This window comes from Haemorhous mexicanus, chromosome 6 (genome assembly GCF_027477595.1).
Source record: "Haemorhous mexicanus isolate bHaeMex1 chromosome 6, bHaeMex1.pri, whole genome shotgun sequence".
NCBI lineage: Eukaryota > Metazoa > Chordata > Aves > Passeriformes > Fringillidae > Haemorhous > Haemorhous mexicanus.
The window spans coordinates 38360551-38504729 of NC_082346.1; the positions used below are offsets into that span (position 1 = coordinate 38360551).

At 36.7% G+C, this 144179-nt stretch overlaps 1 protein-coding gene across 3 annotated transcripts; it reads right to left on the bottom strand.

Moving 5' to 3' along the window:
- Positions 1-7817: 7817 nt before the first annotated feature.
- Positions 7818-121003, bottom strand: PRKD1 (protein kinase D1). Of its 3 annotated transcripts, XM_059849842.1 has the most exons (19): positions 120627-121003; positions 65403-65541; positions 49790-49921; positions 48941-49101; positions 46189-46212; positions 36750-36960; positions 35011-35088; positions 31883-32087; positions 29377-29500; positions 28527-28604; positions 27668-27947; positions 25302-25354; positions 24149-24221; positions 23118-23224; positions 22527-22688; positions 21803-21901; positions 20477-20744; positions 10918-11003; positions 7818-8789 (listed from the first exon to the last, which is right to left on the bottom strand). In XM_059849842.1, the coding sequence occupies exons 1-19, from the start codon at positions 120813-120815 to the stop codon at positions 8571-8573; spliced, it is 2688 nt and encodes an 895-aa protein (XP_059705825.1). In that variant the 5' UTR covers positions 120816-121003; the 3' UTR covers positions 7818-8570. The 3 variants fall into 3 exon arrangements, with proteins under 3 accessions (XP_059705825.1, XP_059705826.1, XP_059705827.1); XM_059849843.1 differs by lacking the exon at positions 46189-46212; XM_059849844.1 differs by lacking the exon at positions 65403-65541 and having other exon boundaries at positions 120627-120761.
- Positions 121004-144179: the final 23176 nt, after the last annotated feature.

The following is a 144179-nucleotide window of genomic DNA, read 5'->3' on the forward strand; positions in this document are numbered from 1 at the left end:
AACACCGCGGTGGGCTGGCGCTTACATCCGCGCTCTGTGCCGAAGGCTTTGCGAAGCAGCGCCATGGGCGGCGCAGGACGGAGCGGCCCGCGGCAGGTGCCGGGGCCGGCCAGGAGGTGGCGAGGCGCGCCCGGGCTCGGGGCCGCGGGCTCGGCTGCCGGCGCCGCCGCCCGGAGCGTCCCGGCCGGCCCCGCCGCTCTCTGCACTCGCTGAGGATGGTTCCTAACTGAACATTACAGCGTAAAAGTAAAGTCTGCAGGGGGTTGAGAATAAGAAGTTTTTAATACATATCTACTAAAAAAAAAACCCAATAAAAAAAAGCAAAAAAAAAAACCCAAAAAAAACCAAAACCAACCAAACCACCACCCCCCCCAAAAAAAAAAAAATCAAACACAAAAAAAAAAATCAAGAAATACCATCACAAAAAAAAAAAAAAAAACACGCCTCAAAAACGTCAAAGTATGAAAATATACTGGTAATGGAGTGAAATCACACAGCCTCTTACTTTGCAATTATCATGCAAATCGGACAACATAAGCTAATAGTTACTGGATGGCTCAGAAAATTGGCAATGCCCTGGCATTTTTGTCTTTGATCACTGGTTTGAGTTCAATCTAAAACTGTGGTATTACCCACTTGGCTCAAAAGCGATTGCTTTGGTGGTTTCAGGCAAATGCATGGTTGTTTGCATCATAAAATGATGACAGCTACTTGGCAAAGCAATTTGAAAGAGGAGGCTAAGGCTTTGTCTGAACAGTAAAGTTGGGCTACTTATGAGAATTTAGTTCAAGTGATAATACTGTCTGGATCTAGTCATACTTGTATATCTATTTTTGTATGAGTAGGGATTTAACCATTACAGTTATAAGATACTTTTGTGCTCATATAAATATGTCTACTTTAGAAGCTGTGCCAATATAATTTTACTGGTAAAAGCCCCAGCTTAGCCAACAAAAGAGTACAAATATTGAGAGAGGATTATTGAGAGTAATAAATTAATTTCATCACCCTTAAGGCTATGAATACATGAATAAGTCTGCTCAAAACCAATTAGAAAGGGAATATGTGAATCAAGATTTTAAATGCGTGTAATAGCATAGTTGTTAAGCATGCAGAATATTGCAGCATTTATAATACTAGTCTTGCATCCTCTGCAGTACCTTGCCTACACTCTGTTGTCTCCTCCTCAGAATCATGGAGTTTTTATCTTCATAGGCTGCCTGCTAGAAGAGTGGAAGAGCTGGAAGACAGTCTCCTTCCTTTGGTCCAAAACCTGCCTGAGCCTCCGCACAAGTGAAAGCAGATCTACAGTAAATGTGGAAGCAGTGGGTCTGTGAGATGAAAAAGGCACTGCAAGGGCTTCAGCAAGGGCAAAGCCCTGAGGCCTTTTGCCCCAGGAACTGGAGCCCAGTCAAAAGATGCTTCCAGTGAAAAACAAGGGCAGTTTTGACTGGAAGACTGGGAAACAAGACACGGAAGAAACTATATTTCTGGTACAGTCACTGACACCTCTGTCCTCTTGATCAAAAGAGTAAATTATGTCACGTAACAGTGCTTCTTTTCTATATAGCACTGTGAAGGATTTTAGTGCTGCCACCAATCATTGACAGACAAGTCTCTGTGTGTATGTTCTTTACTACCTCGAGCTCCACATTTTGCACAGAGTCAGGATATGCACAGGAGGAGTTTAATCTAACATATTCTACTTTGTCACAGTACTTTGTTAGCAATGAGCTGGGAAATTTGTGCTAAACAAGGCTGGAAATACATGGATCTGCCATGACTGACTAGTGCCTGCCGTTAGGACTTCAAGGGCAGTGCCTTCATTCAGGAGCCAGCCCACAGACACTGTGACCTCTGAGGCAGCTGGGGCTGTACTTACAGGGGGCCTGTGTATTTACAGGTACTTCAAATGTGTGACAAAGAGATTTTTGTAAATGGAATATAATTCACATTTTATGGACACAGTATACCCTTTGCCTCCCACAGAATATTTCATCTAAGGGTCTTTGGCTGCATCTAAGTTAACTGGAAATGTGAGAATATACCACTTAGTGTACCTGCCTTTTATTGGCTTTGAGTTCAAGGTTACTGGTCTCTGTGCCCAAGTCATTCATTTACTTTTTTTGTCAGTTTGCCATCTACAAATGTAGTTAAATATAGAAACATAATGAGGAGCTGACTGAGACTATTGTACATTCCTGCATATTTTTGAATGTTGCATTTTCCAAGTGTCAGTAATCCATAAGAAGACTAAGATATGCCAGGATAATATCTGTGTAGGTACCCTTGTACTGATTTTTTTAGTAATGTGAGCTTGTTAAGAACAAGCCAGTTCATGCATGCAAACCTGTGTCACTCCAGCTTTGAATCTCAAACAGTTGTATTCTTCACAGGCAAGGGGCTAATAGTCATAAATTTTTAGAATATATAAAAGTATCGTGCATTTCAATTGTTGCAAAGAGGGGAAGAGGTATACTGGATACCTAGCAGTTTTGCTTTGTGCTCTTCTCTTTCCATGTATGCATTCAGCTTCCTAATCCTACAACTTTGTCTGAATTTCCTGAAATGTAGTGATCTTGAAAGCAACAGTCTGTGGAATTTTTCCTTTTCACCACTTAGTGCCACACATATTCTTGCATATACTTGATCATACTTCCATTTGGCAGATGACAGAGTAAAGCCTGTGGACACATACATTTTACATGAGCATGGGCTTTTAAAATCACCTTAGTTATTGTTTTTATTAAGATTCCTATTCCTAACATGTAGTGATCATCTGTGGTCAGCATAGAGTACAATGCCATGAGCCAAAGTGGCAAGTTAAAAACCGCAACAGTGCCTAATTAGTTTGTGAGGACCTTAAATGCTACTTCAGAAGAAATCAGGAAGTCTGACACACCCAGAAACCCTCAGGGATTCATGCTTGCAAGCGTCTTTCGCTTTTGAGAAATACAGTTAAGCACTCTGACCTGTGACTTCTGGCAAACAGCTACAGCAGCAGAATCCCCTCACCCGCCTTCCTGCCCCTTTTGCAGATGGCAGAGATGGCAGAATGAAGCATCACAGCTCTAATTCACAACTGGAAAAATTAACTTAAACGTTAAGATAAAAACTGTGCTTAGATTCTTCTGAGTGTCAGCCAGAAGAGTTGAAATATTCTATTTTTGCTCTGTTATAAGGCCAGTAACAAACAGCTGGAGGCTGAGACAGTAACATCTTAAAATGTTGCAGCTGTTTACTGCCAGGTCCCTCAAGTCAATTTTTATTTTTTTAACAATATGTCAGTTAAGTTTCCATGTATTAAATTCAGTGACCTAGCTGCTCAAATAACTCATGTTTTTATATGCCTAAGTCAACAGAGGAGCCATAACACATACTTACTTTTCACAGGGTAGTTATTAGGACTCTCTGAAAAAAGAGTCCCCATGAAAAGTGTCAGAGGTCATTACTAATAAGTCACTATTCATCTTGGAAGTTATACAGAAAACTATTTAAGTTATAGTTGGCAAATGTATCATAAATTTATATTGAAAAATAGTTTGTCTTGATAGAAATACTCAACAGAATCTGCCAATTTTTGTCAAACTTTGGCAGCACACACATGCTTACAGATTTTGGCATTTGCCTTAAAGGCACATTTTCATCATGCCTGTTTTCCTTTAGCTCCCCTGGTTGGCACCTTGCCTGGCAGACTTCTGCAGAGTGAGGCCTCAGGTTCTCCAGACTCACAGAAGAGATAGACTCCCTTAGTTTAGGACCTTAGTGCTTGGATGCCCATGCAAAACATTTCATTTCATAGAACCTTTCAAAAGAGCAAGTTTTCAGCCTGAAACTGAAGTAGACTTTAATTAAATTCTTATTTGTGAACAGGTGATGCTCAAGCTTGTCAATGTGCTTAGTAAGGCAGCAAAATAGTTTACACTTCTTATGTGTGCTCCCTGTTCTCTGAAATAAAGCAACAATACATCAAGAAGCACAGACAAATATTAGCTCACTAAGTAGACTCCAATTTCAGCATTGATTCCCTTCAGTTGCTAGAAACAAGGTAAGCAAAAAGCAAAGTGAAATTGCATCCCACTCACATGTCAAATTTGTCACCACTGGAAAGTGCTTGATCTACCAAGAGAGTTCCTCTGGTTTACTTTTGATTTGGTTATTTCCCACCTGGCATATGCATGGAAAACCCCAGGAATATGAGTTTTTAGTTCAGATGTCACAGGTCTGGTGAGGCAGAAGATGGCCAGTGCAGTATATGCCTGACTTCCTTTGTTGAGTACATTTTGATCTATTTTTCTAGGGGAAAAAAAACTTACTAGTTTCTCCATGAAAGTGGTAAGTTTAGCTAAGTTGGGGTGCTAAACAACTACAGGTACTATTCTCTGGAACATCTGCATGAAGTAGAGCTTTTCCAGGTTGCCAATATTTTGGTACATTTAGCTGAATAATACTGCACCATAATTCATAATTATCCAACACTAATCTTTTGCCCAGTCTTACAGACTGAAGAAGTATTATGGAGGTTAACCTGCCTAGTGATTAATTCTTAAAATTTGCTTAGTAGGTTTCTTTTCCTTTTCCTTTCTCCCTTATTTGAAAGGATGCCAAATATATGCATCAGCTTGTTAGCATTTTCCCTATCATGTCTATGACTTCATGGTCCAGGAAAAATTCAGATGTGCAGGAGAGATGTTGGTTTATCTAACAATGTAAAACAAATAATCTTTCAAACAAACCCCTGTTTTTAAGACGAAGAACAGATAGCTACTGCCTTGACACAAGAACAGGATTTGCTGTTTATTATCTCCTGGAGAGATGAGACTCTAGGAAGGCTTTTCAGGAGTGAGGTGTAGAAGGGTAAGAGTAGGGAGGACGCAAAACATGGAAAGTAGAAAATCCATCTGCTTTTGAAGAGATTCTGCTAAGATAAGAATGAGGAGGTCTGATACATATCTGAGACAATGGGAGAGAAAGGCATACTGATGGGAATTCCTTTCCATCCTGTGAGTGAAGATGTGGATGGACGGATGGATGGTGACACTTGGCTGAGCAGCTGCATGACACTTGAGCTGTACAAATTGCACAAGGGCACGCTTTTGCTCACTTTGGTTTAGGTAAACTGGACAAGACACTGGAGAAACTGTTTCTGAATTACCAAAGATTGTAGAAGTGAAAATGGCAACTTCACATAAATCAGAAATTCTGAATTCCAAGTATCTGTTGGATACTTCTCTTCACTCCACAGCTAAGTTCTGACACAATAAATGTGTCTTCAGTTCTATGATTACCTGTACACATGTGCTTGATACGCACAGGATATGGTGTAGCAGAAAAAAAAAATACCGACAACAGGTCAACACTTCTATCCAGCAAAACCACTGTTGGTTTTTCTTCCATGATGCATGTGCAGGAACTGTTTGCCTAATGGAAAATGGTACAGGCCATGGAAATATTGCCAGAGTAGCTCACCATTCCTTTTTCCTGTGTAAAAAACAAAAAAAAAAAAAAAAAAAAAAAAAAAAAAAAAACCACAAAAAAAAACAAACAAAAAAAAAAAAACAAAGGAAAAGTATACAGGACAACACAACCCCAGATTTGCTTCAGTACACTTTGATGCTGATGTGTCTGTTCCATTTAGGCTAGGAGTTAGGAATCAGTGAATTCATCTGTCTGGCTAAAATGCAAACAACTCAGATTTCACAGTGTAATAATTTTGAACAACAGCAGGGAAAAATTTAATGCCTTATATTGGCTAAAGGCAGATTATTTTTTGAAAAGCAATGAATATTGCACAAGTTTCTTATAGTGATGAAGCAAGCTTCAGCACTCAAAAACCCTGACAAAAAATAAAACAGGCACAGAGAGGAAAAAAGCGAAATGTGCCCCCAGTAATAGGAGTTTATTGGAAACCATGTTTAGTGGCTAGTCAGAAAGTTTCTCAGGACAGAAGTTTACTTATACTTTTGTCTCTGCTCCACTGGCAAACAGTTTATTGAAAGTGCTCCATGAAATTGAAAAAGTTTATTAACATAGGTCTGTGCTTAGCAAACTCATGTGCATGCCAACCATTGTTATGTAAGAAATCAGCAGACATTGGGGTTTAGTAGAAGTACTCAATGTTCTTCTTTCTTCACTGAAAGTAGCAGTTTTTATTTTTGTCACCCACCTTCTTAAACATGCTGTTGAAAGTTACAGTGGTTTGTTTTCTCATTAAATTTCAACACTACTGTCCATGATTAAGAACATAGTGCCAGTACGTTATTTGAGAATATTTTGTTGAGAACTACCTTAGCTCAATAGCTAGTACACTAATTGTAAATGAAACCAAGTCACTACTAAAATCCCAACTCACCTAAATTGATCAATATGAAAGCAGAGCTCTAAATCTGTTACTGGTTAATACAAGGGAATGACATAACAAAATTAAGGCACTTCTGTGATATTTGGACTCCTTATGAGCAGTCCTGATATCAGCATCTGAAGAAAGTTTATATAACTCTGGTAATTCTCCTTATTTCCTCTTAGAAAAGTTAGTTTCTTTGACTTGGCCCCTGAAGTACTCATAGAATGGAATAGATATAATCTTTCTATATCCATGAGTCCACCAGTGCACCTGCAAGTGGAATTACTTTTAAATATACTCAAGCACATGCACTTTTACTAACAGAAAATTTGATACTCAGCTCAAGTCTATTTTCATGTTTACCTTATAGTCAATTGATAGTCAAGCTTAAGGCTGAAAGAAAAATAAACAATGATTAGCCAATATTTAGTCTTGTAGGAACATCCTGACAGAAAATATAGATATGGCAGAAAATACAGCATGGCAGAATAGTCGACACATTTGACCTTGCCCAACAAGAGCTGCTTCAGAACATGTCAAAAGGCCATGATTATGAGAGACCTTAAGCAGAAAAGGATTTTGGTTTCTTTGGAAGTGGGAGTAGGGAAAGAAGATGGGGAAGAAGGAGAAGAGATTTATAAATAATTTTTTACAATACTTTTAATTTTTTAGAATATAATTTTTTTTGTTTGAATAGAGGTGCCTTTTCTTCATTTCCTCCAAAGTACATACTAACTATCCATCAGAGGTGCAAAATATAGAGGAAAAATTCTTCTGGCTTTAGTGATGCTATGTATCTGGCAAAAATTTTCTCAGGACAAAGAATGGGTTTATGTAATGAAGAGCTCATGACTCTAACATAAAGCAAATATTTGAGCAATGGAGCTTTACCATATGTGGCTATTAGCTCTTATCTTTGTGTCCTTCTGCCTCTGGCCCAATGCATCTTTTCATTTTCAACCTCAGTCTTCAATACCTATACATTAACTATTTTTTTCCAAGATAGACAATGGCATAGAATAAATTTCAGCTTTTCAGTGAGTTCCTCTGTCACATGTCTTTATAGTGCAGCCTGAATATGTCTCACTGCTCAAACTAAATGGCTTAGCATTGGTAGTCTAAGTGATTGTTAGAAATGACAATTAGTATCTTTAAAGTTTTCAGGGGAAGAGGAGCAAGAAAGATCTGCAGTACCTTGTCAGTTCAGTGGAACTCAGTGGAAAAGCAGAAGTAGCCCATTTCTCAAAAAACTAAAATTCCTTTAATGCATCCTCAACTTCCCCACTCCCTCAGTGTGTTTCAAACTGAGCAAAACCAGATCCACTAGGTTCTTATAAAATATGTGTGATAGGAACAGAGGTTATCCAGCAGCATTTTCCCACCTACCTCCATGCTTCTTAATGACGGATTAATTTATTCTACATACTTCTGATGCCGCTCCAGGGTTATTTTAAACAAAGTTTCACCAATGAACCTATTTTAACAAGACTTTTATTGAAAACATACACAAAGTCAACACGTTATTTAGCTTCTGAATGTACATATTAGAGAATATTCATAATAGAGAAGAATATTTTAAGAAAAGGGGAAATACAAGTGACATGCTGCAGTTTATATTTTACTAAGGCATTTAGGCTTAAGAGCAAGTTATACTGTGTGCATGTGTATCTATATACATAAACATACAAATGCATACACACAGGTTATCTGAAACTGTACAATTCTATGCAATTCATTATTTTTTGCCTTTTCTATTTTTTAGAACACTAAATAAAGCTTTTATCCAAATGGTAGAAGGTGTTCACAGAACAGCAGTTATAATCTACTCTTCAAGAGTTTGCTTACAATTACAATACTAACGATGCACAAAATACCCCCGAGATCTTCCCGGGAAAGTTCTCTCTTACCAAAATTAGGCTCAAGTAAGAAAAACACTAGTTTGCAAAGGCACCGTGGAGACAGGTTTTAATACATTAAATACAACATGAATCATTCACAATAACAAGTTTAGTGTTTCTGGGAACTTTTGTAAATACAACACAGTTGGTCACACAAAAATGTTTCTGTTGATTTGTCTTGGCAACTCAGATATATCAACAGTGTAACAGCATAACAGCTTTGTTCCCATCTGACAGAAAATAATGGCAGTTCTGCAAGGCAAACGTTAAACCTGACCGTATGTATTTATTAATTCCACAGTGTTTTGACAGATTATAGGGGATGTAACTTAAAGGATGCTGACACGCTCACTGAGGGCTTTCATTTCTGTTTCTTCTAGCTTGGTGTTTTCGTTATGGTTAGCACTTGGACTGGTAAGGTGTGCTGGATACTGCAATCCATGTTCTTCCGAATACTGTTCCCACCGGGAGTCATCACTTTCATGGGTGATGTAACGTTCCCCCATTTTACATTCCAGTTCCCTTAAATCTAACCACGTTTGGTAGTCCTGAAAAAGAATAACAGTATTACTTTTAGATTTCCTAAAACAAATTATACTCCCTTCTGCTATCAATAACAATCAAAGTGCTATTAACTCAGCTATCTAAAGGTCATCCCTATTGCTCTAGAATGGAAAAAATCTTATACAAATGTGAAATCTACCTAAAGATATAGATTTCATTTCTAGGGGATTTTTTGATAAATTAAATTAATTGAACTGTCACAATTATAGTGTTGAGCTGTTACAGGTTATTGTGCAAAATGTATGGATATGTATAGATTGCCATAATATCTAACTGAGGCATGGTGGTAAAGCAATTCCTCCCTCTAGTCACAAGATGGATAAGGAAGAAGAAGCATCTTTAAATCATACAAATACATTCTAGTGATCTGTATCAGTCAAGACAGCTAAGTCTGTATCTCACTATAATAATGCAGAACATAAATTCAGCTTGGGCTAGAAAAATCTTTTCTGAACTTGGGCAATTCCTGGTTTGCTCAAAGAAACATATACATCTAAACATTAAGGTAGTTTGGAACTCCATGTTGACAGTCAAATGTAAGGATGGAGTCTCATGCTGTTTAGACCATCATTCACTACTGCCTCTCATCCGTCCAAAGTACGCAAGTTTAATAATTTCTTTTTTTATTCCCAACCAAAGCACACATGTAGCTGCAGTAATAGGGCCAATCCTAGCCCCATGCAGACTAATCTCTCCTCATGATCCTGTATCCAGTTTTCTTTTTTCTCCTCCAACTTGTCTCAGCCTAAGACACAATCCTAACCACATAGCCAAAGCACCATAAAGCCTAAACAAAGTAAATACATAAAGCTTTCATCTTTAGTATTGCATATACTTTGGGACATTTCCTAGAGTCATCCTCCCAGAGAACACCACTAAGTCTCACTGCCCTATAAGGAAAAATAACCACTGTTATCTTTCCTTAGCCTGCAGGTAGGACTCTTCTAGACAGAGGACTCATCCCATCCCTGGCACTAGAGCTGCTGCTGAACTGCCTCATCTTAGTTCACCTCCACCCACTACTAGACAAGCAATAAAAGTGGATCTAGAGGAGAAGGACCCTGTCCTGTCACGTAAGACAGCCAGCATCCTTGCTGTAGGCCTCAGCCCAGACACTTCTGGTCCCCAAAGACTCAAGCAAATGCATTACTAGTGAGGGACAGGAAATCTGAAGGGAAGAAAGCAAGCTCCAGAATAATGTCCCTGAGAAAGGCGGGGTGCAGCATGGGCAGTTACAGCCCTTTTATACCAGAAGGTCATCATCTACTTTGAGACACAGTATCAGCTATAACATACCAAAGTAGGACTCAGTTTCCTGGTTTGATAAAGATTCCTATGGGATTGGGGATTATGCATCTGGTCTATGCCATGCCTGTGCCATGAGTACTTTCCTAGATGCAAACAAAGCTCCCTTGGGAGATCCGACTGGTCTGGTCTCAGCCTATCAATCTCCAGGGAGGGACACATGCCCTGGCCTGGGCTGCCCCCAGGCCTCCCTAGTCCTTGGCTGACAATGCTGGAACAGATCCTGGCTCCTCACTGCTTTGTCTTAGGCCTTAAACTTGCAATGATTTGGCTGCTGCCCGGATAAAAAAAAATAACATATCATATGGTGAGCACAAGACAGAGACTGCTAGCATCTTAAAAATTCCTTACATCTCAGTTTTTATGTGAAGAATTCAGTTGAATGTGATTAATGTATTTTCCTGGCAAGCACACAATTTCATTAGTTTTTGTGATGACTGTGAAGTGAAAGCCCGTTGAATAATTTTAATAAGAAGTGAATCAGAGTACACTGCAGGCAATGAAATAATGTAAGTCAAATGACTACAAGGAGTTTTTTAATATAGGTAATTTTCTAAGTAGACAAAAATGATAAAATATTTTTCAATGTATTTTGACAGCATGTAGCTGTTTAGTATTAGAATCTAATGCTTCAGAAATTAATGAGAAACCATAGGTAAATTGGTGAACAAGAATGAAGTTCTAAGGACCTAAAATCATATTCAGGTTAGTAGATTTTCTTAGATTCTACTGTGCTTAAAGATGAAGATTTTTTTAATATATTTAGAGTCCAAACGCAAAAGAAAAATATGGAATCTTGAGAAATACCTGTAACCATGGGTGGCTTAACGTCTTGTCCACACTGTAGCGCTTTCTCATTTTCACTTGCAATAAATTATTTATGAGATCAATAGCTGAAAAGAAATAATATTGGAAAATGTTAGTTCAAATGCATTTCTTTCAACTAGGACATGCAAACGGAGAGATACACAGACATGGTAGTTGTAAAAAGAGGGCAGTTATCCCTTCTTACTCCAGCTTTTTACAAATTGCAGTCAATGCCTATGTACATGAAGGCGCCCATGCAACCCTTCGTAATGGGATTACAACTGCTTTACCGAGCAGTTGCCTGAAAATAATTCTCATACAGATCCTACTCAAGAGAAAAGAAACTCATGTAAGCGAGGTCTACAGTTGTGTGATTTGACACATGGAGGCAACCAAGGCAACCACCAAGCCACAGCTGAAATGCAAGGAGAAGGTTTATTCCATTGCACAGGCACGGGAACACCAGCTCTGCCAGGCTCAGCTCATCCTGGCAGAAGGGGGGCACTGCCCCCCGATATATCAAGGGGCTGTGTGCACCCACAGTTCATCTCAAGGCTGTGCTTCTGTGATCCCTCTCCCAGCACGAGGCTCAAGCCGGTCTGTGAGAGTGTGTTACCTCTACATGTGAATTCTTCTCAAAAGAGGCAGAGGATGAGCAACACTAGGCATAATAAATGGAGTTTTCCTACACCAACATTTTTAGCAGCAAGGTGCAAGGCCACTTTGAGTAAAAATATTCCCTTGTTGCCAAATCTTTGAGCATTAACATTTACCTCCCAAGAACAGCATTCTTCAGGTACCACAGTAAACAATACCTATGTATATATTTTTCTGAGACTTTCAGTGTCACTTATAACTGACAGCAGCACCTTCCCAGTGCCTGAGTGGAGAAATCAGGTTTCATAAGTCATCATGTCTTGCAATACTATTCTTTTGAACTTTGCTATTCTTTTGAACTTTACTATTCTTTTTGAGCATTGCTTCTACTTGCTAGTCAACAGTTGGCAGTTTCAGAAAAGTGAGAATGGTGTCTTTTACAAATTTCATGACTTCTATGGTTTTGGAGTCAATGATTCACTGAGGTTCACAGAATCATAGAATGGTTTAGGTTGGAAAGGTCTTTAAAGAACTCTACTACCATGGGTAGGGAGACCTTCTACTAGATTGGATTGCTCAATTGATTTTGAACACTTTCACAGATGGGGCATGCACAACCTCTCTGAGCAACCTGTCCCACTGTATCATCACCCTCACAGTCAAGAACTTTCTCCTTATATCCAACCCCTTCCTAATAACCAACCTAAACCTGCCCTCTCTGTTAAAAGCAATTACCCCATGTTCCATCACGACATGCCCTTGTAAAAGGTCTCTGTTCAGCCCTCTTGTAGACTCCCTTAGGTAGTTCAAGGTGCTATAGGGTCCCCCCTGGAAACTTCTCTTCTCCAGGCTGAACAAAGCCAAGTCTTTCACCCTATAGATATGTGTGCTGTGGTGCCTGAAGGGATGAGATCCATGAGCCAATGACCACTGCATGGAACTGCAACAAGTGACCCATTTGGAAAAATCTCTGCAATGAGACTGCTGAGCTTTGAATGCAATTACAGAAAAACATTAAAAAAAAAAGAGGCTATAAGGAAAGGTTAAATCCTATTAGGTGGTGCTAAACGTTCAGCATGAGTTCTGGAGGAAAGTTACTGTTATTCCAGAATAACTGACTAGCCACAAGGAATGATAATATTCCTGCAATTTTTCCATTTCATCACATTATCCCTTGGCACGTCCAATGTATGCTGGTTTACATCTTTATTTCTCTGTTTATATCATGGTGACAGGGAAAGATGGTCTTGAAAGTAACACAGACTCATGGCATCACTGAGGGGCACCGGGTCTGAGACACGTCAGATGAATATTGTTGCCAGCTGGGTATTAAAGGAGCTGAATAATCATCTTGTCTGTTTTAAGAGCATGAGATGGGACAGAATTCTTTAAACCAATCATCTCTGAGGTTGTATTTTGTACAAGAATATGGAAAAGCTTTTCTTTTTTAACAGAGGCTTCCTCTCTGCAGGCTCGATTTGCCATCTAGGACTGTATGCGTGCTTCTGCCATGGGGCAGAGCACAACGAAAACAATGTCCAGGAAAATGGGAATGTACATGGCAGTCTATCTGAATTTACACAGTTAATTTGACAGACAAGCCTATTCTTGGCATTAGGAGACTATCACTAAAGCAGCCCTGACTTCCTGGTGATGAATACTGTCTTGGAAATCAAAGCAATCATGGGAGTGATAGAAAATAAATCTCAGGACTTTTGACAAAGAAAGCATTGCCAGAGGCTCTGAGCCATTCTTTTCCTGAAACAGATGGTCCTAATTTTACTTTTCTATTGTGGACAAACAGATTGTTATCTCCTGACTCTTTTAGCATCAAGTACAGTTAATGCTAAATTCTCTAACTTGTATTTGTTTTGTTCCCTCTCAAAATGCTGGTGAACTGTATGTAGGATAAGAAAGCCAGTGGATATGCAGTAGGACCATTACTAACAGATGCCGTCATTCTTAAAACTCATTTGTTTTTCAAAATAGTGGGATTAATCTTCTTCCTCTTTATTAACAGGAGACATTCTCAGGTTCCAAGCTATGGGGAAGAGATTGGGAAGTCAGTCAGACACAACGGTTTTGATACCACCTATAAAAAAGTGGTGACCATTGTTTTTATCTGGTGTTTCAGAGAGGAAAACATAGTCCCTTACCCACTGCAGTATCAACAAACATCAGCATCTTCTGTAACACTGTCCAATTTACCCTTAAATTCAGCAGTATTACAGTAAGACTTCAGTCTGTCTTTTGATATATAAGCCAGTGCTGAATGTGAATTTAGTAGGGCCACCATTTCTTTATTATTTCCAGTGGTATTTGGGTGTGTATGATCTTCAGAGTTCATTTTTCAATCATTTACTATGAATCTCAGTTTGGAAAATAGGTCAAGAACTTGATGAAAGGGTTGATTGTCCTGGTAACTGCGGCGATGTAGGTGCACATACCCCAGCATGTGCCTCAGTAACTGCCAAGTACCTACTGAATGTTCTTCCTGCCACTGAGGATTGATAATGTCTCTATTACATCCCTTCTCTGCAACCCACTGGAAGCAGATATGACTGTGAGCCTCACAAGTGATGAAATCATACTTAGCTATTCAATCTCCCTCAAGTTACAACAGGATGAGGGGCCCCTTTACCCCTTTCTTCACTTCAGCACAAGGATGTATTACATGTAATAACATATTTCTTTGTATTCTTGGGGGAAATTACCAATGGCTTGTTGAACAGACCAGAAATGCACTGGTCTAGAAAAAATCACTAGAGAAGGTGCACAAAAAAAGACAGGGAAAAAAACCATGATGAGGGTGAAAAGGCAGCTTCCCTGGATGGTTACAATTGTCAGTACTGAGCTGTTGAGAGCAGTTTACACAGACAGTCTGTTTGTTTCACCACTGGAATATTGCTGTCTCTGTAACCAGTTTTGCTGTTTTGTTTCGTTTTTTATCTAGAGTTCTTTTTGCCAGGAAAGTTTTTCCTATCCCTTGTCTCTTAAGAAATAAACACAAACAAGTAAATAAGCAGAAATGCAACATGACCACTAGCAGTACACACGAAGTAGAAACTCAAACTATCTGATACAATTTTATTTGCTTTATTACTCAAAGTTTTCAAACTTAGGTGCAGGAAGAAAACACAAGCTTCAACAGCAAAGAGTATTTGCTACTATTTATCAGGAAACCATGTAATTCAAGAAATGCAACTTGTTGAAACTGTAAGAGTTCTGTCTGAGTAACAGGAGCAAAGATGCAAGTGATAGATACAGGCAGGGCAACAAAAGAACAGTGCAGTAAAGCAACGAAGAATCTAGGAAGTTGTTGACATTGTGAGTGCTGGAATTAAAATGCCTAAAAGACTTGTGGAAAGTTCACTGTTTTCCTCTGTGTTTAAACTCACAAAATCCTCATCCTGTTCTGACAGCATCCTGACAGCCACTATCTTACAAAGCTTAGTCTGGCTTCAATTCATTTAAAATGAATAAATGATTCATGTTGACTCAAGTTCTGAATTTAAAAAAAAAAAAAAAACAAATACATGGAATTGTTTGAGGATTAAAATTTGAGTTTTACTACTTAAAAACGCTGAAGATAAAAATTTGGAAGGCATTAACATTTACTTTAGACATACAACTTCAGGGTGCCGAATTTGGGCATCATCTGTCACAAAATTAAATATTCTGTCTAGGAAGATAAAGCAGTTTTGAGGAGAGAGTAGTAACTACATAGTATTTTTAAGTATTTTCATGAATTTTCACTGATTTTTTTTTAATCGGGTTTTAAAGTAATCTTTATCAGACATTTTAGAGCTTCATAAAATTTTATAGTATTCCTCTGTAAAATCTATAATTAAATAGATTCAGAGGATTAAGAAAGACCACCTATGCTCTGCACACAATCTACAGGAATGCACCAGGTTATCACCAAGAAGGCAACCTGAGTGAAAGTTCTAAGAGCATTATGGAATTGCTTTTTCTAACACTTTTATGGACTCCTGCTTGCCTTTTTATGGGCTCCTGCTTACATTCCATGATAGTGTAAACAGTCAGTCGAGGACTTACAAAGTTCCAGGAGCTGGAGACTTTGTTAAAGGGAATAAACTAGCCAACTACTCCAGTAGAATGAGTACTGGCCTTTTAGACAGGTGATCATTGAGCTGAATCCCCGACAGAAAAATTCAAGGGCAAACTTTAGAAAGCTCTTTATCTCTCTGATTTTAGGAAATATAGCTCTTTAGTTTCAATTCATTGGAAAGAACCTCCACAGTCAGAAGGTTCATGACTCTATACTGCTCATGAAAGTTTATTAACATGGCAAATAATTGATTGTAGTATGGACAAAGTCACAATTTTCACTCTAACACAATAATTGCTTTTCACAGGAATGACTGCTTTAACTCAGCTAGGATGTGCCCTGCAGAAGTTTACAAAATATCTGAAAAACCTTATCACAAACATATAATTTATTAAGTCTTTCCCTACAGATTTAAACTTTTTACATAAGTTATAAACAAGAAATCACCTTAAGGATATTAAAAAAAGCAGCCCTAAATTAATGATAAATTTATAATTGATTAAGAATTTTTGAAGTACACCTAGATTACTACCTACTCTTATTGCAACAAATTTAAGCTGCTTCCACTAATACAGGAGGTCCAGGACTTCCTAGACCCTGGATTTTTCTAAGAATAGGTTAATTGATTAGAGGTCATCATTATATTAATTTTTTCATGCACACAAATCCCTTTCCTGCTGCTAGTCAATACAGCTTGGTTGACAAATGCTCCAGTGTACATGCAGTTATTTTAGCATAAAATGATCTTCAGCTGGCTGAGATTTTCAGGTACAGATTCAGCTGTACTCTCAAAAGAAATCCTTGGCAATTCTCAGCTGTACCCTACAAGAGAGGTTTCCTAATACTAATTTATCCAAGCAAATGTGTAAGAAGAGCCAAGACCTCCTTTTCAATAGCTAGCTAAACATTTACAGAGGCAGAGAGCATCTTTGAGCTATAACATGCATCGACCTCCTCATACTCAATGCTCACTCATTCATGTGACTTTCTCATTAATGTGTGAAGCACTCAGAGTTTCTATTCACATTATGTTGGAAGAAGTATAAATAAATACTGACTCAAAGGCAGCCATGGTATTTATATATGACTGCAAAGAATTGTAACAGGGACACCATGACCAAATTTAATGCATGATAGGAATGGCATTGTTTCTTCCCAAGTTATTTTAAAAATATTAAGTAATGTGAAGCACCTAATCAACGATGTGTGATGTACATCACACAGCCCATCAGGTTAGTAGCAATAGCTGTGCTGGTGGTAGCTGATGAAAAAAGAATTATGAATACAATGTTTCATGAAAATAGGGCAGCAAAATGAAATACACTATGAATAATTCTAATCTTGACACAGCACATTTTAGGACCATACCATTCAAAAAAATAGCTACCACAGTGAAGACATAGTGTATAAAATATACTAACAGGGAGATGGAAAAAACCCATCACGGAGTTCTATCCTTATATTTAGCAGTATTTATTTCTTGTATCATGTAGCTAAGTAAAATTAAATTTCTTGAGATGATGCAAATTTAGTAGACTGAAAGGTCAAAACTGGAAACAAACAGTAAAGCTGTTAAAAACAGGTTCCATGTTTGAGACATGTGAACTTTAAAGCTACAAAACAGAATTCTGCAAGTAGATTCCTCTATGTGAGTATCTAGCAAAGTGCCACAATGAGGACTGAATTAAGTTCTAATTGCCAAACAGCAATTCAGTGAATTTAGAAATCCAGCCTGGCTTGACCAACATTGAAGAGAGAGCAGAAATAGACTGGGCAATGAACATCTACTACAAAAGCTTCCTATCTGCAGTAATGTGTTAAAATCCTATTTAGACATCCAAAAACAGAATCGGGTTTTGGGATGTGTTCTTTTGAAAGAGTGAAGTCACTGGAAAAACATGGAAAAATGCAGCCACTTAGGTAAAAATCAGAATTCCCTATGGAGAAATCTGAGACCTACAAAATTGAAAGGTTTTCATTTTCTTAAGTTATATTTTAATGGGTAAAAGGAAGGACAAAGCATTACACAAAAAAGCTAAATTCATCATCAGAAAGAGTGGGTGAAATTAATCCAGGGGTTATAACATCAGACAGACACATTATGGAAAGAGAGGACTCAGTGAATAACTAGACCATATAAATGACTGGCAGAGAAGACAACTGTTGATGGTGACTTAAAAACATTAAGCCTTCAGAAAATATTATCTTCAAATAAACTCTGTCTTTTGTCTTGGCTTGTGGCTGCAGATTTTAAGAATTGCTATAAAATGCTACAGAAAAAGTTGCTATCGAGAAAACTAACAGTGACCGGAATATTACCCAATATGACACACTTTTCCTTCAAAATACAACTGATCTCCATGTGCTTTTCCTCTGAATCTGTTAGACTTTAAGTATGTTATTTATATTACCATGCAGTTTTAATTGTTATGGGTCACATGTTTTTTATTTATCTATCACCTCATCAGCGCAATTTAAAATTTGAAAAGCCAGTTTTACTTAGAGACCAGTAATTGACAAAGTAACATATATTGGGAATATTAAGGCTACTTTACCATTGATGTTACTTTTCCAGACACATTGTTTACATATGATCAGTCTCATTTTTTTTCTTTTAAAGTTTTGCTACCCTCTGCCTTCTAGCTCACAAATTAATATGCTGTTGTTTAGGAAGTATCAGGAAGAGCATGTGGTGTGCACTAAAGACAAAGTGGTGCTAAACACAGCATAATTCACTCTAACTGCTGTGGTGTCTATTGAATTCAAAGAAATATATGCTTTTCCCTCTCTGATTAGAATAAAAATAGAAGATAGGAATAACTAAGTTTAGCCATTCTTAAACTTTTTACATGAGCAGGGGTCTGAAGAGAGCACTGGAATAACTACAGTTGCAAGAAGTTTTAGACATTTAGCTCTCTGAGTCACAGCAATAATCATGGACATGACAGCTGCTGTTCACCTTTCCTTAGCACGAATCTCTGCAACAGGCACACAGAAGTTCCTTCTTAAAACCTTTAAAGTAATCTGTGTTTGTCCCCTAAATGATCCAATCATTTGTGGCACTAATTAACATGGCAGTGTTCAGAACTGTGATCCAGATTAGATGTGTTAGGACACCAGGACAGGTTTGCCTTTTAACCATGCTGCACTCTCAGAGGTAAGAGAAACTGGATGGAGCCAGCAGGTCCACAGGGGCAGCTCCTGCCCTCTCACAAGCTGTGCAGGAGAGTGAAGCAGGACATGAGGAAAAAATTCCTTTATTTTCCCTAAGTAATACGGAATTTCAGTTCAAAGTTGAGCTCTAAAAATCAGCCTTTTCAAGTAATACTTGGACAGAGATCCAGACTTCAATTCCCTGATGTAATGGAATCTCTTCAGGTTTTCATTTAGCACAATAGAGTGGTTCATCACCTAGCAGTCCAAAAGATGTAATAAAATCACAATGTATGAGCAGACTTTAATTTAGTAATTCATTAAAGTGTGTTTCCCTCCCTTCTGCATGCTTGCAGCCTGGTATCCATCAACTCTTAATGAAGGCTGTGATTCTACAAATGGAGAGATAACACCCAAGTAGGTGAGTTTTCTGTAGGTGCTCTACTGAATCTTCACCTCTGAGTGCAAAAATTGATCTTCTGTCTACCACAGTAGAAACTTGTGGGAGACAATTTCTTGCAGCTTCCCCTGTGTTGATTGCTGTTTGCTTATCTCTAGCGACAGATAAAGCATTGCTGCCAACAGATTCTGTCAGCTTACATATCAAAGTGTGTGGAGGTTCAGGAGAACTTCAGTGTGTAATTGTGCAGATTTATAGCTTTTTTTTTTTTTCTCCAACAGATTTCAAACTTCATCTGCCACTGAGATAAAATAACAAACAATGCTCTCAGAGCATTTTCAGAAGAGAATCTCACATGGCTGTAATATTTAGTAAGCATTAGGCACATTACTCTAAACTATGCCTAACAGGTATGTTAAACACATCACCTCAAAAGCAGAAAAACAGTACTGTAAATACCAGAAATTATAAATGCTAATATTGTAATTCTGTTTGGTGCATATTACAATTCAGAAAATTATATAAGAGTCTGATGCTTATAATACTGTTTCTTTGCTTTAAGACTTACAGTCCTGCAGAATTCTGGTCTAACAAAAAAAATCCCAAAGAAAATCAAATTGCCTAAAATGTTACGTCTGTGGAAATGCTAGTGAAACCAGAGATGCCTGTTTTTTTAAATGCCCTACTTACTTGTGTATAGACACATTTTTAATAGAACTAATTTACCTTCTTTAAAGATGTTCCTAGTGAACTAGTCACATTGTTCTTTTGGTTTTTATCAAAAGTCTTTGATGCCATTGACCAGAACTCGAGTTTCAAAGGTCTCACAGTTATTTCCAAGCCTTTTCCCCCTGCATTAAGTCCCTTGTATGACATTTTCTCACACTGTTCCTGAAATCTCATCTACGGAATTGTTCACTTTTATCTTCTCTACACAAGATATCAGAATACAGCACCCAATTGAAACCAAACTCAATTACTGGAACAAGTAGAACAAGATGCAATAGAGCTGAATGATGAGGTACATAAATGAATATACACGAGACCAATTACAGCAGCTTAAGCTCCCCACAGATTCTATAGCAATCTCATCTGTAGGTGGTTATGTGCCTCCTTCAACACCTCCTGGAGCGATCCCATGCTAGGAGATAATGCCATATGCAGTCTATAGGTGCTCTGTAAGAAATGTCTAAAGCAGCTGATAGCACAAAACAGACACATTACATTACTGGATTTTTTTTTTTCTAAATTCTGTTATGTACAGGAAAAAAATATAAAAGCAAAATGCATCTTTTCTTTTGAGCACTTAAGTGAGAACAACCACAAACAGGTATTACCTTCAAGAGAAATTTCCTTCCATGGATTAGGTGGATACATGAAAGCAGCATTCTGGATTTGGTCGTGTATGTCTTCATCTTCATTGAATGGAAAGGTACCACTGAGGCTTACATAAATGATGACACCCACTGACCACATATCCAGAGATCTGTTATAGCCTTTGTTTCTCAGAACCTCTGGAGCAAGGTAGGCTGGTGTTCCTACAACTGAGCGCCTAAATGATTTCTCTCCAATGATTCGGGCAAAGCCAAAGTCACAAAGTTTTACCTGTTTAATGAAAAACACTATTGTAAAACATACATTATTTTTATTAGCAAATACATAGCTGGGGAACTTTTATCATCAATTAGTTGCAAGATGCATCTCTACTGTTCCTTCAAGGGCATTTTTTTTTAAACTCCTCTTTGAGAGGAATATTCTTGTTCCACTGAAACAGTAGAGTGGAATAGCATTCCATAGTATCTCCTCTGTTCCTTCATTCCATGAATAAAACACAGTTGTGGATAGGCTCAACAGCTCAGATTTGTGATGAAAGTAGCAATAAATAGTAATACTTTTCATTCATAGCATAAGAACACAGCAAACAGAAAAAATGTTTTACCTATGGCTTTTTCCTAAAACAAGCAACTTGACAAAATTTAGTTCTTCAGCTTACACTTTTATTTTATTGTGGATCTAGTTAGACTTTGCCTCCCTGCAAACTTCCTTGTCTGAGTTTTACAAAGAAACACATTAAGCAGCTTGAAAATTCTCACTTAAAACAACTCAGTATAGGCTCTTCCCTTCCAATTATTGATACTGATATTATTTAAAAATTATCACTAGCACTCATTTTGAATATGGGCGATTGAGGGAAATGATAGATGAACTCTGCAGACTGAAGGTAAGAGAAGTTGATAAAAATACCTTTTAATGAGAAATATAACCAGTCAGAATGTGTATTTAAATATCCTGTGATCTACATGCCATTTAAATTTAGAGAATTAAAGAAGAAGCTCTTGTTCTTCATGAGCCCTACCCAAACTTTCAGAAAAATAATTTTCTTTCTGGAGCAAATCAACCAGCCAAGTAATTTGTGCTTAATGGTGAGCAAATTAGAAATGATCACACAAGTAGCTATATCACGCGTGAAAATCTAGTTCAATATTTTAGTATTATCTAGTTCAATACATGACAAGAGTCAAGGATTTTCAAACATAATGTCTTTATGAAGTAGTTTGAATAAGTGATCAACTTTTTCTTACCTAAAAATTCTGTGCAGAAAGGTCACATAAACACTTACTAATTACAACAATTTATCTTAAGAAAGGGCATTTTCTACTTGCCTGTGGGAAAGGATCAGCTGATGCCAATAACACATTTTCTGGTTTGAGGTCACAATGAACAATATTTTTGAAATGAAGATGTCTTAAAGCAACAAGGATCTGTGAATAAACAAATCAAATTATGGTTGTCTGCTTTATATTGTTTGAACAGTATCAGTGACCAGAGAAGCAAGGACTGGTGTGAAGAAAAACAATTCAACAAGAATGTACCTTTTACAAGAATGTCAACAATGAAAAAAAACCCCAAAAAAACTCAACAAAAACCAAAATACTGTGCCTCAAGTTTTCTTGATGTTTCACTGCATCAAATATTTTTACCTCTCCAAGAGTTTACACAATAAACATCTTTTCAAAACTGGGTTCTAAGTATTTGTTTACTTTTTTGTGCATGAAATCTTTGAATGTAGTAACATTTGCAGAATGACCTTTCATATCTTGATTCAACTAAAAACATTTCACAGAAATAATTTATGATCCAGTTGAAGTCTTTTCTTGATGACAGAAAGAATGGAGAGTGTAATGTGTATTTCTGTTCTGTTACATACACATAAATATAGCGACAGTGTGACAGACATCCATCCTTTTTGTGTGGCTTTAACTCAGCTCCTTGTGTTTGGTCAGGGGCTGACAGAATTATGTCAAAAGTAAAACACAAGAAACATAATAGTAATAGTGGTAGTAACTGACCTCAAATCTCCTTCCAGGTCTATAATTAATTTCTTACCTGAGTAATTAAAAACTTAGTTATTCTCTCTGGCAATCTGCCCTTTTCACTTGACAAGATCATCTCCAGCATGTCTCCATGGAGTTTTTCCATAACAACAAAGACTCTCTCCGGTGTCTCAAACATACACTCCAGATTTACAACCCCAGGATGATGAAGATTCTATCAAAGATAAATACAGCACTAGATTTCTCAATATGATCAGTAGCTTTTATCATTGCATATTCAGACTTCACACCCCCAGACTTCACCTAAACCAGACAATGTTTCAGTATTCCATAATTTGTGTGCCTAACCTGTAGGCAACAGGAACAAAATTTCTAGGTGAAGTACAGGAGAATGTACAAATTTCAAATTAGTTTAACACACATTTTTCTTATTGTGTCTGGTGCTTAAAACTGCAGAAATTGTAACTCCTAGTGTGACACTGCTGACACATTTGGTTTTGGCTTTTTATGGAAAATATGCAGCAAAAATACTAATATTCTGGCAAAGACACTAGAAATTATGAATTAAAATCATTATATTATTATCTGGTATTCAGGGAAATAAATAATGGAGCTAATACAGTAAAAAACAACAGAAAAGTACCTGTAAAATGGCAACTTCATTACGCAGCTGACTTTCCTGTTTAGTTGGAAATCTTAGTTTATCAATTATTTTAATGGCAACATCTCTTCCAGTTTTGCGATGCTTTCCTGCATTAATACAACAAAAGCTCTCTATCAATTAACATGATTAATTATGAAAAGTGTTCCCTTTTCATGGGTTGTACAAATGGACATAAACAAGTAAACCTCAGAGCTGGTTTGCAGATAAGACATTAAAAGTTTTCTGCCATTTCTCTTCTTTTACCCTTTGACAACAGAACTTACTGTCACTTGACAGAGCCATTTAAACATATAAGAAACAAACATATGAGAAACTTAGCTCTACATATCAACAGTATAGATGCAAAGTTAATTTTCTCATATATGTGTAAGCTGCAGCTGCATTCTGTACAACTGGCTGGTTGTAGGCTTAGTCCTTCACTGGTAGCTCCACACTACCAAATAATGAAATATGTGATAGCCTTCAGGCATGTTAGTGCATGTCCCAGGTTTATCAGAGAGTCAGAGACACCTCAGTGAGAAATTTTTTGTTAGTTCTCACTTCACACTGTCTCAAACAACAGCTGTACCCAAATACATCCCCCAAAAAACTGCAGGAAAAAAGGAAAAAAGGAGAAAAGAGAGAGGAAAAATTAATAAGAAAATGATAAACAATTCTAACAAGCTACTGAAGAAACAAAAAAAATGCCTCACTGAAATATGTAAAGAAAAACACAGGGAGGATAATATTTTTTTTAAGCATTATAGTTCTCAAAAAGAACAGAACTTACAGTGTCTATCAATATGAAGCTATTGATAGACACTGACCCACCACTGGGCAGAAAACTTCAATCTGCAAAATGACTTCATCAACACAAAATATAAATATATATTTTGTTGAATGTATATGTCTTAAATGAAACAACAGACAGCTAATTTCTGCAACAAAGCATTTCAGAGTCCACATATTTTCCCCATTCAAGAAATTTTTTATATCTCAAGCACAATTGTACAAGCATACCAAAGCCTTACCTCCATAAACAATTCCAAACTGTCCTGATCCCAATACTTCATCTGGGAAGATCTGGTATACAGTGCTAATATCCTGTTTACACAAACAATAGATATTAAGCCCTAAGAATATGGAAAGAAAATTTGTATTTAATTTGTTTTTTTCTAGTGGGAAGTAGCATCCTTTCAGTAGAGTACATTTTAAAATATATTATCTGCCAAAAATTTCCGGTGTGTTTTCTTACAAGCCATAGTAACTGTAATTGCTGTAAAAGCTGATGAATCCTCAACAGGTTCACTGAGAGGGGTAAAATATTCCATTTGTGCCAGAGAGGCAGCCTCATGTCTCACTATTTCTCAGTGCTGTAACACAGGCTAAAGCACAAGCTGTTAGCAGATTCATTTGGGAGACTCAAACACCGAATCTTGCAGCTCAGTTTTGTTTCCCTGATATTTAACCAGCAGCATATACAACAGAGCAAAAGAGTGTCTAATTCATAATAAAGGCTGTCTTACTTTTTGTTAGGAAAAAAATGGACACATCCCTAGCAGGCAATCTTTTTGCAATCTTTTTCTGACAACTACCAGAGCTGTCCCAAAGCTTTAGCTGGCTGCAGGGAGTATCTATTTTTTCCATCTGCCATGAGACAGAAAGCAAGCAGTGTAACTGCTTAACGTGACTACACGACCTATGTCTAACTGTCCTAGAGTAGAAGAAACCCAGAATTCTTTATGTATGTGTTTTGATACATGCAACTCTTCCTTTGCAGACAAAGAGTTTCATCTTTGTACAACAAAGAATATCTGATCTCTCAGTTACGACAGGAAATGGTATATTTATCAAGTTTTGTGGTCAGTTTTACAAAGTTCAGTTGACAGATTCCATGAACTAGTAATTTCTACACCTGGCCTTTCCATTTGGTAATTAACACCCTACACAGACCCACAGTTAAAGCCTGTGAAATTACCCACACATAATTCTTGCATCTCGAAAAAAGCTGCCACAAAGATTGTTTTTGTCAAAAGTTAAAAAAGCTAATTGTTTGTTAATTTCTTCAAAGTAAGTGAGAAATGGCCCATGGGAACTCCCCTAACACTCCTCTTGAAAAGCAGATCAATGACTTTGCCAGCTTAATCATAGCATGTCTAGCACCAGCATCAAGAGAACACTCACCACGTTTTCTTGGACTTGGCAGTTTGACACAGAAATACTGATGGATATATCCCCTGGGGAAGAAAGCAAAATATACTTTAGATTGCTGTGCTTTTAGTTCAAACATGTAGTAATAGGAAATGACATTCATATTACATCAGGATCTACTGACAGCTCTAGAAATTGGACCAATTAGGTCAGCTCGTTTGTCTACCAGCTAATATAAAATTATACTAGCCCACAAACACATGAATTTAACAACAGCTTTGCAGTGTAGGGAAAAAACAGAATTATACAATTCATTAATAATTTTTTTAAGAGTGAACTCTCATAATAAGCTTCTTACTGCTTTTTCCCATTCTATTTTGAGGCTTTTTATCTCACCCAAGTAACAACTGCAACTAAACTGGTTTTATTTAGTGATTTAATTTAGGGATTTAATAATAATTTTGATTTATTTAGTCACCTACAACATATTTGATGCTATTCAGATGAAGGCAAATACACATTCGAATTAGACTGCATACTGTTACCAGTAATACACATTTCAACTGGCTTAATGGACATTACTAAAACTTAAAAATTAAAACAGACATAATGGAAACAAAACCTTGCACCTGCATTGTAATACAAGAAACACCAGATCCAACTTCTATCAATGTGGAGCTTAGGAGGTTATAGGCATGTCATAAGCATTTGAACTGCAAACTTACTGAGTCAAAATTCAGAACATGCCTACTGCTAACTGCATACACAAAGACAATACTTTGGGAAGGAAAGCATGCTTCTTCCAAGCATGGCCCCTTCTGTCTCCTGCATTTGTGCAGAATCCCATTCATGCTGAGTTTCCATTTGTTTAAATAAAATTTTTGAAAGAGTGTCCCCTACTGTAAGGCCTATACTACACACTGAAGACACTCAGTGTCCTCATCAGCACTAATCCTAGCTGCTGTAAGTAACATGAGTAACATGGCCTATTCCCTTTCCTTAGGAGGACTGCTTTTGGCACAGAATGTTTCAGTTATGGAGAGGTTTTTAATCATTGCCAATTTGTCTTCAAATATATGTACTGCTGTGTTTACATGAAAAAAAGCATGGACAAAGACAAGTCTTAGACTTTGAGCAAAAGAAAGAAGGTTGCTATCATTCTCATTGTCCTCAAGAAATTGCTCTAAAAGTCTCAAACAACCTTAATTTTTGCACATATAACCCGAAGACAGCCACTAACTTGTAGAGAAATTTTTCAAACTTCCCAAGAGGGAGATAAGACAGCTGTCATGTCCAGTCCAGTATTTTAGGTGATTTGTTTAGCTACACTGGACTCAAACCAGGGGCACTAGGCAACTAGTCTGATGGAAATGACATCCAGAATTTGACACTATTTTAAACAAGATCCCATTTGAGAAAGCAAAGGACATTGCTGATCTAATCTGATATGTGAGCTTTTGTGCCTGGAGATGCAATGCCACAGCCTGTTGTATTACTTGGTTTCTGAAGGGCTTGTGGTCTCATTAGCATTTTGTGCTGCATTAATAGCATCCAGATGTCAAGTGCTAAAGTGGGTGCATATTGCAACAAAAGGTCTAATCCAAATTATGTAGACAGATCCAAATTCTCTTTACACTCTCTAGGCTGAACAGAAGTACAGAGCAAGCACAGCAGCACATGGCTATTAGTGAGGAATAGTTTGCTCTGTGCTACTTTATTATCAGTACACAAGACAGATTTAAACAGGTCACATATTTGGTTTACATAAACTGCCACCTTTGCTATAGAATTACACAAAGGTATGTAAATTGGAAGCTAAGATATATTCAGTCCTTTTGGTCCTGGATAACACACATGCCTTGTTGTGCCTAGAATAGCTGTTCTTCACACTGGAACTCTTTTAATCTCAGCATGGGACAATGTCTGAGGCAGCTGTACAGCCAAATATGATGGAAGGGAGCATATCATCTGTGCTACAGTGACCTAAAGACTGAAGATCTGCTTCTGCAGACAGCTGGAAACATAAATTACAGTCAGAATGGGAAAAAAAATCTATCAGTTCTGAAGCAGAGCTCAGAAAATTTCTAACCCTGTGCACAAGGAGGCTGTTTCTCACACCAGCAACACAAACTTGAATTAGAAGCCTTACTAGCTTCATAACTATTTGCTTACTAAAATATCTGCATCTTGTATATCAATACAGATGTCCTACTGTAAACTGAAAACACCTGGATGAGAAACCGTGGTGTTTAAAATAATACGGAAGAAAAGTGACAACCCACGACAGAACAGCCTTTACCAGCTGTGCAATACATCCTTTCAATGTGTGCAGAAGACTGAGCAATGCCCTTTGAGAGCTGATTCTCCTTATCAGAAATGGAGGAAATGAACAGACTTACTGTGCAGGCTGGCTCCTGACCCAGTGGATGCCCCCTTAGGGATGACAGGCATCAGGGCATGCTGTATTGCCATCTCCCACATGCGTGCCACATCAATGCCAACACCACTGCTGATAACGCTGTTATTCAGTGGAACACTTGAGAGGTTGTCTATGTTTTCTCCAACATAATAGACTATATTTGCTGTGCTTATTTCAAAGCAATGAGGATTGGCTCCTTGAGGCAGCAAAGTGAAAGTTTTTGCAGGTTCCAGAGACAAAATTTCAGACAATGGGATTTCCTAAAATGAAAAAAATATTTTACTTTCTGTGCAAAGATTATCAACATAAAGAACTTCAGCATGAGCTTTATTTGATTAGTTTATGATATCAGTTGTTGCCTTTTACCACATGCTTCGTATACAAACAAAAAGCCTCTTGTAACCTAAAACACTGTAACACAGACAACTGTTGATGGTAAAATACTAAATGTTTCTCTTCAAGACTAAATAGAACTTTAATTATTTAACTGGACTTATCAAAGAGAGTAGTGAGGTACCTTCAGAGAAAAAGCAGGGCCATCCATATATCAAGAAAACTCCATTAGAAAATAAAACCTTGTTGACTTCTCATAGAAAAACTTTTCATTTCCATAAGACACATCTTATAGGTCCTCGTGAGCTGACACCTTTCTGATCAGACTTGTTTTTGAAAAGCAGAACACACATACACAGCTTAAATAATGAAAACAAAAACAAAAACAAAACCAACGAAAACCTAGATAGAAGTTACACTATTATTGTACTTTTAGTAAGCATCAATTTAGCAATTTAATCCTTATATTCTGCTGGTATGAAAAGAGGTTGAAAAATATTCCTTACTTTGTAATATTTGCTTCCAGTATCATTTTGAAAAAGTGTAATGCATTTGCTGTCCAGCCTCCAGTAGTGTCGCTTTCTCTGCAGTGAAAAACAATTAATGAAATGTTCATTTTGCAAAAGCACCACTGCCAAAATGTTTCCTTAGTTTGAAGAGATGTACTGAGAACGATAAAGACCCAATTACTATGACAAAATTTTAATGAAAATTTTCTAATTGAATTTAGAATTTATAGACCTCTTATTATTTCTAGCTCTGCTATTTCAGGAATAGCTCTGTTAAAATTGTACAAGTTTTAAAAATTTAAAATGCCATTCTGAAGTCTGCATTACATTCAGCACAATTTGCTGATATACATGATCCTAAAGCAATTGAAATTTCTTTTTGTATCCCTTCTAACACCCCAGCTCACTTTTGAAGGTCACATACTGAAGGCTTTAATCATTTTTTAGCAGGTTAGAATGAAAACAGCCTTTTTCTACACTAAACCTATGTTACAAAAGTCTCAATTCAAGTGGCAGTAAGGTATCAGGGAAAGTGCAGCTGGAAAGTATGGCTACTTTACAGAACCCCTTAACATCATGTTTCACTTCCTTAAGAAAGATTTTTCATTTGACTGCCTATGATAATGCAACAGATATATTCAGATGGTTTTTGCATGTTTTAACTGTCTCCTGTTCTTACAAGCAGTGCCAGTCCTACTTATGATAAGTACTGGGACTTTAGGAATCATAAAAATTGCAAAAAATGCCTTACATGAGTGACTGTAAATTATCTGAGTATTGTAATCATTTGATTCTATACTATAACATAACATTTACTGGAAGACAGGTCTTCTGTAACAATTCTTACCAGTGTGTCCTTGCTTGTATAGTGAACCATCCAACCCTCCTTCATTACTGTGCTACTTCTCCTTTTTGTGTGCTTCACAGACTGTACCACTCTCATTAATGGAATATTGTTGCTGGTTGAAGGGCTTAAGAATAAATCATTAAAGGTTTTTAAAAAGAAGATAACTTTGGACAGAGAAAAAAAAATCTTTAAAATCAGAATACATATATTCACACACATAGAAAATATCTACATTTATTTTAATCATTGTTAGCAGACTTGGTTTGTACACTATTTTGTTTTGTCATTCCAAGTATCTAGAGATTACAAAGGAAAAAGGCTGTAATACTACACAAAGGGAATGCCAGAGACCTTCTGAAGGCTTACAAACACTATTCCAAAAGTATTTCTAAAGATGAGGTAAGAAAATGGGCAAATGACTAGGGCCCTGTCTAGGCTGTGGGAGCCATTGCTCAAGGTTGTGCTATGCATGATTCAGAGCAGTACTTGATCTTGAATCTCTCATAACCTACACAGACAATGTCCATCAGACTCCTGTCCTGTGATCTTGCTTGAGCTCAAACACACAATGGAGTGATGCCAGTTTACAGAGAAGGAAACATGTCAGCTGCCCAGCTGCACACACCCTGGCCAGGCACAGCAGAGAGTCTGCTGGAACCTCCCAGAGAAAGAGATTTAAGCTACTCTACACTCAAAGACTTAAGGCGAAACCCTATTGCCTTGTGGGGTATGCACACTGCAACTTTCTACCATTCAGCCAACACACAGTGAGCTGGGAAGCCATGGGAATGTGACAGCGTGCCTGATGGCACCATCAGATAACAGCTGGTAGCAACCAGAAGCAACCTAGCCCATCATCCTTGCTGTTAGAGTTAACAACTCCTAAAGCAGATTCTGTGCAATGGAATATGGACTCAATCTGTTCAGTCCTAGACATGAATACTTGGCTGTTTCTGGCAGAAATTTAAACAGTGATGCTGCATTGTGAAAACAGAGCACAGCACTGCTTTTGTATTATGCCCGGCTAGCAAAGCTATTGGTGCAGCAAGTCCAACAAAAAAGGGCTGATAGTGTTTAGCAAAAGAATAATATGTTAAGTTCCCAAAGCTGTTGTGACTGTAGATGTCTGCAGATGGCCCTGCTTCACTGTAATGCATCCTGGAAATAAACTTTATGAATAGGTAGTTTCCCATCAAATTGCAGAAAGTACTGTCTGAAAGTTTAAGTATATAACATATACTTAATACCTCTTTTCTGCCTAAAAATGATTTAACCATCTGCAGTTTCTATTTAGTTATTCCTGTGCTGACAAGATCACTTAAAAAATATCCATGGATACAGAAACTACCCTTAGAAATAAGTGCAGAGAGGTGTTACTGGAGGAATCTCTCTTACATAAGTAAAACATGTACCTTAGTTATAAATGTTTTATTAGCACAATTAGGTATTTTTATTTTGAAAACTTGCAATGCTGTCTGCTTCATAAAACTTGGAAATTTAACATGTTCTGTGACAATGATTTAATGATCTAAGCACAGGCTCATATTCCAATGATACAAGGTGTCTACACATCATACATGTATCATATGTATCTATGCAGACAAATACAGCAGTGGTTTGCTGCTGCATGCAGTAAAACTGCATATTGTTGTAATGGATTGCTTTTTATTAGTGCAACAGATGTATGACAGTAACACAGAAATGAGGGAACATTTATAAGAAATAAGAACATATTACTGAGAGAGACTCCCAACAAGCAAAACAAAAGAGGAAATTGCAAGTCAAACAGACATGTGAAAGGAAAATGTTTTATAAGGTATAGATCCTTTGCATCAAGGAAATTACAGTTGAAATTTCTTTAATTCATTTTAGGTTCCCTGACAAGGAATAATCCCTATTTTTTCCATACTTTTTGGACAGTTCCAATAAGTGAATGTTTCTTCTCTTAATTGACTTCTGAGGTACATTGCACAACTCAGTTTCTGTCTTCCTTCCTGAACAGTCATTTCAAAGCACTAATCTATTTTTTAACTTGCTTCAAATTACTACTTTAAGTTTGTCCAACTTTCCTTTTCAATAAAGGCATCTAAAAATACAAACAATCTAGATCCAATTATACCATAGCCACTTACACATTTTTTTTATTTATCTAAATTTCCAGGCACTGCACTGTTAAACCAGGGGAAGAATGCCTTGGAAAATAAGTAAACAATAAATAAATATTTTACTAGTAATTATGCACAAAGAGTTTCACATCACTTTCATACAAGAACAGACCTGTAAGAACTACTTTTGTGTAAGTTTTCAAATGCTACTTCAACTTGACAATAAAGCTTCTCTTAAATTACAAATGCATATAGTCAGTGAAGCAGTCTCACCACATTTCACCAGCACTCCCCATTCTAAATGAGTGAGAACAGTGACCATGTACATTTCCCCTTGAGCCCTAGACATGATTTGTACAAATAAATACAAAGATGGAAGGTATGCTCACTCCCCAGCTCACCTGATCATCCTGTTAGATTCATCGTGATCCAGATCAGCATCCTGCATTTCTCCATTGTCACTATGGCATCCTGTCATTGACATCTCTGAATCATGAGCCATAGATTCCTCCATGTCATCTATAAAGCCACTGTTTCTTTCACTGTCATTGTCATCGCTCCCTTCTTCCATGACCACATCAGACTCAGCCCCAGGACTAAGAAGGTCTGGAATACCATTTCTCAAGTTATTATCAAAAACATGGCACATTTTAAGCTTCCAAAAAACTCAAGTTCTCTTTGGAAGTCTATTGCCCGCATCTAGACAATATAAGTAGACAATTATTTATAATGTGAACTGTTCCTTTGCACAGGAACAGTGTTTTCTGTGAAGCCTGCACAAAATAGCACAATAATCAATACCACTGAAACAGTGCTCCCTGCCATTAGAAAAGAAATACTAAAAAAGCACCACAACTTAAGTCTTAGGGTTTAACTGATTTGACTATGGCATAGCATTAATAGCATCATCCATCTTACATTTTAATTATATTAAACTTTCCTGTTCCCAAATTAAATATGCCTAAGCAAGATCAGAGTAAGAAACAATTTTTTGTTGCATTGTTGCCTGTGAATGGATTTATTTGGAATATAAAATAATATAATATTTGGAACAATATTAGTCCAGTCAGAGGGTAAAGACAACGTTGGTTTCTCTGGGATGTTGCAATGTTTCAGAAATTTGAAGTAAGGTTAAAATCACATGGAACACATCAAATAGTTTCTCCTAGCAACTTCTGCCTAATTGTGTGGAGGAAGGTTCTTGACAGCCAGCGTAGGCAATGTAACACAAGAAGCACCACACTGAATTGTCTGACAGCAAAATGTTTGGAATTGATGGCATTTCAGTGAAATTAGAAGTGCACATCTGAAAAGTTTGTTTTCATGTACAGTAGTCTTAAGATATTTGGACATAAATTATTGATGTGTGATTAAGAGACACATACTTCATCTCCAGCAGAACCAGTCACTCAGTCATGAATGATCCTTCACAGTGCAAAGCTCTCTCTCTGCTATTCCTACAACACTTTTAAAATATCTATTTTCAATAATCCTACAATCAGTTAAAAATAGCTCCTTACATTTTGTATATAATGCATTTACTAATGACACCGCACTTGGAGTTTCATTACTCAACTCTTCTTTCACTTACTATTTTAGGGAAGATCTGTCATTTTGTCCATCACACAGTAGATGGACAAAATGACAGATACTGTATTTTGTTTATTAAGTTTGAAAATAATGTGAACCAAATTACTGACAAAATACAAATGGAATACAAGTCAAAATTGCCTTTGCTAATCCCAGGGACCCTCTACCAATCATTCAGGACACACAATTCAGAGTTCTATAAGGATTCTAGGTATACCATACTAAGAGTATTATTTGGCGTATAAAAGCCAAGTTCTATAATTTTAAGATTGCAATCTTCAAGGAAAATACTTGGAGTAAGCCCAGAATATGTGTTCTCACCACAAGTGACTCTGCACAAGCTTTCCTGAGACAAACTGTCACTTCCCATCAGCTCAGCATCAGATTCACGTGTCAGGAGGAAAGTCCTAACTAAAGTAGCGTGCTGCTTGTGAAGCAAAGGTGGGGAGAGGGCAGAGGGGGTGTGTTGTAGTGATGAAATACACCTGCCTCAGATGGAAAGAGGGACTTTGGAAGAGTAATTCAGAAACAAATGTAAATTTTGTTCATTTAGTTCAGTTGTGCAGAAACAAAGTTTATGTTCCTTCCTGTCTTTTCACAGCACTTTAGATCAATCACAATCAATCTCTAAAACTGCATCAACACAGGAAAAAGTAACTAAATCTGCTTTATCATTTTAAAGCAGATTTAGTTACTTTCTCTGACTAAAAATCTCAGGGAAAACTTTACACTCCTATCAATGGAATTAACATTTCATAGTGCATATTTTAGTTTTTGAAAACCAAACCACAAATTTCCATTAGCAACATTACTCGCATTCCTGAAGTTGTGTTGTGAGATGATCAATGGTTAAGTGAGATATAAATGGTGAAAGGTTAAAAAAAAAAAGAAAAAATAACAGTGACTCCAAGAGTCCAATGAGAGGTGCATCAGAAAGGACATTCAATAGGAAGACATCATCTGCTTTCCAGAAGATCATGTACTTTGTCACATTTCAAGTGGAATACTTAGTACCTGTAGGAATTTTCCTATTGAACATAAAAACTTCATAGTGATACAGAAACACTACTATAAAGAAATATTGTGAAAAATATTAGTTAATATTCCTAATTTTGGAATTTCTTGATGTGTCTTCAATAAAGTAGACGACTGATTTAAAGGAAAAAGAATGCATCATAAGGTAATAATCAACCTCAGAAGCAGTTTAGGCTGACAACACGGTAATATACATTAGAAACCGAGCACTTCACCACACTTCTCATTCCCTTATCACACAGGAAAGTGACATTTTCAAGGCAATCAACAACTCATCTGCAGCCACTCCTTTTTTCTCCACTACTGTCTGTCAAGCCTGCCCGTACACCCTTATACTTAACTCAAAACCAGCAGCACATGCATGGGAAAATCAGCAGATAGTCAAGACCTGATTTGTGGCAACCGGTATGATTAGTTTTATGCCATCAGTAAATGGTGGATTTTTTTTCTGAAGAGCATTCCTAGTTCTTCTAGGTATGTTTTTCCTTCTCAGGAAGATCATCCATAACCACTTTTATCTCCCTTCACACTAAAAGAAAACTTTGTGCTTCAAGCTGACAGGCGAGTGCCAACTTCTCACGTGTGGCTTTTGGCTTTCCTCTGGCATTCTGCTCTTACCAGGTGTTATCACAGGCCCATTTTGCTGCTGACATCACATCTGTGGCACAGCTTAGCCTGTCTGCCAGTGCTACCTATTTGGAAGAAACACTCCAAAGGGATGGTGTATGGGCTACTCACAGCATTACTCCCACACTTCATCTTCGACATACAACAGAAATATTGCAGAGGAAAGGCCACTCCCAAGCAATGGAAAAATGTGTGTTTGTGCACGTCACAGTTTTACATTTCTTTTATTTAACTGATGGTTTAAACAATGACAGGAACAATTGTTAATGCAACTTACCTCCATTAATGGCAACTTCCCCCAGGCAGTTATTTGGCACTTTAGGAGCACAGCGTTTGTGACAGTTGAATCTACAGTCTGATAAGTGAAAAAGAGATACAGCCAAATGATTTCTTTTTCTGTGACACAATTATATTTTTTCCTGCTACCCAGCCTATAGATATTAAGCCCTATGATTTAATTAATACAAGTCGTATGTTCAGAGAATGTGCACTAGCCTGGCTCCATGCTGCCTGTCAGTGGAAGGGAGAGGATGAAGATGCTAGAAACACATTTCTGAGGGGAAAAAATGCCTTTCCAAGGGTAGCTGGGTGGAGCAGCACTACAGCAGCCAAAGTGGAGCTCAGCTCATCTAGGCGAGTGATGAGGAGGCACAAGTGCTTGGCTTCAAAGCCAGAGCTGCCCTTCCAGTGAAAGAAGCAGAATGGGCTGCAGTGTATCAGCTGCATTTTAAGGGACTGACTACATAGGAAATACTGATGACTGAAAATTGAAACAGGAGAACCCTAGCCAACAATTTTAAGTGAGAAAATATTTGGGTTTTACATCACAAGGCAACTTCTGGACAGCTTGCAACTACGGGTTCCTTCAGCCCTTTTCCTATTTTTCAAGGGTTTTTTTATTTATTTCTTTCATATGTGTAAGTAGCACTTCATTACATGTCATGGGAATTGCTTCTTTTGATTTTTGAATACATTTTACTTAAACTAAGAGCTGTAAGTTACTAACACACCAGGAAAACCAGAGACAGAAAGGAAAACATATTCTAAGGCTGTCCATATCTTGTAATTATTTAAGATTGATCTAAACACCAACTAGAGGTATAGAAGTGCCAAACTACAGAAAAATTTTAATTTTTTTTTTTTTTTAATGAGGTTAATATTTGCTTAGGTCACCAGGATTCAAAATGAACTGAAATAGGTGATGCTTTGATAGATATTTTGCTGTAGTTAAATTGCATCAGAATCACACCTTAAGTTAAATTAATGCAACTTTGAATTTTGGGGGGTTTAAAGAAGTAACACAAAGTATACTGATTAATTTTATGATAGTTATTATTTATTGTAATAGAAGTAAGGTGATTTTAAGCCTCCATTAGCCAATATTCCAACCCCATAGCATGCACAATGCTTTGTATCTACAGGCTAAGGCTGGCTAAGGTGAGATTGTAGCAATCTAGGCTACAATCCAAGGGGCCTGACTCACTTCAGTACCTACTAAGGCATACAATGCCATGACACTTGAGAGCACATTAGTCACACTGAAAAAATATGGGTTTAAATTCTCATATAACCCCATCTTATTTTACTTCCGTTACAACTTCCCCAAAACACTGAGCTGCTGAGGCTCAGGCATATGCTTCTTCAAATCACACACAGGACTTGGTAGATCAACAGCAATGAAGATAACAATATGTTATGTTAGTCCATTATGTTAACTATTCTGCTGTAAGCACAGGTTCACCTATGCCAAATACAAGATCATTTACACCTGAATGAAAAATGTGAGCTACTGCACATACACCAAAGGGTAAGAATGAACAGCCATGCAGCCAGCTCCTATAGAACACCAATTACTGTAATTTTGACTGCAGCTTAATCCAGTGTAATTGTACATGTGCCTACACGTAGACAGTTCAGGGAGGAAATCATGAATAAGGCTACACAGTAACCACTCAAACACTAATTTATTAATTTTATTATGCTTAGCGTTTATGTTCCTAACGGACATTTACATACCTTTGCACTGCAAACCCTGTCTAAAAATCCCTTTGAGAAGCTTCTTGCAGTACTGGCAAACTGTTGGACGTGTGTAGGAGTGGATGACAAAAGTATGAGGCACTTTAACCTTTGACAGTAAAATCTTGTCTAGTTGAATAGGCCGTCCAATGTAGGACTGTGAATTTGACCTCTTCTCTCGCCCAGTGTATGATTCTGATGGTGTCTTTTGCTGTAAAAGACATAAAAAGGAGTTTTGTATTCATTTTTTTAAGAATATCATATTCATATATTCCCTCTCTTCAACAACACTGTCATATGCCAAAAAAAGTCGTGTAAGTGCCTTTAAACACTAATAGAACATGCATCATGCCCCTCTCAGACTGCTTTTGAAAAACTTGAATGGTACTGAACAAAACCTTTGCCAACACTTATATACTTCATATTGTGACTGAAACAGGTTCTTAGTAAAAAAATTAATCAAAATTAAAATGCTCATTAAAATTTCTCAGAAAAGCATTTTACATTCTGATAAAAACCATTTTTACCTCTTATTTTCTGTTTTACATCAAAAATAACTTTTATAGGCTATTTTTTGTATAAACATTAAAAAATTATTACATTATTCTATGTGCACATAGGTTAATGATAGAAAAACTATTTATTTATAATTTTTGCTATTGCTAACCTTACCACATTTAGATTATGCACAACAGATCACAACAGGTATTTAAAGGTGTGTGTGTATATATACACACACACACACTTTTAAATACCTATTATATGTATATGTGTGTGTATATATATATATATATAGATGGGAGACACACAGTTTGAGGCATGAAATCCAGAGAATTTCTGGAATAAACTAGTTACCATATTTTCTCTATTAAATTTAGATGTACATATGATAATTAACCCAGAAAACAACTTGCCTGGAAAACTGCTTTCTCCTAACACTTGCCCTAACCAAACTACACCCACAATTAACACTGAAAGGAGAAAAAAAAAGTGAGGAAATGCAGCTTGATTATTTAAAATACCTTCTCATTATCATCTACAAATAATCTGATAACTGAACACTAGAAAACAAATCACTCAGAGTGAGCCTGCACTGTTCTAAAACTGTAGTAGCTGAACCTTCAGGTAGACATTAACTTGAAACTCTGCTTAGATACAAACACATAATGCTATAGAAATTCCTCCATCTGATTGCTATTTCCCAGTCATGAAAATATAGAAAAAAATATTTTTGTATGCTTCTATCTGAGACTTTTGGAGTAAAGAGGAATTGAGAAGTCATTTTAATGGCAGAAGAACCTAAGGAATTAGTTCCTGGCTTTGCCTTCACAGTGCATTTGCCATGGGAGGAAAAAAAAATTTCTTCCTTACTAAGTTCATAGAGATTTCTTGCTGCAAAGATGAATTCTTTGATTATACTGTAGAATTAGGTGTCTCTTCCAAGAGTCATAAAGATCCACTGCACTAACTTAGTCCTTTAAAATAAATAAAAAATATGCAAAATACATTGTATGAGCCAGGTACATATGGCCACCCCAAAGAAACTAGATTGAAAGAAGAAAGCATCTCTCTTTTCTTTATCACAAATAAAACAGGAAAAACTCTGAGTACATACTCTGATATTCTGGGTTTATTACTTCCTGAGGTCTAAATCTTCATGCTCTGCAAAGCACACATGCATATTAAAAAACCCAAACAATTAATGTCTCAAATTGAGATTAAATTTCTTTTTTTAATATTTGTTAACTAGTAATAAAATATTCGCCTAATATTTCTAAGGCAGATTGCTCTAAGTTTTACGAAGTCAACATCACCAGGCCTGCAAAATGGAAGGCTGAAGAATGAGTCACATATTCTGCACAAACAGCATTGCTCAGCTAGTATGAACCACCTGGAAATTACAGCCCTCAGTGTCTGTGGACAGGGAAAAGCTCACAAGGAGCAGTGAGAAACAGATGCAGTTCTTGCAGTTCTATGTCAGTGTAGAATAGAAACAATTTTGGTCCAGACTGATTCTACTTCATAGTCCTAGTTCAGTGCTATACAAGTTATAGCCTCAAACCCACCCTTATGACCAGAAAGTCAGCCCTAAGTTTGCTCTTCAGCATCCACAAGAAGAGTTTTACTTGTAGCATACTACAATTAACTGTAAATATTTTCTTTTTGAATAAAAAAAATTCCTAAAGGGTTCTTAATTCTAATCACTACTTGTAATGCATTAGTCACAACACTATGCTCTCTCTTTCTTGAATCTGGACATTTGGTGGACATTTTGTGGACATTTTGCATGTAGTGATTCTAGTCTCTTAAAATGAAGTTTAATTGAAAAGGAGTGAGAATATGTAAGGAAAAGAGTTCTTCATAGTGCTTGATTTCATTATGTCACTGTAACAAACTAATATTTCAGTTTACCATTCTTATCACTAGAGCAATTGCTTGACAATCTTACCCTTGTCTGCAGTAAAAGTGATCCAAATATCTCCTAATGCCATCATCTCTCTTAGAATACTGACTAATGTAATCTAAATTAAATCTATTTTCTATGATCACTCTTTGTCTTCACTTTCCAAATTATTGCCTAATCAAAAATTATTTTGGCAACTGAATACTGCTAAAAGCAAAGTCCAAATTACTTATACCTAGGTGACTTCATGCTTAAAGGATTTTAGAAAGCTGGTTTGGCTGTTTTCCTCACCAAATGCCTTGCAGGTTTTATAAACTTCAGTAGTGCTGCTGAAATGTACTGAGACTCATCTTGGACAGTCAGGATTAACAGAGAGAGATGGTCTTCCCTACAGCTTTGGTTCTGACCTAGATGTCTGATCAAATCTCAGGTGTGGTACAGTACAAGTGTGGGACAAATTATTTGCTATATGTTTTGCTCAAATTGATGGCAAATTTTTCAGTTTTAATGTGCTAGTGTATGTTTCTGAAAAAAATGTCAGGTCGAACAAAAAGTGAATTCTAGATGCTCTACATTGAGTTGATTGTTTCTGAGATAACTCTAAAACAGTTACTCATCATACCATCAGCCTTGATCAAATAGAGTTATCATTAATAAAGCTTTTGTCGTGTTGTTTGGTAGGGTTCTTTTCTCAAAATTTGTATTAGTCAATGCACAGTTATAATTTCTGAAATAATTACTTCAAGTCTCATTTCACATGGCTGTGAAGTTGCGTTCCTGAACAGACAATTAACTGAGCTTTTGTTAGTAATTCATAAGTGTTCTCTACAACTCAAGTAGTAATACATACTAAACAAAAGATAAAACACTGGAAAACCTACTGTTAAATGTCAGTCTCCAAGTCAAATTTATAGAGAAAAGTATTTCAGCTTTTCTTTGCCATTCCACAAGTGCTGGGCTGCTACATGCCAGCACTGTAGCACACCATGTAAGGCACGAGCAGTTCTCAATTTACACTGACTTCAGGTCAAGAGGTAAAGCCAAGTTTCACCTTCTCCCCTGCTAGAAAAGACATCAGAATTCATGGATCTGGTCTCACTCCTGTATGCCCAGTCCTGATATGCCTGACTCCATTCCCTCCCTCTTGCAGCCAGAGGCAATGTGCCCCCTGGGTCCTACTCAAGGGGAGCAGGGGAAGGGAAGATGGTGACAGATAATTCATGGCAGCTGGAGCATCTTCCACACCCTCTGACGACTGACTGATTAGGAAGAGCACCTCCTCCCTCTTGCCAGATAAGCTTTTCCTCCCAATGTTGTCCAAAAGTCCTGTCAAGATCCCTCAACACTAACTTCTAGCACTCCCAGCATCAGATGCCACAATTTTAAGCCCCTGAAAGCACAGGAAACCAGGAACTATACTATTTTCACTGGAAAAGCAACAATCTCCTCCACAAAGCACCTTCTCCTTCAGCTGGCGTGCCTGGTTTGTTAGAAAGATAAATGAGTTTTTCCTGGTAGCCAGCCAGACTACTGACTCAGCAAGTCTGGAAACTTCCCAGGAAATGATTGCTTAACCAGATTACACCATGGAAACTAACAGCCTGCACAGTTCCAAATACTAAATAGTCCTTTAGAACAATCATCCCAGCAAGGTAATCTATACTTTAAGAGCTCAAGAGATGATTTTTCAAGTGACAATGAACACCAAGAAATATGTGCATATACTGAATGCTGGACTGTCAAACTAAGCCAATGACACTGATCACATCCAGATACTTCAATTATGTTTTAACTGTGAGAATATCTAATAGAATCCAGTCTGCTTACTCTTACTTTGGAAAAAAAGAAAGTTTGGTTTTTTAATACCAAGAACGAAGATGTGACAATCTTTTCCCCAACATGGGGCATTCCCCGTGACTTTCATTTAACTGATGGTTTGCTCCTTCTTGTTCAATTTCTTTGAATTTTTGGAATATACTGAATCTCCTCATGTGAGTTCTGGTGAGCTCTGTTGAAAGCTACTAGAAGACACAACAATTTGCCTACATTACCCAGAAGCATAAAATCATTGTACAGTCATAGCAGGAAGAAGACAGTCCCCCAAAGGTAAAAATACGCAGCAGATCTTTCCTGTCTTTTCTAGTCCAAATACACTGCAAAATGCAATTAAGAAACTGAAATAAACACTGATTTCCCCACCAATGTAATAAGTTGTTCCTATTACCTGGATGAGTTTGACCATCTTGTAGCATTCCTATCTACTCCTTCCAGGCACAGAAACCAAAGAAACTGCAGGGAGATGCTGAAGGGACTAATGGGAAGCAATAAAAGCTGACTGATGGACCCAGTGGGCTCTTGGGAACAAAGACAAGGACCGGCTCTGCAATCCAGCTGCATGGGCTAGTCTAAAATGCAAAAGAGACTGCTGTTTGCCTCACCCCTTTTAAAAGGCTTTGACAGTCCTACTAAACACATCCCAGGGATTCTGAAAACCTTTACCAAAGCCTTCATGTTCTGTAAGAGTCAGAAGGCAACTGCTTCCATTTTGGCAATCAAGCTTGTGGAAACATGCTCAAGCCAGTAACCTTCACTCAGAAGAGAACAGGCTACACAACCTATATGCTACTAAATATATGTTTTTTTCAAAACTTACACCAAGGAGTGCTAACCTTTTGCAGGCTCAACATCTAAGAAGTGTTGCAACATTATTCCTGTAGTTTAAACTGAGATATTCAATCAGAAATAACAAAAGTGTTCCTACAATTATGAAATGTTTGCCTCAACAAAACAATAAACTATTACAATCTAAGGCTTTTTATTTACTTAGACAACAGAGAAAAGTGATGTCTATTTTAAAAAAACAAACAGCAATAACTGTTTGGATGAAGTTTCATTTTTAGTGTTGAAGCAGACTTGTTGAAACATGCATTTCCTTCCTATATAAAAGGCAGAGGATAAAGCCTTAATATGTTCATACACAATTTCTTCACAGGAAGCTACTGTCAAGTGAGGTGCTAGATATCTATGTAACCACAGGAACTCTGTTTTTAATGCAATGCAAATGTTGACTTTCTTTTACAAATTAAACTATGTGACTGCAATTAAGTGAATTCAAAGAAACAAATCTTCAGTTAAATATATTGAAATACCACACTTAGACTGCAATCAACTGTGTTGTCTTTCAAGGTTTCTTGCACTCCTCTCTAAGTCAAGTGTATGATTTAATCCCACAAGCATCACAGTTAGATAGCTATGGTCTGAAAAACATTTCACTTTCCCATGTGTAAACACATCAAAGAACTGACTTGAGTACAAGCTGTTTAATATTAAACTATCCCCAGATGGCTATTATTATATACGCCCTTCTTCTGCTCAGACATCAATAGCAGCAGACAGTGGTTTGAATGCTCTGTCTGTAACCTGCCTTGTTTTGGAAAGTACCAATAGAAGATTACTGGGTTTCAGGAGGCATTGTAAGACTATGCTGACTCCTCAGAACCAGAGGATTACCAAAACAAAAGCTCTTTCTTTTTGGATTTGCTAGTACCAGCAGCCATATTAAGACTTACATACCACAAAGCTTTTTTTCCTGCAGCTTACAGACACAAGTTTATTTAAAAAACACTAGGTTTTGTTTGATCTTGTATAATGTACTTCATAATTTTAAGTATATTAATTAATAAGATATTTTCATGGAAGTATCATGCAGTATTAGAATGCCCACATCAGAAGCCAGACCTGGCAGCTTTGTTATGCCTGCTGAACAAAGCTAATAAAAAGGGGAAAAAAAAGCACACATGATGATACAAAGGTATTATGACCAAATTATAGTTCAACACAAAACCCTTCAGATAGTCTTTGCACTATTCTGATTCATCTTATCCTATAAAATCTTGGGGTTCCCCCTCCCCCCCCCCCAATGCCTGTAAAAATATGTCCCATCTGTCACTGTCTGTAAAGATGTAAGGATGCATACCATCCTTACTGAATCAGGGATGGTAACTGCCAGGTCTTTAGGCTTAACCACAGACACTGGTTTGGAAAGCTTTGGCTCTGGACAGAAGAAATATAGACAAACCTACTCAGTGAGGCCAGCTCTAAGTGTGGGAGCAGTACTGTGTTACCAATACAGAAGAACAAGATTATACATTGGAAGGGAGGGAAAGCACCCCTGACCACACCTAGGCCACACAATGGGCAATAAAAGGTTGTGTTGATTCCCATTATTCCTCAAAATAAAGTTTTGGAATCTTGTACCAATCCACAATAACACATATGATCATAATGATGTCTCAGAGATACGACAGGGAAGTAAAATGTGTGCAATTTTCAATATGTGCAAACCTTTTTGCTAGTACTTAGAAACTAGAAGAACTTAGCTCCTAATTTTCCTTAGATGTACCACTTTGAATATCATAGATATGCAACACTTCAAGAGAACTACATTTGAAATACTTTTTGATTTTGACCATTAACTTGTTTAACTATTTTAAGCTATTGTAAAAAGGCAAGAAAATCTAAAAATTCATAAAGGATTGTGGAATTAACACAAATTCCTATATTCAACTTTCAGTGTCAGATTCACTGAGTTCTCAACTCTTAGCGACGTTTAGTGCATGACCCTACATTCACCTGGTGCATCTGGCACTAGATCAATGTGAACATTACTTGGGATCAGTTTAATTACTCAAAGCCGCTATTTCATCTTCTATTATTTTTAAATAAACTCTAGATTTTGGAGCAAACCCCAGGAGCTCTATCCATAGGCGTTTTAATTAAACATATGGGCACACTGAAAGTAAATTCCCATTCAGACAGAGAGGAATGTGCAGTGTGTATCACTGTGGGAGCATGGAAAGGTAACCTGAGGGTGACAAGAATAAAACATAACAGAACAGTATTAATTCACAGTTAACTCAAGTGCCTTCAAAAGAAAATATTATTTTTGCCTTTGAGGATCTTTGGTCTAATGAACTCTACTTCTGCCATTAGAAAAGGACTTGTAATTAGAAGTGGTTTAAGGCACCAAGATGCTCTCAGCTGCAACATCCCAGCACTTTCTTATTCCCTCCCTCAAGGGCCTTTTTTTTCCAGTTCAGTGAGCTGGGGAGGGAGTCTCTACACAAGACTCTGTAGGGACTGGAACTGGGAAGAGGAGATGCATCTTCTGTAGGAGGGTGGAAAACAAAGGCTTCTTAGAGTGGCTATTTCTGAGTCACTGGAAACAAGGACTCCTTATTTCAGTGGGCTAAGACAAAAGGGCATCTGTATTAAGTGTTGGGTGTGAGGGAAGAAAGAGAAAACGGCCACACACGACTCAAGACGACTCCCTTCCAGAGCACCCACTGTCCTAGTTCTGCAGAATCACTCTTCTATATATAGCTAAAAAGCCTCAAGCCATCTCTGCTTATAACAAATCTATACAGGCAAGCAACACCTGGTGCTTTGTATTCTGTCAGTGATACATAAATAGTCTTTTCAACTAAAACTATATATATTTTAAATTATTTAGCAAAAAAGAACTGTAAATCCTGATTCTTCATCAAAAAGCAAAGATAATATGTAACATTCCACTTACCTATGCCCCATGAGACACATCATTCCTATTTTAAAGCAAAGCTCAGCTAGACTTTTTCTGAGAAATCACTTCAAGTGTGTTTATAAAATGACCTTACTATATCCGTTACTTCTAGAAAACAAATAAAACTTCCCAAAATAATGGAAACATATATTAAAAAATAGAAAGAAAATACTATTGTGTCATATAAACGTATTTTGAAGCAAAACTATAGATAGCTAACACATTTTCTTTTCACAAGAGGAATACAATTTTGTTTTTCCTCCAAATGCCTTTTTTTTTCGACGCCCACCTTTAATTACTGCTACTTTAGGGTAAACCACCATCATCTAGATTGGTGAATTCATCATTGATCAGACAGCACTGCATTTAGAACTCAATTATCTTAGATATTTCAAAAACTGTGGTTTATATATACATGTTTGTATTGCTTTATGGATATTCTGTGGAGCTGGAATTCTGGGGCACACATAAGAACGTATGTCTTTTAGGAGGAAATAGAAACCTCACCCCTGGAAGGGTTCAGTGGGGCTTTGAGCAACTGCTCTAGTGGAAGATGACCTTAACCATTGTAGGGAGTTGGAAACATATGATCTTTAAGGTCCCTTCCAACCTAAGCCATTCTATGATTATAGGAATTGAAGTTATTTATTTCAAAGAAATAGATGCTTGGCCATGGAAATCTTCATTTTAGAGCAACAAAATATTCCTCAGACTAACTAAGTTGTATTTCTAAAATGTAGTATTTTTAACATGGGCATCCCAAATACATGCTGCAAGGGAAAGATGCCAACACTTCTTAGTTTCAAAAGCTTTTGAAACTTTAAAAACAAACCAAACTTCTCTAGGAAATCCATACTGAAAGTCAAAGAGAGCAACCCTTGAAGTTAATCACCAACTTTGTTTTTTATTTTTATTTAGACTTGACACTCTTTTTACGTAGAGCTGTAACTTATTTGTACACTGTACATGGCTATTTCTACAGAAGTATAGAATCCGGGACTGTTGGGGGGGGTTACATTTTTAAATTCCACCACAGTCTGAAAGAAAGAGCTACCCCAATGGTAGTATGGTGTCAAAAGTTTATTGCTGGTGAGCATTTGAATGTGAGGTTTGTTCAGCTCAAAAAGAAAATGTTTATTTTCTACATTACTCCAGTAAATTACTAAGTCCTGAAAGTGAAGTTAATTTTTTTCCCCATGTGTTACTATCAGTATAAAATAGGGCTTCAGTCTAACCAATGACCTCTTTCATGCCTATGAAATGCAAAAGTCACTTTTGTATTGAAATATTTTAATGTTTACAAATTTTACTGTTTAGCATAAGAATTATGATCTTCACTTTGGAATCTGGACTGTATTAATCTGATTTAATTCCTGCATGCCTTCAAATTCATACTGATAATCATGAAAGAGGATGCTGCTAATAGCATGGTAGGGAGTAAATTCAGTACATACCTCATAGCCAGGGCTGACAGGAGACTGACAGGCAGTTGGAAAGAAGAAAAAAGAGAACAAAGAAATAAGGGGGAGAAAAAGACAGAAAATAATGTTATTTTAGAAGCAAGCATGAATGTGGGATCATATTATACTCTCATTCTTTTTTACAGAATAAATGCTTAAAACTGCATTTGAGCTGAGACATATAAAAATCTGGGTTGCATTGTATCCTCCTAGTTCTACTTTGTTTTTAGGATTTCTGTTGATGAGTTTTACACTACTAAGAATCAAAGGAAGATTTTATTCTTTGGAGGTAGATTTTTAAAGCTGTACTCAAATACAGTCCCCATTCAATTTTCAGGTCAAATGAAATGTTTTATTGGCTAATGAAAACATTTATACCCAAACTGAAACTGTTTCTGTGGTTTCCTATGAAAGGATAATTAAAGTACAGGTACATTTTGCATGATTCCACATTATCCTGCATCAAAAATTTTTAGATTACAAAATTTCATAAGATGGGGCACAACTTATTCACTTTATACATGCCATTTCTCCAGAAGGCAAGTTTACATGCTGTGTCTCCTATCAGGTGTACACAACATGAACAAAAAAAAAAATAAACAACTCAGTTTGATAATTACGTCTGTCAAAGATCTCCAGAAATTATTCTTTCTCAACTGCTCTGACTCTACATGGTAATTAGGGGTAAAAATACATTTATTTTAGTTCTATTTGTAGAACTGATAGCTATAACAGACATTATATTTTGTTAGCAGCGATTCACGTAACACATCAATATTATTAATAATAGTACACTTTTATGAACAAAGTTGATGTTTTTCAGTATATTCACACAGACTGTAGAAAAATGAAAGACATTCCAAAGTGCATGTTTTGATTGGCATCACCATATAAACTGCCATAAAAGTTATCTCATAAGCACTGCAGAAGAAATGAGTCCAAAGGACAGATCTGGCACACGAGAACTGACAAAGCTCATGGCACTTAAAAAAAGCAGGGTGGGAGGGCAGGAATGGAAATACATTTAAAGGAAAAAAAACTAAACAGAACAAAAGACATATAGAAGCCATGTGTGAGAGCATTTCCAAAAACCTGGTAAATGATACCAGGATTTCATGAAATGAAAGTGAGATAAGAAAACTATTTGATTTCTCCAGGCCCATCCCTTTACCTACTGCAACTATATTTTCTTTGGGTGTGCACGTGTTTGAGCATGTGTGATGCTCTGAATCACCAACACAGGGACTCCAATGTTTACAAGGTCCCAGAGAAGCATAGCCTGCAGTACAGCCTGCAGACACTTACTGCATCTCCTCACTGGCAATTTTAATGCTGTCAAACATTTTGAAATATATAGCTTTGCAAAACAGGTGTTTTGTATAAGAATGTGTCAGCAAAAAACAAAGTCATATAATTTAAAATGTTTTCACATTGAAACATTTTTTTGCTACATTTTAACAGTACAGTGAAGTGAATATTTATAAATGGTACACCAGGATGCTCACCCATACAATTTTTTTAGGAAAATGTTTTTTTAAAATTAGATCAAAATTAGGGCAAATCTTCCTCAAAATTTTCTGTCATGGCCTAAGTAATTTCTGAAACAACCTGCTGAGAATTATGATTAATCCGTAAACATTTGTTGCTGTAGTTTGCAGAACTTAAGCACCTTACTCATTTATGCAGCTTTTCAATTAAAAATACAGATTCATAATGTTAACCTTAATTTCCAAGTAGCTTTAGACTAATGATAATCAGTAGCATAAGTACATAATTACAGTTCATAGATGGTACTGCATCTAACACCATGTCTACATAATTTGCAATAGTGTCCTTTTAGTATGTCAAGTTTAATAAGTTTAATATTCTAATTGAGAGGAAAACATGATAATTGTTGTGTGTACTTATAAATTCTTTCCTCTCTTTTAAACCTTAAGGTTTTCAAAATCTTCCCTTAGGAGTGGATTCATTTATACACTGTGTAAAATCTTAACTATTCAAGTATATTATGACCATGAGTGCTAAAAACAGCAAATATGCTAAAAATAAAAAATAGATATCATTGTCATTTATTCCAATCAACATTGTGCTTTCATTTTAGAAAACTAATATATAAATGAATATACAAGTATCCATATATTTATGTGCTTTTGTGCATACTGTACATCTATATATACCTCTACACATCTAAATACAGACATATAAATACCTCCACCACAACGAGCCATTTAAGGAACTAATGGAGATTTCTCCTACTTTATTCTGAACACACAGAAATATGCCAAATACACAGGCTCCAACTAACTAATGACAGACTTGACTGTGACAGGCACTCAGTTTAGTGCTGTGGTGTCTGGGTCACAGTGCTCTAACGAGGAGAACCTTTCCTGGTTAATGAGCCAAGGAAATAATGGTCCGATACAGAAGAAATTCAGCATCTAGTTCCAGAAGAGATTCGTCAAGATTCAGCTACTTATATTAGCATGGGTGGCAGTTTTAGGCCTTAAAAATAAACTAATTCTTGACAAATGAGGAGACTGCTGGGAGTATCAGAAGTGACACATACCTTAAACCCACATACCTTAAGCTGGTGACCTCCCTTTTACGTCAAGATGCCTTCCCTTAATTTATAATTTGCATACCACCCTCCTCTGTAGTCTGTAACAGGCAAAACCAGATTCTATAGCACTAAACATCATTGTTTCTCAGCTCCTCCCACGGCCTCTACAGCTAGGGAATCCCATACCAGAAGGGCTTCATCCGACACGCTGGGTGAGGGCTCTGCAGAAACTGTCCGAATGGTGCTGACTCCTGTTAGGGACACGTTTGACAGGCGTCTTTTCCGTACGCCACTGCAGTTGTTAGGAATTTTAAAGGCACATCTCTTGTGGTAGTTCAGACCACATCCTGAAAAGAAAAATTTTAAACCATCCGATTATGGTTTACTTTTTTTTTAGTCAAAAAAAAGCAAGTAATTTTGGATTTTTCAAAAACAACACAAATTCAAAAACATTAGCCTTAATTTTGATGAAACTTCTCCCTCTATCCTGCTCTTTTATTCTAGCAAATTGCTAGAGAGATAATGTTTTCAGCTCCAAATAATACATCTACAACCTCTGATTTTTAAAAATCTATGGTCTCAAAGTGCAAGAAATTCCTACAACCAGCACTTGGAAGGTAAGGAAGTCTCACTACAAATGGTATATTCTACTGGATTTAGTCTACCAGAAGTCAAATAGGTGTGGCAAAGGGAAAAAATTTAGCTATTACAACTTCATATGGATTGACAGTAACTTCAGTGAAATAATCTGAATTACTGCAAGACACGGGCTCATTAAAAATTGTAAAGGGAGAGTAAGACATGCAGCCTTTTCTTAAAACTACATATCAACCAAAGGTTTTTACACTCAAGGTTACAGAGCCATATCTAAGATGCCTCAGAGCAGTCAAAAAGATAAGCTCTTTAATCAGTTAATTCCTGTGACAGGTCTTACTGTCTCTAACTAATTTAAAAGCAGCATTAGACACAACACACAGAAGTAGAATGGAAAAGTCACTGCTTTAGACTGAAAAATTACATCTGACTGCAGCTTACCTTCACACTTGAGTCCCTGACGCACCAGCCCCCACAGCATCTCTCCACAATGGTCACAGAAGGCTGGAGCCCGATAGGAATGAACAAACAGAGCGTGGGGCCGGATTTGGAAGTCTTCAAACGTAGCAGAAGCTAGAGCAGTAAGATCACACAAAAAATTAACATAAATAAAAAGTGACATGACTATTGTTCTTCACTTATTAGGTACTTCACCACGGAACAAAGCAAAACTCCTTTTGGCCACTATGATGCTGAACCTTAGATTTGGAATTGTTCACTGCATAATATTTTGAAGATAAAAAGAGTGATGATATGCCTTCATACTACAATGACCACTGGAAAAGCATAAAGCTGCATTTACAAACCTGCAGCAATGACATCTCTGACAACATTTTTCCCATCAAAAACAGGAGTATAACAGCATATCAACATTTACCAAAACTGTCACAGTTCAATCAAACGTCAAAAATTTTTTGAAATACTCTTTCACAGGGTTACTCATTACACCTTCAAGGTGTATGTACATAAAATAAACTGAACACATCCAGTAAAGAAATACTGCAAGGTTTTTTTGACAAATGGAAGTGCATCTAAAATAGTCTGTTTCTGCTGGTCACTTGGTATAATTAATTCAGCAGCCTATGTTGGTATCGGTGAACTGACCACACAAATTAAAAACATATATTAGAGCTTAAAAACAAAACATGCAATGATATACCCAAATTTCAACAGAGAAAAAAACCTTGCAGGGCAACCTGGAAGATGGTTGTGCGTATCTTACGAAGGGACATGAACCTGCAACTGGTGTAACAGCTGCAGAAGTTAGAGGGGCTAGTTAAAGGCACTAGTGCAAACTTAAAAATAACTAACTAAAATGTTTTTTAAACTATTTATAATACAGAGACAAGCAGTACCACAAGACTACAAGTCATCTGTGTGCTTACTCTTCACTGATATCAGGATGAATGCAATAGGTATGTAGGCATTTAACAGAAATACTTTGTCTTTCAACAGAAATGCATTCCTGATTTGCAACTGACAGAAAGGGAGAAAAAAACCAACTGAACAAACAAAAAAACAACAAAAAAACCCAATCAAAACCAAAACAACACTTCCCCCACCCAGCCTCATTTTTTAATGGTTCAATTCAGAGGAATTCCTAAAAGATCCAAATACCCTGGGTTACTCCTTGTCTACTAATGAAAAGAGAACCAAAAATCTACATAGTGATCAAAAAACATTTTTAACTAACAAGAGGAATGTACCAATAAAGATTTATGCCCTGGTCTCAGTTGCTTCTCTGCAAAAACACACTACTCTTTTCCAACACTGTCCACAGAAAAATAAGTTTCTAGTCTCAACCAGTCATGAGATCTATTAACAAAAGTATTTAGAATACCACCCCAACAGTAGGATCCAATGATTCCAATCATATCAAACTTCACTTTTTCAAAATGTTTTTACCAGAACAATGCAAATCATTTAACAGTTTATTTCAGGATTTCCCTTTCTTCTCTCTGTATTATATCATAAAAAGCAACAAAAGTTTACTTAATTCATAACACTAGGACCTCATAAAACAGTCCAACATATTAGAAATATCCTGAAACTAAATTAAATAGTTTTGTATTTATCTAAAAATGTAAGGCATATTTTTCACTCAAAGGCTTTCAAGCATTGGTTCAAATATATTATTTTTCTATGTTTTTCCATACTACAGTGGCCAAATTCACTGTTCAGGCAATGCTCACCCTGCAATGACAATGCTCTCCTTGGTTTCCTAGAAAACACAGCTCATCACAGAATGGGTTGGGTCTGGAAGACACCACAGTGGGTCTTCTGGTCCAACTTCCCTTCTCAAGCAGGGTAATCCTAGAGCACACAGCACAGGATTGCTCCAGGTGGTTCTTGAGTATCTCTGCTCTGGGAGACTCCACAGCCTCTCTGTGCAATCTGTTCCAGTGCTCAGTCACCTGCACAGTGAAGTTCTTCCTTATATTCAGGTGGAACTTCACTGTGCACCAGCTTTTGCACATCACCTCTTGTCCTATTGCTTGGCACCACCAAAAAGAGCCTGGCTCCAGCTTCTTGACACCCTCCCTTCAGAACACATTTTAGATGTTGAACAGATTTCTTGTGATTTTACTTCAGGATTTGGAGCGAATCATCTTTTTGCGGACACTGACAGATGTTTTTCTGCACTTCCAACCAAACCAAAGACTATGTTGGAAGGCTCAAGCACTCAAAGCTTTAAAATGTATTTTGATGTTATTAAAATACAAATATACATTTGTATTCTTCACTTGCACAAAGAAAACAAAATACAGGCGTATAAACTTCCTTCTTTAATTTCATTTTGAAGATAGGAATTCAGACAACACCTACCCAGTAGATCACTGATCTGTGAAGTTCAAGAAGGATTTCTTTTTCAGGGCCTGTACTATCACCAGCATGCAGCCACAGGAGGAAAAGTTGTCACTGTCAGGCAGCAGACACCTCTCTGGTCCTACCACATATGGGTACCAATTGAGCTGTGATAGGTCAGCAGCCAGATAAGATCAAATTACAGATGCAAATCATACTGACCCTTGATAATTCACTTCCCCTTCTCTAGCCTGGGCTATGAAATCATGATGTATATGTGAAGACATGGTCTTCAGCATTTTGGAAACTCCAGTCACACAACACACTACAACATGCTACGACATCTGCTCAGAACTCAACCATAAACATCTCACTAAGCCTTCTCATCTCTCCACTTGTTTCCTTCAGACTTTCCATCTGGAGTTTCGAGCATCATCTCTTCTGTTCCAGACTTTTTTCATGGATTTTGCATAGCATATTTACCTACAGCTTTATCATGAATATTGTGACTTACATCTCTTAATTCTTTGCAAATGAAATGATCATGGAAAAGATATGTATACATGTATGTAGGAGCTTTTTCAAGGATATGGACCAAAACTAGAACACTATGCACTACCAGCTTCCAATAGAACTGCAATATACCCTTCTTTGCTACTGTGTCTCTATGTTAAATTTACATGTGGAAATACAAAACCAAGAAGCTGATGGAAACAAGATACTCAGTATGCACTGCTCTCCTAGGAGAAGACAAGGAACACTCTACTATTAACACCCTCAAGACATGATAGCCATGAATTTTGATAACATATTTTGTTTAGAAAAATAGACTTTCCTGAGGTTGTTTCCAGAAGCATACAAGTAACAACAAAACCACTATTTAAACAAGGGATATGTACAATAAAAATACTCCACATCTCAATCTAGCAAAGGATCTATGCATCTAAGTTGATGACAATTATATTGAATAACCTAACATTATGCCTGTATCCAAGTTCTATTTTGAATCAATGATGCTTACTAAATTGGAAGACTGGAGAGGAGTTGTACATTGATTTACTGGGTAGTTTTACAAATAGTATGAACAGTGCACCAAAGCCACAAATAGCCTAATAAAAATCAGCAACTCTATTAACTTCAATTAGTTTAATAATTTAGATAATGAATTAAAAATATATTGTCTTGAAATAGCTTTAAAAAAACTGGGGATTGTGAGAAGTATCTATAATTACCCTTGTAGAAGCAAACCTGAAAACAAAATCTCCCACAAGTAGTTTTGCCTTAGGAAGTGATTTATAAATTAGGTTCTCCTTTCAAACTTCTTCCTACCATGTAGACAGTCATACTTTTTTTTAATTACATGTATAGGAAGCCTTTCATATAGCCATTAACATTCAAAGGTTTAACCTTCAGAAAATTCCTGTTATTCACTGAAGAAAAAAAAACAAAAAACAACAACAAAAAAAAAAAATCCGAAGCCCTGCTGATGAAGAAAAGATATGTATATTTTTTTCCAAATTAAATTGAGGCCTCTCTTGGTAAAAACCTTCTGTAATCAGACTACCCTTTTGCTTTGACAGAGTATTGATGGGGTGAAAACAAATTTGTGGCTGTGTGTAAAATTGTGCTGTAAAAAAAGGGAGGCCTGCAAATATGGCTATAAGCACATCCTAAAATACTTAATTACTCTGCAGAAAAGTTTGCACTTTTATGTCCTTAATATGACACAGTTGCACTGTTAACTCTCTGATTACCTTATCATCATTGATTTAGGCTTTCCTAGAATCACCAAAACACAGGCATTGAAACTGCAACAGTTTTGACAAGACTATTTCATCAGGTCTATTAATGACTTGGCTGTTAAAGGCTAGTACTCCTTGTTCTGGGCTCAGTAGCAGACCTATCATTCAGCACAGCTGGAAAGTAAAACATTGCAAGTCAGAGAGGCGAGTTCTTGCATTCAGAAAGAGGCAAATTATTTACTTCACCATTTTGTGCTCCAAGTCCAAAAGCGCTCTGAACTATAAGCAGAGGTGAGATCCTGCTATTATCAGTAAGAGAGCTTCACATCACGAGCTCTGTCATCTTGCATCCATGCCTCTCACGGCAGAAAAACCATCAATCACAAGACCAGCAATATCTTGCAGCTAGAAAAAGCAGGCATTCTCCTGCTACCTTCTCCCATTTGGAATGCATTTAAGAGTAATGTATTCCATTGAGTTCCCGCAGGCATTTGTAACTTGAGTCCTTCCTAACAAGAAGTGCTGGCATCCATCGCTTAAAAAAATAATATAACTCACAACTATACACTACTAAACTTCAGGCACTGGTTAAACAATAACAATTAATGACTGAGTATACAGCTCAGCTGGACTAAGAGAAAGAAAATCATTTTACTCTTTTCAATGTTCCAGTCCTGGCATTCAAATACAGTTTGAGTTTCCAGAGTCTCATTTAAGTTAGCAGAGTTCTGGCAGTTCACACAGGCCAAAGACTCCATATCTGATCTCCGTCCTAAAATCTGAATTAAAAACTAAACTAACCACTTCGTCAAATCTATACATGTGCACATTTATAACCACTCTGTTTCTTTATTTGTTCTGCTTTGAAGTAGGGTAACTTCAATATGGAAAAATTGAATCATTTCTGGATATGAATGTGAGTATTTTACCATTCTAGATTTTACATACAGGGAAAATCCTTCCAATACAGTAAACTTCATTTTGTTTTCTTTACCTATTATTGCTTTATCCCAATGCTGTAGGTAAAAACAGTTCTAATTAGGAATGTTAAATTGACATTCAGGTAGGAGGTGGGCACAGAGGGAGAGATACATTTTCAGAATTGAATTTGGAACTCTTGAGCAGAAGCCTGCTACTTTCTAAATGCAACTGGTACAGGCTACCTGCAATCTTTTTATAATACCCAGACTAATCAAAAGCTGCACGTCCTCAATCCTCCAGTGACAGAGATACAAGAAACTGAATCTCCTGCTACAAGGCTGATAATATGCTGCACTGCTTCATCTGGACCATTGAATTTGGAAACATGAGCTTGGGTGTCCAGAAAGCCATGGAAAAGGAAAAGAAAGGTCCCAAAAAGGAACAGTAAAGACAGAAAGAAGGGGAAGATGCTGGAAGTAGGGGAAGATCCCAGAGACCACAGAGAGACGGAGGCCAGAGAACCTCCACCATAGTTTTGATCAATGATGCCCAAGGCTGGTAGCTGCAAGTGGTGGCACAGCACGAACAAACGAGACTTTGTGCCCAACTTTCCTTGGCTAGCAGCTACCTCCTTACTGAGAGAGGCAGTGGGAAGCTGGCAAATGTAAGGGTGAGAAGGGAGCAAATGAGCCAGCATAGGAGGCATCCAAGTAAGGTTCTCATCTCCTTCCTTCCTAAATCTCAGTATCCAGCTCCACTACGGGCTGTTGTTTGCACTGTCTCATCAGTGACGTGAGATTTCAGTAATAAACTGAAGGGAACAATAAACAATTTGCAAGCATTTGTCCAGTGCTAGCTCAGAATTTTAAGGACTGATAAGAAAAGATTAACATTTATGAGTCAATGTGTTTGATTCATCTGTACACTCTGAATTTTTAAAGTTCGATTTTTAGGTACGTCTGTTTGTGAATGATTTCACAGTTTCAAATCTACAAACTATATCGCTCACTAGGTTGAAGTTCATTTGAAATCCCATCACACAATTCTTTCATTATGGATTTACTCATTTCTCACCCAAGTGGAAACAAAAGCAATACCTTACTTCACAGCTTCAGGCCCTGTTAATCACAAAACACTGCAAAGGTATCAATTTAGCACAGGAAACAAAATTAAATACTCTGCAGGTTTACTGGAGCTATTGATGCAGCGATCAAAATTGATTCTGACTACTGGCATTAAGGAGCAACCCCAAATGGAAAAGAAAAAAAAAGTCTCTTGCTCCTTTTCCATGCTCTGACTGATCTAAATTATTATCTTAAAGTAAATGCTGTGAGTCCTTTACAATTTTTATTTCCTCTGACTTTTTTTTTAAATGATCTTCACAGTTATTTTCCAAGGATTCTGAAAAAAAGCTCAAAAAGAAGAGGTGCTCAAAAAGAATTACTAGCACTTGCAAAACATATTTAATTTCCTCAAGTTTCTTTCATAAAAGGTTAAGTTTTGGTTTTGGTTTTTTTTTTTTTTTTTTGTTATATGGTGAATAAATGCTACTGGCTAAAAGTACAATGGAATTAAAAATACAATCTTATGTTGAACTCAGTAAGGAATGAAGGAACCACCTCTGCATACATTAAATTATTTTTAACTATACTGTTACCTATCTGCAAAGGCTTAGATAGCTTTTAGAATTACCCCAAGAATTGATAAACATATACCATTACAGAACAAATACAAGTGGGTTGTTTTGGGGTTTTTTTGCATAGTTTTATTGGATGTCCACAAGCCCTGGTGGGATACACTCAGCAGTGTCACCAAGGAGGGAACTGGCTGATGTCCTTGCAAGGCCACTCTCAACAATCTTTGAATGATCATAGTGACTTGGTGAAATGCTCGAATTCTGAAGGAAGGCAAATGTCATCTCCACCTTCAAGAAGGGTGAGAAAGAGCACCCAAGGGAACTAAATGCCAGATAGCCTGACCTGAAGCTTCTGAAAGGTGAGGAAACAACAAATCCTAGTATGACCACTTCTAGAATATGCTTTAGTGTCTATCTGATATGCTTTAGGGTCTATCTGATTAATAATGCTTTCTTAAGGTCTCAGATCTTTGATGAGACCATCAGAGACATGGAACAGAAGCAAGACTGTATAGAACCATTCAGTTTTCTCAGCCCCACTTGAATCTTTCTAGGATAACACTAGAAAAGGGAAAAGGGAAATGAAAAATGATAAAGAAATGCACAAGATGACATAACCTGGAAGAAATAAATTAATTATTGTTCTGAATTGTGGATGATTTTTAAAAATTGTTTACAAAACGTCAATAATGACTCATCCTAGAAACATCTCCAGTGCCTAGCCAGGTAGATCAGAAGGTCAAAATTACATACGGAAAATGTTTGTTTCCTCACTAAAGACAACACAAGTGTTCTACTCACAACATGTTTACCCAATATTTCACCCATGCACACAAATAACTAGAAATTAACCCTAGGAAATGGTGATTTCCCATATGACATTCTGTGTTTGGTTGCTTTGAACAGCTGTGGCAGATGAGGAAAACCTCTAGAGGCATGGAAGAGACTTACACATAAAGAGAGATTAAAAGACTGGAAGACTGGAATTGTTTTGTTTGGAGAGGAAATGAGTAAGAGCTTACTGGACTCAAGAAGCAGAGGAAGCAAAAAAAAAAACCACACAAAAAACCAAACAAAAACAAACACACAAAAACCCCAAAACAAAACAAAAAACCAACAAACCAGGAAACAAATATAACTGCTGCAGAATAACTTCTGCACTAGAGTGATAGGAGTCTTCATGTCCTAAGAAGCATGAAAGCTTTCCAAAAATCTTTTTGGCAACAAGTCACAGCTATGTTAACAGCAACATTCTTGGGGCCTCTTTAAAAGACAGAGTGAGCCAGATTTCAGCTGGAATGACAATATCTCCAGGCTTGAGTCAGAACTACCCTCGAGATATAAAAACCAGCAGACGGCAATCTGTGGCAGTTCCTGAGTTCCTTCTCCTTAGCTGCCATTTCAAATTGTTATATTCCCCAAGGGAAGGAGGATTGCCTGTTTGTACTCAGACCACTTTTAGCTACAAACCTCAAGCACTTCCTAGAAGATGTGTATCTTACCATGAAGGAGTACAAACAAATTTTTTGGAAACTACTATGAGACTGTGTATTTCTATTTGCTCTTTCAAAATCAAAGCCAGCAGTCTGCCAATGGAAATAAATTCAATGATTTCAATAGTGATATTGAAAGATACATTTTTTACATAAGCCATATTTAATTTGAAGCCTGCTGAAGCACCAAGTTATTGAGACAACTTAAGAAAAATGAAAAAAGCAGAGAGATCCTCCAAACACTACATTTTTTTTCCTGGCATACATCTGAGCAGTGTAGAACACACTGTTGACCATGTATATAAATTGTCTGATGTCCTTCCAAATGGCCAAGTTATTCCAAATGGGTTACCCTTCATTTTTCAATGTGCTGAATCATTTATACCTACTCTCTTTTCAGGACCACTACTGTCATTTAACAAACATACTGATACAAATGTTTCATCAAGCACTGGTCAAAGAAACTACAGAATAAATCAAACAGAACTTTGTATGACAAATCAAAGAGTTTCCTGCTTTGCTGAAGCAAGGCTTGCTCCCCATTAAATTAGTAGCTAGTGAGAATTACCTACTGGGGAGGTAATTATTTCATGAAAGGAGATGGCGGCTGGTGAGGAAAAGAGAATTCTTTGAATGGTGGCAGTTTTATAATTAAAATCTGTGTTAGTAGCAAAAACAACTGGCAGAATATGAACTGTGAAAAGGAAAAAAAATTAATTGAAGGTTTCTTACCCAAATATTTTTAAAAATTTCAAAAAGAGATGATTTTTTTTTCCTTATATACAACTTCAACCAAACCTATAGCAGTGGTCTCCAAAGGGAGGTGCATACACCTCTGGGTGTGCAAAAGACAACCCCTGGTGTACAGAAATAAAAAATATTTTAACTTCAGCTACATATATAAATTTTAAATAAATAAACACACATGTACTGAAGATATATGCTTGAAGATTTTTAGTGATGAGGTGCACAAAAAGAAATTTGGACTTTGCCACTGTATCTTTAAGAAAAGTTCAAGGGCTATTAAAGACATATCCTGTGAAATAATTTATAGCTATACCTAAGTTTCACATACCACAGATGTAATGAAAGACTAAATAATAAATAAATTTGTAAAACAGTAAACAGTCCTTTAAAGAAAATATGGTTTTTATTATCATGCACTTTTTTCCACCAATGCCTATTTAATTATAAGCCTTCCATATCGATTCCAAATGCTAATCAGATTATAGCATTGCATTGTAAATCAAAATGAGCACACAAATATCCTTTAAAACACTGGACAGCTTTTGCAGACTCCAAGTTTCATTCATCACCTCAAGTCTTCTGAGAAAGCATCAGCTGACATGGGGGCTGCTGAAGTATCTTGAATAACATATTGAGTTACTGTTCCTAAGTGGATTGTGTTAAACTCATTCAAAATTATAGTATCTAAAATATTTTTTTAAAGGGTAAATGTAATATGTATCATATTAAAAATCTGAGAAAAAATTAATAAAAAAGGTTAAAAAATTGCCTCACTCTTCTCTTTAAGGAGAAGAAAGTTTTTTTAAACTTCAGAGGCTTTGAAATAAAGATAATATACAAATAAAATCAAGATTTAATTTGGTCCACTTTGGAAGCTGACAGGCATTTTTTAACGCATTAACTGCAATTAATGTGACTAATCAGCTTCAATTCCACTTTTCTTGAAAAGCCAGCTGTACAACTTACTGAGGTGAGGCCTGATAAAGTGGTGTGACATGAATTATGTCTCTTTTCAGTGAAATCATGCAATAGGAATACAAAACCATAAGAGTTACTGGATCAGACAAAAATCCACTAAGCCTGGAGTTCTCAAAGCAACATCAGCATTCTCTGAAGCAGAGAAGGTGACAAAGGTGGATGACACAAGGGCAGTGACATTACAAGCCATTTTCTGTTCCATTGCTACTCCTGACACTTTACTAGTAATGCTTTCCAGATCATTCATGAATGTATTTAACAGCACAGACTTAAGTACCTTGCTGGTAACCTGCTTCCTCTGTGAAAATAGCATGCACTTCTACCCTTTCTTCCTAAGTCATAATCAGTTATTTATCCATTTGAGCATTTACCCTGTTCTCTCCTGAAAGCATCATTTCTTTATGAGCATTTGGACTGGAAGTGTTTGCATTAAATCTGGAAATCCAAGTGAAATATCTCAAATGAACCGACAATTTCATTTAAGACTGTGCAAACCAAAAATGCATTCTCTCAAAAAATCAGACAATTATAGATGTTTGGATGTTTGATCTATTAGGTAGCAGTGGAACAGTGACCTCTCATACACAGGCACTGTCCAGAAACTAACAGTTAACACAGTTATATATGGTCAAAAAGACAATGAGACAAAAATAAACAAGAAAAGGAAATAATCTCTCAGCTCTGACAACTTCAAACGCAGTCATCTATCTGAAATTCATGACCCAAGAACAATGTTAGACTAATGAACAGTGAGGGATACAAAATCAATCAACTTTAACCTAATCACGAATGAGCCTTATCTCTATAGAAATAAGAAAAATGACATATAGAGAAAATTGAAAGGACACAAAAGAAGAATAATTGCTAAAGATTTCATCTTAGACAGAATAAAGATATTTGTATTTCTCAAAACACCAAAACCCAGCATGGTAACATAGCCATGAAGGCACCAAGAGATCACAACAAAGCAAAATCTCAAACTGTGACCAACTATACAAGTACTATAACATTATGTTCAGAGATACAATATCATAGGTTTTCATCTCAAGTTGAACTAACACTACAATTCTGTTATGTGTTGATAAATGACATTTACTGTAATTGTACAGCTATCCACAGCTTTTATTCAGCTCAGTATATTTTATCATAGGCAGTATATACGGTACTGAATCAAAATAAAAGGTCCACGTCTAACAACCAGGTGATCTACCATCTATGTGATATTACAACAGAAACAGCTTCTTAACAAAAGCACTGGATCAATTCCTGCCCTCATCAGCTCAGCAAGGGAACGTAAAATAGCTGCTATTTGACTTTCTTGCCTCAGGAATCCTGCCAAGTTGAGCACAACTGGTCACAGCAAGTAGATGAAGTACATTCCACTAATCCACACAAGATGCTAACGTTTCACTGTCTGCTTCCCAGCAGCAGACAAAAACCTCTTACATCTCAATGGAACTTTGCCCAGTAAAAACAAGGTCGATTTTTTACAAACAAACCCATATTAAAACTGTAAATATATCATTTTTTCCCCTTTGTATAATGAATAGACTTGGCGAATTTACAGAGCAGTTTTTAATAAACTTCGTGAACAAGGTACAGAAGGGGACAAACTACCCTGACAAAACAAGTCTAAAGACATCTAAAATAATTGTTTCCTTGAAGTCCTCAAAATCAGAACTCAAAAAGAAAATACAGATGTACAGAAGCACAGCAATTCTCATCTGTCAGCTTGTTCTATAGAGTCTGTGCCTCCATTAAAAAAACCAACAAATACAGTTATTGCGGAAAAAAGTCCCAGATACGCAGATGAAGGGTGGCAATTGCATCTACAGACAGCTTTAAATGATATCTTCAACACATCATTCATTTCAGAAAGGGGCTAACTGATCTACTTTCCAGATCTCAGGTAACAACTTAAAGTAAAAACTTGTTAACTATTTAACTTCTCTGCAAAGAAAGGGTACGAAGGACAGCACCCATCATTAATAGCGGTTCATTGGCATAAAAAAATTGCAGTTGAAATCAATTATTTTTATAAGCTAGTCAAAACAACACTGAAGATCTCCAAAAACTAGGGAGCTAACTTAAAGAAGAGAGTTTGTCACCACAAAAATAATCCATTCTGTTCAAATTTATTGTGCATTTTACATTATGCTATTTTGGTTATTAATGTTTGCATCCTTTATTTCATGAGTGGAACATGAAAGTCAGCTTTTCAGAGGTCCAGCTGAAGATTTCAGCAAACACTACTTCATCACATTAAGACAGAAGGACATTTTTTAGCTAAAAGTCACTTTACATAAATATGCTTCCTTCTCTTGAGCAAACAGGAAAACTACATTTTAGAAAGAGAGAAAGAGATTTAAAAAGATTAAAAAGATGTAACTTCTGGTTTCTATTCCTTTCAGTGTTTATGAATGACTACTCATTTCCAGCCATCTTTGACTGTACCTTAAACTGCCACTTCTGTACCTTGCTTCCTGATTCTGGGCTGCCTACTAATTTTTGATGGTTTTCTAATAAAAGGAACCCTTCCTACAAATACACTTTGATAAAATCCTGTCTCCAAAGATTCAGATCCTTTTCAGTCTGAAATGCATAGAGCTAAGTAAATATTGGATTCAATGAACACATTAGCAGAGATTTCCACAGAAGTAGTAAGGAATTTTCTTCCTTTGGGTATCTGAAGACAAAATGAACTTTCCAATATTTTGAAGAAAAAATAATATAGAAAATACACAGCTAAGAAAACAGAAACATGGTGAGTTATATGTTACAGCCAGAAGGGTATTAGTGATACTGTTCAATGAATGCCCAGGATTCAAACCAAATGTATTCAACTACAAATTTTTGGTTCTAATTTCTCAAGTGTTCCCATATTCCTACACAAACACTATCGGAATGCCATAAATAAAGTGTTCAAACAAATATTTTTAAAAATACATTAAATGAAAGGAAAAAAATAATAGAAGTAAAACTATTTATTTTTTAGGGTTACTACATTCATAATAAAAATTCCCTTTTCCTCTTTTAGTGTGCAGCTAACCAAATCTCATACACTCAACATGCAATTTTGCTTCCACTCTGATAATAGTGTTTGACCTTTCAGTTCCAAAATGCCAGAATCTATATTGGCACTGAACCACAATTCATCTGGCTGACTGCAACAGCCTGTGCTTATCTCCTCTGGAAGAGTCACCAGACAGACACACAACATTTGTTCAGCACATTACATGATTCTTGCAGTCCATTAAAATACTACATTGTATTGCATCAATGCAAAATGCAAGTAATAATTTTCATTAGGAATACAAAAGCATGGCAGGTGGTGCAATATGAGCTGAGTAAATGTCTCGTGTTTCACCAGAAATCTTTTGCTCTATCACAAACTGTTTCAGTTACATTGCATGACATCTACAGGTACAATTTTCTTCACTAAAACAGACTAAGGTGCTTCAGCTACAGTGAGCAACACCTCTCCCCTGCAAGTTTCTGTAGATAATTTTCAGCTCTTTCAAGAACTTGTAATATAAGCTCTAAACCAGAACACAATCATATTTACTAATCCTTAAACTGCCAAGAACATACGCACAGTAGGAAAAAAAATCATGGGTGGTCCAGCTTTTTTAACAAAGTTTTAAGTAAACTACAATGAAAAAAAGAAAATGCATACTACTGATTGTATAACCCTGAATACAAGGATTGAGTTCAGCCTTCTGTTCTCTGAATAGTATTGACCTGAGCAATAAAAAATGAATGCAGTCGATCAGTGCCGCAGGGGATGCTGACCCAAAGCACAAGGAGTTTTCAGCAGCAAAGCCATAGCAGTAACAATGTGTTCTACTGCCTCTTTTGGATATGACACTCAAAACAATTACCATAATATACCTTGAATTTACAGAACTTTAGAATGTATATTCTGTTTAGTTCTCTATAATGAAGACTAGAAATAAAACACTTTGATCAGTTCAGCATGTGCATCTGAACACATATTGTATTTCATTTGTCCTTCCACCACTCAAGCATTCAATATCATACACTGTAGTGCTGAAGGCCAGTCTCTTCTGCTTCCAGAAGGCTTTTTTTATTCCCTTCAAAATAAATTTTCAGAGCATATTATTAAACTGAAAAAGACTTCTTATGGCCCTGTATTTAGATAGACTTTGTCCTTTAATTAAAAAGGAGATAACCCATCTACAGCTACTTTGATATGCACTATTGTCAAAATCCATAATAATTTAAACTATGGCTGAATATTTTTCAATAAAAAACTACCTGTATTAGTTTGAATAATTCCCTAAACATTACAGATTGTTTGTACATTTCTTTCTCATTTTCAGTGTTGCAGAACTGGGAATACTTCCCCCTCTTTACACAACACAGGAATAGTCTGCAAAAATGAATTGCTGCATTTAGTTTAAGCTCATTTGGGGGAGGAAACTAATGCTTTCAAGTGCTTATTGAGGAAGCATGTTTAATTTGAGACATCTAACTAAAGGTTTTAATTTGTAATAGTGCCATCAGTCAGGCCCTGACATGCTAGCAGTTTCATTAGCTGTTCTTTGCACCTACAGATTTAAACAGCTACTTGCCTGATTTTGGCAAACTAGAAGGTATGTGATCTACACTTCATATAAACAATAAATCAAACAAAGCACTGAAGCTCTTGTTAACTTTTTTCACTGCAGCACTGATGTGGAGTGATTATGTTCTGTGGGAAATATTAAGTTCAGATTACTGGTATCTTTTTGAAAGTGAAAAACTTATTTCCTGATATGGAAAAGGTGAATGATGACTTACAGGAATGATATGCATTATTCCTTATTTCACTTTTTCCTATTCTAAACAAAGAATATGGAAGAGGGTCCTACACAAGAAAACTATGTTTAAAAGCTCAGTTGGCTTAGATTATGTGACCTAACTTCCAGTCTTTTCAGCATCCATTAGGACTTGGTCTTTATCTTCACTAATCCTACACCCTTCTACAGCTGCAATTTTTACTTTCATATGGCATACATGCCTCTGTACTTAAGCATCTTTCCAGATGCTCTAACTGCATTTTTCAACTGCAAAAATTCAGCCCTTCAACCATCTTCCAAGTTTTACTTGTCAAATAGCACCTTTTCATCTTTAAGGTTCCAGCATTTACTCTCCTGCACACCCATGCAAACTTTGCACCATTCCAAGTCACAAAGCTCATATCTTCTTACATCTAAGCTTTTGACAAGTCCTATTGACACCTAATGACATCCTCAGACCTCTTCTGTATTTGAGTCATATAATTGTGCTCTCCCTTTCCTCTCATAATTTAAAAAAATAGATCATGTAAAGAGTCAGAGCAGTCTTGGCAAGCATAATTATGCAGGGCTTTGAAAAAGCAATTACTCTATTTCCAGTGGATGTTTTCATAGCACTGTACATAAAGCAAAAAAGCTTATTAACGTTAATATTAACTAGTTAACTAGCTTATTAACACTATTAACTAGTTAACCTGTTGCTTAACTAGTAATATGGATGAAAGGAGTTGCTACAAAATATACAGGGCAACAGAAAAAAAAAAGTCAAAGGCATAATATGCCTATATACGTCTGAGAAAGGAATCAAGAAAAAGGAAATTTTGGTTGTATGGACTCTCACCTATGCTGGGTCAAAATCTAATTGGGAGAAAACTATTCTGGATCTTTTCATTTGCAAAAGAATGACAGTAATTTTCATTGTTTTTTAGTTACCTGATAAGACAACTTCAACTAGGTCTCCTTCTTGGATATCTGCAGCTGATTTCACCAACTGGAGAATGTTTTCAGAGGTAGGGTCATGGCGGAAGAGCAAGATTTTGTCGTACATCCCATAAAAACCACATTCGGGAAACTGCAAACACAAACCCACGAGAATTCACTGTGGTGGGAAACACATCACTGTAAAATACAACACTGTAAAACACAATGAATGTATGATGAAATTGTGAGGGCAGACTGGACCACTTGTCAGACTAGTATCAAATAGGATATATATTTTTTCATCTATGAAAATATTTATCACTATATTCTGAAATGTTTTTTCCACCAAGCAAGTAAGGTCATTTGCCTTTCTCTTCCTGTGAACAATGCAGTATCCACTATGAAATGAGAGAAGTAAATGCATCTTGCAGCCATTGCTGGCAACTTTTTCCTCACACAAGTTCCTGAGTAAGATGATTCAATTAGACCTGGAGCAGCTGTTTGGATTAGATGTTCTTTGGAGTGCCCTTCTAGTCTATATTATATTATATTATTCTATGATCTCTACCCAGATGTCTGACCAAAAGATGCTTTGAAGCCAGAAGAAATATATTTTAGCTCTGCTTAAGATGCAATGCCTAAATGACAACTCAATATGAAAAATCGATTTTTTGAGACTGAAGCTACCAGGCACATAAAACAATATTTCAAAATTTAATCATAATCATTTGTTTCAATGCAGAGAAATTGGAGTTTCAAAATCAGATTAAATCCTGTTTAAACTAAAAATGTTTTTTTAAAACTTTGAGGTTATACACTGGAGATTATTATCTAGGTAACTTTTTTCTTTTTTTTTTTTCTGTTTTCTGAAGCAAAAAATTTGCACCTGTTTCACGCTCCCAGCCTAAAGAACTAAGACTTTGTTCTGAAAACACAACCAAGAAGCCATTTCTATGTTACAAAAGAATCCACTCAATTTTACATCAATGCACTACTCCATGTTTTGGCAACATGCAATGAAAAAAACACTATGACAAGCACAGCCAGAGAAATAAAGTGATATGTTTTGAGGTTATATACAAACACAATGGCATTCCTAAGAATTTTCTTTTATAGAGGCAGTGAAATATTCCTCAAAACAGGAACTGCTGATCCTTTTCAAAAACTGCAAAATTTTCTCATTTCACTGGATTTCAGGAATACCAGAGGCAATTCCTTCTAAATTTATTATGATTTAAATTCCTTGCTCTCTCTTTATATTCCTATTTCATTTGCTTTTTTCAAAAAGCTCTACTTTTTCTACCTGAAAAAGCATTTGCAATATTACACATACCAGGCATGTATGTAGAAATATGTGTATCATGAAGTACAAGTTATTATATTGTGTAGAAAAAAGTAAATTCAATCACAGCATTTTTTGATAAATTACATACAGAAATATCTTCTGTTTGAATTTGTTTTCCCCAGGTGCCCTACTCTCATGTCAAAACAGTCCTTTTGATGGTGTGATTCTTAAACATGGAATAAAGACCAACTGTTGCAACAGTGACAAAAACTCCCTCAGCTAAGCTTATTCTTGCCAACAATAAAGCTGATATGCACAGACTAAAGTAAACAAAAAAAGCCATGATGCTTTATTACATCACCACAACAGCATTCAGTTCTGCCAAACACGAGATAAAGCAGGGAATTTATGGTACTGGAGCTAAACTCCCCAATACTAACAGAAGGCCTTCTTTCAGAATAATATAATGGCTGCTTAAAGCAGAATTACTAGAGTTAAATAGTCATCATAATTGCCAGAGTGAGGAAATACAATACATCTGTAAGAATCAGGAGTGGAAGACTTGCTTACATGGGGTTCAGAAACAGGATGTATTTCTGGCTGCCTAACAAGGCATTAGTAGCAATTAAGATATCAGAGCTGTCCATAAACACCTTGTTTGCCAGCTCCAAGTGAGAAGCAAAATGAAACACTTTTATGGCCTTTCAGTGTGCTTCAGTCAAAGGTGCTTTGGTTTACAAGTGACACTGGATAAATGACCTTTACTGCCACAGTTTAGCTGTGTATTTCAAACGTGTCCTGCCGCCCCCTTTTTAGAAATAGAAATAGTAGCTTTTTAACATGATCACTTAACAGCAATTCTAGGTTCCAGATTTAAAATTTAGCAAAATTTCCAAATCAACTCAAGTCTATCCCCAGTCTTGATGTTATTTATTTGATACCCTCCTCCTGCCTTTGTTTAAGAAAATGCAAGGGGAAACACTCTAAAATGAGTTCTCCCCCTTTGTTTTAACCAATTCCTTTCCACCAATAAGCAGAAACAAAATATGAGCAGATATAAATGAAAAAATAAATTTACTAACAAGTAAAACTGCAGCAGGCAAATAACAGACTTCTATTCCAAACACTGAGCATTAAAAGAAATGCTGTCTAAACAATTGTATAGAACATATATGATATTGTAGTAGCTTTTATGGTAAAAAGAGGAAGTGCTACTAGCACTTGAAGTCACCTGTAATAAGCACACTGAAACTGTGTTCCTCTTTCATTTTCTAAAAATATTACATCATGATTATCTACCCATAAAACTTTAAAGAAATACAAAATAAAATTATGCTTTCAGATGAAAAAGACTGCTGATCAGGATCTCAAGTTATTATAAATCAATTTGTTATTGCCCAGATTGTGGACACTTTGGCAGTAGACCATCCATAAAACACGGGGTAAAAGGAGCCTCAGCACTAATCTTTCCTCAGCAGACAAAACACAGAAGGAAGCAACGAAGTGCTTTTACCCTTAGCAACTGTAAATCTCAAGAAAATCCACCCAAATATTTTACCAAAAACCATTTAGAAGCCAAGTGATTATGAAAATTCTGGATTTTCAATTAAAAAGACTTCAAGTGTTACTACAAAAAAAAAAAAAAAGTAGACTCAAATTTCAATAACTAGAACGTCTAATTATAAGTATTCAATAATTCATTTAATCCACTATCCATCACATCAGTCAGTAATTTCAATGGTATTGGTCCCTCCACATGCAAATATGAGCTGAACTATGTACATCCATAACTGTGTTGTTATTAAGTCTTTCTCAAAACAAGGATCAAAGAGAAGCTGACAGAAGAAAATGTTAGTCATATTTAAAACTCTGTTTATTGTGACAATCAAATGGTTTTATTATTAGAGACTGAAACTTTACAAGAACTTAAGTATCTAAATGCTAGCATATTTCCAAATTGAATTGTGAAGCTTTCCGAAATTAATTAATAATAACAAATCATCTACACAATTATCTGAATGGAAACCTACTCTGCCTCCTTTTCTGGTAAACCACAATTTAGAATGGAAATTAACTTCAAAGAAAGATAAAATGCTCTAAGGTGAGACAACACTTCACTAGTTTGGTTTAATAAATATGTATTAGAAAGATTAGCTCAGTAGCTATGTCAAATGAAAACCACATGAAAAATAAATTTCTTCTACTGAAGAACTTAACCTGGAAGAACTGGAAAACATACAGTCTAAACAATGATTATGCTTCATTTCAATTACTAATGTAGTCCAATAGTGAAAAAGGTCTGTGATAATTTTGCAAAAATACTTCTTTTGACATAATAAAATTGAAACATACAGACAGACAGATTCTTACTGCTAAGAGTGAAAAAAAAATCATCTTCCTGTTTTTGTCTTTTTATATGTTACTACAATTTTGCACATCTTCTGTAAGGGTTAGTTTCTGTTGCTTTATTCTAGGAAGTCTTGACAGTTGTTTATTTAATTTTTTTTCAGTCATCATTGAATTTTTCCTTAAAATTGAATTTAATTGTCTCTTTTAGTGATACCTTTTTTTTTCTTCTAGATTAGTTAAGTTTTTAGAAGCCCTTAGTGATTTTCATATCAGCACTTGCAACAAAAACTTTGATAAAACCTGGAAGTCTTTTACAGCACCAAGACATTGATCCAGCACACATAAGGGCTGTGGGCTAAACAATGTCTTCACAGCATGTGGAGAAGCTGAGTCACACTGAATGTTTGTTAACTTAACTGGCTAAAACACAAGTAACCTTGGTCTAACTTGAACAAGACTGTTGGCCTGACCCTAACATACATAAATAAATAAGTAAATAAATAGTCTTACATCAATACCCCTGTTTTAGTATAAAGATATACACGTACAAAACTTCAACAATCATATCAACCAAACTTAAACATTTTTCTTTAATATTCTTAAAATAAGAGTGCATTTTATTTTTAGAAAGCAGAATTTCCTTTAGCTACAGTGGTCAGAACACAGCAAAATCATGACACTGAAAAAGCCAATGTTTCATCAAGAGGACTGCCTAAATTTTCACTTGGTTGTGGCAGTCATTATTATGCTATCATGAAGAAAATACCAGAAGACTTCATGGTTTTGTTGTAAGACACATCAGTTAGTGTTCAAAGACTTCCTCCACATTTACACCACTACAGTTATTACAAAGTAACATAAACTCTGGAGTTTAAACAGAAGTTTACAGCACAGCTTTACAGAATAGATGTAGCAACATCTGAGTACAAACAGGAGGTGGAGCTTGTTCCAGCAGCAGTGGCATCTCCACCTCAATCCAGGATGTCACATTCCGTGCTTAAGACATCTCAGAAATGGTGACTCACCCTAGATCTTTCCAGTAACTGCATTTGCACTTCCAGGCAGACAAACAGCAAGGATAGGCAACAAACTATTTCCTTATCTTTTTTTTCCTTCTTTTTTATTTTTCTCAGACAATCAGTCTTCAGTTATACAGGAAAGAAAAGTAAAATATGAGTAGAACCAATCAACTCGATGCTGCCTATATTGCAGTACTACCCAAGAGAGGCTCAGGTCAAACCCATTTGTCACAGGTTCAGAAAAACAGACAAATGATAGATGAATAAATAACTTGATTTGGAGAGGCAAAGGGACAACTGAAGAAATCATGAAAGGTAAGGAAGAGGTGACCAGAGCAAGGAAAATACACTTAAAAGAGAGACACAGGAAAGACCTTGATTGTCTCATGACCTTTGATGATAGCCAAGAGCCAGATTCACAGGGGTTAAAGTGGTGAATGGGAACAGCAATATAGGTCTTTGATCCCTTTTTGCCTTTGCATTCCTAAAAATGTATTAGCAATTTGCTTCCAATCTAACTGCTAAGTGAAACAGACAAGTTACTAAGAATATACTGACTATACCAGCCAGGAACCATTCTCTGGATCCACAGCTAAGTGGCAAGGAAGTGGCTCACTGCCACACAGATGACTTCTTTCCCCAGAAGCAGGGAGATGACATTGCCACGCCTTATTTTAAATGGTTTCTTACACATGCTAGGACCCCAAATGTCTGAGCATCATCTGAAAGAATGTGATTTGGCACAGTTCAAACTGTATTAGGAAGCATGCAATTAAACAACTGAAAAGTTTATGTGATTTTGGGCCAATGCTTGAGCCTGTATCCTTATTTCAGTTTATTTATAAATATATTTTTAGATATAACCTCAGAGAGCTATCACCATGTGGTACATTCCAAACATCAGTTAAGTTTCTTAATGCTTTACTGTGGCAGCATCCTTCCTTATTTACAGTATTCATTATTCTTTTTACATTTTTACTTTAATGATTTATGTACAAACATTACTTGCAGAATACCCATTAGTAAGCAGCTTCCTGATGGGCCATCTGAAAACACCAAACTTCTTATTGACTGTTTTATGGTGTTAACAGTATTTTAGATAACAAACATGCACATACAAGTATTTTTCTATCTCTGCAGCAGTGATCTGCCGCAGAAATCAGATTCTTTTGTCTCTCTTAGATCAGGAACAGAGTATGTTGCCCACACACACTGACTTGGACTGGCTGTGGAACAGTGGAGATCCACTGAGTTAAAACATGGCTGAGCTCCTTCACAGAACTACCCATCAAAAAGAAAAAACATGGCCATGGTGAAACATAGAAATATGGCTTTTCTGGAGAGAGCCTGAACTCTGAACAATCTATTTGTCATCCTTTTTTAGTACAGGTTGTTTCCTGTGCCCATTCAGGGCAGGAGTTGTTTCCTTTGTCTTTCTTCAAACAAACAGGTTCTCTTGCTACCTATGCTTCCTGTCACTGTATGTCAGTTTTCCTTCTGTCACGCAAATTGCTCACTGCCAAAATTACTGAGGATACACCACATTACTCATGCTACTTCCGTGCAGACTTTAAGAACTCCCAGTTCAGGGCAACCAGACCTGAGTCTCCTCACGCTGTTCCTTAACTGTGTCTGGCAAGCAGCTGCTGGCTGGGGTCAATCCACCATGGCAACTGAACATGAAAAACCTAAAATAATAACACTTTTCTCTCAAACAAGGAGAACTTTAGCATAATTACTGTTACTCTATTTGTTCTATCACAAGATACAAATACATCTCCATTTCCATTGAAAATATTGGATATGTTTTTCATTGAAACTTCTATGGAAGTACCTTATTCTGAACTACCACATGCAATGGGTTACCAAAAATATGTTGATTATGTGCTGGAAGTTGATTTTCATTAATACCATAAAAGGGCTACCTTAATTTAAAATAGCCTTTGTCTCTCAGATATAATGTGTCTTATCCAAGACTAATCTTTTTTTACTATTATTTCCTCAGCATTTTGTGAATATTTTACTACAATTTCCAGTGGAATGGAGACAATGCAGAGTCAAGAAGCTGTAAAGAAAGAATAAGTTCAATAACTCAGAAATTGATAAAACACTCAATTTTGTCACATAAAAATTCTAGAAATCAATGTGCCATGCAAATCAAAGCACACTTGTATAGCTGACTGCTCTGTCATGTAGATTAAGAGGGTAATTCAATAGAAAAATTTAGAGAAGTAAGAGTAATTAAATCACAAAGAGACACAGAAAATAAACTGGTCTTTGCATCCTGTTGGTGGCAAAAATATTATCACATCTACCAAATCTGAATGTACAGCATTATTGAATTGAAAATTTTCATGGTCAGAAGCACTGAGGGAGTTTCTGTCTTCTCGGTTGTTTGTGCTGAGAGTTTGAGATCTACCCTGATCCATTAATGCCACATTTCTCTAAGACAACAGGGGGACCTCAGCAGAAAGGCTCCCACAGTTCCTGTACACATTCTCTGTGCAGCTCAACACTGTCCACCCCAGTGTAGAATCATGGAGCATCCTGTGAAATGTTTAGGAGAAGAACGTGACAACAAGTGCCAGATTGTTGACAGGCATCCATTTATGTAGACACTTCACGAACAGATTGCATTTCTCACCAAGGAGGTTGAGAAATGGAGCAGAAACTTTCATGCCCTTCAGCAAACAGGCAGAAAAAGGATGATGAATCACTAAAAAAAAAAAAAATCAAGTTTTTTTTTCTAGTTCCATTAACATATAAACACCTAAAAACCCCCTTGCTCACAAGTACTGACTGCTTCTGAACCTGTAGTCTTACTAGTTCTATGCCATATACTACGTCTGGGATTCCTAATTTTAAAAAGATTAAAGGAAACCAATTCAAGAGCCAATTCCACACACTATTAATAAAATAACCAAAACAAAACAAACCCTAAACCCCGCTTTTCTGTGAGACTCTACCACCAGATGCGTTTCAGCATCATTGATGCATTACATCAATTCAGGAGACTCAGTCACCAGTCACGTACCTCACTCAACAGACTACACAGATGCAGAACAAGTGTCTTTGATCTTTACACAGATTGAACAACACAAACTGCTTACATGCAGTCAAACCTTCTGTTCCTGAGGTAAGAGATCTCAAAAGATCTAATGAAGGTAAGAGACGCAAGAGACTTCCTTATACCTCTGCTGTACTTTCAAAATCAACTTCATTTCCTTCAGTCTACATAATTGCTCAAAAATAATTTTTTGTTTTGCACAGGAACAGGAAACAAAACATCTCTGATGAAGAGTACTATTTTAAATAAAGTATTCCCAAGTATGCGGTTTACTCCTAAAAAAGCAGAATTCCCACACACTTTAGGTAAAATATTAAGAGCGAATCTGAAAATTAGTTATTCTTTCATCCACCCCCAATATTAATTCTATATTTCAGGAAATACACTAAAAGTCATTAGAAAAATACTTGTAAAGGGCACTCTCATACTGAATGTGATAGAAACATGAATGCTTAATGATCATACTGGTTCAGTTTTTAGTACTAATAATTAGTTTGCTCCTTAATTGTCACTTTTACTTCCATTTATTACTAATAATTAGGATCCTTATTAATAAAGAATAAAACTTCCATTTATTAGTAACTAGAATCCTTAATAATATAGCATAAAGTGACACCACCAAGTAACAGGATTACCGGGCTCCCTAATTCTGTAAGGACTACAGTCAGGAGGGAATTCTAGCAGAAGAAAAGGCTGAGGACACTCTTGTTGGACACCCGTTTAAGCATGAGCACACATACCTAGAACCAGGTCTGGACTGGGCATCAGATGACTAACTTAGAATAAACAACTCATAATGCCATGTTGTACACATTAATTCCCTATTCCAAAACACTAAGAGGAAGCTATCCATAAGAACTAGTAAAACACATTAGGACAAAAGTGCCTGTAAATTATTGTTTTATGCAGATTTAGCATTGCTTTGTAGCTCTTAGTAAGCCTTGTCATAGGAAGTCTGAGTTTCTTTGTCTACAACACCCAAAAGCATTTCCTTTGCCAAAAACCTATTTAGGGAAAGGAAAATAACATGAGTTTTAATTCTTTTTTTAACATGACAAAAAATGGCAGCTTTTATATAGTAATACAAAATCTATAGATAGGCTTCTAGAGAGTGAATCACTTGGGAAGGGGCCATCTGGTTCCTACCTTAATGTTTCAAAGGTGGAGTGCACAACTTTTTGAATGGACTCCTAATCATGATACTAGGACACTGTCAGTAAAGAAATGGAAACCACTGAAAGGAGAACGGGATCACAAGCAGACCACAACAAAGCTTCTGTGCCTGTAATGGGACCATTCACATCCAGGGCTTCCTTTAATTGCATCTATTCACTGCAGGAACACACAGCACAAAGAGGCATAAAGATTCAACATCTGTTTAAGCCTTCTGTTAATCTAGAAACACACAAAAGATAAGTATATGAATAAGCCTTAAGGATAATTTTCTTTTATTTTTATTGCTCTCAAAAAAATAACTGCATTAAACACAGAAATTGCCAGGTCGCAAAAAGGAGCTTTTAAGGTATTTCCCCCATATGTATAGAATTATAATGTTCCAAACAGAAACTTGATAGCAACATAAATAGATAGATATAAATAGATATAAACAGAAATGTTAGAGTTGCAGAAAACCAAGGAAGAAGCCCAAAGTAATGCGGAAATATCACTGTCAGCACATTTAAAGCACACTAAAAGTTTTGCTAATAGCTTAGGAACAAAAAGAACTTTAACAATTCCACCACCCACAAAGATTTATCAATCACTTTCCCATTCGGAGAAAGATATTATTGAATATTAATGATTAAACACTTTGTACTCTAGCATCAGTTGATATGGATGCTGATATTGTCAAGTCCAAAAAAGCAAAACTGAAAGAGCTGAAAAGTCAGTCATTGGGTTCTAGAGTAACCAAGATGAAGAAAACCTATTTGCTGCTCTTCATAAAGGGACACCGAACTGTAGCCTCCTCAAAATAAAAGAGCAAATGAAAACATGACAGACACTATTACTATTTAACTACCTTGGCTTATGCAGAACTAGATAACTTGGTTATGTAATGAGGAAAATGCAAGTGTAGCTTTATAGTGACACAGATGCAGACTTTGCAAAATATTATTTCAGACATGTGGAAACATGGAATATAAACTGCTCTGATGTAAAAGGGACTCTATTCTAAAAAGCAGCAATGAAATTCAGCCAGTGTAATAGATCATTAGGTGAACATGAACATGTGTAGTGAACATAGTTTTTGCCATAAATTGGGGAATATCAAAAGCATATGGACTTACTAAGCTTTTGGCAGTGATTTAAATGCAATCAGAAGTCTTCTCATACCGAGCATTAAAAATTTAAAAAACTAGGCCATTGGCAAAGGGATTCAGGAAGGACTAATAGAATAATTAAGGAACTGAAAGACGTACTCTCCTGTCCATGGCAGCAGGGGATTAAACTGTTTAATTTCTAAAGGCAGGTCAGGATTTGATCATTTTTGATAAGCATCAGTGCTAGAAAGTGAAATCTGATTTTCTATTGATTCATCTGCCTAGCAGACAAAGAAACTGCAACTTCCAATTTCTAGCAGCTGAGGCTATGTAGAATTAGATTACACAAATTATTTTGCTGGTCCAACTTCTTTTCTTGCTTAATTTAAGTATCAAAAACAAGTGCTCACTGAAAAACTAATATGGCTGTGCTATTTCCACATTATAGGATTTTTGTTTCTAACAGAGACACTCTATTTAAAAAGGAGTTAATTTAGACAACTCCTATGGCTTTCTTATACAAAAAAGTATTAGAACAAATTACTATAATGTCATATTTTGCAACACCACTCACTGTCAGGCAAAATTGGAGAGACTGGCTAACAGATTTCTTGGGACTCTTCTCAGAATATCCTTTTCTTTCAGTCTCAGGACATCAAAAGAGGCATCTACTACAACAGGTATCTAAAATTATCCTGACAATCATTTTGGCATTGACGACACCTCAAATGTAACAGTCTAGTTCTGTGTGTCCAGAGACAGTCCAAGGATCAGCAGAAAAAATTTTGCAGAATGTGCTACAAAAGGCAGGATGTAAAGACGAGGTGAAAAGAAGATAGACAGAAGGAAACTTTGACAGTCCTTACTTCTGCCTCTAGATAGGCAGTAATACGTGCATATAAAGTGAATTAAAGTTCAATATTAAGAGAAAAGGATAGTTTAAACACAAGCAATGTCTTTTGGAAGATGCATGTGATATCTCCATCACTGGATGTTCCCAGAACAGGTTAGACAAAGACAGGTGCAGACAGAGCTGATTCTGACTTGAAATAGGAAGAAATCTTTTGGGTTTTTGAAAATCTATCTCTCTCCTGTAAGACATAAACAAACCAACTTTCAGTGCAAAGTAAGAAGGCGATGTAATGTACATTCCTACGGTTTAATGTTCCTTTCTGCAAATCACATTCCTGTGACTTTCCATTCTGATTATCTAAAATTCCCATTGTAAGTTCAACTGGATAAATACTTCCCCATTTTTTATCCTGAATGGTTGTGCAGAGCTCCTAAATAGCTGCCACATTTCACAAGGGAAGTATTTGCATCTCAGCGTGGGTGAATACATGTCCACCCCCATCCAACTAGTACTGACAGATTATTTGACAGTTTAGTTTCAGTTAGACCTATCTGCCTCAAGAATATTTTTAAACATCAAGACAAAAGTTGTCTTGGAGTTTAATGTGTCTGCGATGCGCATCTATGAAATCATGTATCTAACACATGAAATGAGCACACTGTCAGCCCCAAACTCCTGCATGGGTTTGGTTGTTCAAATATCCACTTCCATATTGCCCTACTTAAGTACTTCATTTTTCCAGCACAGAATTTCCCACTCATTAAATTTCACCTCTTTTGCCACAACAGAGAAGATATTTGACACAATTGTTCTCAGGCACAAGGGACTGGAACTTTTCTCATGGCTCTTCCCCTCTGATTTTGGACTTTAAGTAGCTTCCTCCCTATTGCTTTTGAAGAGATAGAAGCTCTCCTGCTGCTAAAAAAATTGTAAATTCTTTTGTGAAAAGATATTGACTTAATCAGGTCTCTGGATATTTAATTTCAACTGTTGGCTCCGGCCTTCCTGAAAAGTCTATCTAAAAAAAGTCTTTTTTAATGCACTTTTCATTCATTGAGCAGTGTTACAACTCTCAGTTGCGGAAATGTGTTCCACAACTGATGCTAGAACTTGCTAAGAAAGCTTCTTTTTTCTTCTTTTATAGTCATCATCTTCCTAACAATTGTTTAAACAAGGCCATAAAAATAAAGGTTGTTTTTTTCTTACTTAAAATCAGAACACCTGACTTATAAATGATGCAGAGAAGAAATTTACACTGAGAACAAAAAGGTGAATCAGCTCCTTGAAGCTTCTGGTTCACAGGGTATTTTCATACAAAATACCATATTAAAAATATATCGCTTAGAGCAAGGAAATTACGCCTTCCTGCCTTTAATAGAGAAACTGAAGTCTTTGGCATTAACAGCAGTATTTGAAAAGCACTACAAGCAAAGTCAAAATTCCATTCCTGCCAGAGAAAAAGCAGCTGTCAAAAAGTAAGAAAACTTTTTAGACCTTAATTTAACAGATAAAGAAACCCTTCTAAGTTCTAAAAACAAACGAGTCATTGCAAAATAATCTTATTTGCTTGAAGTCCCAGCCATTTGGCACCCAGCCAGCCAGGGTGAAAAGACAGACACTTAATATACAAAGATCCTAGCAACTAGCAGTCTGCAGGGAGCAGGGGATTGTATTGCCAGCAGCTGAGTGATCAAGATCTCATACACTGAGAAGGAACATACAAAATAAGGTGATCTATTCCAAAAGACAAAGGCCACCTTTGTCTTTTGGAATAGATCAGAGGCAGGAAGATGGGCAGTAAAGTTCATATCAAAGGGGGCAGACACCCATATGTCCCGTAAGCTGTGTGATCCTACAAATGTGAGTAAAACATTAGGAGACTAACTTCTGAGGAAAGGAAAACAGAGGGACCGACACAGCTGGCCTCATTCACCACCCTTTTAAAATCAAGTAACTCAGTTAAGCTGCTTGAATTTTCCTCTCATAGCTGAGACACACATCTTTCCTGGCAAGACAAAAAAAACATTGTGTTTTGTTGTCTGAACTTTCAAATTTTTTCCCCCATGCCTGCAGAAGGGGCAACAAGTAAAGTGACAAGTTAAAAAAAAAAAAAAAAAGGTAATGCCATTCTTTATTTTAACAACAGTGGTGGCTAATCCATTTAGCTCTGACCACATGCATTTTACTTGTATGGCAGCAAGCCATGAATTCTCAGTGCCCCTCACAAGGAGAACTCCTGGCCCACAGATTCTGACAATATGCCAGAGTCCAAACCAAGCCAGGCCAGCTGCAGCGGGGTGTTCCTGCTCTACACTCTTTATGTATGAAACCCACCAGTGTTTCCCATGCCCAATACTGAATTCAAGGTGCTCCATGCAAAAACATCTACTGCCACATAACACCCTTCATGCCAATCAGCTCCAATACTTTACTCTCTCCACAAGCACTGAAAGGATCACTGTTATCATAAAAACATTTAAATAATCATTTAGACATATAAATCTAAGTAGTTTCCCATTGCTTGTTCAACTGTTTTGATTCTCTGTAAGTGGCAGTATTCTTCCTATGAATAATCAAACCATGAAATAATACATGGATGTGTTACTATGACAAAAAGATCTATTTCACTGTATCAAATCCTCTGTACCTGCATAAAGAAAATTTGAGGGGGGGTTGTCCTTGCAATGTTTACCAAAGTACTGTAGAGGTAATATTTGTGCTTTGTGAATGGCTTCTCTTTTTTTCCTCACACCAACAAGTACTTTTACTCAACTAATAACATATTATCAGCAGGTAATTTTGCCTCAATTATTTTTTGCCTTTAAAACCAGCAAGTGCACAACTGTGTGAGAACAAAGCTATAAACATTTCAAACAAGCTCTGATCTGACTGCAGTGATCCAGCATGCTGAGTTGAACTGCCAACATGTATGGCTTCAGTAACAACAAATGACATTTCAAAACCCTATAGCAGTCACTGAAGAATGCTTCATGGGATATGCCACCTTTGATTCACTCAATGCAATGCACCACTAGAAACATGCAGTGGTCATTAATTACTATGCTCCAAGAAGGTAAATGAGCACTTGAAACTGGATACAATGCACTGACATACCAGTTTGACTTTCTGGAATTTTCAGCAGGGTAAAATAACAGCTGAGGCCATGATTTTTAAAAGCATCTGGTCATTGCTCTTATGTATGTAAGTGAAAATTGACCTTTAGGAACTAGATTAATTTGGTTTACATTCATTTCTCACTGCTGTGCTGAGCATTTGTAACCTGTACCACAAAAAAACTTAAAATGTGATAAGAAAGCTAAAAAAAGTCCAACCTCTCCATTAAATGGATGCATATAAGCAATGGTTGTACGTATAATGGGTAACATTTTCCACACCAAAAGATTCACCAGCATCATCATTGACAATTACGCACGAAGGAGAAAGGGATTTTTATTATTCACATTCAAAACCCAGTAAAAAAATGAATAAAAATTAACAAATAGCAAAAAGAAGTCAAAATAAAATGCCTGTATTGTTACGTAAAGCCAAATCTGAATACAGACCAAATTTCTAGGGCCAGGAAAAATTTTGCATGCGAGACATGGCACCATGGGCAGGTGCATATTTAAATTACATGCACATGTACATTGTGCTTCTTGTTTTCTGACCATTCCCTCCCTTCCCGCCCACTGCTCCCTCTTTGGACTGATCTGATTAGAGACTGAAGATCATCTCAGCCCACAGCCACAAACCTGGTTGCAGCAAAAAGTTCTGTTTACAGCCTACAGAAGTCTGTGCAGATAATCTCCCTCAACATGCAAAAAATACACCACTCAGAAAAAGGTAAATTACAGAGAAAACTGTAATAACTGGATGCTTACAATGATACAGCTGAAAATACAGATATAAAAAGGTTTGAGTAGCCTAGAAATAATCTAGAAATATTCTTTGCAACTGTGTATTTTTATTTACTTTTAAAGGGAAGAAGACAAAATGTTTAATGTTCTTTAGTGCAATAATACATCTGTCATAGCTCACCATCACTCAGGATGTTTCCAATTTGCAAACTTAACCATATTTTGCTAAATCTTATCCTCAATACAATCCAGTTTCTTTTTTGTTCTAAAGCTTTTATAACCATTTAAGTGGAGGAAAGTGACCACTTTGCAGTGGTTGTCTCATGAAAAAAGAAAAATAAAGCTGGCCAAATCACTCATAGCTAGTCTGCCCACTCGGTGTAACAACCAAAGAGTCCATGCCAACTTCCCCACATCACATCAGCCTCCTCCTCCCTTCCCCTGAACTACAGCTGGATCCAAGAGAAAAGCATTTAATTTCACCCAAAAGTCCACACAACCAAAACAATGGAATCATTTAATCCTGAATGGAACTGGTTGTGTTTATGAAAAAGATGAAGTTAAAAAAAAAAAAAGTCCATGCTGTTAAGATTAATTATGAAACAGAAAGAGAAGTCTTCACACTGGTATATGAAAAAGTTAGAAAAAAAATTTTGCCAATGATTACTTCTGCCAAGCTGGAAAAAAATTCCTTTTTGTTTAAAATGAAATATGCATAAATATACAGGAGTGACAAAAGACTATTTTTTTGCTTTCAGAGCACTATAATTTTACTTAAATGGTAGGTGTTCTTTCAAAACAGAATGGCATTTCAAAGAGAGACACCCAATCCTGTATTTCAAATGCAGCAGTCATCTCTGAAACAGGTTCTTGACGAAAATTTCAAAATAGCAAGAAGCAAATTAATAAAAAAAAAACAAACTTATCAACTCTTTTTGAATAAAAACATAATCATAAGGAAACAAATGAACCTTTCCCTTCCCCCCTTCTCCTTCCTCCAAAGTCTGTGCCTGCACAGAGATATAAGAAGCCACTAAACCACAGGGTCCCATGCCTGCCAACCACAATGGCTGAATAACTCACCATGTATCAGCAGCATTTTACAATAATGTATTCCCTTGAGATTTTGAAATAAATTAAAATGCATACTGAAATAAATTAAAATGTAAGAGCTTTTTCCCAGATAAAAAAAAAATCAAACCAGCTACATAGATTATTTTCACTAATTGATTCTGATTTTTTAACCTCCACAATTATGATTAGAGGAAGAAGAAAAACAAAGGAATATTGAAGATTAATTGAAATAACAAGAACATTAAGTTTGGTCAATGCTGGTGAATGAGTGGGATACAAGGAAACCAGGGCACAAAATTCCTTGAACACAGATTTCAGAATTACAATGAAGAAAGACCTTAATCTCATATTCAACAACTATCTCTCTCCTACCCCTAAAGAAGAGCAGAAAGAAACATTTCAGAATCTGTCATCTGACTAGGGTTCTTTGCAAGGCCAGAAAATGTAAAAGGGGCATGTATTTCACATTTCTACCCACAATTATATTATATCAAAGGCCACTGATAGTTCAAATTCAAAAACTTCTAAGGCTGATACTTTTGTCTAGCTGTTTCATTTATGCCATGCTCACTCTTTTTAATGTATTAATGATTTCCTTCACATATCACTACCTACTATATGAGCCAATCTATCCTTTCAGCAATAAGACACAAAAATACTCTTTGATTGTTTTTTAATAAGACTGATAAAATCCAAGCACACCAGACCTAACTAGGCAGTTGTATCTTTTGTATGGCTACTAGCAGCTACAAGGTGTAGCAAATATCCTAGGAATGAAGGAGACATAAAATGTACATAAAATGAGACACAAAAGTACAAGACAATCTAGTGCTGTTATAGACTGCTCAAAAGGAAATGAAATGCTAGGCTAGAAACTGGGACAGACATACATACGGACAAATCCAAAGACTTCCAGCACCTGTATCCTGACTTTTGATACATGCCATATATAATTGTTATTTCTACCATTAGGGTTTTGTAAGTTTCATAATTTGTGAAATGCAGTGGAGAGCTCTGCTTCACCAGATTCTTGCTGTCATCTCGTCTACTCCACACGTGCTACCAGTACATTGCAGAGACATTGCTGCCCACTCTACCAGGAAAAACAGAAGTTATAAAATTCTGATTTAGACTGGCAAATCAAAAAAACCAGTCAGATCATGTCAAGTAACCTCTTTAACCCTCTTTTGAACACATCATAAACTCCTGCAGAAACAACTTTTGTGTTCACAATCTCTTACTAAATTAGACAACAGCATTCTGCCTCGTATCCAGCAGAAATTTATTGTTAAACAATGGCCAGCTGACCTCACCTTCAACAGAAGCTAAATATGAGAATGGAGATGTGCCTCTACAGATAAAAATCTGTACCTTTGACTATAGGTATATTCAGTAGAGTGATCTGCTCATGCTTTAGTAAAAAGCACTGGTAGAATTCAGTGCATAATCCCTAAACTCCTCTGCCAATAAATAAATAAATAAAATATCAAACAGATTCTTTGGAAATAAGATAAAATTAACAAAATTTAGGAAAGACATAATTGATCTTCTGGGGTGAGACAAAGTTTTGCTTGGTAAATCTGTCTGAATGAACTTGAAAAAGAAAGCAAACAAGCTTCCAGAGGTAGCAGTCTAGAAAAGAAGGACAATAATAAGAAAACCCGAGATACAGCCAACAAAAGTGACTACCAGGTGACTAGGAAGAGAATCGTGCTACATATTTAAAAATACTTCCATAGCTCCAAAGACATTTATCTTTTGGACAGTTTTTCCAAGTAAAGCCCCAGGAGTAGAAACCCAAATCTTCTTAAAAATCAAGTTTGACAATTTTATGGCACAAGTTCAATGATACAACTGTCTGCAATGGCAGACACTAACACAGGAGATCCTCGCCAGTTCTACAATCCTATTTAGAGTTTATGAAGGAGAAAAACCCAAAACACCCCAAGACATCCACACTGCTATTAATCTCACCAAAATACTAAATTATTACTAATCTGTTAATCAGTTTTATCCTCTTAGAAGTAGGCATAAAGAATAAGCTGCTGAAGCAATGTCAAATCTTTTGAACCATGCCAATACTAAAGCTGAAATCTGTTGAAATCTCCCAGAGCTAAATTTTCAGGTTTTATACTGGCTTATGACAAAGAAATAATGTAGAAAGCATTGACTTTTGCTAGATGCACATACTTTAATACTAATTCAAATAATGTAGCTTTCCTCCAGAAAGTTCTTAAAGATTAATAGATATATAAAACTAAACACATAAATTCTACTTTCATCAGCCCAGAAACTCTTTCCTATTGATCTAAGAACTTTTGTAACCTTTTTCTATATACCTAGCTGCATGACATCATGGTAATATATATAAAATACATCTATTATATTCTCTCTGATGTTTCACTATCTATATACTAAATGAAAATTTTGTTTAGGTATTTTTACAACAAGCTGCTTCTGTTAATAGTAATGTTCAAGTGAGTTTTTTGTGCACAGATGATTTATTTCTGAGGTGCCATCTCACAGGTGAACTGGAATCCCAAACTGGACTGACTTATCAGTGTTGGCAAATGAGCTACTGGCAGAAAGAAGTGAAGAAAAATAAATTAGTGCTGCAGCTGTGATGAGGTAGAACTTCAAACAGTTCTTAGTGTTGTACAAGCAATAATTACTTCTCTTGCTCCCTTTTTTTACACAGGCTGACAAACTTGCTGCCACTCCCTTTGCTAATATTTCTCTCTGCCCACAGGTTCCAAGCTTCTTTTCACTGAAAACTGGATTAACACAACTAACAAAAATTCAGAGCAGATGTTCTCATTTGTACTTAGCTGTACAGCCACCTAGATGTGTTAACCCTAATGAAGGGCCGGCATGATGTTACCAAATATATCAGTTAATGCACCAAATATATCAGTTAATGCAAAAATCTTACCTCTTCCTACCACAGAAGTCAAAAGACCATAGTTTGCCATCCTTTTTTAAATTTCATAATGAAACAACATAAATCTTCCCTCATACTTTGGAAAGCCTTCAGCCATTAGAACAGAGGTGCCATCTTCACTACTTATTTCCAATAAAGCTCCATTGCTTCCACTGACATCCATTCCTTCTGTGGTATTTCAATTATCAAATTGTCATTAGTTCCTGCCTTAAGTTTTATTCTCTTCTAGGGTGACAGTATGGCTTTTCCAAAGGGCTGGATATTGCAATTTCCCATACCAATGGGCAACTGTTACAAAATTCTGATAAATGCTTTCTGCATTCTTCATATGAGAATTATTAAATCTGCTTACACAATTTTCATGGTTGTATAGCTTCCTTTGATTTGATTATAATTTTAGTAATTTTAAATTCTATACCGTACATTAATTTCATATTTTAAAATCATTTATTCCTATCTAATTATTTTTATAACCTTATATCTTTCATCTCCATCAAATCTACTGACAACTCCCTCCACATGCTTATCCACTTTAATCTAAAGAGACTCAAACTAATATGAAGCAAATTAATTGGGACTGAGAGTTGACAGAGCTGCATCACTGCATTTAGTTACATGTATCTCATCTTAACTTTATACTTAAAAAAAGTCCATAGTGTTAAGAATGATCCAGTGTTTATTTTTTTAAAGGCAGTTTTCTGCATTAACACCATCTTAGTCATACCTTTGAAAATAGTCAAACCAAGCTTAAGGAAAGAGGCTACAGCAGCACAACCACATCCTGTATTTACACCACAATTGCTTAGCAATACCACTGCACAGAAACACCCAGCAGCATTTTGTCACAGCTTGAGAAACAACAAGGGGTTTCAATCAATCTTTGAGGAGTTTACACTTCTCTCTGGGAATTCAGTTAATACCTTCTGTTTTAAGCACCTCAAGCTACAGAGGCTACAGTAACACCACATAACTTTTGATTGCCCTCTGAATAAACAGTGTATTTCTTTGCCTGCTAAAGCTATCTGACACAATACCTAATCACTTACTGCCAGAAATTCCTCCCCATGGGAACTTCAGCCTTGATGCAAACAAAAGGCAAAGCAATGTTGCATTTCAGTCTAAGAAACTAAAACCAAAACCAAGCTTGAATTTCTAGAAAGTCAAATCTCCCATTTCTCTTTTAAATAAGTATGATCTCTAAAACATCCATGATGGTTTAAGGAATATTCATTTTGCTCTGGCATTCCTGGTTATACAAAGTTCTCCCTGTTCATTCTCCTGCTCCTCAGAACAGGGTTACCACAGCAACAAGTGAGCATCTATCCAGCAGCTAACACCATCAGTGGATGTGTGCCACATTGCAGAGCAGAGTTCACTGACACTACATCCAATAATTAAAGTACCATCAGACAGAAAAGAGTTATAGGAAAATAAAAATAATTTAGTAAGAACTTTAGCTGATTGACAACATGATTTTACCCAAGAGACTGTCCAAGAGCAATCATTCCCAGCAGAATATGTGACAAGTTTTAACATCATTCTCCCCTGCCCTCTCTTGTACATGACAAAAGCTTAAACATTGTTAAATACACATATACACATATATGAGTGTTTACAACTGAATGCATGCTGTATACACAAAATAAAATATGTTTAGGCTTAGTATTTGTAAGCATGAAGAGAGAGATGAAAGAGATCCCATTAGCACAGGACTAGTATTTTCCTTTGGCAAATCACTACAAACCAGAACACAATGCACAGTCCAAACTCCCCAAGACACTGGCATCTTTCTGGCGTGCCAACACTTAGGTCTTACTTCACACATGAACATAAAAATTTACATTGAATAGAAATATAAATGCCAAGAAGTCCAAGCCAGAAAGTTCAAACTTGTTTCCTTAGGAGCAGAAGGATGGAGCAGTAGCAGAGTTCTGCCTAGGAGACAGGCTGCAGCCTGCAGCTTAAGCTTGAGAAAAGGAAAAGCAAGAGTTTTTCAGCCACAGAATACTGGAGGAAAGCACTAACTCTGGTCATTCTGTCTCTGCTGCATATTGCACACCACACTGATGGCACTTTCTGATGTCTCTTGCTTGCCACATCTTCGGAACCGAAACGGACCAGCACTCTCACACCTCCTCAAAGACTGGAGGAAGGAGAAGGGTAAAGGTCATGGGAAAGCACTTGTGTTATCTGGGCAGAATATTTTGCTGATGACCCATCCACCAGCTTCTGAGAGACCACAGCATCAGTCAGTATACATCTTGGCAGTCCAATCCTTTCTCAGCTGTCCCACTCACCCAGTGACCACCGTAAAGACTCACTGAAGTCAGGCTTTACACACAATGATAAACACTTGGACAGTCAGCTCACCTGTTTTTCGTGTTATTACATGAAAATAGATTGTCTTTCAAATCTATTACGTGAAAATACAAAGTCTTTCAAATCTAAAGCCATACAAGAGCTGAAGATCCAAGCTTACAATGTCCACAACCTCACACCATAACCTTCTATAATATATGTAAGTCTCCACAAGGGCTTACGTTGCTTGGCACTTACCAGAGGCATTTTTTAACAGCATGACTGAGACAGAAAAAGAGAACACTAAGCATGATGGAATGGACAAACAAATTTAATTACCTGTTGGACCACCTGGTCTAAAACCAGTGCAGCAGAATTTTAAAATAAAAATCTATCACCTTTTTAAGATTCATTTTGCTAGGACAAGACAAAGATATATTTGCATAACACTAGATTTCACTGTAAGTCACCATTGCACTATAACATTTCTGTTTGTATTGGTAGCTGGGGAAAGCATTTATCACTCATTTTTTGTGTCAATGACACAGGTTACACACCTCACCTGTAAAACAGATTGAGTCTCACAACAGTACAAAATAGCTTGGAAGAATAAAGTCAGTTCTACTAGCCAACAGCAGAAAACATGGACTGTCAAAGCATAAGATTTTAAAGCTGAATGCACAGGCAACACAATGTAAATACTCTGGACGAGGAAAAGAAAAATTCTTATTTCCTTTACTTACCAAAGTACCCTCTCAGTGGTCTGACACATAATAAAGTATTATCTTTTTGTTTTTAAAAGCACAGCCCAAGATAAATTATGCATTATATTGACTACTTCTCCTGTGAGTTCTTCCTCTGTATTCCTTGCTTACAAATTTTAACCTAGTATTCTTGCAAAATCAAGTGCCTAAAAGTATCAGAAATATGTTTATTCCAAAGTGATGGACACAAATCAAAAGATATATTTTCTCTGCAGCAGTCTTGGAAAAAACTATAGTATATTAGTAGGTATATTACACTACCAAATCTAGAACTTACCTAAATTTTCAAGTTTATTAAATTTAAGGTAGCCATTAAACAGGAAACCTTTATGATCAATCATCCCACTTCTCAGATATCTGTTACTGAAAAATTAGAAGCAATTTCTGAGTGCTTTTATGCAAAGACAGGGTACACCTGAAGAACATACATTCAAAATCCCTATGCATATGCCATTAAATGTCTCTTGTACTGGAAAGTATTGGAAATTGAAAGGTTAAATACTACTAACTTGAAGGTGAGAATACATGATGTGTTATCCAGCTATGTAACAAAAAAACCCAGATGCTTTCAAGGCACATGGTCTGACATCTACTAAAAAAATTATGCAAGCAATCTATAAACATTAAAAAAAAATCAAAGCAAACAAAAAACCCAAGCACCTGACTTCACATTGTTTTCTCAGGGGGGACAAGGAATAAACTTTTTGCTCAATTTCAGCATTCCAACAAAAATCTCTTCTTGCATTTCTACTCTAAAACTGATATGGGAAAAACAAACTGTTAAAAGAAGCACTGTGTAAAATGTTAAATAACTTGAAAGTTATAATAAATATTCATGTTGGACTATCCGTTGCCACAACAAAAAGAAAACATATAAATATGCTTTCAGCATAAAACAATCATTAATTTCAAGTGGTACTTAATTAGTGAGTCTGGAACAAATCTACATGAATTCTCATTACAATATAAAGCACAGGTATTTCCACCTTCTAAGTAAAGCTAACTGTGAGTAAATTAAGGGTTTGACCTTCCTATGTCAGCATGGTGGTTAATGCTTCATCTCCTGTTTTCCAAAGTTTCAGTTTCCTGACACTCCACTTTCTGCAACAACTCACAATTTTATCTAGCAAAAACAGCTACATTTTGACAAAAAAAAAGTCAGTGAACTCAACATCTTTTAATAGAAACAGTAATTTTAGAAACTAATGATGATTCTATTAGTTACAATTTTCACAAGTTTGCATTAAAAAAGCTATGCAATGCTATGTGATGCCATGCAATTATACATCTTACTCCTCCATCCAGGACAATTTAGCACAATAGATGTGTATTTATAGCCCCACCATGCAACACTCATTTTTCACTTGATAGTGCTACCAGACAGAGGATTCACAGACATGCCTTGTATTTTAATATCCAAAGCACAATTTTAACGATTTTACATCTGTGACAGGCAATCTGTGCCTCGCCCTGCATCATCCAAACTGCAGCTTCAGGCTACTTCTATATCCCCCCACATTTTCATTCTTATTAGTTCACTACCAATTCATTACCAATTAGACAGAGCTGCTCCTTCCACATGCAATAACAGAGTTTACCAGAACAGCATTCCTCTACGTAGTTTCCACCACGTGTTGAGCATTGGCTGCATCTGCCTCCCGACTGGGACTGCCCAGGACTCTGCTGCCATGTGCCTTGACCCACCAGCTGCTCTGCCAAAGTTTCTACACTATATTCCAGTAACAGCATAGACCACATATATACACATAAAACAATGTTTCATTCCTTAGTTTCCTGGGGTTTAAATTTCAGCTGTCTTCATGACACCATCCCATACCATGAGTATCACTGGGATATTTCAGGATATAAACTAATATTAAAAGGGTAGCATCTTGCCAAATGCGAGCAGAGAAGGAGCACTAAAATCCAGAGCATGGCTCTTCCATCTTGGCTGATCCACATGGAGCAAACAACAAACAGCTGGAAAAGTAACAAACTGCCTGAGATTTGGCATATCATGGAAGCTGTCCTTACTTTAACTCCTCTGTTGCAGAAAGGGGCACAACACTTCAGATGGCCTCAACTTTTTTGTCCCGATATATTATTTTACAAAATAAACTTATATATAAAAGTAAGCACAAAGAGCTCATAGCACTAAACTTTATTTTGAGGTACATGTGTTGCTAATAGACTCATTTATCTGTGCATGTGACAGAAATGCAAATTTCATCTTTAGAGAAGATATCGGAAAACATAAAATAAACCCACCAAAAACTCGCAAAACTAAACATACACAAAAGAAAAAAAAATAAACACCAAAACAAAAATCAACACTATTAGTCTGATCCTCATGTTTCATAAAATTGTTTGGGATTTCTCACTTGCTTTATTTTTATCTTCTTTGAGCGTTTCAACAACTATATCAAGATACCAAATGCTAAAATAAAGCCAAAGCTTTGAAGGAAAGCATGGTCACCTTGAAAAATAGCTAGCCCCTTAAGAGAATTATAATTTAGCAACATGTTCTAGGCAGTGATTAATATCCATGTACTGTGAGCTTTCAATACTCGAGTGGCTACTTTACTGTTTGCACTTTGTCCTATAACAAACTGATACAAAATTTTGTCATTTGTTTCCTCATAAAATTTTCCATTTCTCATCCGGCACCAAGGACAGCTCAAAATCTAATAAACTGTTTTGCCAGATTTTGTACACAAAACCCCCTCTTCACTGACACAGGTTTATATCGACTGATTTTCACCTCCTGTACAGCTATGCAGATTCTGCTATATATGTAAATGCATCTTGTGACAGTTTTACACTTTGGCAGATTGCAAATGCTGTCAGATTAGAGTTGGTGTCTTTGATAAAGTAAATAAGTTACAGGGAACTACTACAGCAAGGGGCAGTGGGTATGAATGCCCACATTAGTACCTAATGCTGAAGCTCTCAGCAGCTGAACATTCATGCCTAAAGGCTAGGTGTTGCTGTTCATCATATTAAAACTCTGGTTTACATAAAGAACCAACATATTTGACACTTGCTTTTATCACTTTTTTAATCCCTGTACAAAGGTTCCAGTAGTCCCCCAGAAGGTATACAAAACAGAGAAGGAAAAAAAAAAAAACAACCCACAGTATAAAAAAAACATGCATGCAAGGGTAGGAAGTGATACTAGATCACAAACAAGCTGTTCCTGGGGCTCATTCTTTATTCTTTTAATACCAAACTCATTGTTAGCCCATAAATGTAGCTCTGAGAATACTTTTGCAAACTGGCAAATTTTGTATCATTACAGATTGTTGTTAAGATTATGACAGAAATATTTATAGCAACAGACAGGAGACAAGACAAAGCAACCTCCTGTGACAGCTCCAAGCATTAGATCTTCAATGGGTTAAAGGCAATAAAAACACAAAGAGAAAAACTATATATATATATATATATATATATATATATATATATATATGTATGTATGTATATGTATATTTATGCACATGTGTATGAAACTAAACATATTGGGTGACAGTTTTCTACTGAAATTTCAGGAAATGCATCTAGCAATTTCAAATAGTGCCTAAAGGTGGCTGCTATGAACACATTCCATGCAGCTGTCACTGATACACACTAACATTTACCTTCAGCAAATGCTGAGGAAAACCCCTAAAACCCACTGGGAGTAAGCAAAGCTGCAGACTTAGAATATGGACAGATGGATAGGTGTAGGAAGAAATTAGTTTTCTGGACTTTTAAACACCAGAAATGGCTCAACTGACACACAGAAGGGCCTGAGGAGAGATCTGCATATGAACAACTTTGGACTAGCAATTTTACAAGAAGGCCACGTTAGAGAACAAGAGCTGAGAGCATGTGCAGTATGAAGTAATGGTGACAAGTCAGTACTCCCAAATGGTCTGCTTTCATGCCGCTTATCTCCCTCTACTTCTGGGGTTTCTCTGTGGGCTTTGTCTTTTCTTCTCCACAACACCTAATATGGCTTGTTTCATAGACAAAAATAAAACATTTCAGAGCTCATTTTTTTGTACTTCCTGTAGTTGTTCACTAGCTTGACATTCCTTACCATGTTATTCTCGTCTTACACGACTCTTCCTTTCTGCTTCTACTTCTCCTCTCAGATTTCTTTCAAACAGTTGCCTCCCTGACCTGGACCCTATCATTTTACCTCACTTAAATGTCTCTTAAGATCAACTTTCTTCTGTTCTCCACAAAAAAACCCATTTCAGATGGAAAGCTGCAGATTTAGGTAGGTCACCAAGCTCCAGATTTAGGTAGGTCCTCAGACTACCAGTAGGTTCTTTAATTCCACCACCATTTCACCCAAGAGCCACAGCAACACCACAGCTTCCACAGCCAACAGGGCTTCCTGTACTTCTACTTTGCAGAAGTCATCTTTAGAAGAAAACTTTGCTGATAGTGAGGTTGAAGATGTTTCAAACCAGTCACTTAAATTCTTCTCACAGGAGAATTCTGCTGAAATTAACACCAGTAAAGCATCTGTGGAAATTTTATGGTGTTGCAAAAATATTGTTCTGCTGCTCACATTATCTTCTTATCCATCGACAGTTAAGACATGAGCCAAAAAGATCATCTATTAATCTATCCAAGGAGCACAATGGAAGTTACAAAACTCTCTGTAATAGAACATAATTGCAAACCATGTGGGTTTTTATACAGCTCCCCAAAAGCAACACCCTCCACTGAAACACAGCAATATTCATAATAGGCCAGCAAACCCTAAAATCCACCTCCCTAATAACTGCAATTCTTCTCTATATTACAAACATCTGGATACTGTTCATTGTTCTTAAGCAATGAACTGTAAACTGTTGATTTTCAATCAAGAAAATTTTAATTTCATTTTAAAATATACAGTTTAATGTTCTGAGAAAATTCAAGTGGAAATTACACCAAATTGGAGAAATATATTTTTGGTCCTGACACTAGTTTTGAAATGGTACACCTAAGGAAAACAAGACGTGCCCTGTATGAAAATAAGAACTTTCTAAGAATACATTAATTTTAATGCCAGTGTTTAAGCAGAGCTACAATTACCATTTGTTCACTCCAAGTAAATAACTGGACAGGAGGGAAGAATTGGGTGAAGTCACTTTAACAGCAGATTTTGTCACTGCTTCAGCAAAATGAGCCTGCCAAGGAACTAGAAACAAATCAGTTTTCAGCTTATCCAGCTTTATAAATTCTCAAGTATTTTTTCCTCTCTGCAGGAAAATAAATTTCAGATCTTACAGAGTTTCACAGAAAGAAAAAAATTCTATTTCAAACTAGAACATCCAGCTATTCACCAGAACTTTTAGGAGGGTTCAGATTGTGTTTTGGCTTTTGTGCTCCCCAGCTCAAATAACAAATTCCAATTTGTTACTATATGCCTCCAACTTTTTTTACAGTGCAATTGTTTCTCGCTGAGTACTATTAATTCGTGGGGTTTGTGTCTGCTGCATTAGGGGGAAAAAGAATAAAAAAAAAAAACCGTACCCTCCCACAACAAAAACAAAACAAAACCAAAAAAAACCAACACACAAAAACACACAAAACCCCCACAACCCGCAACACAACTCTGTCTAAATCAGTGTAAAAATATCCTTAAAAACAGATATTAGAGTGCAAAACCATCTGTCAATTATGGCAAAATAACAGTTTGTATTGATAACTGCAAATAACAGCTCTGCATTTGGGTCATTTCTCACACATTTTGATGCCTCCTATCACACACACTGGCAGGCTCGAAAGTTGAAAGGTACGACAGCGAAGCTTCAGTGAAATAAGAGCCATCTTTCATTCTGCAGTTTTAGGCCTCCTGGAGACAGTACTAAATGGGGATCTCCAAAAAGTTCATCTACTAATCAGGAAAGTGCAAGCAATTTTATTGAACTGCTGCTAGTCTCAAACCCATTTTTAAGTACAAGAATTTTAAGTCATATTTGATCATTACAGGAGAAATCTGGGGCTTCATTCTCATTACTAACTTTATTTGAAATCTAATTCCCTTACAAGCTAATGAAGAAAGTGGAACTTTCATTATTACTGCCAACCATTTGCTAGCAAGAGGGTTGGCTAAACAGCTCTTGAATACAACATTAATTTTAACAACTTTAACTTCAATGTTAAATGCACGTGGAAGTAAAAATAAAGTCATGGAACAGTTACCAGATTTTAGATTGTAAGTTTACTATTCATTCAGTAATAACACTGAGAAGCTTATTTAAGTGAAAAATCCAACCCAGTGTTGGTGAGAAATCTTTCACATCTCAAAACAGTGATTCTAGCCAATAGCTAGATTTTCTAAAATAAAAATGCCTGTTTAGTTTGCATAAAATTTCTCTCTTTGTGGGGCAAAATCTGAAATATGTCTCTACTATAAAAAATTAGGAGCCAGAAAATTCTTAGCTGGAACCAAACCACATGTACAAACAAAAAAAACCACACCATAATATAAAGGACTAGTCTTAGCTTTCTTCACTCACATCACACACCAATTTATTGTCAGAATCAGTACTTACACAACAAGTACATACTTGTAACCAAGTACTGTGAACTAGTGCTGAAAACTCAGTGAATCCAATTCTCTGCATATTTAAGGATATTTATTCCTTGACTAGTTCTACTAGTATCTAGCTCATGGATTACACTCACAGTCACTCTTCTCCCATCAGCCCAGAAAATGATCTAGTTTTCTGGATGAAAGATTTGAATAAATAATACATAGTTGTTTAGTGATAAGTATTCATTACATTCAAGATGAAGAGCTCAGTCACCAGCAGATCAAATTTAGTAACTCCAACAATTAACACAATGGCTTCACTACAGTCTTTTGACTTCCTAAGTCTCACCATGTGATGATCTGGTATCACTGACAGTCATCTGCCCATCTTAAATACCAGCAACATAGTTTGCACCTTAATAATAAAATAATCATCTATAACAAGTTTCCTTCTGTAATTTCCAGTTTCATAGTAATGATTAATACTAAAAATAACTAATGTTCCTCCTTCAGAAACTGCTGTCATGTTGCCTTCAGTATTTTTCAGTAAACAAGAATGCAAGTAAGATCAGTCCAGTAAAAAAAAAAATAATCTCACAAGATCTTACAAAAAATTAGCCTTGATAGGCAAAATTGAGGAACAATTCAGCCATGATATGATTCAGTAAACTACCTAGTTTGTGCTATTAGTTATACAGCTAGCATTTATATATAGAAAGTATATGAAAATTAAACATCTCCACACTGGATTATGTGGTAACGCCAGGTTTTTCCTTGTTTTTCAGAAGGCCATTCATACCTGAGAATACTGAGCCCATTTCTCCCTATTAGCAGTTTTATTACACAATGAGTATTGAGCGGGGTTGTACCAAATGCCTGCCAGTTCTCCATGAGCAAAGCTCCCAGCACAGCCGTGAGCAGCAATCAGAAGGAGCACAGCTGGGAGGCAGCGCTCAGGGCACTTCAGCACTTTAATCACTCCACGCGCGTTTCAAGTGAGTTATCTGCAAGGAGAACAGCCCTGTAGTCCCAGCAGTGCTTACAGTGTTATTCTGAGCAAACAATAGAGAGCAAAAATGTTTTCATATTAGAGAATGTGAGGTATGGAAAAAATGACACAACCCTTTTTTTTTTTTTAAATACTCTTCAGATGGTTATCAGTGCTCCACTGATAGGTGACACTTCACTGCCTCCAACTCCTCTGTGCATTTAACTCATGGTCAGTCCTGGATGTGAGACACAGCTGGTAATAAGACCAGCTCAGCTTATAGGCTGACAAGAGAAATCTGATTTATCTGAACCATTGTTTCCAGTAACTGCAGCTGGACTGCTCAACAAACAGTGAAGCATAGCTTTTAGCATGCTGATATTACATAATGGTAAATTTGGAAGAAGTGCAAAAAATGTCGTAATTTTCTTATTCTTTTTGTTTGGAGGTAATTTTTTCTAATTTATATTTTGCAGTGTCCCAGATACTTGGGTGAAAATTCCCCAAGAGAGGCAAGAACATTAATAGTACTAACCCATTCATACTCATATTTGAGTACTTAAAAGGTGGTACAATGAGGACAGAAACTTTCCTCTTCACAAGGAGCCATGCAGAAAAATATGGGCAACAGGTAGAAGCTGCATGAGGAAATGTTCCACCTCAATCTAAGTGCTCTCTACAGCGAGAGCAGTCAAACTGGACTGGGTTAACATGGTCTGTTTTTTGGAACTGGGGGGCTACAGCGGTGGCTTCTGTGAGAAGCTGCCAGGAGCTTCCTTCATGTCCAGCAGAGCCAATCCCTGATGGCTCTGAGGATGGACACACTGCTGGCCAAGGCTGGCCAGTCAGAGAGGGTGGTAATGCCTTTGTGATAAGTTACGTAAGAAATCATAACAAATGCTGCACAGTTTTAATTCCAGTCAGAGAAGAGTGAGAATATGTGAGCAGAACAACGTGCAGACACCCAGATGAGTGGAAAAGCAGCAGAGATTCCTCTGCAGCCCCTAGTGCAGACTACAGTGGAGCTGGCTGTTCCCATAGGGGTCCACATTGTTGCAGGGATCAACCTGCAGCCTGTGGAGGAGAAGCCCATGCTGGAGTGGGTGGATGCTTGGGAGGAAGCTGTCACCCCATGAGAGATTTTTTCAACCTAAAGACTTTAGGAAGCAGAGCTTCAAACTTGATTTGCCTTAAGTTGGCTAAATCAGGTAGCCCAGTAAGACATAGATCCAGCAAATATAGTCTGTTAGTAAGAAAAACACTTAAAGCAAATTATCTTAAAGCAAACATATGTTATCCTTAATTTTAAGGATTAAAAATTACACGTTACAAACTATTCAATTAAAAAATATTTTTGCAAGAGTTACAATTACTAAATTAACACAAATTAAAAGTACTGTATTTCACTGTTCAATAAAATAACCTATCTGCCAAAACTGTAAAATTCTGAGCATCTAAACAAACAGAAAGAATCTCTACTTAAAATTTAACTATGTTCATTATTGTCCAAAATTTGCTAATCAGTCCTTGGTGATCACAACTTGTACTGCCCTCCTAGTGAAATAAACAAACAAAACCGGCCTCTCATTTGGATACTCTTTGTTGTTGACAGAATTCACATAAAGGTTTTATTTATAGATACACACATATGTATGTAAAATATTAATGAAGTAACAGTGTTACATGCAGACACAGACTACTTTGTCTCTTTTCCTGATAAATACATTTTAAATGAGCTAATGGAGACAACACATTTGCAACTGCAACTGCTGTTGCTTTTTCTCAGCTTTTAGTCACAATTCAAATCTTAAAATAGCTAATCTACAGCATTCTGGGGATAATCTATGGATACTGTATTTAAGAGTGCATTGTTTGAGCATCTGGAAAGCTAAAAATCTGCTAAATAGCCAACCCCCCAAACATATGATTAGAGAATAAAAATCTGTCTTAGTCTGTTCATAGAAATGGTTTGAAACAGTATTTTTGTTGCAAACTGCACTTATTTCTGCTGAACACATTTTTTTAAAAAAGTATTGATTTTACTTAGTCTTATTTGAAATCTGGTCTGGAAAAGGGCATTCACCTCATCAAATCTACTTATTGAAGGTTACCATATTATTCCTCTTAAGAAACTATTTAAAAAATGTGTTTTTTAAATGTTAACTTAGCTCCAAGAGATTGCATGGTATCAGTCTGTCTTTGTAATCTTTTTGCAACAAGGGGCACCAAATATTAGTTTAAGGGACACCAAAATATCAATTCTAGACATCAGCCTATAGTCAAGGTTCAACTAGTTATTACTACAATAATAACAGTGCTTAATACATATCATAGATAGATTGCTTGAAGGTTGGAGTACATTTTAAAGAAAAAACATAGTTAATGTTTTATTCCTTTGAAACAACATTACTGGAATTACTATGGAGAATTGGGTTAACACTGAAACATAGCTGAAGAGTAAAACCTCTTCATAGAGATCATAATAGCAAGACCACATACATTTTATTTAAATTTTTCTTATTGGGGTAGCCTCATGAGATGCATATCTCATTTAAATGAGGACATTTGAATGACGATTGTAAAATTTGACTATGAAATGCAATGAATAAGCTCTAAACTGCATGAATTTACAGACATAATTATTCAGCATTTACCATACAGTCTAAGAAAATTAAGTCAGAAGACATATTAATCAAGTTTAAATACAATGATAATGTGGCAGAAACGATATCCAGCAAGTGTTAGAAATAATATTCTGCAAGCAGTTCAAATTAAACTGCTCTGTGATCTAATACTATTATGAAAAAACTCTCAATATATTTAAAAGAGTTCCCAGTCATTCAACAGGACCCAGGAAGGTGCCCAGGAGGGTGACTATATTAGAGGTAATACAGGCCATTAGAGCAAATCCTAACAGAGGTACTCTAAACTAGTTTCTGAAACTTACTTCCCCCCTTCACTATGCAGAAGAGCCCAATGTATTTCAGATATATCTCAAATATCCTCCCAACCCTACAGTGGACCTGCTTACAGTGCTACCAGGACAGCAAATCTGTTAACTGTACTACTAATTTAATGCATTTTAATTGTACTACTATTTTAATGCATTTTAGCTTATTGCACCCTGACATTACAGTCATATCTCTGCAGAAATGGAGGGAATTAACTTCACCTTAAGCAAAAAAATCAGTTAGCCTCATAAGAGAAGCTTTGAAAGTCTTACCAACACCTTTTTAGTTTTTCTAACGAATATTAATTTTAAAACATTGCTTCTTGGCTTTCATCATGCTAACACCATTTTACAACAGACAAAAGCATTAAAGTCCTTATCCATCTAATCACAACTGAATGTAAAAAAGCTGCCTATGTTTACTATGTGTACAAAGGTATTTTTGAAGAACATATACAAAAAAGATTGGAAGACCTCTTGACTTGACTTGCTGCCTGAACGTTTGCTTAACTGCTTACATAAACCATAGCTAAAAGACAGAGAAATCAACCAGCCCAGAACCAGCCCAAATCTTACAGTTAACTTCAACTTCAGTGATAGCTGGTTCTAGTCCCTATGGAGACAAGACCCCTGCAGCAGTTACGATTTCCAGATTGACCTGTAGCATAATTTTATGAAGCACTGTTGGCAGTTTACCTCATTTCTTTTTAAACATACAAATAAATATCTTCATGATTAAGGAATCTGCTAAGAAGCTGTGAAATTAGCATATTTAGTCTCCACTGAAAACATTAACATGCAAATTGATGAATATCAAATGAGAAGAATAATGGAGTTCACCTTTGTATAATCAAACATTCTGGGAAAGACATTCTTTTTCTCCTCAAAAATGGAAAAAATAAAAGGAAAGGCAAAATAGGAGCAAGGTTATCATCAGTCTTCCAATAAAAGTAGAAACTGTAAATCAAATAAATATACTAGTGATCCCCTCCAGCTACATGTTACATGCAAATGATAGTATCAAATATGTACAAGACTTCAGTTCTGTAAGATAATTTTAATGGCAAGATCTGAGAAAGCAGTTCAGATTTTGAATACCAGATTTAAAATCCAGTATAGTCACAAAGCAAGCCATCAGTAAACAATATACTCAACTGCTCCTAGTCCAAGCAGGACAAGCAGTGACAGCTCATATTCAGAAATTCTGAAACTGTTCCTTCTAGAAAACCAGGAAAAACAAGATGAGGTAGTCAGAACACACCACCACGTAAAAACCTAGCAATACATAAGCAGGGAAGTCCACACAGTGTGGGGCAATCTCAGACATTCTTTTCACCATGCAAGTAAAATAATAGTGAAAAATAAAGTTATTGCTCAGAAAATAAAAATGAAATTGATCAAATATCTTTGAATATATCCCCTTCCTGAGTTTTGCCTTTAGTGATAACTCAGGCAAGAAAACGTGCCCTTTACTTCCAATATCTTTGAATATATCCCCTTCCTGAGTTTTGCCTTTAGTGATAACTCAGGCAAGAAAACGTGCCCTTTACTTCCAACTTTTCTCAACTTGGTTGACTATGAGTTGTTTTTCAATTCAGTTGACTATTGAGGTTTCCCTCGTCAATTCCCTCACCAGAATCTAATTTGCTATATATGAATGTAAAATGCCACACACCATAAACTCCAGCTATAGGAAGTCCTGTCTCTCTCTTTACATGCACACACACACATTTGTATCATGTTCTAGCATTTAGACTTCAGGAATCTAGAAAGAGCCATAAAATGTCTTCAGCAATACAGAAAATAGACACATGTATAATTTACCCATACCTAGTACAGGTACAATATAACAGGTGTGTACATGAGAACAACAGTATTCCAAAACTATTTTCCTCAGTGAATAGGGCTGAGGATGTGTAAAAATATCCTAAGAGTCATTGCTTCCAGAAAGAAAAAAAAAAAGAGGTGACTGCAAGGAAAATAAAGTAATTGTTGGGCATGTGATCAATATTTAAGTAGCAAAACTGAAGAGTACCCAACATCCAAAATCCTCACTATCTCCTGCATCTTTCATTTTTCACTACAAACTAAAACCACTGTTTTGCCTGACAAGCTAATACATACCTTTCAAACTTGTGTCACTATTTAGTGAAGTGGAGGGCTGAAGAAGGACAGGAAAGAGGTAAAATGAAAGCAAAGACTGTTGTTTGTACACATGTTGCTTAGCAATACACCATGGGAAACAAGGAAAAACGGTGACATTGGCCCCCGGTTGGATTTACATAAACACTCAATTGTGCGTCACTGAAAGAGGTGTGAATGCAAGGAGTCAAGTACATGACCTATGACAAAAAGAGACATAACAGCAGAAAGATACATGTTAGCATTCCAAAATCCTAGCAGAAATGTCACTTGTTTATAGCAAAGCTTAAACAAGTCTTTACCTTTTATGATTTCAGAACTAATATGAACTAAAATTCAAAGTTTTTTTTCCTGATATGCACCATAACACATTAATTGTATTCCTATAAGAATGATTAAATATACATCTTTACAACATCTATTTTCCACATATAAACTTTGCCCTCATAGCAGTAGTTGTTTCTACACCCTTTATTAATCACCTATTCTTATTCTGAATAGAAATATTTTTTAATTGCTAATTACTATTACTATTACCAGGAATACTCCTGTAAGCTTTGCCCATTGATCTCAAATTACATAACTGAAAAAAGACTGAAATATAAATTGTCCTTTCCAAACATGAATACATACGAGGCACTGAGTGATGTAATGACTCTGTCACTTACAGGAAAGCATCAAAGAGTAAAATTTTCACAACAGAGACAAAATATTGAAAGTAATAGTAACTTAAAGTCATCACTTTCATGCCACATTTGACATCACAGTCCATATGTAAGGCCAGTTCTATCTACAGCAGTATGTCAAAACAGAGAGATCAAAGACTCTGGGAAGAAAGGCTGATGCTTTAAAATTTTTACAGATTTTAGACACACTTTGAAACACATTAGCCAGACACATATAAAACAAGTGTATATACATTCCCTTCTTCGTTTAAGTGCAATCTTTAGAAGACAGTCACGGAAACTTCCTAAGGAGTTGTGTAAGACACAGTATGTGAAATAATTTTTTTTTTTACCATAAGAGAGAAGAGAAAAAGAATCAGAAACCAAAACATTTTTAAGAGATTCAATACAAATAGTATATGCTTTGACCCCAGTAAGGTGCAACAGCCAAAAAAAACCCCAAAAAACCTGAAACAAAATACAGTAATTTCATACTTGTTGCTACATAGCCAAACTTCTTAGGAATAATTATTTTTCAAGCAAGAAGTGATTCAAAAGCTGAAAGATCATCATATGACACTAATTCCACATAAAATATACAAATAATGTAATCTACACCATGAAAAAAAAAATTACTCTATCAGTAGGTAAAATTTTTTGTTTGTTTGTTTTTTCTAAAAAACAGTGTTTGAGTAGGGGCTTTTATTTCAGGATAATGAAAATTCATATGTTATATTTCTATTTCCACTTACTGTTTTGCCCATACAGAGGGCAAAGATTCTAATGCTCTTAAACCAAATGCATGCAATATATTTTTTTATTTGAGAACCTAAGTAGAAATTAGAATTGTTTCTGAGTATGAATCTGACTAAGGTACAAATAGTGTAATTTATAATATGACTTAATCATATTATGATCAAGGTACAAATAGTGTAATTCAATCATATTACTTGATCAGTCTTTTTTCCAGCAATGATTTTCTTCTGCTATACTGTTCAACAAATGACCCAGTAAAAGAGAAAAAAAGTTTGATCATCTGAACAACTAGTTTGGCAAAAGTATTTAACTACAACACTATCTCAGAATTTCTCTAAATGTGAAGCATTTACAGATATTTTCTAAACACAGAATATTTCATCACTGAATGTGATGATATGACCAGCTGCAGGATGAAAACAAAAATATTACACATATTTCTCTGGATTATTAGGTTAATTGGCAAACTCTAAGAAGCATTTCAGTTTTTCAAATCCAGTGATAAAGCACATGGACATTGGTACAAATAACTTCCATTCCTTTTTTATGTTTCTGAATCAGTGCAACAGTATATGTATCTGAATATACACAAAAAGATGTTTAAGTTTGCAAAGCCAGACATTTTAAAATTCAAAGTGCCAAAATTAAGGCTGTCTATGAAAACTCCATCTGCTCTGCAGGACCATACTACTGAGTCACTACACTTATAATTATACTACTTGTGATGCCTCCATCAATCCATGCCTGGAATTAATTGGTTTGTTTTCCCTTTACTGTTTGGATACAGTATGGAGCAACTTACTTGAAGATGCTGATCTTTTTTTAAATAACAATTGAAAAAAATTTCTCAATTAGTTTTGTATGATACTGTTTGCTAGAGTATATTAATATTTTTAAAAAATATTGTTTTGGTAACAGGCACAAGGAATGAGAAATATGATTAGGTCTGTCAATTGTCAGGAACTAAGTCCAAGGAAGAGTAAGCCAAAAGTAGCTGTCTGTGCTCAGCTTGATCTTACACATTTGTCTGCCTTCCAAAGTACTTCCCATTATATGCAACAAATGCAAACCAAGAAATGAAGGTGGCACACCCTCTGTGTCACAAAATATAAGGAAGGGATGTGGTTAGAGCCACAGCATGAACACAAAGGGAAAACACTTTTTTTACAGTTATATAAATATATATGGTTATATATACAGATATAAAAATATATACAGTTAAAAACATACACAGTTATATAAATATATATGGTTATAGAGATGAAGGGTGATGGAAGGTAATTGAGAAGATAAAGCCACAACACTTTCTTTCCTTTTGCTCCTTCCCTGCACCCAAAATAAGTCTGTATTTGTTATATCATGTTTAATTCATTCAAAATGAAGCACTTCTTGAAGTAGCAGTTGCAGGCTCTGATGCTTTAGCAAGCCAGGTCTCATGGATGGAGCAGACAGAAAGCAACAATGCAGTATTAGTTACTTGACTTGCCCCACAAAGCAATTTAGCAGCAGGTATGGGGAGGAAAAAAAAAAAAAAAAAAGGCACTCAACTTTATAACCTATGCCATTATCTCTTCTCTTTTACCAGTTTTTTCCCTGCCTTATTCACCAGATACACTTCAAAATTTGCAACAAATCAGACTGAAAAAGAGAAGGGTTGCATGGAGAGCTCACAGCAACCTTTCAGTATCTCAAGGGGACCCACAGGAAAGCTGGAGAGGGACTCTTCATCAGGAACTCAGCTGATAGGACAAGGAGCAATGGGTACATATTGAAAGAGGAGAAACTTGAGTGTGATAATAGAAAGACATTAGAAAGACTTTTTTCACTGTGAGGGTGGTTAGACAACCCACAGATAACCCAGGGAGGCTGTGGGTGCCCCAACCCTGGCAGTGCTCAAGGCTTGGTCTAGTGGGAGATGTCCCTGCCCATGGCAGCAGGGTGGGACTAGGTGATCTTTAAGGGCCCTCCTAACCCCTTTACCTTCTATGATTCTATGCTTCCATGTTGGCCTTCTCTAGCACAGACCTTTCACTTTACACCTACTAGATATTCACTACTTCAATGTATTTGTGCAGTGAGCTGTACAAACATGACTTCCTGCTCTGCTATTGCAAATAAATTAGAACATAGCATGTAAGTGGTTCCAGATACAGATGTTGCATAAAGAACCAGATGTCAACAGTTTTACAGCTCTGCCCTAATTGTCTTCTACTTTTTCAAAGGTCAACCTCAGTTTGCACATTTTATAGAGTATCTTATTCTCAGGTTAAAGAAAATTTAATAGATATTATCATTTTTTTTAATGTGGACACTTCTTCATGCATTATTTCAGTCAGTAAATTGCACTATGTTTTTGTTCCCTAGTTTTCATTCCAAAAATCCTATTCACTTATCTAATGCTGGAGAGGCTCTGTAAATTTGTTTCTTCCAAGGGCTGTTTCTTGCAGCTGGAGTAGCACATGCACTGACTAGTAAGAACTCACTCACATGTTACTTGTGTCTCCTAAAACCAGTATCTAAGTATTTCTACAGCTCTGAAAGAATTGTTGGGCTTGCACAAAAAGAATTCTAAACGTAAAAGAAGAAAAAAACATCAGGTTCCCCAGGAAACAGATTCCTTTTGTAGATACACAATCTCAAGTGCCCTCAAGTGCTGGCTGACTTTCAGGGAGCTATGCAAGAAGCATGCATGTGCAAACAGTTGGTGGAAAAACAAACACAAAACAACCTAACACTGGAAGTGCATGGCAAATTAAAAAGTTCACAGGCAACTATTTCTCAAGGCTTTGAGATCAGATCTAAATGACCACTTCCATCCAGGCTCAAGTATTTATTTTATTGTTGCTTAATTTACTTTAAGGAATGCAGGTGACTATCCTCATCTTGACAGAAAGAGAAAAATCTGTGGCAGCTACAGAGAGCATTAAGGACATTACTATATTTATATTCAGTAAAAGTCCTGCTTTAAATATAATTATATTCTTAAGATATAAAGTCAAATCACATTAAAGTTTTACAGCTTCAAACTCTAACCAAATTAAAAGTGCAGTGAATTCCAAGGCAGTTTAAATCAAATTTGTTCTCCTTGGAAGAACACAGTCAAGATTAAAACACAAGATTCATTCTGGACTAAAATTGTGCACAGCGTTTCCTTGTATGTTTTTTAGCATACTATTCCTGAGTTTAATTATACATTGTCCATTGCATGAAATGTAATATTTATGCTTGTCTATGGGAATAAATTACATCCTCTTAACAAAAAGCTGGAAATAAAAATGTAACTGATACTCTTCAGTCATGCTCCTCAGATTGAGTTGTAAAGATTTTTTTGAACTAAATTAATTTGGTAAGCCAAAACTTAAATTTTGCTGCAGAATTCTTCCTTTACAATCCCTTCTCCACAAAGACAAACCAAAATGCTCCAAAATGCTACATATCTAAACTAGACCTGTATTTTTGTAGTTTCTGTAGCTCAAAAACAAATTGCCCTTGCTCTCAGTGAAATATTCCCAAAACATAAACACATTTCCAGCAATTTTTCCTCACCTTGCCCCCTACTTTTCATTTTAAGTTACCTATTCTAATTGAATTGGTCATTGCTTACTCAACTGATTCCTATGTCATAACAACACAGCTTCTGCTTCACGATTATCCCAAGCAGGTCACACAAAATGTAATTCCATTTTTAATTAGAGAGAGAGGAAAAAAATGGATGCAATCAGAAATTATGAGAACTCTAGCTCAGATTCCCTCCACACTTCATGAGACAAAGACCAAACAAATTAGGTTTACTATATGATGAGCGAGAGCACACCCATTCAGCTGCACACCCTTTTTCGTAAGCATTCATGCATGCTAATAGCACAACAACAAAATGCTCAAATTGAAGATAACTTCAGTTTTTGCTCAGATTTACAGCTATAAGCACAAATAATATGACCAAAGGTTTTAAATGTACATGTTACTGCTATATCATAAAGTGCCCAATATATGTGAAGCATGAGCCAATTTATCCTATTATAGCATGGCAATTTCCTGCACGTTTTTAGACATGCTGGTCAGTTTAGACCACAAGATTCTGGAAAATCACTCCAGCTTGCTGCTTTCAACCAGAAGGATTTTCCAACCTTTTAAGAAGCAACCTCACAAATACAAAAACCTTAAATCAGTTTACAACTGAAATACAGTATGCCTTACCATATGCAACATATCTGCACCTGCTACCATATTGCAAAGTCTAATTGATCTTGGAGACATCCTAAATATTTTAGCAAAAGTCATGGCTGTACTCTTCTGAATCTTGTCCAATGGGGAAAAGGAGACCACTCAGGATACTGAGAGACAGATCTGATAGTTTTAGGCTGTAGATGGCAAGCTGACTGAATAAGCACTGTTCAACAGCCAGCCCATTTACTTAACTCATACAGAGAATATCACTGATAAGATAAGAAGTGTGATATTACTGATAGGTTAAGAAGTCACTGAAACGTCTTCATGTAGCCCTCAGGCTCATTAAACTGATTTTCACTTTCTTGATTTTGGGGAGGAGAGATCACATTATAATTTTCATATGTATGGATGGATTTCTGTTGATAAATCCTAATTATATTAAATCTATTTTTAAAAGGCCTCTAGAGAGATTGCACAAAATATCATTGAAAAAGCATGCAAAATTAACACATTTTCACATTTCATCAGTATGCAAAAAGTTTTGCATTGATTTTACCAAAAAACTGTAAGGTAGAGGCATTCTTCAGGGAAAATACAACTCATTTCCACACAATCCAGGCAAGATAAACTAATGTCTCAGATGATCTATAACTTCATTCAAACCCATGTATAAAACCAAGCAGTGAAAACACACGAGGAAAAATACAGAATTCATCATCTTTTCTTAACTCTCTGTTACATGAATTGAGACTTCCTTTATTATTATATTTTATCAAGAAAAGGGGTCAGCATAGCCATAATGACACCTGAAAAAAATTGCAACACATATTCAGTAGGAAAAATAACACAAGACAAACTAGTCATTTATTTCCTACCTGGAGCAAGTTGGCACTAGCTGGTAAGAGATAAAAATATGTAATTTACAAATCTTTAAGTAGGACCAAAAAAAGTGGAAAATGAGAACATTTTGCTTTGAAAACGATGATGCTACACAGCTTTATAAACACTTCAAAATTCAGTATTTGAATTTCAAGAAAATTTTTGAATACTCTAACACAACTACATCCAATATGCCTTCAGATTTATGAGTCACATTTGATTCAATTGTAGTAATACATTTTAAAAATAGGTTGAAAAATAAAATTGAGGAGCTGTAGGAACTTCCAACAAAATACAGCAGTGTACACACTTCTAAGTTTTAAGCTTTTTTGTGTACTATTAATTTATGTGTTTGACTATTTTTCTTCTCTTTGGATAAAGTGATTACATGCAGATCACTCTTTCATTCCCCCAGAAACGGTCTGATTAATTTTTAAAGCACCATTTTGTCATTAGTTAGGGATTTGGCAGAAGAAAAGACAGCTGAGACACATCAATGCAGTTCCAGAAAGCAGAGGGTGGAAGATAAACAGTGTTTGAAACTGTGTGACATAAGCAAGCCTGCACACAAGGAAACAGAAATGTGAAAATAAATGCAGGTAAAGCGGTGGAAAGATCTTTTTTCCCCCTCCTGTCAGAAGAAAACAAATACCTACTAAGACAAACAACCACTTTCAAATCATGCCTCTGGTTCAGAGCTGCTAGCTAAAATTTGTATTTGCAGCAATAGTAGCTTGCTTACCTGGCTGCACTACAACCTGGCACACAACTGAGGACACAGAGCAGATATATACATATTACATGAAGAACAAGTGTGCTTCACTTTTTTTCCTGAATAAAAACTCAACCAAAAAAATTTTAAAACTTCCTCCCCTCACAACAATTTACTTCAATGTATGTATTCAAAGGCTTTTTGGTTTCTTTTTTGTAATTAAAAAGCATTATAAGCTGATCATTACCTAAAATCAGGGACAAGAGTTGCCAATATACGTTCACCGACAGTAAAACACCTAATCAGGGAAATCTCCAATGGCCATTTATCTACCTTTCTCCACACAACTGCTACCCAGAGCCTTCTTGGGCTGAGTGCACCAGACTTCATTTGCACTTGGCAGCCCTGTAAATGACTTAAACACTACTCAGAAATCCCTGACATCATACATAACCCAAGTCATCAAAATTGAAAACCTAAGAGTATGGATACCAAATACACTAGGGACCAGATGGGGAAAGGGGAAAGTCTAAAAGGAAGACAGTAAAAACTCAGAATATTGCCTAGAACAGATCACTAACTTAGATCTTTATTAGAAGTTTTAGACTATTAACTTGGAAGACTACTCTTTCTATACCATTAATTGGTCCAAATTGACTTCAGAATTAAACTTTCGGACACTGCAGGTACTACAGGAAAGCTCAAAAAAGCTGCCAAAACCTGGAAGAAGTTAAATTTCATATTTATATCAGTGTGTTCTCCATGGAGCCAATCCTGCAAGCTGAGTAAAGATGCAGTGTTGGGTACAACAGCAGCACAGCCCCCCAGCAGCGCAGGGATGAAAAGCCTTTACAATAAACAACTAATTTAGGAAAGCATAGTAATATTCTATCAATATTTAAGAATTTACACATCACTAGAGAACGCAGTAAGAAGCTTCTTTAGTGTTATCTGCTGAGGCAAACTAGAAGGCGAAACTAAATCCAAGGATGCCCAATGATTTGCATCCATTTAACCCAGTAATAATAGAGCTTAATTTCCAAAGTATTTGTCTCACAGTAGTTTGTGAATTCTGACACACATTTTTCTATGCTTAAGCCTATTGAAATGTTTGCATCCCATATGAATTCTCTCCTAACTAAAAATCTGAATTCCAAGGCAGCCTACTTTCAGTAACACCACTTGGCCCCTTGCTCTACCCAGACATCGGCCACTTTGAAAAAAACAGAACTAAATTTTCTTTGCTATTACTAGTTTTTTATCAAACTTAACTGAACTTGATAAATATGAAAAAAAAAAAACAAAACTGGGCATGAGAGCGCAGGGATTAAAAAATAAAATGCAACTTAGTTCTCATAAAAAAAAACCAAGATCCAGTTCTTTCAATAGTGTCCACTCAATTAACCTTCATTTGTTCCCATGCCCCCACTAATGTCCAAAGAAAGAACAAAAATACAGATTATTCTAACTTAAAGCTTCATGCATTTTCAAATTTTCACAGAGCTTGTTGATTATCATTTTATAAGAATCTGAATGCAAACTTTGGAATAAAAAAAAAACATTGTTCTTGGTTTAAAAGGAAATAGTAATATTTATAAATGTAGATATCATAAGGTGCAGTTTCAATTATTTTTTTTAACTCTTGTCCTATAGTTTATCTGTACTCATTTAAGCATGTTTTCAACATGGCAAGTGACATTCAACAGTCATTTTTGTTTGAAACACATAAGGAAAAGAAGGGGATAACAATCAAGCCACACTAGTGAAAGATTTTTATGCATTCCTATTCAAAAGATGGAAGTTAAGCTTTGACCAGCTCTTTGGAAAGCCCCTCTTGTTATGTAACGATTTTTTGTTGTTTTCGAAACTCTCTCTTGTACTGCTAAATAGAGGGGGGAAACAGTGACATTATTTCTCAAAAATTCAGTTAACAGAATAAAAATATGCTTTCTAAATTAAACAATGTACCTTCACTCACCAACAATTGATAGAGATACATTCTGTTTATCAGTGAGACCAACAAACAAGTATTTTTCCCTTCAGATCTTTTCCTAAGGCATCTCCAAATACATTCTATCAAGTTTTACATACTGATTATTTACCTCTCAAATAAGAAAGCAGATATCTGCTGACCTTTTAAATTGATGAGATTAAGCTTTTTGTTCTTAGGCCACCTTTGAACAAAACGGTGTGATATTCAGTAGCCTAAAAAAAAAGTTTAGAAATTCTTTTTTCAAATATCAATCTTCAAAAGGATTATACTCTCTTCACTATATTATACCCAAAAAAAATGAGACTTACTCAACTGTTAGTAAAACTGACACAAATTTATTTTTCCCTTTTTTAACAACATAAATTATTCCCTTCTGGGTAGACCAAGGTAGTTAACAAAACTATGTGACTGCAGTATGAAACAGTGCTCAGAATGTTACCAAGTGTTGTTAACATCCTTCAATTTAAACATACAATTGCACATATGCACTAACTGGGAATGCACAGAACATTAAAATACGTTGAAAAATCAGCAGCCAAATTTTAGGTTGAGCTGCATGCCCTTACTTTACTCAACAGTCTACCAGTCCAGGACACTAATTTTAGATGCCTAGATTATATAATGTCACCAGTCAATAAGAGCCTGTTAGGAAGCACAGGAAAAATAAGCACAGGTAAAAGAGGAGTTAAAACTAGAAGCAATACAACAAACACCACTTTTAGCTGGGCTGTTACCTTGTTCTTCCTGCTAAGCCCTAATAAATAATGCATCTTCTGCCCTGCAAAACATCTCTAACCTGCACGTCTCCTCCCGGCAAAGACAGATAAATCAAACCTGTACTCATCAGTTCACTTCTCAAACTGTGTATCATCTTCCTTCCTTGAAAAGTTGTACAATGTTCCATTTGAAACAAATTTTGCAACAGATGGGTGTGTTACTTCATTGTATCAATCCTTCTTTTCATCTCCGCACAGACCAGCCCATCACCATTCCGTAACAATAGATAACTCAGCAGGCCGTTCGCCTAACTACGTCTAATCTGTAAGATTTGAGGTCTCTATTTCATATGGAAAGGATTGGTGTAGTTTTTATTAATAATTTTCCTTAAGGAATTACTGTGCTTTTGCCCACCACCTAAGATGGATTTCTCATAGGAGTTTTTTTTCAAAGATACTGGCCAGTAAACTGCTGGGTTTATATGCTGAGATATCATTCAATGCAGTTTAAGATGTGGTGTAATCATCACCTGTCCACTACACCTTGACTGCAAAGTACTGAAGGGAGAGACTTCTTCCCTGTACACAAAAATATAGCAATATATAATAAGGATCTATTATACTACAGGCCACCTTATATCTATTAGGCATTAATGTAACAAATGGACAAACATAAACAAAGATTCACTGCATATTCTGAGAATCACAGAAACATCAGAACCTCTGAAAGTTATCTAGATAACTTCTAGAGGTTCTAACTTCTCTTATACCTGAACTATCATCGACACAAGGTTTTGTTTACCCAAGTTCAAAACCAAAGGATGAAGTCTCCACCATCTCTCTGGGTACCTGTTGCAACACTGCACTACTCTCCTATCAAAGAGATTTTTACCTAGTGTCCAATCTGAATTTCTTTCAAACCATAACTCTCAGTTCTTGGTTTCAGCCTCTGTCACCAGCTGGAAGAGTTTAGCTTTATCAGCTTTGTCAGCTCCTCTTAAGGGTTCACAACTAGAACCAATTTAGCACCAGAATACAGCTCAGAAGCTCCCCAGTTTTGTGGGAGTTGCTAAATAAAAGTAGTAAAATGAAAGAAAGAAAGAGAAGGCTTACACTGGATGATCATTTAAGCTAGTTTAAGAACTGAAAATCAGGACACTGGCATTTCTTTGTAAGGTTTGAAAAACACATCAATCCCTGGGTCAAGTCCACATGGCATGATACATGATTTTAAACATAGATTACAGATATACCAGAGAGACATTTCTAGATGTAGAAGAAAAGTATTTTTATTTTATGAACTCTTTGATTTTACAATATTTTCTGCCTGACAATCTGTTACAGTTACCTGAACTCTTGCTGCCTTGACGATTTGCCTCGTGACAAAATGGTCTGCAGGCATACTGTTATATGAGAAAGATAACATACAGACAGCAATGATTAAATTTCCTCCAGAAATCAGGAAATCACATAGTCTAAAATCAAGAGATCTTTTCCCCAACTTAATTCCCTCCATCCCTACAAGCGCACACAGACTTTGACCAGATTGTTTCAATTTTCACTCAACTTTTTTTTTAAGTGTAGGTCAGCCAACTCTTTAGGAAAAAATGCAGTGAAAACCATGTGGGTTTGGAATTGAACAGACTCCTACTCATATTCTACATATTTTGCTGCATTCCTTCTATTCAGAGGTAAGTATAATAAATATAACAGAAAAAATGAATGGTTTCAACCTTTCAGCTATCTACAGTGTGTGTGTTTTTATTATTCTGATATTTTCACATTTTCCAAGGTTTACTTGATTTTGGGTGGCAACACAATCCTCAGAGAGGTAAGAACAGCACTTACAACATTAGACAGCATGATCAGCACACGTGGAGTCCTGTCACATAGACAGCAAACCTGTAACCCAGCCCTCAAAAGCTGATGCAAAAGGGGGCTGAACCTCAGAGCAAAATGGGAAAATTACTGCAGCTTAACAGAAAACATCAGCTCATACTGTCATCTCATCAGTGAGGTTTCCTTCATGGCACAGACCCTCACCCCATGGATTAATAACACAATTTAAGAAGTTTAACCTTTTGTGGCCCAAGGTTCTAAGGGGCTTTAAGAAATGTTTCATCCTGAATCAGACCCTAGGCTAGCACCCATAAATTCAAAAAGGACATAAAGCACTGCCGACAGAGGGGAGAGCAGGGTATGCCTGACCACTATGGCCCACATACATTCGTATTCCTATTGTTGTGTAAAGGGAGTTCTCAGAAGGAAAGATGGGGCAACTTGAGGTTTTTAAGGACAGGCATCTTTCAGGCAAATGGCCTCACAGCCAGAATGTTTCTCCCAGACCCAGCCTGTGCTTTTGCATTTAACAAGTTGCCAATAAAAACTCCTTTTAACACTTGGGAAAAAATTATTTCTCAAGGTTGACTTTTTTAAAAATTATTTGAAGAAAGAAGAAATAGAACATCCTTTAAGACTACACACGACATGTTCAGATCCAGCTCTTTTAAAATGTACAAGGTAGAGGCTTAGACCTGGCAACTGTGGTCATGGTTTGCAGCTTCTCTTTATAGATCTTTAGTATAGACCTTTATTTAGATCTTTGCACACACCTTGTGCCTAAAGTCACATTGGGAAGACCTTTTCATGCCCACCAGTAATGAAAGTCTCTAAACGCCTTTCTTGATTCTTAATTAAGAATCCTTCTTAATTAAAAAAAAATTAAATTTAATATTTTTTATCAAAATAAAAAATACCTATGTTTATATCTTGAATGTCATAACACAACAGGCTGCATAAGAGATAGAATCATAACACGAATACAAACATTGTATAGTTGGAGAAGTGAAAGCTTACCTCTTGACAAAATTTTCCTCAGCTGAAGAAAACACAAAGAAGGAACAAGAAAAAGGAAGCCACAAATAGGTGGAGGAAGAGAAAGCAGACAACAGAGATATTCACTTTAATTTATGCCTAACTTTATGCATAAATCACTGCAATACATCCACAGTACTATCTCAACATAGTGTGAGACACTACACTACTCTGCCCACCTTACATGTTGTTTCAACAGATAAAACTAGAAGAGCATTTAAGAAAGCAAAACTCTGCTTCACGAGCTTACTTTCAGGAAGTGCATACATCAATATTCTATCCTTTCAATGATCAAAAGCTGATATGCACAATTTATTTTAATCATAAACATAGTTTTTGAGTGACAACAAGTCTGCCATCATTTTAGACCATTTCCTGGATGGAAATATTTAAAAAGAAAGAAAATTCTCAAAAAGCAAGAGCTAATTTAGCAGTACTAAAAGCATATAAAGAAGGAAAAAGTTGAAAGCCTGTGAAAGAAATCTGTTTTGGTCTGCAAAATCCTGGACATTCATGCCAAAACCACAAGCAAGGAAAATGTAAACAAAAGGGATGCCCGAGCAGAGCAGGTTATTTTCTAGCAAGTGAGACAGGATTACAAAATTTAGGCAGCCTTTCCAGCAGAACCTCTACCATCAACCCTGCAAAAGCAACACTCAAGTCTGACATGGAAAAATGAAACAACTATTTTCTCACCTCAGTGCCTGGCAAAATCATGGAGCAGGTCCTCTTGGACACTATGTGCCTTAGCACATGGAAAATAATAAGGTGATTGGTGACAGCTACCATGGCTTCGCTAAAGTCAAATCATACCTGAGAAATTTGGAGGCCTTCTACAATGGGGTTACAGCAGCAGCGGATGAGGAAAGAGCACAGGACATTATATACATGGACTTGTGCAAAGCAGGTGACACTGTCCTGAAGGACATCCTCTTCTGTAAGGTGGAGAGATGTGGATTTAATGGATGGACCTTTCATAGATAAAATTTGGCTTGATGGTAGCACTCAAGAGTTGTGGTGAGCAGCTCAATATCCAACAGAAAGCAGTGAGGAGTGGATGCTCCTCAGGGGGTGGTACCGAAATGGAAATTTTTAACATCTTTACCGGTGTTAGGACTGAGAGCACCCTCAGCAAGCTTGCTGCTGACACCAAGCTGTGTGGTGCAGTTGACAAGCTGGAGCGAAGGGAAGACATCCAGAGGGTCCCTGACAGGCTTTAAATGGGGGCTTGGGCAAACCTCAGGAAGTTCAGCGAGGCCAAGTGCAAGGTCTTGTCTGGATCGAGGCAATCCCCACATAAGTACAGCCTGGGTGGAGAAGGGATCAAGACTAGCCCTGGGGAGAAAGACTTCAGGATGTTTGTGGACCAAAAAGCTCAACATGAGCTGTCAATGTACACTTGCAGCCCAGAAGCCAACTCTGAGCAACCTTACCCATTCCGTGATTCTGTGATCATTAAGGTGCCTTCCAACCACTAATCATTCTATGATTTTACCAGAACACACCATAAGGAAGATTTTACAAATGACAATCTGACAGTATGCAAAAGGCATGCAACAGCTCCAGAAGAAAGGGAAGTCTTCCTCCAAGCAGCAAGAAACATATGCAAGTCAACTGCTAGCACTGACTAAAGATATACATAAAGATATATCATATATACAGCCACACTGTTCTACAGGGAAGATTAACCAAGTATTTTAGAGGACAGCTCACCTGTACTTCAGATAAACACGTGAAAGAGACATTTTAATTATACACTTGACTGCAACTATGTAATTGCAACCATATTACATAACGTCAACATAAACATGTCTGATGTCAAGCAGTCAAGAAGCCAGAGATAACCTACACAACTGTAATTGGAAAAAATCTACAAACAATGCATGTGCTTATCACAGGTTGCTTGAGATATACACTGAGTACATTGAGACCGAGAATTGTCTCTACTCTAATTTTTCATTTTACATTTTTGTATCTTAAAAATAATTGCTAGCATAATCACTAAAAAAAAAGCAAACACACATTTGGCAGAAGTTTTTAACTGAAATAGTTTCATATATAAAATACAGTAAAAATAAGACAACAAAATTAACAATACGCAGACTTCACTAAGTGTGTTTGTTTCCTTGCAAGTAAACACAGTATGAACATATGGTAACCATACAGGCGGATTTCTCCAAACACAGAGGAGGGAAAAGAAAATCTAGGTAAGAAGAACAAGTTAGTTTCAGATGTTTGTGAAAGATTTCCAGAAATTGCAGGAAAACACCTACAGTCAAAGTCCAAGCAAATCCTTACAGGGATTTGACACATGCCAGGGTGTTTCACATGATCCACAGCAGAGATCACACAAACCCACCACACTTTCAGGACACATGGGGTTTTCTGTGCATTCTCAGGTCATTGTGTGGTTTACACTCAGTAAGTCTTCTATGGGACAGTCAGACCTTGGGTATTCCAAATTCACTGAGCACATGCCATACTATTTCCACATGGCACCTCTGTCTGGGTAATGTTGCAACTTCATTCAATAAATTCCATCCTTTCTCCAGCAACAGAGCTGAATCTCATCAGCAGTGAGAGAAATATCTCAAATGCCTATTCGTCTTCTACTTCCTTTAAATCATTATGGAAATTATGTATTTCCTGGGGAAAGCATCAGTGGAAATAACACAAGATCAACACATTCCTTCTGTAACTCCTTTAAAAATTAAGACGTGAAGTGCTTTGGTTACAAGCCTGTCCTCTATCTAAAACTCCATCTTATTTTTTATTCTATGACAATGCATTCAATAGTCTTTAATCATTAGCTAGAAAGTTCTCAAATGCTCTACACAGTTTGTGGTATTAAACTTATTTTCCTTATCTGGATGCATGATGGATTACATAACAGAGTTAACATTTCTTGAAAACCCCAGTTCCTTTAAAATAATTCAGACTGAGTCCCTTTCACTGAAGTTATATTTTACTAGCATCTTCTCTGATATGGGTCAAAAGTAACTATAACTAAGTTACAAACTAATATTACATACAGCAACTTGAATTTTTAGGGTGGAGACCAATAAATGTAAAGTCAATAAAGGATTAAACTGTAAACATCAAAAGTCTCCCTTGAGTTTGGCAAATGTTGATGTGCACAGTAACAAGGCATCTTGCATTTCTTAAATTCAACCTAACAACTTGATACTTCCACAACACAGGCAGAGGAAAACATTCAGTGCTGAGAAAAACTCACTTCCCGGAAACAAAAAATTAACGCTTTGTTACCAAGTGCACGCCAGTAAAAGACACCATGAGAATGTAACTATGACAAAAAAACACCTGTAATAACTTTTCTAGAACACAGACAACAGTGCTGTGAATACATGAAATGTTTACATTTGTATGTTTGGATGAAGATATATGACTCTTGGTCAGCATGGTAAAAACCTGTCAATTTCTCTGTTTATCCTGAAGCTAAAAATGTCTATAGTACCTCATGTAGACTGAGTCCCTATTCGACTCTAAGGGAATTGATTTCATTACCACCAGGCTTTTGTTTAATTTTGGAGAATGTGTAGGTTTGGGGGGAAAACAAACAAAAAAACCCACCCAAACAAAAATACCCACAAACAAACAAACCCCCCATCATTCATATAAACAAACCCCACATGTTTTCCAGGACTGCTTAAAAACATTGCAGAAAAAGATAAATATATTTTCACATCAACCTTTGGAAAAGGCTTTCTTCTTTCTTTGCTCAGGCCACAAGAGATTCCAGTCTGAGAAAACAAAACTGAGTTAATTTTTGTTTTCCTTTTTTATTTATTTAAGAATAAGTTAGATTTTCCTTATAATGACAACTAGAAGCAAAAGTGAATGCAAACCCGCTCCTGAATGTGTTCAATTCTCAGGAATACTCTTAAAATGGTTTTTGATTCGATTTATAGCAATTCTCCTAATTTAACACCAGATAACCTTACATAAAGATGAATCTGCACGGTATTCCAGTTGCAGTATGCTACTTGAACCAAGTACTTTTCTTTTTGTCCTTTCCCTTTCCCAAAATGGCCTCTCTCTTTATTATTTTTTTTTTCCCCACTGTAAAATTGCAGAATTTTTCAAACCACTGAACCATCTACCATAAACCACCACTTTAATAAATCAGTCTGAAAGATACAGCCTATGCAGCTCAAATCTTATTTCCTCTGTTTCTGACCACTTTTTTTTCTTGTATTTATGATTTTTGTATTCCTCACAACTTCTAAGTCTTCAAGTGCTGAAGGCTTAAGCCAGCATATGATCTTAACAGCTGACTTAAGAGCTATTTTATAAAATACACATTCTCAAGTCATGTAACACTGCCTTATGTATTTACTTGAGAACTCAGTTTCCAAAACTTGGCAATGCCACTACAGTACCCCTACTCATCATATGTGAGCTATAATGGCAACAAAGAATTTCAAGAAACACAAAATACAAATAATAATATCCCCTTCAAATTAAACTTGCATGAATTTGTATTAAAAAGTTGCATAAAGATTATTTTCTTTGTCTTTTTAGAATAAAAAATCTTTGGTAACATGGTAATTCCATACAATTAAAGTGCACTTTGCAGTACACTTTTGTGTTCTCACTTTCGTGTTCTCCACACTGGAGAAGTGGTTTTACTGTGGGCAGCTAATGCAAAAAGGGCAATAATTCATACTATTTGTCTTCAGAAAACAAAGATTGTATTTTACAATATCCTCCCACTGTTCTTGTGGGGGAGTCAGCGTAGAAGTCAAACACTGGCATATATTTTAAAGTTGATCCTCATTTCTTGTCAACTACATCATCATTTAAATGCTAAAGATCCATTTTAACTGAAGAAAAAATAATCCCACATTGACAAGTCTTAAGGTTTTCATGTCACCCATTCTAAGCAAGACAAGCAAAACACACAAACTCAAAGGAATCAAATTTTTTTGTCTTCAGAACACTTCTTAACAGACTTAAATGTGTTTGAATTTATGCAGAAATCGGTATGCATGATTTAATCTTCGGATTTGTAAAGGAAGTGTCTTTACAGTTATCTCAGGATAAAACTTCTGAAGGAATGCCTCTCATGGAAAATAGAGGAAAAGCCACACTTTGCTTATTCTGTTTTACATGTCATGTACATTAGATCACCAGTACAATTATATTCACTACCAAAATTAAAAACAAGACAGCATCTGAAGTGCAAAAGTTACTCTAAGTAAATGCAAATACTGTTTATAAGGAAATGTAAACTTCTAAATTATATATAGCATTAAGTTTTATACATGTGAACTCACATGTATATTATTTATATACAAAACCACTATATAAAGATACAGAGTGGCTATATGTATATACACCCATAAATGTATCTATACACACACACACCATATTAAACATCCTACTCGGGCCTACTTATGTTCCATTCTGCACACTTTGAGAGGTTTATTTCAATTTAACATATATTTTGAGCAGGAGTAAATTAAATGGGTGCATAAACCTATGCAGAATAAGGGTCATAATCATCTGAAATCAGGGATGCCCACATCACCATAGAAGAGGCTCCCTATAAGCAGATCATCTGACTCTGATACTGAAGAAAAGTCAGCACAATCCTAAAAATAAAGCTGTGTGCAAGAGGACTGCTTAAATATTTAACAGCACACTACAGACACAGTGTTGATTTTAGCAGTCTAAGATGACAATCATCGAGAAAAACAAAACCCCAATTTCCCATCCTTATATACTGCTTCAACTGTCCAGACCAAATGGGAAGTTTCGAAGGAAATTGTTACCTGGTTGACCACTACTCTACAGACACAGAGAAACTTCCAAAATAGCATGAGATTTCAACATAAAATTCTTCACAGTGTAGTGTCCTGCTTGATTGTGATAAGCAAATACATCTTTGTTATAAAATCAAGAGTAGACACCATTTCAAATCATTTCAGGAAAAGATAAAATCATGAACCTACAACACACATATAGTTATAACAGTTTCAGATACCACATTTTTTTTAAGTCTCTGCAAGTATGCCAAGTAACTCTGAATGCCCAAACAATCCCATCAGGATTAGTGAAACAATAAAATCATGTAGATAGCGTATACACACTTGCAGTCTTAAGCTGAAAATGGAGACTCTAAGGACTAAATAACATATGAACTGCTCCGCAGGGTGGAGGAGGCAGAGGCCACAACTTAACAAGAAAAGAAAATAAAAACAAACAAAAGAAAGCCTATCTTTCTTCCAGTTTTCCCTTTCTTTGAGCCACTTCCCTCTTGACAGCCTTGGGAAAGCAGATATTTCAGCTATGAGAAACTGTGAGTAGAAAGTTCCTCATTCAAGTGTGCCCTGCAGAGAAGCAGCTACATGATGCTCTCTTTTATGCAATTAAGAAACTGCAACAAACTAGTGCTCAAAATTTCTATGTCAGTACTCACTCAAGTAAGTTTGACTTTGAGCACAGGCCAGCACATTTATTTTTCTTTGCACAATGGTACATTGTTAGGAAATGAGGTTTAAAATCAAGCTTACAGTAAACCCATTAATTAATAAACTACTCAAGAACAGTAAAAAGAAACAATGAATACAACAATCTTAGCTTTTCCATTATTGCTAGCACAACTTCTGAATGGTGAAATATGGAATTTATTTTGGCTGTTTCAGATATACATGTGACCAAGTGGCAAATGTTGGCCTAGCTTTAAAAACAAGCATGGTAACGTGAAAGGGTACACCTTTCTCCAAAATTTAATTTTAAAAAGCAGGTAGTCATTTCTTAAACTATGAAGAATGCAAAATTAAGAAAAAAGGATGCATATTTTATACTTTTTTGAAAACACTTCATTAGTTGCTCTTCAACAAAAAAGGAGTTCCACTGTTCAGTGAAGTTCAGGTTGATGATCTACAGAGAGATGTAAGGGAAAGGCTAAACTTAAAGAACAAAAAAAAAAAAAAAAAAAAATCAATCCCTGTCTGAATTTTTTTTTACCACGGTAAAAACAAAGAGGGAAGAGGAAGAATTTTTTTTCCATTATAATCATCCTGAATATTTAGGCTGGCTTTTTTCTCCTTTGCAATCACTGTGATACTTTTATCTATATGCCTTTCACACAACAAACACGTATAAAGTCAAACTTTATTATACAACACGATTGTCAAAACAGAGAAATCAGAGAAGACAAAGGCAGCGGTTGCTCAGGCAGAAGCCCGGTGGATTTCAGCGCACAGCGCGAGTTTCACCGAAGCGCAGGTGAACCGCGCCTGACGACGGTGCCGCTCCGGACGGGTTGCGGTGAGTGCCACCCCCGCGGGCAGCGGGGCTCCCCACCCGCCGGCCCAGTGACCCACAGCCGCCAACCAGGGCTGACTCAGTCCCCTCCCGCGCCGCGGCCACCTGCCAGCTCCGGGGGCTGGCCCCCGGCGCCGCCCGCACCGGGCAGCCCTGTCCAGCGCCCGCCCCCAGCGCCGGCACCGGCCGGCGGCCGGGCGGCGGCACCGCGGGGCCCCAGCCCCGGCCGGCGGCTCTGCCCGGCTGCCCGGCACAAGGAAAGGTTGCGCGCCGCTTTGAATCCTGGGCTGTCCGGGCTGGTTTTTCCTTGTTACTGTTTGCTTTTTTTTTTTTTTTTTTTTTTTTCCCCCACTAATTTAAGTGGAAACTCATTTCCCAGGAGAGGCCGGGACAGCGTGAACTGCCCCGGGGCACCGCGCTGCCACCACAGCTGACAGCTTTCTGCCCCCCTCGCCCCCCCTTCCGCAGCATTAAAAAGCAGCGGATAGATCCGGCCGGAGTTTGTTTTTAATAACGGCTTTTAGTTCGCACAGCCACTTACATCCCCTGGCAGCGAAATAAAAGTCAAGCTCTCATGCGAGCATCCCGCACAGAACCTCCTCCGCACCGGGGTCGTGGGGAGCACGGCAGAGAGACAAGTGGGGCGCCGGGGGGAAGGAAGTGGGGCCGGCGGCAGGGAAGTTGGGATGGGTCTCGTTTATCCCCGGAGCAGAGCCGCCGGGAAAGGAAAGTTCACAGCCAACAACAGCGCCCGCGGGCAGCGGGTCCGGGATGGCGGGGAGGGGGCTTGCTTTGGGGCCTTCTTCTTACCTTCTGGTCTACGATGGAGCAAGCCATTTCCCGGACGTGGGCGAGGCTGAAGTCCCCCGAGGAGTCCTGCAGCAGCAGCACCGGCTCCCGGCTCAGCCCGATCTGGAGGTGGAAGGCGACGCCGCCGCTGGCAGCAGCGCCCAGCGGCGGCAGCGGGCTGGGCGGCCGGATCAGCGGAGGGGCACTCATCGGAAACTTCCCGCCGAAGCCGCTGCCGGAGCCGAGGAGTCACGGACGGAGGGGCAGAGCTGGGCGCCGCCACGAAAAGTTTGCGGCCGCCCCGGAGGCGCCGAGCGACTCTCCCCGCGAAGTTTCAGGAAAGTCCCGCCGAGCTCCTCCCGAGTGAAAATGGCGGGGGGGAGGGGGGGTGGGGGAGAGGACCGGGGAGGATGCAGACAGGAAAAGGCGGCGAGAAAGACGCGCGGGGGGAGCACAGCCCAGCGCCGCCGAGGTGGTGCCGGCGCTCGGGCTGCTGGCGCCGTGCGCGGCGCGGGGGCGGGACGGGCCGCGCCCTCCGCCGGGACGGGCCCGCGCCCAGCTGGGCCGGGCCGGGCCGCGCCGCGCCGCTCCGCCGCCACACGGCGGCCGTGCTCTGCCAGGCGGCCCGCGCAGGAGCGAGCGCAGCGGTGCCGGCTGGTTCCCCCGCAGCGGAGCTCGGCTGAGCCGGCTCTGGTCTTCCCACCTGGGCAGTCAGTGGGCCGCGGTGCTGGCGGGGCTGAGAGCCTCCTCTTCCCCCGCGATCCCCGTTGGGCAGTACCTCAAGAGGCAGGTGGAGGCAGAGCCCGGGGAGAGTCGGAGATTTCCCTTGCTGGCAGGCAGCGCGGTGCCCTTTCCTGAGCAGGGCGGTAGCTGCCCCCGAGGACGGAAAGCGGTGCCGGGGAAGCGGGAGCTCCCGTCTGACTCCGGCTCTTCTGCCCGGTCTCGGCTGGCCGCTCCGGTCAGCATCGTGCCGCTGCTTCCAGTAGTCCCCGCGCGTTTTGGGAAGAAGCAAGGGACCGGTTGCACCCATCTCTTTTCTAAACCAGTTTCCAGTTTTAGATACAGTGTGTGTTGAGGAGGAGCACCCTGCCACCCAAAAACAGGATGAGTTACTCTTCCCATCTTTTGGGATCGGTGCAAGCCCCACCCGTTTGCACAAGCAGCGTTTGTAGCAGGGCAATATTTAGTTTCAAAAACCTCCTCCTGAAGATGTGCAAAGGCAGTGGAAATGGGAGCTGTAAATGTTTGAAACACCAAACAAAACACTCTTAAGCGAGGGGTACCTGTAGGTTCGAACTACTGCAGGTAGTGTGAAAATAATGCATGTACGTTTGAAAATTCAGCAGTTGATCTGATTTACAACTTGTTTCACTGCAAATTGCTTCTTTTTTTTTTTTTTTTTGACCAAAATTTACACTTGCAGCATTGTTTTATTTTGATCCTGTTAGTAGGACCCATTTTACTGTTGTCAGCTTATTTCCGGCCTGGGACGTACTGCAAGCTTCCCATGGCCTAGCCAGCTTTTCTATGCAGGAGTCAACGTGGGAGAAGCACTCTAGAAGATCCTGCAGCCCTGCATCATCAGTGAATCTGAGGTTCAGAGTGGACCCCCTTACTTCCTAAACTCCCAATGAGAGTTTAGGCGTGGCTAGTTCAAATCTTTGACTCAGACATGGTCAACGACTCATCTCTTAAAGGATATAAAATAATACCTAAAGCACTCAATGGGAGAGTCTCCCTTACACTTTTGTGTCTTCTAGGCAGCCTTATTTTGAAATCGATTTTCTTTTGTGTATTTCATCCATATTGTAAGTAGTATAGTGAACCTTGCCATCAGACTTAAAGTTGTGCTTTTACAAATTCATATCAAACCTACTTTTGCTGCTGTATTTGATGGCAATTCTTTGAGCAACCTAAACCACTCATTCATGACACGGCTATTTTGCAATTTTGAGATAACCAGAGGTAGCAGTATCAATATTGAGAATTACATATTGGTTTTCTCATGTATGTGAAATCAAGTGATAGAGCTCATGTGTCATGACTTGCCTGCAGCTCCACCTCATCTGTACAGATAAAACTTTTTCTTTTCAAAAATAAAGGTTACAGTATTTTTTAAAAGCTGTATGTTGCTGAGTTGTTTGTTTAGTGGGTCTGCTGTGTTGAATACACTTTTGTAAACAGAATAGATGAGGGCAGGATTTCTCCAGTGCCATGTCAGCCAGTCAAATACAAATGCCATTTATAAAAGGATTCAGTGGAACCACATGATGTGATCCTGAGTACAACCTGGCCTGTTGTACTTACTGAAATGTCATCTATTTCATGATCCTTCCAGATCAGGGAATTGTTGGGCTGATGCCAGGGAAGGCAAAAAATCATTCACAGCAGTATCTGACCTCATACAGAGTGCATGCCTGGTTGCTAATCTGTACATGCACAGATGCAAAACCCACTGGAAGCTTAGGTTTTACTGCAGCTGTACAAATCAATTCAGCAGTGCAGTTCAAGCTTGCAGGGGGGAAATGAATTTGCCAGACATGGCTACACAGTTTATGCAACTGGCTGTGTAAAGGAGCAGGGCAGTCAGCAGAGGATGTCACTGTAACATCACGTTATGAAAGCATCTCCGAGCTGCCCTCAAGGTACAGTGGCTGTAATATTGCTTCTAATTGCTCTACATTGCCAGACTATGACGGGTGAAGAGTGATCCTTGTATGTTCTCATGCACTGTTTAGTTGGCCCTCCACTTTGATTTGTTTCTGAACCTGTGATCTTCTTTCAGCTTTCTGCATTGCATAGATGGTATTCTGTTCTATTCATCAGGAGTGAGTAACATCCCCTTCATAAAGTTTTTATTTCTTTCTGCTTTTCTCTATCTGTTATATAACTGGTCCTTTTTTGATCAGTCCTTTTATCTTTCACCTTTCCAAGAAGCAATATGTTTTATGGCACATATGTTTTTATAGCACATATGTTTTAATTTCTAAAAATATCAAGCAGCCAGCAAAGATTAATGCAAAATATGCCTAAACAATGGAGAATATTCTCTAAGTCAGTTTGTTTGACCTAGATGGTGGTAGTTTCTAGGTTAAAGTTGTTGATCTAAAATTTAGTTCCTGTATGTTTACGAAGAGAGTAGAACACAGGTGATTACCAGGAGGTGTTTACTGCTGGTTTTCTGAGGCAGGTGGTGGAAAATCATATCTCATTCTATGATCAGTATTTTGAAAAATAGATTGCTTGGCAATATGCTCAATAATACAGTGTATCTTGACAAGGAGAAAAGAATAGAAAAAAGAAAAAAAGAGTAAAAAGAAGTAGTCACTGGCTAGAAAGCGCAGCTGAAAATAAAGTTCAAATTTTCACTGTGAAAACAAGTAGTCATTAGAATAAATAGGCCTTGAAAGTGACAGGTCACCTTTAATGATGTTTACAAGTTTAGACTGAATGTTTACTCACAAGCTTTTTTAGGCTCAGTACTGTGGTAACTTCTTTGGTTTCCCAAGGTCAGAGTGGAGGATATCTGCCTTTAGCTGTTTGTTATGTTCCTAATGGGATCCAGAAAAGACAGACAACATGAATTCAAGGATGTAAAGATAGTAATTTTTCTTTCTCCCTTGTAAGAAATGTATCTTTTCTCAGAAGGAAATCATCACCTGTCTAGGAAGAAAGTGATTTGGCATAAATCCTTTGTGCCTCAGGTCACTTTCACATGTGCACATCTGCTGGACTCCATATGCAGTTCAATGCAGAGCAGGAGCCTGTGGAAGAGTTTACTTTCCAAGCCACTACTGAAGGTAACAATTTTTCATCCTTGAAAATTTATCTATTCAGCATGCAACAACAGAACAAATGTTTAAGTGGGCAAAGACACTTCATTGCTGAATCAGGCCAATACCCATTTTTGCATTCTGCCCCTAAAATTTTTCATTCATTCATCTTACACATTCCCAATCTACTCACACACCTCTATGGCAGAGCAGAAACCTCAAATTTTACGAGGAGTAGCTCTCATGTCTAGAGGTGAGTTACATATTCTTTATATAGACTAAGATTTTAACATTGAATATGCAGCCAAATCTATATTGAGAATAAGTGAACATATCCTGTTTCTACAGTTGAATACAGACTGTGTTATTTGCATTCTTACTAAGCAGCAAAATGTGCTTTATTAAAGACAGGTCTACAAAAGTGAAAACATTTTTTCTTTTTGCTGTTTTCAGATGCTGAAATGATGTTTTAAATAAACTGCATGCTCCTATAATTTGTCTCCTGAAACAAAAGCAAAGCATTGAAAACTAATTAACCAAGGAAAAAAGAGAAAAACTGACTGGTAAATGCAATGGAACGAAATTTGGGAAGAACTGTGTAGATTGTGATCGAAAGTAAAAGGATACTGGGGTTGGAAATGCAAATGTCACTGAATCTGGCATTGGTATGGTGTTAGGGCTGAACTGGTAAGTAAAATGGAGCTGATATCTGAAATAGTGACAGAATAGTTTCACAGATAAGCCCCTGAGTATTTATTTGGAGAGAAGCAGATGTTAGCTGTACAACTGGTTAGGGATTTTCCAATAAGCTACTTATGTCCATGAGAAAATGATAACATTTCAGGATCTAAATGGTTGTTGTGAATACAGTAAATCTTCCAGATTTTTTGTTTGTTGCTTTGGTTCTGTTGGTTTTTTTAAAAAGAATGTTTCCAATTGTTGAAAATGCTTCATCATTTCTAAAAGCAAAGGAGTATTACGGTCCGTGGCTTTCTAGTAAATGTTGTAGATAATTGGTACAAAACATTTAAAACAGTAAGCTTCATAATTTAAAATTCAAGTTTAATAATCTGATACAACTCAATGTAGTGTTTTTTATAAATGGATCAGAAAAAATTATGATTTTTTTCTCTTTTTATATCTTGGAAATGGAAGTTAAACTCTGTCCCAGTGATAGGCTTCCATAGTCAGCAAACAGTTTTGCCAGCCTGCACCAAACTGATAATGGATGTAAAAGGTAGATTAAATTAATATAGAATCTGAAATATTGCAGGATAAAGCATTTTTATGTCAAATATCTGCATACTCTGGTTTTTTGAGCAAAAAGTGTGCTGCTTTGAGAGGGAAAAGGTTTCTTTGGTTTTCTTTACTCTCTGTGTACCAAACTGATCTCACAATACTTGAAAAAATTTAGCATAGGGCAGGCTCTGTTTATCCCAAAGTATGAATTAAGAGTGTTTGTTATGGCTTGATGATAGAATAACTGATGCATTCAGATAAGCATGAGCATCTTGGCTTTGTTTGTGCGTATTTGTACAAATTGTCCTCACTGGCTCTCTGGTTCTTAGGAGCACAGTATGCCTGGAACAAGATGGTCACTGCTGCTTGAAACTGCTGAGGCACTTTTCCCATTCTGGGGATACTGAAGTGAGATAGTCACTGTGCCTAAAGGAAGACAAAGCACAGGTTTAATTCAGTAATTTCTTAATGCTACTTCATAAGTGATTTCTGAACAGAGTATCCTGTGTGAAGGACACTTTTCTGTCACTTGCATACTACCATTTCACTGAACAGTCCTGAATGGTCTTACAATTCTACAGTGACTTGAAATCTCTGGGTCTAAGAGCTATATACTTTCTAATAACGTGTATTTCCTCTTCAGAAATGATAGCATGATTTTCAGTTTTTTGCTGGGCATAATTTGCAATAAGCAGCTAGTGTGTTTGCTGCATTTTGGTAATTTTCTTGAAACTAGATTGATAACCCCATTAGTAAAAGATGTATGCAACTGAAAATCAATTATACAGAATTTTAGTTATTTTTTAATTATAATTGCAGATTTCTTGAAGCACTATTCTCTAATTAGTACATACGAACATCACAAATTTACAAACTTTGTTCTTTTACACATCAAGAGGGTATTGTACTGTTACTCAGAACTAATATTTTTGTGACTATTGTCCAGATCTTCTTCTCATTATATTTGAAGTTCTTCATCAGTTCAAAAGGGACCTTTATCAGATGCTGGGTATGAAAACACTGCCATTGCAGAATCAGATGTGCATGCTGTAATTGATGCATGATTTTGACCTGTAGGAATAGGTGTCATTGTCCTATTATTTCTGTGAGTGGATACGGCCTGAAGAAAGAGTATGTTAACTATCCATCAATATCTGTGTCCAAAGCTTATGGAGACAAAGTAGAGAACAAGCAGAGTGGCCAAGAGAAAGTAAGGATTACAGAGTCTTGTTTGTCAGCTAAGCAATGTCTGATAGTACAGAAAGGACATAGGTTTACAAGCAGCTTTAAAACTGAGACTGCTAGGTATACCTGAAATGTTTACTGAATTTCAGCTCTGATATTTAAAAATGTGCTAACTGATCTTGTCCAGGTGATTAGTCTCTCTCTGAGCAGTTTTAACATACGTTTATGTGGTTTGATATTTTTATTTTATATTTATACATTTATAAAAACAATGCTGTTGTCCAATATAATTTGAATAAATAAAACTATGGCTAACCTAAATTATATAATGATTGTTGCATGAATAATAAGACCACACACAGGTCCAGGTAAAAAAGGTTAAGACAAAGATGTAATACAGTCGATAAACTGCTCCTGTGTTTTAAGTGCAAGTTTCCTCACTTATGGTGATTTAATGAGTTAAGAGAGACTGTGTGTAGGAACAGAGAATCAATAGATTTCTTACCTAAATTATCATTGATCTTCTAATATTTATTGATGTTTGTTACTGCTGCTGCTTTGGTTTCGCTGCATGATACTGAAAAGCCGGAGCTAAGAGTAACATTATGGGGAAACCTAGTATTTTACACAGGAGGAGAGAGGATGAAGGAATGGAATGATGCAGAGGATCACAAGGAAACTGCAGAAGAGGGGAAAATAAAAGTGGAAAGAGAGAAGATTCACAGAAAAAAAAAATCATTGCAAGGAGTACTACAATTGTACATCATGGTTTCTTACTTGAAAATATTCAGATTTTAAAATTTGACCCTAACAGTTGAGCAGACTCTGTTTTATGATAACTAAAACTATCTTTTCCCTTCATTTACTGTCACTGCATTGCAATATTAACTTTACCTTATCGTAGCTTTTCAATTTGGAGTTCAAATTAAGAAACATTTCATTTCATTTTCGTTTTCAACTAATAAAAGACTGATAAACACACTAGGTACTGTATGAACACTGAAAGTTGTTCCATTCAAGTATTGTAAATAATAAAAGTTCACTCTTACACCAATTGCATCAGGTGTTTATTTAGGATAACCTCACAGAACTAAATACACTCAGAAAACAAAACCTCTCTTCTTGTACCTTACTCCAACATAAAAGAACCAACTAAATGTAAAAAAGACTTAGTTGGTGAACTTCTTCAAGTAATAAAAGGTCCTTTCATTTAAACCATAATTTAGGCTTAATCACAGGGAGAAAAATGTGTATCTTTTCCCTGTCATAATAGACAAACATCTCAACATGAAGCTCTACACAATGCTGCAGCATTGTCACCCAGGGTTAAATAAACAAGGAAATCATAAGATACAGTAGAAAGACATTTCAAACAGATTCCTAACTGTGTTTGATTATGCTTAAATTTAATGGATCTTGACACGATGAAGCATGTGAAGAGAGTCTTAAAAGTTACTTGATTAGAATAATGGTTTTTGGGGATACAAAAGAATGTAGCAGTGGGAAATTAGAAGTAAAGATAGACAAACAGAAGAATATCAAAAAAATACATAATTAATTTGATCTTGATAATGGTTTATATTATCCAGAATAAAGGATTTTTTAGGAAAAAAAAATTTTAAAATTCCATGTGGAAATCCAACATAGAAATAAGTCACATTCTTTTTGGTTTTCCCCTTTGAATTTCATAAAGAAAGTGGACAAATTTGTATGTGAATGTCTTCCAAACATGGGTTCTATATGTTCATCCTATGCCATGTGAATACACCACTGTTTCTTTTTTACAGCAGTTTTGCAAAGCAGAGCAAGACTGTTATTTCCCTATTGAGTGCAATGGAATGGAGTGTATTTTTAATTCATGATACTTTGTGAGAACAAAGGTATGCAGTCTTGATTGGAACATACTATATGGGTAAGAGTTATACTTTTGCAGTTAGCCAGCTGCAGAGATGCAAATTAACTTATTTAAAGCTGAATCTCATACCAGTGATCTGTGCTTTACAGCTGAGAAAATTTCTCATAAATTATGGACCCCATTGTTCTGTAATAGAGCAGGGAATTGAATTTAGATATGACCAGTACCAAATTAACTCAATAACCACTTGCTCCCCACCTGCCTCCTACCTTGAAAGAAAGAAAATTCTCTCCTCTGAGGAGGAGACTGTGCATGTGTTTGTGTTGGGGCAAAACTTTAGCTGCTGCTTTCCATTCAGGCTTGGGCACACAGCATTTGCAGAGAGCTCTTTACAAATGTCTGAGTGCATGTGTTACAAGTTAGCATTTTATAATAAACCTGATTAAAGAAATTTGATTAAATAATAGTTTTAGACAATTTGTACGTTCCTTCTTTAAGACACTGAGATTTGAAAATCCTCAGAGACCTGGCAAAAGAGCGGGCATTTGTCTAAGACTTGGTTCATTAGGATTCCAGGTGGTCCTGTCTGGCTGGTCCTTATTAATTGCAGCAATGATGTTTGGGGTCAGGGGATCATGAAACAGCTGGTCTGTATTACTTTGACCTAATCTCAGGTGATGTGGTGTAGGAAATAGTTAATTATATTTTTTCACATCTTTAATATTAGGGTGGTTGATCTTTGTGCACTGTAGACCCTTGCAGCTGTTTGCCATCATAAGGTTCCTTCTCTGTATTCACCACAACAGTTAAATACACTCAGTTATGTTTCATAATTTATGTTTTATAATCCTCTACCAGCAACATGGTATCTCAAAGTAAGCAAATATAAAGCAAACAGGTACAAAGCTCTGCTGGAAACTCTAGAGACCTTGAAGGAAAAAGAGAGAAGCAAATTATCAGAAAACATTTTTTTCTCATTTCCATCAACCCAAATCCCCTTGCCTCATGGGTTTCAATTAAAGTTTAGAATACATTACCTTTTAAGGCATTTTGCAATAGACAACCTATACAAAGCAGGAACTGAAAATATCAGCTATTAGTATAAAGATTTGAAGTACATTTAGTATATAGCACCTCGTTAAATTTAGTCAGTAGTTGGTAGATTACAGAGGTACTTTCCAATGAAAAAATTATCTTTTTTTCCAAAAGCCAAAATAATTCAGTGTGGAATGCCATATATTATATTCATTACAAATATTTATGTTAATTCGAGAGGATATGGAAAGTGTGGGGATGCTGGGAACTTGAATGTTATGTTTTTCACAGCACCTATCACTTAACTGCATTGTAGCCAGCAGCATGTCCTTGCAGCATTGATCTAATAACATTCAATGCCTCTGCAAAGGGGCTCAATGCCAATGGCTGTGAGAACCTCAATTTTATATTTCCTGAGTCTGGCATATTTAAATATTCTTCTAAAACACTAGATTAAATTAAATCTTTATGTTGAATATGTGGTAATAAACTGGATTAAGTTCTGAATTCTCTAGTTAACACTCACAAAGTGCTTCTTGTAATAATATCACTTGGATTATTTATCCTGTGTGCTGTTCATGAAGATGGATGTTCAACATTTCCGCCAGAGCTCTTTGTCAAAAGTTTGTTCTGCCTGGGATAAAGTTCAGCTGCTGTCACAGAGTGTTTCATTGCAAAGGTCTGAGACCACTTCCCTTATTCCTTTCATGAATATAATAACAAATGTTTGGAGGGGTAGGAATCACATGATGCTCACGATCATTATCCAACAGATTGTTATTTGCAGAAGAGAGACAGGGCTTTCTTACCATATTGAAAACGTAGTTTCAAGGTTTTAGCTAGGTCTGTAGAATTATATTTTTTTTTTAAGTCTCAATACCTTGAAAGCTCTCCATAAATTTAAGACAGGGATTTCAAAAATATTTCTGAAATTTATTTTCAACTTTAAATAAATTTTCATTGATATGCATACCTATTCTGTTCTTTTTCCACAGTGCTGTGTAGTTATAATGACAAAAATATTTGCAGACAGTCAATAATCTTCAACAATGTCAGTCATATGTGCATGTAATAAAACTTACAATAAATTCATCCAGTTAAAATTTATCTTAGGTATCCCACTTAAGCAAGAAGTGTGGATAGCAAATTTTAATGTCTGTTCTTGATAAACAGTTGTTTAAAAAGTAGTTTGAAAAGAACCATTAGGTGATCTTGGCTAAAGAACAGATTAGACTTAACTGTAGTCTGCTTAAAGACATTTCCACATACAAAAATCCTTCTGCAAAGGAAAAAAAAAAATTCATTCTTCTTTGAGATCTTGTAAATATTCTGCACTTGCAAACTGTAGCTTTTTTGCCAACATGACTCTTCTCATATGAGATTCTGGTGTTTATGTACATTGTACACTTTTGATACTAAAGATTTCAAAAGTTCTAAGCATTCTTTCTGGATGCAGTTGACCTTTCTAATTCAAATATACATATTGCAAAGAACAGCCTACTCAGGGTAGCATTTTTCTGGCAGTTTGTTCTATAAATTCACCACTTCACTTGCAGTGAATTAAACTGTAGAGATACAGAATAAAATTAAGAACCACCATATTTCCTGATCAAAGTTTAGGACATGGTACATGGGTTGCTTTGCATCAAAAACCTCCATAATACTCATATTGTTCTGCCTTGGGGGAAATGGTGGTTAGAAATAAGAAGAAATTATAATGAAGGCATATCAATTATCTGTTTTGCAACACTCATTTTTACATGCAGTTCTTAACTAAATGAGCAGAGATATTTTTACTACACCCTGACTAAATCAGACAATTGTGATCTGGCCCATTCTGAAGCATAATTAAAAAAACAGCATTGGAACATGTGGACTGAAAAATCATTGTAATAGAAAAATTCAACTATGTCACATTCCAGCCTGTGACACTTGAGACTCTATAATAGACACAGGAAAATTTGTTAGCGTGGCTCACAGCAAGAATTGCCACAATGTAATGGCAGCTGGATATAGTTATCCTGGAAAATTTGAAAATTTAATAAGTTACAGTGAGGTGAAGACAAAATCATTAGGTCAGTTTATGTGCAAAACCTTCAGATTCCAGATTTATGCAAGAGTACTATGACCTACAGACAATTAACTACACTCTAATGTAAGAAGAGAAATAGTTTCATTGACTTTATTTTCCAAGCAAATGTTTTAAAATTAAGACTATTATTTTCTCTTTCATTTGCTCCTAGCCTTTTTAACACAATCACTTCCCTAAGTTAGAGGAGTGTTACTCACTACTGGAGAGAGTTAAAGCAATGTGTGTTCCACAGCAAAATCCACAGCGATGTGATGATTAAGGCAAATAGGTTTTATAATCTCAGAGAATAAATGCATGGCCAGGATCATCCGTGGTAAGGGTTTGTGTGGCAAGGTTTTGGTAGTGAGGGGTCTGCAGGCATTGGGAAGCTCCTGGAGGAAGGGATGCCAGGTGGCTCCAGGACAGAGCCACCACTGGCCAAGGCTGAGCCCAGCAGTGACAGTGGAAGCACCTCTGTGAAAACATAATTAAGAAGGGAGAGCAAAACCTGCATGCCACCAACAGAAGTCAGAAGAGAGGAGTGAGAATATTTGAGGAACAACTCTGCAAGCACCCAGATGAGTGAAGGAGAGGGAAAGGAGCCCCAAGTGCCAAAGCAGTGCCTCCCTTGCAGCCCATGGTGAAGACCGTGGTGAGTCAGGCTGTGCCTCTGCAGCCCGAGGGGTCCACTGTGAGTAGAAATCCACCTGTTGATCATGGAGGACCCCACTCTGAAACAGGAGGATGTGGCCAAAGGAGGCACTAATGTCCCCAAGTCAAGCCTGTTTTGCCTGTGATAGTAGCTGTCTCTCACTGTCCTTATCGTGACCCACAAGTCTTCCTTTATGTTCTCTCTTCTCTGTGCAGCTGAGGAGGGAAGTGATAGAGAAGCTTTGGTGGGCATCTGGTGTCCAGCTAGAGTCAGTTCACCACACCCTTCAAATGCCTCTTCATTCACCTGTCTTTTTTTCACAGTAAAAAAACAAAGAAACTTTTCAGGACTGAAAATATTTGCCCTCATTTGTTGCTCATATATAAAATTTCCATCTTTGTAATATCAAGAATATTATTATTTCTCTTTACTCCCACTCAATAGCACCTCTGTTCTGGAAAAGTTTGACAGTGACTTCAGAAACAATTGAATTAATAAGATTCCAGATATCTAAGGCTGTGCACATTAAGTTAGTTTATATCTGATTTCTTGCTTCAGTGCTCGTTCTCTGTTTCAGTGCTATTGAAAAGTTATCCAAAATCCTGTATCTGGTTGACACTACTACTGAACAACTCTACATCCTTCCCCTTCAATTTTTTGAACTCATCAAATTAGAGATCCATTTGTCCATTAGTTCAGATGAACACCATGTTTTTCAATGCACTTAGCAAAGGCTCCTGTAAGTGAATTATTTTAGGTGTCTTATACAGTCAGTGGTGAGAGAGGCACTCTCTGTTTTATGAACTAACTCAGCCTCTGGGGCTTCTTGTCTCTCTCCATTGTCTATACAGGCACACTGCATAAACATGTTCTCCAGTCCTGTGTTCTGCTATCATTGTTTGGGGAATTTCTGCCAGCACTCATATTTTTTAAAAGAACTTTAGTGTTTTCAAAATGGCTTTTTTAGTCTGGTCACACTCTTAGTTTCAGAGAGAGCTAGCTGCTGTTTTTTAAATAATGATTTTGAAAATCCCAGTAAATGTCTACTTCAGAACCTTTTTTCCTTATAATTCAATGACCTAATTTCCTAAGACTGATGGCTACCACTTCCATGCATGTGTTTGTGATTAGATTTTTGGCCTAAACCTCTAGAGAACAGGAAACTTGGTTTTGACATCTACATGTAAACAAGAAGCCCTGGGCTGCCTTACAGCTCTGTCTGGGCAGAGCTTCTAGAGGTAGTGATACTCTCTGCTGCATTTGTCATAGAGCAGGGAGGAAAAATTATTAGGCCGAGCTCATTCCCACCAGACTTGTGTAGCAGCCTGGAACATTTCAGTTAGAGATCTTTGTTTGGAGGGGAAAAATATCTTTATTATGCCCTCCTGACAGAACAGGTGACAAAAGACTGAATTTAATATTTCGGGGGAAGGAAGGCAGTAAAACTGTTGGTGCAGTTTTCCACTAAAAGGACTCAAATAACTGACTGCCACAATTTGTGGGTTACTTAGGGTTTGGCTTTTGCATCTGTTTTTGTGGGGCTTGTGTTATTTGGGGGTTTCTTATCCCTAGATTGCTAGTAACATTGAACAGTATCCCATTGCAGTTTATTGAAGCTACACAAACAAGGTAATTTCTGGGTTTTTTCATTGTTGGGTGGAGGGGGTTTTTTTTAATTTTTAGAAATTTTAAAATCTCATAATATTTACTGAAAATTTACATGGCAGTATATTCACACTGAAGTACACAGGATATTACATAAATTAATTTGGCTTCAGATATTGCTGTTCTCTTTTGCATTAGTCCTTATCATGTGTTACTGTGCATCTTCTGTGGGGCTTACTGCTTACATGCTAGTGACATGTTGAAGATTTACATTGCAGGAGAATTTTGCAATTTTCTGTGGTTTTGTGCCACTGTATGGTAAAATGAGAAAGAAGGAAAATGCAATGGAAATTCATTCCTCAGAAATATTTTGCAGTTGATAATCAAACAAAGGCAAAGCATTCAGGATACATTCACCGCTACCATGCTGCAAGAGCAGTGTAAAAAAAAAAAGTTATTGTTGTATAGTGTTATCCCTAAATACGCATTCAAAGCTTTAGTTCTAGATCTGTTTGACATATTTAGAGCATGTGACAAGATCTTCAAAAATTTTCCACTTTCTCAACTAGCCTTCAACACTTGTGAAATAAACTGACTACAGAGTGCCATGTTAAAGCTCCATTCTCTCTTTTTTTAACAGTAATATGTTCACAGGGAATAGATTCAAGGCTCTGGACTGAATCAGGCTGACAAAGTCTTGCAATATTATTAGGTAGTGAACATTGTTTGTTTTGGCCTACTTCCTGAAGTCTTTTGTTCTTTTTTCTCACCTTTTCTTTCTATATTTTCAGGGACAGATTATTTTTCCCAAGTGAAGTCAAGCAACCAAAAAAAACCAGAAGATGGCTGAGGTTAATACTGCTACTTAGTTCTAGTGAAAAATCATGTCCTTTTTATCATCATTGAACGTCTTTATTATCAAATAAAGATAATAAGATGTCCTTTTCACATTTGAACGGTGTCCCTTTGTTATTTTGCATAGCCTGTATGTAACACATATATGCAGTAACCCATTTAAATAAAAACCGATTAGCTAGAATTTTTTATGATATGTGCAAACTCTCTATTTTTTAGTTAAAGAAGATCCACTTTTAAAAAGCTAGTATTGGTTTCACATTCTTGTAGAAGTGGCCACAGAGGACTTAAGCAGTTGCAGCAGATGTATAATTGTATTTATATTTTTTTATTGTATTTATAATTAGGGGGAACCTCTCAATGTTTTTGAAAAATTGGATCTGAGTGTGGATTAATTAAGCAATTATATTACACATTGTGTCTATGTTTGTGAGGGGACAGCCAAATGTATCACAAAAAATGAAATGCTGCAGAATTTCAAGCTTGGAAGCAGCTTTTTGTTCTGATTGTTAACTGGGACATGGCAGCCCAGACAAAGACTGTAACTCCTAACTACAAAGGAGAAAATTTTTGTACTCTTGATAAATAAATAAGGTTGCATAAAGTCATCATTGTCTTCACTAGAAATCACTCTCCTACTCAAATCCAAACAACTCTTGTGATCCAAGTTATGACCTCAGTGCAATGGCCAAGGCAGGAAATAGGCTGAGTGCAGATGAAACACTGGGAAAGGTATGAGCAGTGGGGTTTTCTAAAAGCTGTGGCTGCCTTGTGCTTTCTGTGAACACATATTAAATGCAGACCTGGTTATCATCAAGGTTTTCTACTTTCTACTAAGGTTACTTCTCTGTTATTTGTGTCATACAACTTTATTTAATTTATTCACTTCACTGAAGTCTTTCGTGTTTGGCACCTGTATGAGAATTTATTTTGTTTTATTTTGTAATTCAACCAAAACTAAATGCATGTTTTCCAAGAATGAAGTCAAGGAAAAAAAGCTTTCCTGATCTTTTCCTTGAAAAACTTTGCAACTCACAGATATATAAACAGAAGAGGAGATTTGACAGTATTTTATTAATAAAAAAAGTCTTCCATTTTTTTAAATAGGAATATTGTTAAAGTAAGAGGATTTTAGGGAATGTCGCTTTATGCATTCTCACTAGATGTTTCATAATTGTTGATGCCATCATTGCTTATGTCTCTCACTCCTCTTATCACTGACAAGAAGGGGCTATTGCCATCTTCACCCTGGAACTGAGCAGGCAAACTTTAGAGTACATGACAGCAGCCAGGTTTCCTTGTATGAGCTTCTTCATTTCGAAAGTCAATATTAGGCTCTGGACTGAAGAGCGTAACAGGTATTGATGTGTTCAGGATGATCTTTTACTGGTTTATTTTGTCATATTGTGCCATGCCTTGTTTTGTGATTTTCAGGCAACAGAAATAAGGAAGGCATCTCATTCAAGTCTGGCATCTTAAAACTGAAGAGAAGGGACTCAGAGCTCCTGAGTCCAGAAGATATAGTATAGGCAGGAGAAAGGACACAGGTGTCCAAACTGTGGAATGTTGAAGATGGACAATGAATTGCTGAAACAAAAACAAGATCAAAATCAAAGTCAAAAGCTGAAACAAAAACAAGGTCAAAATCAAAGTCAAAATTGATTACGTAGAAATATTGAAACAAGATACCAGTACATTGTTTTCAGGGAAGGTTGGAGGAGGGATAAGAATTACAGAAGATGATTTGGCCTGACATGGAATGGGGGGGAAGAAGTGAAATAGTCTAGCAGATAGTTGGACATAAGAAGCCAGGGAGAAGGTTGGATGGAAAGAAAATGTAAAGGAGAAATGATGAACACCAATATTGGTTAGAGGACAGAAGAGTTTACAAAGTACAAAGATAAACTGTCTGAAATTTCATGAGAGGTGGCTGGAGAACATGAGGTCCAAGACAGGAAATAGGCAGCATAATTAATATTCACATGGTGCGTCTGTGATAAGCAACGAAGGGCAGTAAACATGCTGCTATTATTACTCCTTCTTTTAGTGCTGTGTGACCAAACAGTGGACAACTACAGAAAATGACTAAAAATTAGGTGCTGTTCTCTTTGTGTAGATGATGCAATGAGGCATGGAATAGAAAGAACACAGGATATGGTTTCATTATGATAATGGGGGAAAATTTGCCTGAAAATTTGTTTAGGTGATGATTTTTAGGGCAGTTTGAGTGTTATATTAATCTTTTCCTTTAAACCATCCATCCCATAAATTCTCACTAGGTGTACAATTATGTTCATTTGCATTCAACGAGCACTCATGACTGAAAAAAATTAATAAAATATCTTTTTGACATATTTCTGCTATTATAACACGTAACATGTGCCACCACTACCAAAAACCGTCAGACAACCCAAGGTACACTTCCAAATACTTTTGACCTTAATTTCAAAGCATCTCTGTTTCCCCCTCTCTAAAACAGAGATGCTATCAGAAAGCCAACTAACCAAAACTTGGTCAAGAAAGAGTGGCACTGATGACACTATGAAGTGGACTAGCACACAGAAAAGCACTTGCAGGGTGGGCTTCAGAGCAGTTTGAAGCTGTAGCAATGTGCAATGAACAAGGCATGGAGTCATACACTGAACAATGGAAAGAAAATTAAAGGTTTTCTCCCTAATCTGTAACTGAATATTAGCTGTCCTGTGCTCTGAGAGAGGAGGAACTCCTCTGCTTCAGGCACAATTTTATAACTTGATCTTGCAGTAAAAAAAGTATCATCTTTTCATGTGTATGTTTATCTTGGTTTAACCAACAACCTTACTGCTTGAATCTCTGAATTTAGAAATGCTTGGCTGTCATAACATGGTTCTTAGTTTTGCAGTGACACAGAACAGAAAATTGAAAGTTCTGTTATGGAAAAAGGTACAACCATTTAGAAAGAGGCAGATTTATGAAAAATAAAAATAAAAACAAAGGTTTTGAAGTTCCTATTTTAGATTGCCATTTGTGGCTTTTATTTTATTGTGAATATTATTCTGAGCATTCCAGTTTCTCCAAGCATGTTGTTCAGTGTGTTCTTTCTATTTTTATTAATTTATAATTTGTTTTCAGTGCTTAATGTGTTTGTATTAAACATTTCTTTTCATCTTGGCATATCTTCCATAGTGATATTAAATTCAAAAATACATGCATATGGAAAGGGTTTTATTATAAGTAAAATTTCCCAGATAAAAACATATTATTGTTTAAAAAGTTAGAGTTTTATGACTTTTGAAAAGTTTGAAGTACTATACCTGCCATCTACTGGAAGTACGAGGACAATGCATTTAAGTTTTATCATGCTGACTGTTCAGCCAATACATGTATCATTCTACTACACTATTACTTGACTTTTTCAATTAAAAAATATTTCAATTAACTTCAACATGCATTATTTCATTTATTTTTTATTTATAAATAGAAGTCTTAAAATTTAACTCAGGTTTTCAACTCCTAAAATTCCAGATTGTTAATTAATTTTAAATTAATCTAAACAAGTATTAAGAATCAAGTGTAAGAAAAACCTTTGCCATCTTTCCTAACCCAAGCCACATGACCATCTCTTTTGTGGTATGTACAATATGTACAACTGAAGCTGGGCAAATAATTTTCAGATCTTTATTTTTATACTTCTTTAGAAAAGAACAGTTACAGTATTTTAAAATTACACTTACATAAACTAGTGGTCTTGTTGTTATTAAAGTGATTTTATTCTGATGGACGTCTCATCTTTAAGGCACTGGTAAATTACATTAGGCCCATTTTCATCTCTTCCTGACTTTTAGTTCTGGTCCCATAAACCACAGTAACTTCTTTCCAGTATGGTCACTCAGGCTGCTTAAAATCAGAAAAAGTCCCTAAATGTAAAGATGTGTATTACTCTTTTGTTTCCCCTGGATTTGGGACAGTCTGACTAAAACACCCTTTGATTTGGTTTACTAATTCCAAAGTACTTGGAACAGAAAGAAAAAAAAGAATTAGTTGCAGCTTCCAAGAAATAAGACTTCCCAAGATCTATTTTGATAGGAGAAGCAGTATTTTGCCTGCATATTAACAAGAAAGTCTAATATCAATTGTTTGGTAAGCTGAGTTTCCCTCAGATCAAACTGCAAAAAGGAAGATAAGTAATTGCTTATTTACCTTTTTTAAATCTATAGTTAAACCAACCATGACAGGCCTGAAAGGAAAACAAAGAAGGTCACCAGTTGTCATTGAGGAGGTTTTGCTGAATTCCTAAAAGATGATAATGGAATAGAATTTTCAGCCCTGGGAAGGTTATTTTATAAAACTATAGTACTGAGTACCATTTAATTTTGGGTAATAATACACACTTTTATTGTCCTTTGTTAAGGTACTCTGAGAGTATTACATCCTGAATAATTTATGGCTAAAATTGTCAGGCTTTTCTAGACTCTGTTGCTAAGGAAGAAATTATGTATGTTTATTCTTCTATGTTTGCTTTCTTTTAGTTTAATTACCTATAACAGTATAATTTATCACATTACCAGAGAAACAATGAATAAGCAGTAAAATTATTTTCAGTCTCTTCAAAATAAAACTTCTTCTTTCTCACACTGGGATATTTGAAATATTTATGCCACTAAGAGACAGAGTTGGACAATAGTTACTCTCACTGAAAAATATAAATGCTTTAGGCAAAGATCTTGAACTTTTGCTTTCTGTTTGTACTGTATATATGCTAGTTTAATTTTTGGAAGCATACACAGGGCCTGGATTCTATATTAGTTATTTTCTTATTGAAGTAATATTTATTTGTTTATTAAAATAAATCATTTATTGTGAATTATAAATGCATTTAATAGTGACATTTATTGATAAAATATGCAAACCCCCTTTTGAATAGTGGCAAACTCCCTTCATCTGAGAGTTGCAGCTGGGCCCCATGCTAAGGCTGGGATCCCTCTGTGCAAAGCTAACCACAAGCACCTGAACATCTGCAAACCACAGACATCCAAGATACCTTTTTCATGAATGCTTTGTGTGTGCTCTCCTGATGACCTCTAACTCCAAGCTCCATTGGAAGGCATTCCTTGCAATTTTAGTCCAGGTAATCCTAAGGCTGCTAGGCTTCTCAGTAGGAGCAATCCACTTCTTACCTTTTTTCTCTGCACATTCAGGGAGAAAGATAGATCACATAAGTGATCTTCATATTTTCCAGAAATGTTTTCTCTCTCTCTTTGACATTAGAGAAGAAAAAACTGAAGGGTGATAGAAGGGATTTTGTTTATGGATGTTTCCCCCAGATCTCCATAGCTCGAGGCCAGACCTGGTTAACCATTACCAGTTCAAATTAAACACTTCACATGCATAATGAGAAACAGGTCTGTTGGGCTGCTGCTGAAACAGAATGGTTCTTTTATCCTTATGTGCTTTGATAGCATTCCAAATTCATCTTTCTGCATTTAGATAGGTTAAATGGTGCCTGAAGGATGTTTTGCACATTATTCCAAGCAGTGATGTGGGTAATCCACAGCAAAAGAGGAAATATTAAAATACTGTTTTCTTTTTTAATGCAAATGTCATCCCAATATCCATGTGGAGCAGACATTTGCTCGTTCTACATTTCCCAATCAGCACTGGTCTTCTGCCACCTACAAGAAAAAGGTATCACCACTATCTGTTCAAGTGATTCCCCACAAATACTGCTTAAAGGTTCTGTAATCTCTTTCTTCTATAAATGTCTGAAGTTACTTTTCCATCATGGAGACCACTGTGTGAGATGTTTCCAGGCATGCAGGGAAGCATGCAAGCATGCACTTAGATTTATTGAAATCAGAGGAAAAGCAAAATAAAATGCTTCCATTACCTTCCTGCGTGCAAATTTTTATTTCTTCTGAAGTAAAATAAACTGAACTAAGTTAAGCAGTGTGTCTTTCATTGGAGTGAATAGGTTTTTTCCTTTCCTTTCAGTATTCTAGGTTATCCTTTGAGGATGGATTCCAGGAAAAAAAATCAGTAGAATAAAAGCACAATTTTGGTTTTGTGCTGTCTACCTATAAAGCTCTAATTCTCAATGGGTTTTGCTAAGTTATTTAGTCTATTAATTTAAAAGAAAAAATTTATTTCTTCAGGTTTCCATAAATGAACTCTTTTTAAAAATTTCTTTTTGCTTCAAGGAGTTGTCTAATAATATTTCCTAAATAAATATTTTTATTACTTAATGTAACTATCAAACCAGCATGTAGATCTTCAATGTTTATCTTGTTTTCTTGAGAAAGAATTTGGGGCAGTGTGACAGGATTTCCTATTACCATGTTAGTGATAATCCATGTCTTTTTTTCCTTTCTGCAGAGTTTTCTGTGTTAAACCTTCACAGAATAGAAAGAAGAGATTATTGGTATCTTTTTTAACAGAGGAAGTTAAAAATTTAAAATTTATTTATTCATCAAGCTGTTCTACTAGAATGAGCTCTGTATTTGCTGGAACATGTGGTGACATTATTTTATAAATTGAAATGCCTGGAGGAGCCTTAAGAGCATACTGCTGAGAAATCTGCTACCTGAACTGCGTGACTTCTTTCCTCACCCTTGGCCGAAGTTCTGAAAACTCCTCTAAAAGTTGAGAAAATACAAAAAGCTACTTAAAACAGAGATTGGTCAAATTAAAAAAAAAGAAAACACAATCCAACACAATCCACAAAACTCCACAAAAGAAATGCTTCCTCTGAAATATTGCCTAAGCAATTCGGTGAGCATTCCAAAGTCATAAATTGCTGAGAAATTTCTATGTAACACCTGTGATACAGAGATTAAAGAATACTGTAGTAGATTAAGACAGATTTTAGCCTCACAGTTATGCCTGTAGAATAAGCATTCTGAAGTGGCTTTAGAGAAAAGATTTTTCTTGAGGTACCCAGTAGAACGTAATCAGCCTTGTCTTTGATTTCCTCCTGTTGAGGCCATTCAGAACCAGATGCACTTCTGCCTGATATGTGCTATCTATAAGATGATAAAAGGGCAAAGTCATATTGATTCCATGCACACATTTCACCAACTGGAGTAGTTGATAAAGGATCAAAGGAAATTAATGACTGCTATAAAATTTTTGGAATTAGCAATGTCATCCTGGAGCGGCTACATTTACTTGGTTAATAGAAGGGCATAGGAGGAGAGGTGAGAAGTCAGATGGTTATGGTTGATCACAACATGAAGCCTGCATGCCCCAACTTTGAGCACACCCATTAATCCTTTGTAAGCTCCAGCTTTTCACTATCACTGATGATGATATTTTTCCTATCTCTCTGGAGTCCCCAGGAGAAGTTTGTTGTAAAAAGTTCTATTTGGAAATTACAAAAAAAAAAAAAATTAAAAATGCTTTGTGTCTTCAGCCAAATAAGAAGTAGTGATCTTTTTTCTTAAATGTTTCATTTCTGTCTAAAGTTTTTTTTTTTTAAATTAAGCATAAAAATACTACCTGGATAATCATGTTTTAGTGTAAATAATTTGCCTGTGTATACTCTTATTAATCACCACCTTAGTTGCTAGCCAAAATTTCTGTTTCATTGAAGTTGATTATTTATTTAAGGTATTTAGTAATGTGTGTCACTAGCAAAAAATAAAGAGGAACCTAATGTTTTTCTGCAAGTTGTATCTGGGGTCCTAGAAAACCAACTTCTTCTTCAAAAAAAAAAAAAAAATTCACACAGAAAAAAGATTTCTTTCAGCAGTACTGTATCTAGGATGAAGGACCCTTTCCATCTCTGTATTTTGTTGGGTACCTAGGAATAATACAGATACCCAGCATCTGAGCTACATGTGAGCTTTTTACAGAGAAACACCTTAACAGAGCGAAAAGATCATTAACAGCCCGGACTCAATCTTCTTTATGCAGCTCAGGTATCACATAAGTAATTTGCTGTCCATAGCTTTGAGAAGCACAAATATAAAAGCTACAAGAGACAGGATAATGGTATCTTGGTGATTACGCTGTTTTTCTAACTACTTCCAAGGCTTTTGCTTTCAGTTCTGCCTTCACAAAAAGATGAGCCTGAAAGTAAGCCAGGTCCTTATTAAAAGCATAACATTTCCTAGCATGTCTAGCAAAAAAAAAAAAAAAAAAAGTCTTGCTGTTCAGATGTATGTCTTCTGGCAGATTTACAAGGTGTTTATGTATAGTAGATTTGATCCCATGGACAAATGCTGAATTCTTTTCTTAATTCCCTAAGTGCTAAGAAATTATGACTAAAGGAAGTTCTTGGTAATAATAAAATTGAATTCTCAGTAACAACTCTTTTCAGGATCAAAAAAGGTGGAGCTTTTACCTTGTAGCAATAAGTATGTTTCACAACCACAGCTGGAAAGGCCAGCCAGTGAGAAAAAGAAGTGTCATGTGCTAGATCACTCCAAACTTAGGCACACTATTGCTCTAGTGAACATATAATTCAGCACTATTTTTTATTCTGACATATGCTCAGTAGGCAGTGGGATAAGATCATGAATTCCAGACAAGTAGCTGCTATAACTAAGTTTGTTATATGCAGGGATGTATTACAAGTGTCTGCTGAAATTATTTCAGATCATGGTAATTAAACCAGGATCAGCTCTAAATGTTTCATCCAGATCCTTTTAGCTAAGAAGAACAATACTTCAGGGACTTACATTCTAGGCAATCTGGATTTTAATAAGTATATGTGTGTTCAAGTGAAATAATTCAGAAGGGGAGGACATGTGAAATGTGTTAATCCTGGAATGTACTGCATTTGCTCATTTGCCATAGGGAACTGTTTCAGAAGTATATTTGGTAAAGGTTGCAGAAACCTTGGCCTAATCACACGGTTAAATGGGTACTTGGCACTAGGGATACTCAGAATGACATAATGGAGAGGTTATAATGTAACTTGCACTAAAGATTTGCTCCAGTTCTAAATTGCAGGGTTAATAGTTCCCATGTTTTAATGTTTATTATTCTGTAAAAACAAAAAAATGCTTTTAGATATTACTGTTCTTATATGCACATAAGCACTTAAGGCACTGCTTTTCATCTATTTGGTAAACTTGAAGTTCTAGTGCAGTAGTGCAAATAATGAAATGGAGAATCCTCTCTGGAATACCCAATTTTTTAAAAAACCGCATAAATGAATCTGAATTTTCAGATTCAGATGTCTTTTTTACAGTATTTCTTTCTTCTTATTGTTGTCTATATGTCTAAAAATAATGATGTAAACCATGAACATCTTCGATATGCAACTTTTAAATCTTTATAGTTCTAGCACCACTTAGAAAAAGATGTGGGGATAAAAGCATTC

Excerpts from the sequence above, each read along its gene's own strand:
- PRKD1 (XM_059849842.1), bottom strand. The coding sequence starts at position 120,815 with ATGAGTGCCCCTCCGCTGATCCGGCCGCCCAGCCCGCTGCCGCCGCTG. Across the intron at positions 32,088-35,010 it reads GGAAGTTGCCATTAATGGAG|ACCTTCTTAGTCCTGGGGCT; the intron begins GTAAGTTGCATT and ends ATGGTATTCCAG. Across the intron at positions 23,225-24,148 it reads GTTTGGAATTGTTTATGGAG|GAAAGCATCGCAAAACTGGA; the intron begins GTAAGGCTTTGG and ends GTATTAATGCAG.